This window comes from Corapipo altera, unplaced genomic scaffold (genome assembly GCF_003945725.1).
Source record: "Corapipo altera isolate COAL_440 unplaced genomic scaffold, ASM394572v1 69, whole genome shotgun sequence".
Lineage (NCBI taxonomy): Eukaryota > Metazoa > Chordata > Aves > Passeriformes > Pipridae > Corapipo > Corapipo altera.
In genome coordinates, this window is record NW_020884908.1 from 2559487 (window position 1) to 2682847 (window position 123361).

Consider the following 123361-nt stretch of genomic DNA (forward strand, 5'->3'; position numbering starts at 1 on the left):
ACTTCCTCCCCCTGGCATTGAACCTCATCAAATGTTTGTAGGCAGTGTTCTCCCTATCCTTGATTGTCCTTTAGCCAAATGACATAAAACGGCCAATAGTTCTAAAGGGATCTGTGAATCAAGCTGCCAAACTTCAGATATCACTTGTTCTGTACTTTTTGAAAATAAAGTCCCTGTTTGCGCACCAAAACTGGAAAATGCCCAAAATTAATTGTCACTTTTGAAAACCCCAGATAGTCACTGTACTGTCTTGATCTTTCTCAGAGATGTAATCTTTGTGGTAGCTGTTTCTCTTTGCTGTTTCTTTCTGAGCAGCTTACTCTTTGTGCACAATGTGCTATGTCTTTCTTTCAGTCAGTGATGTAAGAAGTTTCTAAAGTTATGACAATATTTTCCATATATTTGCATCCCTGTAAAATGCACAGTAGGTGGAGATGGAAATTATATTTTTCATTGATCCTAAGCTCCAAGTTTCCTTGTTGAAAATGTTTAATTAAAAAAAATAATCAAATAGTCTAATGAGATAATTGTTAAGGCATTCACATACATTTACAAGGCCAAGGAAAATTCTATCCCAAACAGATGCTCATTAGTAGAATGAAGAACGAGGAACTAAATCTTCTTTAGAAGAAACTAAATTATCATCAAATTTACAGTCTTTTAAGAGAGGTGACTCTCTGAAGAGGAGACTTCTGTATTCAGAGGCATATTCCATAATGTATACTTATTTCCTTGTTATGTATACATTATTTCCTTGTTATGTGTATTGGGTTTTAACACATCTGTAAATCCCACTCATTCTGTTTACTTGAATTAATAATGTATGTTTGAAAAAAAATCGTATTCCTACGAAGAGTTTCTTCTGTGCCCCATCTTCACATAAAGTAAAGAAGACAGAACATACAGTAGCACAGGTTATAGTCACTATAAATTGAACTGAAGCATGGAAGCAGAGTTTTAGGATAAAATCTATTACAGATCATTAACATCTATAAAAACTCCTCTTATTTCAGTAAGACACTAAGCTGTATTCCATGGCATTCCTTGCCATGGAATGTATAAATGTACAGAGACTAAAATGAGCTCTTGTTGGAAACATAGATACCAAGATACCCAGTTCACCTTAAAATAAAAGTAGATAGTTATCAACTTAAGGAACTTGTATTACAAGAAAATTATATTTAAATTACATAACTAACAACATCTCAGGTTACTGTAGCCTCTTACAATGTAAATTAGTTCTACTCATCATCTTTATTTTTGTTATGACTTACACAAAGTCACTGACACTATTAAGTTATGGTAGACTCACTTTCATGCTGAGTCCTTAATACTTTAGTTAGGTATTTAGTTATGAAACAGTTACGCCAAACATTTCTTATTTTTTCTAAAGCAACTGTTTCAACAATTTATTTATTTATTTATTTAAAATAGAAATTAGTCTTTCAGAATATCATTCTGAAAAAGTTCATTTTCACGTAGCCTGAATTCAGGGACACATATGTGGGGGCAGTATTCTTTGCAACTAAAAGTACTTTTCCTATCGTGTGACTATTTTCTTTCACAGTTTTGTCTCCACACAGCGGGGAGCTACTGCAGAAACCCCAGAGGAACCCACCCTAGAGGCTCTAGCCCCACTGCACGAGTGGACAGTGGGGTTCCCACAGTGGATTTCACATCCATGAGGGAAAAAGAAGTCTTATTTAAAAAAAAATAAAAATCAACTTTTCATATCATCAAGTGGACCTTTTCCTCACAATGGTTTGTCTCACAGGCTACAAACAACGGGCCGTGCTTGAAAGCTTTGCCATTACGGCTTTTGTTTAAGTTTGAGGACCAAGACTGCCGAGGATGGGGAGCAGCCAGAAGTAAGCTCATCCCCGAGAAAACCAAACCAAACCAAACCAAACGCCTTTGGGGCCAAGAACAGGCTGCCGTCACCAGGGCTGCAGTTCACCCCCGAGAGAATCAATTCGCAAGTGACTTTCGAGCGAGGGCGGGAAGGGGCCGGGGCCGGTCCGGGCGCTGCGGGAGCGGGCGGGGCCGGGCGTGTGTCAGCATCTGCCCCGCCGCCTCGGGGGCGGGAGGGAGGGAGAGTGGGAAAGAAGGAGGGCGCGGCGGTCGGGGGCGGTGGGCGGTGCGTGCCCGCCTCCCCTCGCTGCTGGCGGCCCCGAGGGGCAGCGACCGGCGGGGCGACGTGGAGCGGAGCGGGCAGCGGGAGGGCCGGGCCGGCGGGGCCGGGCGGCCGCGGTGGGTACCGGGGCGCTCGGAGGGGCGGCTGCTGGCGGCGGGCCGGCCGTGCACAGCGGGAAGGAGGGATGGAAGCGGGGAGGAGGGAGGGAGGGAGCCGCGGGGCGGGGAGCGCAGCCGCTCCCGCCCCCTCCGCGACGGGGCTGGCGGCCGGCGGGGCAGGAGATGCTGCTCCGCGCTGCCTCCCTGCCTGCCCGCGCTCCCTGGCAGGCGCCGAGCACAGCCTTGCTACGGGGGAGGGCGAAGCTTCGGGCTCTCTCGGGCTCCTGGGCTCCCCACCGCCGCCCTCCGTGCGCGATCGGCGGCTCTAGAGTGGCGGTAGGTCCGCGGCTCCCGGAGAGCCCGGCGCGGCCGCTCTCAGGTCGGGGGGGAGCCTGGCGGCGGCCTCCAGCGAGGGGGTCTGTCCCGGAGGGCAGGATGGATAGATGGATGGATGGATGGATGGCCGCCGGTGGGTGTGTGACCGCCTGGCCCCGCTTCTCGCAGGATGGCGGGGGTGCCGGCGGAGAGGTGCGGGAGAGAGAGAGAGAAAGGCCGCAGGGAGCGGCGGGTGGTGGTGGTGGTCCCGCTGGATCGCCCGCCCGTGTCCCCGAGGGTCCGCCTGGGCTCTCGGCACCATCGGGACACACTTCTGCCGGCGGAGAAGCGCTCAGCTTTGCTTGCGCCAGCCAAACAAAGCAGCCCTCCCACTCCTCGGACATCTTAACAGAGGGGAAAACTTTTTTCCTTATTAACGTTTTTGGAGGAGCAGAAACGAAGTATAAATATGTTGGCCGGCGATGAGAAATAGCGTAGGTTTCATTGGCTTTTTATCTCCCAGTAATCGACACCTCCGCAGACCGCAGGATAATCTCTCTCATATTCTAGATTGTGTCATTCTCTTTAAATTGCATGTTTAAAACAACAAAGGCAGTGACTTCATAGGGAACCGCCAGGAGCTGTTCTGTACCCCTCCTGTTTACTGGGGAAACATTTGGGAACCGGTTTGGTTTTGTAGGTAGGATCAGAAGTAAATGTAGGACATGGAAACTGTAAGGTTGGTTGCTGGTAATCTGTGTCTAGCCGTCTTATTAAGGTGTGAGTTTTGGAGAAGGGAATATGAAAGCCTTTGCATGTGGAACTAGCCGGGGCAGTAACCGAGATCAGTTCATGAAGCCTTTCCAGGGAAGAGAACGTGTTTTATGAAACTGTACAGTGAAATTGGGTCAGAACACACAGACATTTTCCTGGTGGCTTAACCTCATGTCAGAAGGCAGTCATTGTATATGTATGTTCCGAGGTGTCATGACTCTCAGGTCATTTGTTTGGGCTCAGGTTAGTGAAATGATGACCTTTAATACCCAAAGTAATGTTTCCAGAGCAGGACTGCTTCCTGTGTTCAAATTAAACATCAGGCCTCTGACTGAACTCTGCCTGTGCAAGTCTGTGTTTGGAAGACCAGAAATCTGTTCTAAAGGTATTTCTTCAAGAGTTAAAATCAACTGGGATAGAGAAACAAATAGGAAAACAACTTAAATAATTTGGTTCTTGTGCAAGAAATCTTGATGAGGAAAGAGTAAATCTAGTTATAGGATCTTTTGGTAGTGCAGTTACAACAGAATTTGCTACCACTCCTAGTGCTATCAAACGTACCTATCTATTCAGCTTTCACATTGAGCATATGTGTTTCACTTGGAGTGTCTTTTTGCCAACAAGCATGTCTTTCCATGAGTTTTAAAATGTAAGCAACAATTTAAGGAAAGAAGTGAATGACAGCAAGAGAGAGAAAAATACGCACTCTAACTTTTAAAGATATTTTATTACTCCTTTTTAACCTAACAGTCCTGTCTGGTGACTGGAAAAACACATGACTTATATTTCTTCCATACTGGGACTTTTCTTTTGCTCGTGCATGATAAAACAATTGAACCTTCTTTACAGGAGGGTTTTTGTAATGGTTTGTTTCTCTTCAGAGTGTGGTTGGTTGTTGGTTTTTCAAGTTAAAGGTGCAATAAAAGTAAATACTTTTGAACATACCAGATGTGAAAGGAGACAGGCTGTATCACAGGGTGTTGTTATAACATCTTAATTAAAAAAAAAAAATCTCTCCATTCTGAGACTGTTGTTGAGTGGAATTGAAGGCTGTGGGAACCACAGGCTCAGGGGCACTTGAGTGGATGGAAGAGCACACATGGAACAAGGAAGTATCTGTGAGAAGGATGAGCTGAATGTTAAGGGATAAGTGAGTGCTCAGCATGTATTTTCACCAGGATAAGAGAGCCTATGGAGAGGATGCGATCCATTAGTCTGTTCATGGCTTCACAGGCCCTTGAAAGTAAAAACAGGCTGTGTGGATGAGTGGTAAATAACCCCTGCAACTGGTCATCAAGAGCCTGTGATAACTTGTGTGTAGCATTGTAACTTGTGCATAGCATTGTCATTTTCGATGCCTTGAAGGGAAGTAGTGAAGAAGCCTAGGAAAGGGAGGAGATTGCATTCCTGTGAGGGGGAAGTTACCAAGGCACAAATGTTGCATTTGCTTGTTCCAATGGGAAGAAAGTTGTTGTGTTCCTTCGTTTTTTCTTTTCCTTTATGGTGGGATCTTTTTCAGCTGTATGGGTCTTATAGAGTGAATATCACAGAGACGGGCTGCATTTTTCTAAAATGCCATCTTTTATCTGTTTACTTTTTAAAGAGCATAGCAGAGCAAATATTTTTATTTTTACATGTGGAACAGAAATTATTTGGCACAAAGCTATTTTTCTCCCAACCAAATGGAGGTATGAACAATAATAATTAGTGGTTGTATAGTACAATAAATCTTCAAAGTGCCTTCAAATCTTAATCAGCAAACCTTAATGGCATGCTATTCCTGCAAGAGAGGTAAGTAATTAGACAGATAAAATGAGACTGGGCAGACTCTTAAATGGCGTTTATTGTTGAAGTGCCAGTCAGTTTGACAAAGCTCTTCTTTATCACTGAAGTCTTTGAATACTGCTGTATGTTAAATGGCTTCAAATATTTATATGTTGAAATACATGACAGTATGGCCCAGAAGGCCTTGTTGATATAGGCATTCTCTTGTTCAAAGTTCTTCACAGTTAAGGAGACCTCACACTCAAGAGTCTCTCTAGTGGTTGTTCCAAGATTTATTAACTTGAACAAGAGTAAGGTCAACTCTTTAAGGGGAGTGATTTTCTTTTGAAGAGCTTTCCAGCTTACTTGTGTGATGAGCCTAGAACCTGTAGTCTACTGATGGTAAAACTCAAAGTGAGTTCACCAGGAGTCTGTTAAACCTAAGAACATGTAAGTATTGATCTGGCTGCTGCATTTTGGAGCCTTGAGAGGGAGTGTTGGTTATCAGCCAAACAGTCTGTCAATCACCCTTTTTTTGTCTCTGCTTACAGAAAAACTGACTGGAGTTTTGGTGTTTTAAAATGAGCTAGTTAGTGGGACAAAGAGATTGAAAAGCAAGTCTTGGGGTACTGTGTCATGGTGCAGAAAATATTTGTAAGCAGTTGCCCTGGGCTGTTGCTTGCCATGGGACAAACGTGGATGGAAGGCTATGAATACCAGAGTAAGTTAATGTTGTATGTCGCCAGTTAACTATTAATGAAATCTGTGCATCTGTAAAGAAGGGTGGAACTTCAGAAAGAAGTGTTTCCCAGCCCCACCTCCTCCTGAAGTACAGAGAATGAAGCTGGCATTTACAGGTGGGAAGGGCACAAGGCGACTCTTTGGTGCCGTTTTCATTTTGTCCTGGCTTCTCTTTCTCCTGGGCCAGTTAAATACCTGTTGAGGAACTAGGCCTATTCTTTGTGCATCATTATCTATTAAAATGCTTTCATAAAAGGCAATGAATTGAGTAGGCCGCCTTGGGACCGTGATATGCCTTGTGAATTTGAAATCCAATTGCCAGGATAGAGATCTACTCCAGTTATGACTCTGTGTAGGAAGAGTAACAGAGGTGAGAAGGCTTTGTTCTCAGGGTTTCATCTGTTGTTCTTCATCTTTTATGTGTGAATTTAATGAGCCACAGAAATGTCTGCGTGTAATATGTCAAGAATTAAAGGAGATCCAGTATTAAAACTGATTTTTGATTGGTGTTATTTATTGGGAATAATGTAGTTTTGCAGGACATTGAGTGTTATTAAGGATTTGTAGGTGGTAGGGTAATGTCAGATTTAGGACTAAGTGTTGTGTTAGCTCATGGTTCCTGCTTCAGTCAGACACTAAGTGATATGGGGCACTTGCAAAAGAAAGGGAAGGTTTATCTCCTGTTTTGTGACTAAAAGTAAAGCGAGGGGAAAGAATTGACTGACCTAAGAATGATGAAAATTTAAGTGCACAAGTTTGAGATTGAACACAAACCTCTTCATGAATTAATCTGATGCTGTCTAAAACCCCCACTTTTTTTAGTAGACTTTGAGACTTAATTTGTCTGTGCTTCAACTTTGTCAGAGGTAGGATATGGTTTACTGGAGTTTCATAGTTGCTTTATCCTTCTGTGGATAAAGATTTTTTGTTTGTTTCTTGAAAATTGTCTTACTAAAGAGCGCTGGTATCTGTGGGAGAAATATGGGAGAGAACATCCCGTAGAGCTTGCTGAAATTTTTGAAAGTGAATCTGAAAATGGTTTCCATGTGGTATTGGCATCTTCTCTGACTATTTGTATGTTGTGTAGGTACTTGGTTTCAGGCACATGTGGAGAGATACCTCAGAAGTGGTGTATATGAAGTCTGTTTTATTTAGAAAAAAAAATCTAGGGCTGAAAGGCTACTTGGGTGACTTCTCTTAAACAACACTGTTGCAACTTGTATTTGTGCTGTAAGCTTGAAATTGATGCTAAATTTATTAGGAAACACTCCTATTTAACTCTATTTCTCAAGTAAAAGAACTTAAGCAGAGTCTCTCTCCTGGAAATCTGATTTAGTTCCTTGCTACATAATTTGTCGAGGGTAGAATGCTGTTAGATCATATAAATACCTCATTTTTTGAAGGTAGAATGTGCTTTTCATCATAATGAATGCTAAACTCTAACTGGATAAATCAGTGGAAATACCAGGTTCTCTTGTGTTTCATATCCAGTTTCACAACAGCAATAAAGGCTGTTTTGGCTATATGTGTATATGTATGTAGGTGCAGCTGATGTTCTCCAGCAGCCAGATGACAGTAGTCTTCCTTGCACATTCCAGGATGTCCTTGTGTGTTGGAATCTTAGCACCATGCTGTGTGCTGTATAAAACTGACTGTACTAGTTCATTATAATAGCATAGTTATGCCAGTGTCTTGGAAATGGTTGCATTTTTTGTCAACTTAAAATGCTATTTTAAAGTAGGTGTTGAAAGTCATAAAGGTTTGTTAGTGGAAATAATTTTTATAGTAAAGTTACATACTTGGAGATGTAAGCTTCTCTGAGTCTGGTGTCTATTCTGTAGTCTATCTTTATTTTTATTCATGTAATAGCCAGTGTTGTGCTTGTGCAGTGGGCAGGCCCTCAAAACCTGTCAGAGAAAAAAACCCGAGGAACTGAGTGCAAAGGTTTTCTAAGTTATTACTGAGTATGGACAGAACATGGCTTATCTCATCATCTCAGGGGTTGTAGACACTCTCATTTGCAGCTCCCTGTTTGAGCAGGGGAATTTGTTCCCAGTGATTAACTTTATGTTTCAGATGAGGACTTTTTTCCTTTTTAGTATTAATTTCTTTAGCATCTCAACAGTGTGCATATATTGTACTGTGTTTTCAAATGTTTGTATAGACGTGAATGGCTACGCAGGGGACATAAAAAACCACCCCACTAAACCTGTGACGCAGGTGCTTCCAGGGATTTCTTAAGGTCACCAGAGAAAAGTAATGGGACTTGACTCATAAAACTATGTCTGTTGCAAAGCAGTTTTTCAGAGACCCCGTAGAACATTTCTGTTGAAATAAATATTAACTACAAAACTCAAACTTGCAAGCAACCTTATTTGGTGTTAAATGTGTTCCATATTCCTTGATGGGACTGTTGACTTTTTCTGCTAACCACCTCTATATCTTGTAATTTTAAAAGATTACATGGACTAAAAAGAGAGCTAAATTAGAGTTTGAAACTTCAATTGTTAGAAATAGTTGTGCTCCCTAGCAAAGTCATGCCTGGTTTAAATGATGAAAGATTTGGACTTGAATATTGCCTTGAGCAACAGAGGGGCAAAAAAGTGGAGCATTTTGATTTTTAACTGTACATAAATAGTCAATTTTTATATAACTTTTTTGCCTAGTTTGCTCGTCAGAGCATCAGTACTGTAAAGCATCTTGCTCATTTTTCTCCTCTCACCATAATTCATCAAGTGCAGCAGTATATTATTACTGATTTTGGCCATTTTTCTCTTCACATAATTTAGTGTTTCAACAAAAAGAAAACTTAGAGAAGGGAAATGGAGCGGTAGTTTTGCCTTTTAGTATCCTTACTGTAAAATCAGTAAGTGGAAAATCCCCTCCTAGTGCTTAGGATTATGGTCGGTGAAATAATAGCTCCTTTTTCCCAAGTCAAGGCAAAGTTGTATTTGCCTTCAGTGAATTAATGTGAGAGTTTGAATCCCAGGCAAGCAAATGGTTGATATGGCTGTACAAGTGCTACTTTAATTCTTTGCTTTTTAATGTCAGTGAGTAACAGCACACATGTTACTTTGAGAGACATCTCTGCAGTATACGTCGCTGACTGGACAATTGTGTGGTTAGGTTTATGGGGAGTTATCCCTCCAGCAGCCTAATTAAAGACTATGTGTAACTTCCTTAAATGGGGTGTTTCAACAGGTGATAAATACTGCTTTCTTATGTATTTCTTTCAAGTGCCTTAGTGTGTTTTAACTATTTTTCAGTGATTGAGGTGTATTTTTTTGTTTGTTCTTCTGAAGCTGGCTTGCTTTCATCTTCTGTGAGTCTCAAAATTGGACTTTTTCACATTACTTTGATATTTAGGAAATAAGAGAGTACTGCCTATATGCATGCATTAATCGGAAATTCTTTTGTCCATATGCTCCCTCTGCCCTTTTCAGTAAAGGATTTATCTTGGATAGGTTTCTAGGAGGATAGAGATTCTGTCCAACCTTCATAGACTCTGTCTTTTAGAGCTTTTGTGTATCTTCAGTCATCTTTTCTCTGTTCTTAGACCAATGGCCTTTACTTTGAAGGATTTTTTTCTTAACCATTTGAGAAGAGCTTCAGAAACACTTGAAGAAAAAGTCAGCTTATTAATCAGTGCTAGAAAATAGTACAAAAAGTGGCAGCAAAAAAAATAGCACATCTAATGAATCCACTGAAATATTTTTAAAAAGTTGCAGTCTAGGGAAAATGAAGATTTTGATGATATTTTTCCATTAAAATAACTTTGTTTTTGCATGCTGGTGTTTGGTATCTGAGTTGATACACCCCTGAAGAACGATGAAGGTGTCCCTGCTAACTTCACTGGAAATCTGAGTAGGATGCAAGTGGAATACAAATGCTATTGACATCCTTATTGATATGTAACATTAAAGTAGACAATGCAGCATATGTCTGTAAATGAAAAAACTGTTCTGTAGAGGAATAGCAGTTGTGAGCTGTTAAATGGCTTGTATCTGAAAAAAAAAAGAAATTATTTTACAGGGTAGCTAGAATACCTACACAGCACCTGGAAAACTTGGACCTATAAGGTCTAGCTTGTGAAAACAGTGTTAGAAAATCAGGGTTTTTTGGCAGAGCAAACAGTTTGGGCAAAAAGGGAGGTGGAGAAGGGAAGGGAGGGAGAAGAAAAAGGTTGAGCTTATTCAAGGTGTGCTGGGACACCTTCAGTTCCCTCTAGTTCAGGTTTATGGGCTTTACCAGAATGTCCTTATCTCATGAACTGGTGGTGGAGGCTTCTGTGAGCAGATGTTTCTTCCTCATAAAGGTAGGGATGAATTTTCAGACCTTCAAAGCTGCAGGTACTTTTGGTGTTCCCAGCTTAGTGGTCCTGTTTAAGGCCTTCGAGGGTTAATAATTGTGTGTATGTGTATTGTGGTATTTTATTTGTTTGTTTTCTTGGGGTTTTGTAGGATTTTGAGAACTGTTTACCTTCTTACCCCTTTTTATTTGTAAAGTTGTTCAACTTTGAAAATCAGAAATTTGCCTGGGAAGTCTGCTATAATGATCTATTTAATAAGAACTGCAAGAAATATACACAATAAATTTTTGAGGAAATGCCAAAACTTTAGACTTAGATTTCCTGAAAGAAGTTTCTTCTGATACTATTTATCTGACAAATACGCATGCTTAGTAAAACAAACAAATATTCAAGAACCTTAAATTTTGTACAGCTTAATTTTTCATTGTGCCCTGTCATTGAATCCCTTGAATGACCTTAATAAAGAATTTGAAGATTATCTGATTATAAAGATTTGCTAGCTGGCAGTGCTGAAAATTTGTTTCATCAGCTATATAGACTCATTTATTGAGTGGCTTTGCAGTGAGGTTATCACATGTATGGAACAGCCAAATCAGCCTGGAGCTTTAAGCACGTGGGCTAACACGTAAAACTGAATTACTGAAATAGCTGTATAGAGCTCCTCTATGTCAAATTAAAATGTGTGTGCTCACCATGATGGGCACAAGACTTGGGTGTTTGAAAAGTGTGATGCCTTCTATAAATTCCTGTTTGTTTTTTTTTTATTCTTGTTTGTTTTCAGAGGATTTTTGATACCACTGTATCACATTAGCACTAGTGTTTGTTTTAATCTATTGTCAAACAGTTTCAGTAAGAACAGTTTTTCCCAGAATTCTATCCTCTGTGTGTTTGAGAATATGCTATGTAAAGGAAAAAAACCTTAAGCCTACTTTTTGTTGTTTTGTCACAAAATACTAAGGAAAATCCTAACAGTGTTTTAATAGTATTTTATTTGCATGAAGTGTCTTCAGTGGAGAAAATATTTAGTGTGCTGGAAGATTGTTTGGATTTGTTGGAAGAAAACATTTTGTGTTGTTTTTGGTAGCTGCAGACATTTGCTGGTGGTTGATAATAGGTGACTTTGAGGCATGACTGCATCCTTCAAGACCTTCAACATGTTCTTCTCTAGTGAAATTTGAGAAATAAGTTACTGTTTTCACAGCAAACAAAAGAAAATAGTCTTTGTGAACTCCTTAATTGCGTCTACATTACTGGAGCAAAATGTCATGTGGAGTGAAAGTGTAAATGTGTTCAGAAAGGGATTAGACAAGTGAACAGAGATCATTAGTGACTACTAGATTTGACTGTGCAGCTCTAACCTTTAGCTCAGGAACTCAGTAAACTGCTGATTGCCAGGAAAGGGGATTGGAGAGGAAGCCTGATACAGTACAGTACTTCTTGTATTGAACATTGCTTAGGTTTCTAAATACCAAAAGAAATGAGAAGCTCTTCCAAATTGAGAACTTCTTTAACCCCTTTTTTTTAAAAAAAAAAAAAAAAGAAGCCTAATAAGAAATCTTTTGTGTTCTACATTTGAAGCTTGTGTGTGTCCACATGGGCTGACTTGCTGTTCAGAGAAAAACCTTAGGAGTCTGAGGAATCCAAGCTCTGGGAACTACTGTACTGTCCATGAAAGTCTGTATTACAGCAGTGTGTTGGTTGCAGTTTGGTCAGTGCTCTGGATTAGAGGCATCTGCAGTGGTCATGGCTGTACCTAAAAGAAGGGAGAAGTTTCTACCCAGCTGAAGAAATGTAAATGTTTAGCTATCTGGTTCAAGCTGAAGTGTCTTGCTTGTTTTTTCATCCTTCTGTCATGGAATCTTTATTCCCCTCTCTTCAGACTGCTTATGGAAGGATTAAATGGTGGATGGTCAAGTAATGAAGGGAATTAATTTTCATACATACAACTCTAGAGTAAAAATGGTTGCTCAGGGAGAGAGGAGAAAAAGATAGGAACATCTTGGTGATATCACAAAGTTTCAGTTGTAGTATTAGTTGTTGTTGAGGAGGAAAGTGAAAATATACTACTTGATAAAATGGTAAAATAGATTATATTAGTAATTGTCAATCTAAATGCTATCACATGAAAGAGCACAACAAAAATCAACTTGTGGAGACATAAGTAGTTGGATTACTTCTGCAGATGAGAAACATGTTGCTTAAGAAATGAAAGACATTCTGCAATGACAAGAGGCATTCTTTTTGTTCTTGCTTGCCTCAACATCAGATTGTACTCTGTTGATACCAGCATGTGTGCTGGTGTGCTGTGTGTGCTTTTTGGCCTTTCGTACTGAAATAGGCCTTTTTTGATGCCAAACCATTAGTTTTGTGGTATTGTCAGATACTGGTAGAATTTTTGTCTTTAACTACACAGTATTAGAGAGCAGAATAAAATCAGCAAATTGAATTTAACGTGGTATGTGAAATTTCCCTGGTGCTTGCACAGTGCAGAATATAGTTTGCAACGTTTTAGAAAATATTTTCATGCTTGACATAAACTGAACTCTTTGATATACACGTTAATTGTCACTGAGTCTGTCCCACCCATTGCCTTTGCTTTGAGAATATTAAAGAACTGAAGACCACGGAATTTAACTTTTCACCGTAATATGAACTGCTGGTTGGGAAGTCTGCTGCTGATGGAAAATCTGTTTGTTCTGCTTCCCTCTTCAGTGGTTTTAGAAAAATGGAAGAGAAACTACCGCCTGTCTAGACTTTAATAATTTATATATATATAAAGATATATATATATATATTTACTTTTTATGTACACAACATTCATTTCAAGGCTTATGATGTATTTTCAATGACAAGCTATAAATGCCAGTTAAAAAACCCTAATGACAAACAACACAACACAGTGGTTGTGCTAGGAAGGAATACACATCTAATAAGAGCAATTGCTTTTTATAATAATTTTGTATCCCCAAGGTATAATGTCTTTAAACTGTTTTCAAAGAATTTGCGGAAGTCAGATTTTTCTGTGTGACAAAAGCTCTAATTAGTGGCCAAGAGGCTCTTGGATATATAGATCAACTGTAAATTGTATATGACTTCTGGGTGGGGAAAGTTTGGGTTTTCTTTTCCTTCCTTTTTCCCACCCCTGCCTCTATCAGTTAGAAAAACTGGGGTTTTTTATTGCCTGTTTGTAGACTCATGGTGTAAAATAAGGGCGAAGTCTTACACCTGCTTTTACAGAAGTAATTACTGTAGATGATCACTAAAAAAAAAACCCTACCACCTAACTTAGCCTTCAGTTAATTTTTTTACCAAAGCTCAGAATTTTAATCTTTACCTTTTAAAATGCAGCCTGTGAATGGTCCTATGCATTTATTTCCCCCTAAATGACTAATATAATATCCAGCCTCTAGATATGAGGATGAAAAAGAGTCAGTAGTGTAAAACCAAATCATCAAAGCACTCAAAACAATTATTTGAGGAAAAAGTGCTTTTATTCTGTAATTGATTAGTAATGATCCACAGGATGCCTAAGTTTTGCCATCTTAGCCTCCATAATGATTCTTTAATTTATTATTATTGTGTGAAAGTTACCAATGCTCCTAACTGCCACTTTGTCTCTTAAGCTGGGTATTTCTTCCTTGGCTGAAACAGTATATATATGCTTTATTGCAAGCACATATTCTTCTTTCTCAGCTGTCTGATGAGGTCCTGGTTCCAGCTTCTGTACTTCTGCACAGTGAGGAATCTATGGATAGCTCTTCCCACTATGGACTGAGAATACATTACATTCTCCTATCTCTGAGATTTAAATCTCAAGATTGCAGAATTTTGTTCCTTCCCTCCTTTTCTTTTTGTTTCTCCTTGACTCCTTTCTTTAATACCAGACTGGGTATTTCTGTAAGTGGTGAACACTTGATGCTTCTCACTGATTGTTAGTACTGCTTTTTCTCAGGTAAATGTGTATGCAGGATGAGGTAAACCAGTACAACTGGTCCAGTTTGATAAACTATCATTCAAATTCAGTATTTTGTAAGCAAAGTTTATAGGGAGTGCATGGTAGTAAAACAACACGTATCAAATTTGAAAATGTTTTTACACCATTGATAAAACATTAGAACATTAGAAAGTTTTGAAATCTGTTTCAGACTACTGCCCAAGTGTTGTTTGAAGCATTACATTTATGAATTTTCCATGTGCTGTGTCAATGAATAATCTCTTTCGCATCTTTTCCGAAGTATTTATTTAGGAATGGAAGATCAGAATAAGAGTTGAAGAGGTTCATCCCATCTCTTTTCTGACACAGATTTGTGCAATTTTTTTTCATAAAAGCAGAACTTTCTCTTAGAAGTTTATGCCATTTATACACTGAAAATGAAAATAATTTTTTTTTTAAACCATATCCTTTTTTTTTAAGTTTTCAGGGCGAAAATTGAAGTACAATATTCAGGACCGGAAGAAAATTTGGATTGTTGTAAAAGTTCTAGACAGGCATGGAAAGGATGGAAGTTGGTGTATTGTTTACAGACTGTGTTGTATAAGACGAGCTCTCTGGTTTTGAAGGGAGGAAATTTTTTTTTTGAGGTGTTTGTTTGTTGTTTCAATTTGTTTTAGGTGGTTGTAGTTAGTGTTTTCTTGGGTCTCCGAGTAATAACTGTTGCAAAGTCAAGCTGCTGTACGTGAAATTGTCAAATTGATTAAGAAGGCAGCAACATATGATACATTCCTTAACTGGTCTAACTCTCTGTGGTCCACCTGCATCAATAAAAGATTCAAGTGCTGTTATATTATCCTTCTATTCTTCTTTCACGTAATCCCTCACTAGGGCAGTGGGTTCAGAGATTGGTTCTGTTGCAGTACAAGTATAATTTGTACATGGGCGTTATCTGTGTATGTCCTCAGTCTGTCTAGCTTTCCATTGCTATTCATAGGAATGTTGTTAAGAGGGATGATGCTGTGACTCGCTTTTCTCTCATAGTTTCTAGGCCTGTAGAGGAAAAGTTTCTGCTAGTTTGCCTTTGTTGTGCAGCCCAAGGGTGTAATATGGCTCTTTGTCCTGTCATCTACTAGTGTGAATGTTTATCATCCAGACAAAGCAAAACTTCCCTGAACTCTTATTTTTTTGGTGATAGCAGGCTTGGTGTTATGTCATGGGAGGAGGTGCTGCTAGCTTGTTTTTCCTGTTTTGTTGGCAATGCCATCTTCCTTAGCTTGTTCTGTCCTGTAATCTCTCCAAGTACCAAAATATTATGGTGTGCTATAATAATGATAATGATCAGATGGAGTTCTTTCTCCATTCTGGTGTGTGAAGTTAAATCAAGTCTGTTATATCATGGCTATCTGTCTGTCTTTGCTATAGATCAGGAAGTCTGTTTTGTGTGGAAGGTGTACTGAGGAGCTGTATAAATCACTCTTGCAGATTTTTCATGTTGCTATCAATTGATACTGAAGCTTATGTTCATTGTGATGAGGGTCTTTCTTACAGTAACTCCAGATCCCATCCTTGGCTCAGAAACCATAAGTTTGGTAAGCATTCAAGGCTGAGCAGCAGTAACAGGTAGATTAATCTTTTGTGGAAGAGAAATGGCATGTTTTCTCATCTAACAGGAAAAGGACTAATAATCACATCACCTTTGAGGGCAGCTAAGACATGGAAAATATCATGGCTGTAGGACTGAATAAATTATGTGTAACCACTGAATTTAAGATGAATCATAAATTGGGTGTGTGTTAGAAATTTGTTCAAGGGGTAGTGTAGTCAATTTAACAATTGTTCACTTGTAAACATGTACTGAATCATGCAGTATATAATTATATATTTTTCTGAAGTGTGGTGAGCAGAGTGACAGGGTGAGGGACTCAGGTTAACTGGTCAGGTTCTGATTAACTTTTATGATTTTGGTACAAAGCCATATGTGCTGTGTCAACTCATGTTTTGGAGCAAGATCGTGATTTCCTAACCATAGGCATTCCAAGTCTTCAAGTGGCTTTGTCTACTAATTAATCTGGAGTTAAACCCTCCTAATTGCAGGATTTAAACAAGATGGTATAAGCTGCTTGGGAAGGTTTTGGCCTCCATAAAGAGCTCATTTAAAAAAACAAGCATCCAGGACCAAAAATCTTCATGTCTTGTGTGAAATCTTTGAACTGATAGCTCTCTATACATGCTGCTAAATTAGTTGGTGATAGTTGTCACACAAGCCATACTGTTCTTAGTACTTGGTCTACACCACATCTAAAGAGTTTAGTGGGCAAACAATAGGTAGATTTTGATGTGTGTTATCAATTGGAGGAAATGGATCAGCTATGGATAGTTGGATAAAGAAAATCTGCTTTTAAAAAAAAGGCAGTATTTTTTCAATAGCTGCAAGATGGTGACAAGTAATGTACTTAGAGTCCTTGATAATGGTAGATTTAACAGAGAAGCTAAAGAACTTGAGAAATACTGCAGTATGAAAATACCAGCAGCAGATGACTGAGAATTTGGGAAATCCTATAATGAACCAGTAGGGAATAATATCCTTCCTATAAAGCTTGTCTTCCATTTTCTGGGCCATGGTGTTTCACAGCATGGAAGTGTACATGGCACGTTTTCTGCGCTCTCTCAGATTTTTGTGTGTCCTGCAAATTGGTTACTGGTTGGGAGTGTGTATGCAGAGAACATGCACAGCTTTAGTCTTAAATTAATATCTGTATGCCTGAGTGTGGAGGGAAGTGCAGAAACAAGGGATCTGAAATCTGAGAGGATGAATGATCACCTTAGTTGTCACAGTTTCTGTGCTTGGGACAAGCAGGTGTTAGGCAGAAGAAGAAATCTCCATGTTTGCACTGTATGACTCAGAGCTCTGTTATCTTCTCTATTATCCCACTGGGTTATTTTCATTAATGATTTCACCAAATACTTTTTCATATAGTTCATGTCTGGACCTTTCTGCTAGATCACCTAAATGACATTCTTAGTTCCTGGGTGAAAAAAATGAGATGTATCCTGTTCAAGGAGGATGTTAATGAATTTCCAACAGTCTTATCTTCAGCTCAACATCACTTCAGGAAAGGGAAACATCTTTCATATCACTTGAGCAGCAGTTAAATACTTTCAAGAAGTAGCAGTTAAATAGGTAACTTTTTCTCTGGAATGTTAGTCGCTTTTGGAGAGAAGAACTTGCTGTGAAGTCTCTTATGAGGACAGGGCTATAAACAGATGATGGATGCCTTTGAAGTGCTTCTCAGGAAATGGTTCTACCCTTTGAGACCTGTTAGTGCTACACTTGCAGTACCACACCTGTAGAGCGAAGAGCTGGTTTCTGGACAGATGGAGGTCTGTTATTAGAGTTGCAGGCCATCTGCTGGTACCCCATCTGTTTTTTACAAATGCTTACAGAATCTTATTTAAATCTGCCTTGGCCAAATCCTTTAATAGGCTCTAGAGACCCTCTAACAAAGCTTTCAGGTAGTTCCTGCTGACTTTCCAAAATAGATCAGTGTTCTGGCCGTTTGTCCTTCAGGGTTTTTTACAAGTCTGTTTGTCCTTCGGGGTTTTTATCCTGTCCTTAAGCAGAAACTTAAAACAAAAGGGAATTATTTAGTCTATATGAAATATATACATGCACACAAAAGAGCATACACATTTTATATAGATGGGTGGTAACATAATACATGCACATGTATATGCATATGTATGGGGACACCACACACTCTTTATCAAAGAGTGAACACTATAAAAAGCACATCCTTCCTGAAGGCCGATGGAAAGTTCAGAGAGCCAGGTATGTAAACTCACTTGCCAGTGCTTCTCATTTCCTTAGAATCAGATTGCCCTAATTTGAAGCAGGAGCTTATTGCTTGTTGTTCCATGGACAAGTCAAATCCAACCAGCTGCCTGTTCACAGCTGTGCCATTTCCTCGAAGTGTCTGTGTTTCCTCATGGGGTATTAGTATGAGAAATAGAGTACAATCAGGTATCTCAGTTATGAAGAGGTAGTTCTCTAGAAGTTCGTTCTGCATTGGAAATGTATGAAGTTGCTATATAAAGTTAGTCACTGATTTCCCCCTGCTTAAGTTGTTTTAGCATAAATTTTCATGAAGATTTTCACACCTGATAGGAGGATAATGTATCATAGACAATTTAAGTTACATTTGGTGCATGTAAAAATTATAAATCTTACATCCTGTACTACCATGTCTGAGTAGAGAAAAGCTCTCTGAGAACAAAATTATTTTTTTTTTCCTGCTACAGAAGAGTGAAGAAAATGCAGTACTCTTGATAATTTGCTACTGTGCTTGAATTAGCTTGTATTTCAAGCTAATTCAGATAAGCAGAGCACTGATCTCTCACTTTATGCCTTGGTCCTTAAGACATAGCTTTTCTTGTGTGTACACTTCTTGACAGCTGAAATGTAGGCCTATGTTCCATCTTGTCTGTTTTTCAGGGTAGAAATTCAGACTTTCACAATAAGAATTAGTCATCACTTGTGTGAATAATAGCTTTACACCCAGACAGGTGAGTTCACAGATAAGATATCCATGGTGTCATCTATCTGCAGAACTTGCAATGTTCTGTTCCTTATGCCATATCTTTATTTTTTTCACCAGAAATGAACCAAAAAAATCCTAACTGAGCAGGCAACACATTTTTTCTGCTGCAAATCCTGTGTTTCTGTGTTGCCTGTGTTGTAGAGCCTATGTAGTTGCTTAAAGAAGTTTACATTTCCAGGGAGTTGGGAATATTACTTTTTTGAGCACCGAAGACTGCAAAAATGGTGCACAATAGACCCTCCTGATGGATAGTGACCTCAGGAATCCTTAAGTTTGACAATACTTCTTCCCCAGCTGTAGGGCTCCTTCAGAATTATTCCTGACATTTACCAGAAACTAAACCATCATTTAGGATCATGTCTGAGAAGAGTGTTGTATTTGGGAGATGATCTATCTCCATCAGTAATTATTTGGACTCTCCTCAACTGTTTCCACCAAGTCACAAGCAGAAAAAATGTGTATGAGGATGTAGTTCAGTTTAGGGCATTGGATAAGAAAGCCATTGGAGCATTCGTAGCAACTGATTAGCTGAAGACAATACTGGCTAGGTAGTAACTTTTATTATTGTTTTTTTAATTATAATTTACATGGCAAAAACCAAACAAACACGCAAGTGCAGTATATTAGAAATATTGCTAAATGGGGTGATCCATGTGGGAGTTTGTTAGCTTCCATATTAAACTAAATGATTACTTAAACAAAAATCCTTGTGTTGTAGTAGTACAGCTTCTCTACCTGTATATGTGTAAGGTAAAGCAGTGCTGGAGGAACCAGCTACAGGTAGATGTCATTTTCAAACTTGGTTCTGTTACTCAGCCAGTTTTATTTCTCTTATTGAGTATTGTTTCCTTCCCAGGCAGGACATATGAAGTAGCTGTTAGTCTGAACTGTACTCTGAATACCAGACATGCATTTTGGTTGAGTACACAAGTCATGCTCCCTGGTAGCAGCTCACTTTCCTGTGATCAGTGTGTAAGGGTGCTGCTTTCAAACTAAGAACACAACAGAACTGTTTCTGAAACTAATGCATTTTCTCAAGTGCCATACGTGAGGTTGTTCTAACTGTGGAGAAACTGCTTTGGTGGCATAGTGAGGTATCTCTTCTGCTAATTTCTTTTTCCAAAATGTCTGATAGTCAAACATATGAGGCTGACAAAGATTGTTTTGCTCAAATCCACCTTTCTCCCTCAAGAGGAAGAAGTCTCAAAACCCAAGTGAGCCATGCAGTTCACTCACCATAATGACAGCAAAATCCATTTGTTGAAGGATTAGATATGAATATATAAATTTAAAATCTGGCTTTGAAGTAACATATGGTAGGGGCAGTCTTTATACTTGTTAAGAGTATGTTGACTTCTAAGATACTTACAAATATACTACAAACCTAACACTTTTCTTTATTACTAAGGTTGGTGGGTATTAATGATTTCCCCTCCCTACCCCAGTATTAACACATTAACCTAGTATTTCTAGACCTATCAGGAAGACTTTCTAGTGCCACATTGAAGGAAATAAAGAATTCTTACTGTCTTGGCTTAATTTCTTGCTGATCTAGTTGTGCTGCCTTCGTTATACTGGTTATTACGTTACTGCAGGGGCTGTCTTACCAATAAGAGGCATTTATAAAGCAAAATACCTTTCTCTGTTACTGAGACTGAAAGGATTAACATCTGACTGAATGTGAACCTTTCTGTACTAGAGAATTTATCTAATGTAGTAAAAGTTGTATCACTTCATTACCACAGAAGAGGCCTTAAACTAAGCTTTTCAAAATCTACTCTGGAGTAAGTTTATCCATTAGTGAAGTTATCTGCTGTGCAGTACTGACTTTATGAGTACCTGTTAAATCAGTGGAACTTACTTGTAGAGTCACTGAATTTCCAGGCTGTGGTAGTTTATATCTTGGTGTTAAGTATTTGAGCATTATTCTTCTCAAACATTGTGGATTGATTATAAAGAAAATAATATTGTAGTGAATGAAAAAGCAGTCACTGTACAACTGCCACTGCTTATTTGACTTGCTCACCAGAGCCTCAGTGTCTTATTTGTAGATAGCTTTAGAATGCCACAGATGGTGGGAAGTAGTACTTAATGACTTAGAATAATGCTTCCTAGTGACTCCATGTATTTAAATCATGTGCCTGCTACTCTTTCTGTTCCCCTGACAATAGATCTGATTCCCTCTTCAGCAGCGCTGAGAGCTGCAAGTAAGGACAGACCTTCAGTCATGACCTTTCTATAGTATGTGAGGAATGTGTAGCTCTTGCATGCAACAATGGAATAACTGCTGGACTAAAGCTGGAGGTACCATTCTTAGTGCCATTTATCTGATAGACAGTATATCATCACTCCATAATGGAATTATGTTGTCAATAGTAAGATGTGTTTTGCTTCTGGTTATCTCAGGTCATTAGAAGAGTTTCATCTGTGAATTTGTGTGAATGAGGGTGTTATTGGTTCATCCGCTATTTGAAAATGTTACTATTGCCAAGCTAGTTTGTAGACCTGAAATTTTTGCTTTTCATTTCTAAAGCTTACCTTAGTCACAGGTCCTCTGTTTCTACTTAGCAATTAAAATGAAAGTTGCAAGTATGAGAAATGCATCAAGGAGACATGCCTCTCCAAGGTGGAGCAGATCAACAGCAAAATAAGGGAGTTGCCCAAGAATCTTACACCGACAATTAAACAAAGAGAGGGATACAAGAGTCATGCTGCGATTTATGTGGATTAAGCTTACTTTGTAGTGATAATTATATACTCTCCTGAATAAAATTTTAATATCAAATGTGAAACATCAGCTACCCTCATGTATAAAAAAGCATTCTACAGTTGCCTAGAAAACATGACTTTCATGATCATTATATACATTTTGGACTGGATTTACTAGTTTGCCTTACACGAAGCTTCAGATAAACAAGTTTATCTGGTTCTGGTGATAGAGAGACAGAAGAGCAAGGGAGGAAGTCAGCACTAACCCTTGCTTGTCTTCCATTGGGAGTTCAGTCCAGTGCCAAAAGCTGGTTTCTTTCCACCTTCAAGGAAAGAAGGCAAGCACTTTTGAGTAAAATAAACACTGCTTGTCCTGGAGGTGCGAGCCAAAATTCTCAGTATGTCACATTCTTCTGTCTTTCAGATATGGGAATGTAAGACTGATTTAAGGCTTTGAAAGGAGAAATGCTAACATCTCATCTGTTCATCTGTGTATGCTCAAATAAAAGGCCAACATTTATATTTCTGGGAGCGTTCTCACATTCTTTGTGTTTTACCACAGATTTGAGCTAGTTTCTGTTCCTTACTTAGGAGGTCTGAGCTCAAGCAGCAGGCTATCAGTTTGAAGAGGAAATGCAGTTTTCAAGAAATTTTCTTGGTTATAGTTAGAGAATTTGCCCAGGAGCATGAGACTGTTTTGCTGACATTTCATCCTGTCTGCTTGCAGGAGAGAAAAAGAGGAGAACATTGAAGGAAAAATGTGAGTGGAAGAAGCTAATCCCTTCCACAGTGGGGAGGAGGGCAAAAATGCTTGGGTTGTAATACTAATCTCTGCTGACCTCTCCAAAATGAAGGAGAAAGGAATAGTGTTAAAATAATGTTATTATCAGGTAGCAGGTTGAATGAAAAGCACCATGAAAGTGTATTTTTTCACAAAAACTTTGGTTCACCCGATTTCTGGGCATGTCTTTAGAGACTTAAAAAAGAGCTGGAAGATGAGATTTGGATCTGGTGGGGATTTTTGTCCCCTCTTTGTATCTGTAGGACAAATGAGAAAAATAGTTATGACACAAGGGTTTGTTTCCTTATCCTTTAAGAGAGTAATTGAGAATAATGTGCAGTAATTAACTTGAGAGCAGGATTCTAAAAAAAAATAAATAATTCTTTAAACATTGTTGACTTGATTAGCTTGTATATGTGCCTTGATTGCATGCTTGACTTGTCTATTTGCAAATAATGCCTTATTTTCTGGACTGTCTATGCAAATTAGACCTGCAGGTATAGGAAACCACATTTTATGTGTGTATTTGAAAATAAGGTTTCAAAGACTACTGAAGCACAAGCTTTCTAACTTGGCTCCAGGGTTCCTCACTTAAGTGCAGTTTCAGCAACAGTATTATAGGGGATAAAGTAATTGGTAGATGTAGTCCAGGTCTTGTTCGGGGGTGTAAGATGTGGGTCAATGTAAATAAATGGAATAGATGCCAGGATTCTGAAATTAGAGGGCATGGTAATGACTTAAGATGCTTAGGTTCTGAAGTGGGAGAGACCAGACTTTCAGAACTGTTCAGGTCTAACTCCAGTTCAGTGTCACTGAGGCTTGTGCATGTTGAGTACTTTCAGAAAGCACTTCAAGCTCAGTGAGTGCTGAATGAAAGTGTCAGTGTTCTATTTTCAGGCTGCTAATCATGGCCTGAGAAAGGTGAATTTTAAGAGGCTCTCTTGGACAGAATTGTCTTGTTAAAGGTTCTTCTGCTTCAGGCATTGCCATCTACAGGGAAGAGGCCTAGAAGGGGCTCTTGGCTTATCTGCTAAGAGAAAAGTGGTCCTTGGAAACTGCCACTTTTTGCCTAAGTATACCTGTGGGGCAAAGGGGCAATATTGCCTGTATTTGGGGCAGATAAAGTCAGGTAACAGTGTTTTCTATGGAAGAAATAAGGTAGGCTTTTTCACACAGAAAGTATTTTGGATGTGTATAGAGCCTTCTTGCTATCTCTTCTCTGTTTTAAATTTTGTTGAAGGATAAAAATGAATACCAGAGCATTTTATGCGATTATCTAGAGATTCTAACAGTGTTTTTATATTCTAGATTTTTTTTTCCACTACCTCTAGCATATCTAAAAACATCTGCAGAGTGTATACCTAGAGCAGCTGCGCTCCATCTTTCTTGGCAGCATATTCTGATGAGATATCAAGTATGGGGGTCAAGTATGGGGGATTGCAGGCATTTCAGTTAGCTGAAGTTGTTAAAACATAGCTTTTGACGAAAGTTTTCACTCTGAAATTACAATGTGGGGAAAAATGCTGATGCACATGGTAAGGAAAAAGGCAAGGGATATGTGTTACTGGTACCAGAGCACAAAGTTGTCAAGCATCCGTTAAGTTGAAGCAGTGTGACTTTTAGTCTGTTTTTGGAAACTTTTTGTCAAAAATGGCTGCTATTACAGTCTTTATTAATCACAGTTTTGGCAATAGCTTTTTAATATTTTGGCTGGCAACAGTTCAATGAAATTTGGAAAGAATAGGCCATTAAAATTTTCCTAATTCTTGGTTGCTCTTAGAGACCTTCAATTTCAAATTTTAAATGTGCAAGGAAGAATGGTGGTGATTGTAGGAAATGAGAATTTTGAGCATTTAACTTCTGTTTTGCATACATAATTAAAAAGTGTTTTGGAGACTTTGCAAGTTGTAGGAAGTTGTATCTCTTGCAGATGTGCTTTCCTTTGTACTGTGGACAGAGCAAGTGGGAGGCCACCTCATGTGCTCTGTTGGCACTGTTTGCGTGTTCCATGGGTGTTGAGCTCTTAACGTGGGTTACTGGGACTTTAAAGTGCAGGGACGAGGAGTTTACTGAGCTTGATTTACAGGCAAGAGACAGAAGTACCCATCCCACTCATCAGGGAGTGTGTGAGTTGTCTGTCTAGAGGGAGGAGCTGTCAGCTGCTCCTCATGAGGCACATAGGCTTTTTAAAGGAAGTACCTGAGATACAGGAGAGGCCTCTGACTTAAGCAGCACTTTTTCCTGTAACTGCACTGCTTGCATGGCTTAGGGCTGAGTTGTGTAGAGGGTGAGAAATCACATTCAGAGCTTGTTGATACAAATGATTTACACCTGAATTCACTCTCTTGTCCTGGAGCATAAAAGCTGCCTCCACATGACACGATTCCTTTCCTGTGGAAAGAGTGCTCCTGTTGGTCTGGGAGTAAATTCTGTCCCAGAGAAAGCAACCTTCCAGCTTCATGTCTGTGCATCTCCATTATTAACTATTTTCATTTGTCCACTGTCTTCTGACACTATGTTGTGCTCTGTGCTGTTTGAGTGTCCCCATTCAGATGTTCAGTGGCTCTGATCATGCATGGTTTTTGTGTGTATGGGTAATGCCCTAACAGTTCATGTGGAGTTCATATCACCACATAACCCTTTGGTGTGCCCCTTGACCATGACTGCATCTGGACTTCGCACGTCATGAGGTAAGGTTCAGAAACAGGATGGGCTTCACTTTGTAAGCCTCTCAATCCCATTTCCAGCAAAGTGTTGGTGTGGCTTCATACTAAGATGCCATCGTAACGCTGTCCCAAGAAAAAGGGAAATGAACTCATCCTTGGTGCACCTTTCAGTGTTCTTTAATCTGTCCATTCTCATTACAAGGAGTGAAAGAAGCAGGGGACAGGATTCCATCAGGGAGAGGAACATTGCAAGAAAAATGGCCTGTTGGTACATGACTAAGAGTCCATTGAGAACTCTGCCAGTGCATCTAGATTTCTTTGCCAGTAAACCTGAAACACTGGAAAACACAGGGACTGCCAGGAGCATCTTTGGATATTTGAAACAGACTCGCTTGTACTGTTTGTACAAGAGAAGAGTCTTTGTTTTACTTGCAGTTTTGAATTCTGTGTGCCTTCCTGAAATCTGCTCACCCTCTCTCCTTGGATTACCTCCTCTTTGCTCAGTTGAAATCAGCTGAAAGTTTACCCCCAGCAGAGATAACTCATCTTTATTCCATCTTTCCTGCATTTCATTGCTGTTCTTAGTCTGTTGTCCCCTGTTGGTATCACCCAACTTCTTTTCTCAAAGTTCTTATACATAGGAGTTTAAATACACGTTTTAAATGATGATAATATTTTAGATGAAAAGGAATGTTCTACAACTGTATAGCTGCTGACATAATGGTGATTAGATGAGAAGATAGGCAGTCTATAGTTTTGATGTGGTATTCTACAAAAACTTTATATGTTTTTCTCTCACAAAAATTACTTGATACTGTCCTTATGTTGCAATTTATGCAAATGCTCGGGTGTTGCACAAACCCAAAAGCTTTTGTATTTATTAAGTACCTAAGCTTCTGTATTCACAAAGGACAAGATGCTACTGAAGATTCCCAGAATCTTAAATAGCATATTTGCTAAAATTGTGTATTGCAAACATTAGCATTCCTAAAAATTTCTTGTGAAATTTCTTGTGAAAATTCCTTGTGAAAAAAATCTGACACAAACGAACATGTGGGGAAAAATATGTGTTGTGCGAGGCACTTCCACTGTCAGCTCCATCGTGTTAAATTGGTTCCAGGTGGGCTGTACAGGTGGAGAAATCTGACCATGGATTTGCCCCCCAACAGCTTTATCCCAGCTTGCTTCAGTCAGTTCCTTGGTGATAGAGAAGGTTTTTTTGTGAGAGGTTCTTTAATCTTTACAAGCAGTGGTGTTGGCCCACTCAATGCTGTGACAGACAAGCACTGCAGCTTAAAGATACTTTCCAGGCAGAAAAGTTACAGAGTTTCAGAGAAAGTTACTAAAAAGTTACTGAAACAGATTCGCGTCAGTAAGAGTCCCACTCGAATCCCAGTTTGTGCCGTTTTTCATGTGGCTGCTTTTGTAACGACTGGTTTTTGATGGATTCTTCTTGGGCTTTCAGAATCAATTTGAAATGTTTTGGGTTTGGTGTGTTGTGTGTTTGATTATTTCTCAAACTACTGCTGTCTGTAATATGAAAGCAGATGTTGTTGCTTTAACTGCTACAGCTGAGGCCTGGGTAGCTGGGTGGATACTCAGAGGCTTCTTACTGTGATCGAGAAATTTTTTTGTGTAGGATTCTTTTACTGTGGATGTAATGTTTTTGGGAACCTCAGCAGACATGCTTATCATCTCTCTTGTGTTGTTAAATGGGGAATTGGCTTATATCTGCTACAGAAGAGTCCACACTATTTAATCACAGCTGAAAGGATTTGGGATTTTGCAGGATGGGGAAAAGGGGAGTGACAAAGAAGGATTTTGGAGGGGATTGTTGTTGATGGCATTATGCTCAGCATACTCCTTTAGAATATTTAGCACAAAAAGTTTTCATTTGCAGTTCATTTATTTTTGGTCCCTAGGAGAAGATGAGATCTTTTAATCTGAATAATCTTTGATTCTAGATATACATACTGGAATTTGAGACTGTGCTATGAAATCACACAATCTGATCTGATAGATCAGATACTCACTCTGTGCCAGGTGTATGTGAATCCCATGCTGACTAGAAACACATTTATCTCTGGTTTTTCATCCATTTATAAGAAGTCTGTGTGGGTTTTCCATACAGACATATCCCTTTTGAATGGCTTATTTATTTTTCTCTTTGGGAATTCAGATTTCATCTTTCTTTTAAATGTATTCTGGATCTGCTTTCCCTTGCATTATCTTTTGGTGATGACTTTTGAACATTAATTGTCGAAAATAGATCTGGCTTAGTAATAGGCAGAATAATTATATGCTGAAAACTGGCAAGTTGTGAAATAAGGGAAAATAAACTGTGCTGAAAAGCAGCCAGCAATATGTAATTTTTCAATATGTAGTTAGGAATTCTAGCTGAAAAGGCTCTGGGTAGTTACTTCAGCAAGTATCTTCAAAACCCATGTTTTCAAATAGAAACAGCAGCATATTCAGCCTTTTATGTTGCCATCACATGTGTATAAACCTGGTTATATGTAAGTAAAAACACATGGAAGGCACGAAACTGCCTAGACAGTTGGGAAACTAAATATAGGTAGTCAGCATGTCCTCCTTGCAAGTTGTTAGGTGAATATCCATGAGTGTACATCTGAGCCAGGATTGAATGCTGATGGGGAGGCTTTGGCTGGAGATTTAAAGGAAGAGGGAGGAGCCTCCAGCAGTACCATTGGGTCATGTAAAGCTGTTGATGCCAGTTGCTGATCTCCAGGCAATAAGCATTGCTTATGGGACTGTCTTTTCCATTTCCAGCAGCAACTTTGGAGCCTTTGAGAAATAACAAACTCACCCTGTGAAAATATATTCCTAACAACAGCTTAAACCTGTCAAAATAATGTTAAAAGCTGGTTTATTTTAATGAATCTGTAACTACTAAGCAGTCAGTCAGTTTTATAAACAGATAACTCTTACCCATAGCATATGGACTAATGCCAGCTTGTTGAGTTTATTGATTTAGAGCCTGCAATATTTTTATGGATGGTTGTTGTCTTAACCCAAGTTTTATTTCTTCATGGTAGCAGGTAATCAAAGTTCTTCATCGTCTTGGAGAATGTTTTGTATTATTTATATTTGATGGGTTCTATTAACGTTAGAGAATTTTTGAGAATTGAAAATGGGCTATTAATACTTGAACAGTGCATGCAAGAAGAAGATAACTCTTATGTAGTCTTAAATCAGTCTCTTTCATTTCCCAGGTAACATGCATGTGTCACTGGCAGAGGCTCTGGAGGTTCGGGGGGGACCATTGCAGGAAGAGGAAATATGGGCTATTTTGAATCAAAGTGCAGAGAGCCTTCAAGAACTATTCAGAAAAGGTAAGCATTTTTAAAGACTGATGTATACAGAACTGGAAACATCTTGGTTATGTGTAGGTGTCATATAAGTAAACTGCCTTGTCCTTCCTGGGCTCTAAACCCAGATAACAACTTGCTCCTAGGTTGTCTTTGGGTAAGTACCTAGCTGCACCCCAGCCCAAAGGATGTTTTCACTTCATGTTCTGTCAGAACCTGTGGCATATCTGGTTTCATATGGTGATTATTTTGGTAGGAATCTACCACAGGGTTTTTGCATTATTTTAGACTCATTGAAATGAATGGAAACATTAAAAAAAAAAAGTGATGAATAAATCTGAGACCATTGGAGCACTTTGGTACTGAAGGGGATGTAGAATTAGGTACAGTACAGTGCAGTTGTGACCAGTCTGCTCTGAAGAAGTATAGCTTCAAGTGAGACAAAGGTGAGCAACAGAAAACTTGACCAGAGGAGGTATTATTCCCCAGAATTCAAGTAGCAACATTTATATAGCTACTGAGAGAAATGTGGTGTCATGTTGTACTTCAGAAGAGTAGAAGTCAGTATTTCTCCTTCACTCCCCCAGTTTAGTAGGCTCTAAGCTGAGCATCGGCCATACTGCTAATAATGTACATTTTAGTACTAGGTCTGAGTATGGAGCTGTTCTTCTTCCTTGTGTTTTCCTTTCTTTTCTTTAACATTTGTAAATCCTTAAGGCCCTTCCTTCCCTTTTTTTGCTTTTTATAGCAATAAAAGCTTAACACAGATACTGAACTTCAGTAGCATCTTTAACCTGGTCTCAGATAACATATGTTCTCATGATGCATCTTAGTATTTCAGCATATTTATAGGAGTCATCTCTTTATATAAAAACATGCATATGTAAGCTTAATCAGTTTTATTTATGAAAAATCAAACGGCTCACACTTTGAAAATATTCACTGTTTTACCACATTGCTCTGCAGGGGTCACATCTTTGTTATTGAGGGCAAAATATTTTGTACTTTTTACATGTATTTGATTTAGAATTTCATCAAGATTCAACATCTAAGTTGGTTTGGATTGAGGTTTTTTTTTAAGATTCGGTTTAGATGATCTGTCAAATGAGACACTAGATCTGTCTTATGCGTTGCACAACCTGTGAAAGTAGCCTCTGTTGGATACTTCACAGACTCCAAAGAAGGCAGATGTGAGCAGAAACTGCTATATGGTGCTTGATTTCTGATCAAGTTTGACTTAGCATTATAAATACGAATTTTATCAACTTATTCAAAATATTTCTTGGTAGGTGAATTATGAGTGGTTTTGATATCCTATGCAAATTTACCTTTTTTCCCCTTACCAGCGAGCTCACAGCCCATGTGTGGTAAGAAGTGTTCTCTATTAGGAATGCTGAGTTTATTGTTGCAGTTTAACCAACTGTCCTGTCCTGCTGCTTCTCATACTGCAAGAAAGAGAAAGCTGGTGTCTTCTTTCTCTCTCTTTCACTCTTTGTTGTCTCTCGAAGAGAATCAGAAGAATTACTTCTTTTAAGAGGGCAGGCTGTTAAAACCTTGAATAAAGAGAGATCTTGAATGATTAGAGGTTTACTTTTGTAAACTTTACAGGAACTGACACATGGAGCTCCATCTTGTAATCCACCTGCAAGATCACAGTTGTATGAGTATATAATAGTGAAACCACTTAAGACTTTATATTAGGTCTAAATTCTTTCCAAGGAAGTCTCCACTGAAAATAAGAGCTCACCCTTTCTTGTCCTGAGAGTAGCTCAGAGAAGAGTTATCACAATAACTATGAAGACTGCATGCAAGCATTGGCAACGAGAACACAGTCCTCCTTCGGAAGGACAAGTCCTGAAAGATGTGAGCACAAAATGGAAATCTGCCTCAGGACTTCTGATGTGTGCTTTTTAAGGCAGGAGAATGTTTGCCAGCCAAGACTGGCTAAGGTGGCAGAAGCTTCTGGTCTCACTTCCTATCAGTAAAGACCAAAACACACATTCAGATAAAATCAGTGCCAGAAGAATCTGTCTCTTCTTGGAGATGAAGCTGTTTTATTGAGTTGTTTTTCTGCTAGTTCAGCAAACTATTTTCAGTGGCATGCTATTAATTAACCTGGGATATAGCCTGTGGTAAAAGGCACGTCAAGAGACACTCAAATGAAAGAGCTTTACTGTGTAACTAAGGTTGATAAAGGCAATCTAATTCCTCCCAGCAAGATCTGGATAACCAGACAGTCTTTAATGAAGATTTGTCTTCACAAAGGAAGCAATCTAGAAACCTTTTTTGGTCATCTTGAATATTGCTTCTATGCTGGCTTGTAAAGATGCACTGTGGATGTGCAGGAACAGAGAATGCAAAGGTTCCTGTAGACTTGTCTGACTCAAATTTTTTTCGTTATTTGTGGAAGACTTGTAGCAAAGAGATTTCCTAGAGAAATCTTGGTTTCCTTGGTCAAATTTCAGACCCATTTCTTCCATGCACATGGTGTGAAAGAACTACTGTGGAAGTGCGGGTGTATAGCTCTGAAGTCCCTGCTCATGCAATTCTGTAACAAATTTTAAGCTTTGATGACTGTTTTGTACACTAAGTTTCTTTAAAAAAAAATAAGGTATATTGTTCAACAGTCTGTGCTCCAGCTGTTTTGTAATGAGGGGGATAAAAAGGCCGTGGAAATCATCAACTCTTAAATTGCCATCTGTTGGCAGCCTCCCCACACCAGCCCAGCAACCACACACACTTAAAGGGATTAACAGCCCAAGTAACCATTTATTTACGTATGTAATCCTAGTAGAGTTTTGGTAGTTTGTTTGAAGTTGGGAATCTTGCTATTACTCAGACAACTGAAAACCTGTTCTTCAATTAATTTCTTTTTTAAGCTGGTTTCTGGAAATTAGGGAAAAATTCTCAAAACAAGCTTCTGTTGCAGATTTGATGACTTCTTGATATATAAAAGCTTTGTGTGTCTTTTAGTGAGTCTATCTTCTTATCCATCAAACCACTTAGTAAAAGAAGCACAGAATGAAAGTCCATGTCTTACATGGTTAATTCTGTATCACACCATGTCTGATTCCTTGACTGATACAGAAGTGTTCATATTTTCATCCCTATTAGTATTTACAATTCTAACAGATGTTGAACTCCTTGAAAATACTTCACAAATTTATTTCAATCATTATGAGCAATGAAAGCTTAGATTGAAATGCCCAGTTGCTGATCAGTGATTTAGAAGATCAGCTCTGGTAGCTGTTCTGTCAGCATATTATAAGCTGTTAAATGAGGGAGAAACACAATCTAGGACTCAGTTGCAGATCTGACATCAGTTGTAGTGGTAATGTTGAGATTAATCTGGAGATTTGAAAAGGCCGATACCAGACCTGCCCTTCTCTTACATCTGTTTAATTATCTGCAATAACTATTTTGTTGTTGAAAGGGTGTATCAGCTGTTTCAGACATGCTGTATCTTGTACTCAGTACTCCATGAGGTCAAAGGAAGAAGTCTTTGAAGTAATCTCAAATGTGAGTGTATAAGTGTAAGGGGAGTGCTGTGCTGTGCTCACTGCTGCTGAGAGTTATAAAACAAGCGTCCCTCTAATTTGGTAGGTTTAACTAGAAAAAGATTTATCAAAACTTGAAAGTGGAAAAGACTTCATGTTGCTTAGGCCACTCCTATGCTAAAGTGTGTACTGAGGATTCTGAAAATAGTTGGACCTTATGTTTGGAGACACGTATCTAAAGGAAGGAGGAAGAGAAGGAGAAAAATGTGTCTGATATTAGAAAGACGTGTTGAGCAAAGAAAGACACTTGGCAAGTTGACTGTCTTGCAAATTTGTATGTCGGAAATGATTTATGTAAAGAGAAGTTATATCATCAAAAAGTGGATGTGAAGAAGGAAGACTGTGGTTTTTGGGGACCTGTAAATCTTGTTGACATACTATTGTACCTGCTTAGCTTGAGCAAGCGTAATGAAAAAAAGGAAGGTAAAGTGTGAAATGTGTTGATGGGGACTAATGATGGGTCCCAAGTAGTCATGGACGTAGTTGGGATGGAGGAGGAATTAGATTGTTTTGATTGACAAGAGGGAAAGTGCACAAGAGGGAAACGCGAAAAAACCAAATCATCAGTTATCACCCAGTCCTTGCTGGCAGGCATTAAATGATGGCTTTTTCCCCTTACCAATATCTGTTAAGGAATGATTTTACTTTTTCTCACCTCCTGGTAGTATTTGGTCTTTTGGTTGCTGAGAAGGAAAGAGACTGGGCTTTTGTAATTTTGTTGGGTTTTTAAAAATTCTTTACTTTATATTTCTTATCCCTTCCTCCATCCCCCACCCCTCACCCTACACCAAATGAGGCTCAGCTACTACTTGTGCTCTTTCCAGAACTCTCTGCTGGATGTAGTCAGCATAACAATGAAGCGTAATGTGGTGTTATGCTGACTGAGAAGCAACTCAGGATCTAATTGTTCACCCTATTTCTTGCTCCAGAGTTCTCAGGACAGTGTAAACTTCAGTTAGTCCCTCAGTGTTTCCCCTTGTGCTGCTGGTTTCCAAGTGGTTCAGTATCACATCAGAGCTCTCTGCGCAGTCCTATCCCTTTGTGCCCAAGGGAGAGGGAGCAGAAGTACTCAGTGCTGCTTCCCCTGCACACCAGGCATGCAGGGACATGCTGCACCAGCCCAAAGGAATGTAGGATTTACAGCATAAGTGGTCCCTTGTGCTGGCATAATCCTGGCATGGCTAGGGATGCGTCAGTGGTCTGCCTGCCTCCAGCCTGGCCTAAGCATACAAATTTTCAGGTTCTTTTGCTCTAGGACAAATCTTACTTGTCTCAGTGAGGGCTGTAGAATGAAGCAAGATGTGTGCTGAAAACCTTGTGTATATTTTTGAGTTGTTCTGTGATTTTTTTATGATACTCATTTTGTGTTCTGAGAGAAGTGAAATGTGCATCCATGCTGACCATTTTTGCCAATGGCTGTGGCCTAAGAGAGAAGCAGGGAAAAGACAGAACTGAAGGAGCTTGAATTGTGAATGCAGTTTGGGAATTCAAAATTACCTGCCATCAATATAGTAAAATAGATCCATATATTGTAAAACAGATCAATTTCAAATATCCTGTATTAATTTAATGTTTCTTATAATGTGGTGGGTCTTTTTATCTTTGGCTACTTGTATGCTGTTAAAGCATGTAAAGAATTTTTTTCCTTTCATCTGTTTGGCAGATGCTGTGTAGCTGAAGATTATTTCTGTTTTTATTGCATTTAAAGCCAGTTCACTGTCTTACTTTTAGTAAGACCACACTATTTATCTCTGTCTTGGCACTGCTTGTTTTAAACTGTGCTCTCACAAGTGTTTTGTTACCAAGTTGCATAGTTCTGGAGTTAACTCAGAAGGCTGGCTGTAGCACAGTTGAAAGCCTGTCGGATAGAGAATTGACCAGCAGCCGTATCCTGAATTCCAGTGCTTTTAGAAAAAGGGGTTTTAAACTTTTTCTTTTCTTTTTTTTTTTTCTTTTTCCCCTGTATTTTCAGGAGTATGTTTCTCTTACTGCTCTGGTAAATTATCCTGAAAACATGTTAAAGGGTAGTAGTGTTACTGAAAAATATTTTCTTAAGTTAAATCTATCTATTTGGAACTTTGAGACAGTTATTTTGGTTTACAATGCATGCCTTAAGGGAGGAAGTGAAGAATGAGTTATTCTACTCTCCTTTGGAACAGTAGAATAGATTCCCAAAGTTTGGTAGTATGATCTGCTATATTAGTTATAAGCTAATAATAAGGAATTTAAGAAGATGTTGACAAAACAAGTTTGGCAAAGTCAGCTCTTTTTGTAGACTTGTAATTAATCACATTCATTTTACATTACTTCAGGTCATGAAGATTGTTGAGTGTGGGTGGATCAATAAATTCAGACTCCGTATCTGTAGGGAACAGATGCATGCTTCAGAGTTTGTTGAAATTAGTATTGGGAAGACTTCAGACTAAATGTGGGGATTTTTAAAATTCTTCTTAATACTAAATCAAGTTTCTATCTCGTTAACTCTTTTTTCAGACTATGAAGACTTTTTATGTATTTAAAGTATTTGTCATACAAAATGTGAAATTAGGTTAAAGCCTCTACATTACTTAAGGTTCCTGAGTTGGGACTTATAAGAAGAAAACTTAACACTTTAAGGTGTTGCTTGTTTGGATTATTTTTGTATCAGTGGTGTATACACACAGGGTTATTTTTGAAAATCAGTGGCTAGCTATGGTCATCTTCCTAAAACTGTTTTGTAGCTTCGCTTTTCTTATGTTCATATAATAGGATAGATCTGTTCATCTTTACATTTCTTTTGTTTAACATCACAACTTACTGCCACAACAGTGAACAGCAGTTGTTCTGTTTTGTTTCAGAGGAAATGGGGTTAGAAAACTGAAGGACTTACCTGGTAGATCCTTTTACATCTGATACCTGCAAGCCGTAATTTAATACATATCCTAGGAGATTAGAAATATTCTAGATTACAAGATAATTGAGCAGTCTAGGAATCAGCACTGTAGGAACATCCTGAGCTGTTTGGAGAGTGGAAAATGTTGTTAATGGTGGAGCTGAAGGAGGATATTATTGTTCTGCTGTTGTTGCTTACTATGTAGAAGAAAGACCTAGCATTCAAATGTGTGTTTTCTCATATCTTCGATATAACATGTAGCAGAAGACAGAGCAATTACCTCTTTGCCTATGGACAAATAAAAGTTAACTTTTATTTTTATTTGGCTAAAAACTTGTGCCTTCTTCAGTGAAACTGAGCTGATTCACGTTTGAGGTGTAGAAAAAAATATTTAGACTCAAGGAAATGGTCTCTCCTTTTTCTGCCTTAATTCAAGGTACATTTGAGGGTTTAATACCTTCCCCTGTGGGTGCAGCCTGGCCCCTAGCCCCTTCCTATTTTTTTTAGGGGAAGTCTGTGGCCAGAAGTTTCACAGCAGTATTATCTGACATCAAAAACCTAGCTGGCAAATTGCCTATTCAGGGTGTAGGAAGTTTGCTTGGTCACTTTTGGTTCTGCTATTTCGGTGCTTGTTTTGCTGTTTTCAACTATTCACAGGTTTTGAATGGGCAATCTTACTAAGGTTTCAGGTTTTCTTTGCCCACTTGTACTGCTCCTAGAATCATTCTTTCCTTTTTCACATTTGTAATATTTTTTCACTTTAGACTGAAAAGGACCCAAAACCATTTCTGTTTTGTCCTGTTCTGTCTGCCACTGTAATAAGCAGCGTTTCATCTCTACTTACTTTGTCTTCGCTCTTCAAACCATTGCTGCAGCAGTAGTGCTATGTTAGTATAAGAGTAAACCCCATTCCTGTGGTAGGAATTAGCTTTAATGACATGTGCGCTACAAAAAATGAGCATTTTGTATGTCAGCTGTAACATAAACGAAATAACTTGAGGACAGGAGAGCTTGTGAGTATTTTAGCAGGCTCTCCCTGAGCTTGCTGGTATGAGCAATAGCAAAGTATAGTCAAAAAAGATAGGTGTTACTCCTCAGTGTGATTAAAATTGAGGTGGTTGTTGTGGTTATGAAACACCTCAGGTGGAAAAGGAGGTGTGAGTCCCTTCCACTAATAATATATAGGCTGATAGTAAAATAAAATCAAAATAAAATCAAACTACATGGATTTAATTTCAGGGTGTTTGTTTTTGTTTTTTTTTTTTTCACTTTTCAACTACAGCTGATCCTACTGCTCTGGGATTCATCATTTCTCCGTGGTCTCTCCTGCTGCTTCCATCTGGCAGTGTATCATTTACTGATGAAAATGTCTCCCAACAAGACCTGCGAGCATTCACAGCACCAGAGGTTCTGCAGAACCATTCACTGTCATCTCTGTCAGACGTTGAGAAGGTACAGTACCTCTTCCTTGGCAGACAGCTGTTGTGTGTTGCTGTTGATCCCTTCAGAAAGGAGCTTTAAATTGTCTTTTTTTGTGTCCCTGTGGTTTGTGATTTGTATGTGTAGTTTGTTCTGTGAGGGGGAGGGATCCTCCTGCTTCGTTTTTGTTCATAAAACTGGAATAGTGATTATGGTTGTATGCAGTTATGAAGAAGAGTCTCCACAGGTCCTGGTCACATATATGCTACTGAGAGCCACACTTGGGCAGTGGCTGCACAGAATAATTGACCTTAAAACTAGTCTTAAACAACGCTTCACCTTCTTTTTCTAAAATGTTTCAGTGACATCACCAATTGTAATTTTCAGAATTTTTTTGCAAAAATGCATCTGAGAGGTAAGCAAAGGAGTTAACTCAAGCAGTCCAGGGCTTTGACAGAAGGGATATTCCTGCACTCATCTCAAAAGAAATTATTTGTTTTAATTAGTGTAAGTGCTCCTCAGTTACATGCAAAATTACCCCTTTCCACCTTTCTTTTTTAGCTCTTCCCCAAGGGGAGATGTTCAGACAGGTTAGGTTTGTATATGTGATCTCCTCCAGATCATTGATAGGCACAGTCAAAATGACAGGCTTCTCAGATGTTTTAACAAGAATTTGTTGCAAATGGTAACACTTTCTCTGGAAAACCATTCCCTTGGCTTAGTCAAAGATATTTAGAGGTGGGAGTAAAAAAGGAAGCGGAGCTCTGTTTGTATCTCCTTGGCTTCTCTGGATCAATAATCCTTGGAGAGGGAAGCTAACCACAGCCAGTTTTGTAATCTGGGAAGAATTATGACGTTTGGCAGTCTTCCTCCAGGAAGAACAGCAACATGTTCTTACTCCAGAGGAAAGTGGTATTGGCATCAATAGCTGTTGTGTGCATAAGGACTATTAAAACATGTTTTTCTGTGTTGAATATTTTGTGTTTGCAGCTTTTTTCCTTCTAACCTTGTACAGAGTCAGTTTTCTTTAGAACTGTATTATTGAATACATACTGAAAATTGGTTTCCTGAGTTATTCTCAAGCCCTTTAGAGATCCCTCTTGCCCTGCATATTGTCAAAATGAATGGTATCATAAAATATGTTTATAATTTTATCTATTAGAAAACTATAAACAATTGGCAACCTAGGTTGAAGGTTTAATAGAGAAGTAAAAATGACACTGACATAAATGCAAATTTGGGTTCTGTTATGTAGGATGCAGCTGCCAAGTTCTTTGGTCATACTGTTGGAATTGTTTATCTTCTTTCAAGAGGGACAACACTTTTGAAGATCATAATGTTACCTCCAGTGCCAATTCTGAAGTTAGTGTACAAAACAGGCCTTTAAAAATGCAGGGAAAAGTTTTGAAGTGACAAGTTTGTGACTTTTTCAGAGCTGATTGCATTCTTCGTTCTGTGCCAGTATTCAGTATGCTACTTCTTTCTTTTTGAAATAAATAGAGGGCTGTTACTATTAAAAGCCATGATATGATGTTTCTTGATATTTAGGAAGAAATTACACAGAGGGACCTCTGTGGCCTGTAAGCTCCAACACAGAGCACATCAACTGGCAATGACCAGATACTGGCATTCTGTGCGTATGCAATGCTAATTAATCCTCTCCAATTATGGTGCTGTGAGTTTCTTTCCTGGTATCAGTATAACTCTGCTTGCTGGATGCAAGGTGATTTACTTACTTGCTTATAAAGAAGAAAGCTCCCTAAAGCATTACTTTGTACAAAACACTTTTGTCCTTTTATGGCTTTATAAGTTGAAGTTATTAGGGCTGATAAATAAGTTATATGTGCATCCCTCTTTTTTTGACTGCTTCCTTTTGCATTCATATTAAACTGAGTATTGGGTGGTACACACTGGTTTCTTGCAATAAATGTGTTGACTTCATGTTTCTTAGATCTTGTTTTGCTGACTGTGGTAACTTTTAACATATTTAGACCTTTTTTTTCCTTGTTCTGTAACAACTGGCTGTAGTTCACTGAATTAATTTACTGGAAATCTTTGGCGTTTTCCTTTTTGATTATTCTTCTAAAAGTTGCTAAAGGCAGAAAAATGTCTTGTTTTCAAGGCCTTTTAACAGACAGTGACATAGTTGCATTTGTGTTTTGAGTTATGACTGTGCTTGCTAAGACATTAACAGTGTATTCAACGATAAAAATTAGAAAAAAAATTAGAGGAAATTAGTACCCTTTTGATTCTAAAACACAGTCAATTTGAATCTAAAATAAGTCTGAGGTGACTGCAAGCTTATTGGAAACAGAGTAAGCAAGCCACTCTAAATTATAATGGAAGATTAAAGAGTTTGATGTTGATTTATTTTGAAAAATATTAAAAGTATCGTAGTAAAAAAGTTAACTAGAATTTTTGAATACATGGTTTTATTTCGAAAGCTGGTTTTAGGTAGATTAGTAGTTTAGGTTTAGTTTAGGTTTAGTTTATGTTTTAGTTTAGGGGTCTGACTTCACATCTTGGTTTTGGAAATATCTTTCGTTATGTTGAAGCTCAGAATCATAGAGTGATAGTATATCCTGAGTTGAAAGACACCCATGAGGATTGTCAAGTCCAACTCTAGATTCCAAAGAGGGCAACCTAAAAGTGAAATAATGTATCTGACTGTTGTTCAAATGCTCCTTAAACACTGACCGACTTAGGACCACGATCATGTCTCTAATTAAAATTAACAATTTTTGTTATAGGCTCTTTAATTGCTGTTCTTGCACTGTTGGGGGACGGATGGAGTTGTGGAGTTTATATCCAGTATATCTGGATGTGTATGGAAGACTTTCTAGTATTTCAGTTGAAAGGGTAATGGGTAATAAACCAATTTTTTCAGTATTTGAAAGATAATGTTTCTGGTTGAATGGGGCAGTGATATTAACTGAGAACCCTTCGATGCATGCCTCTGACTACTGACCTAATCTGTTTGCATGTAGAAGAGAGACCTTATACATTGTTGGCCTCTGGGAGAGGAGGTGAGCTGGTGGGTGAGCCTGTGTTAGCTACACAATGGTTGCTACCTATTTGTGTCCAGGATAAAGCAGTGTTTCACCTGCACCTGTGTACTTTGCTGTGTACGTTGCATCTACACTTGTGTGTATTGCTGCAATCCTGCCCGAACGTGTCATGGGCAACAAAATTTGCCTCCTCATTTTCCCTTCTTGAGGGGAAATTGAGCACAGTCTCGGAGAAATTCTCCACGGGGTTGCTCCGGCTTTATCACAAAGAAAAGCATTGTTTCCTTGTTTTTTCTCTACCTGAATATCCTTCTTGCAAATCTGTTTGGGCTCATTGCTCCATCTTCAGTGGGACTGAATCACAGCAGTAAGGAACAGTGTGCCAGCAGTATCTGATGTATCGCTGCCTTGGACTGATGGAAACCTTTCTGTCCTGTGCTGACTCATACTCTGTGCTAGACAGAGACCATCCCACGAGATTTTAGCAGCAGAAATGTCGTATGGGAGTGCTTCTCCGAGTACGTTGAATTTCTGTTTTATATTAATAAAGCGCATTGAATTTACAAGAACAATTTTAATAACGTTTTGTTTCTAAGTATATTTAGTAATTGCTTCTTTACACTGCCACAGAGCTGTGTGTTGCTCTTGAATACATAAAAAGGAAACTCTATGATGGAAATCTAAAATACATGATACTTGTGTTTGGGATTAATTCCCCAGACTGCAGTAATAGTATGATGACATACAAGCAATCTTGTCTAAAAAGAGAAATATTTGTGTTATTCTTTTTCTGAGTTTTGAGAATATATTTTGTTGTCTTGAATAGGTTAAGAGCCTCCTCAATACACAAAATTCACTTGTATGACCTTGAGCTAGTTCTACATGTGTGATTTTTAACAACTCTGCGAATTTAGTGTGGGAAGAAGAAAATTTTTATAATTTCTAAGTTCTCTTGGGTCCAAAGTGTACCTTTTGTACACTCAGTTTACACCTAAGTTTTTAAAATCTGTATGTGAAGCACCTGAGTCAGCACAGATCTTGTAAATTTATATATCTAGAACTTAAGATGTTTTGCTTTTAGTTGGTGAAGAAGGTGACTTAAGTGAACATTTAATTTATCACTGTCCCTGTAACTGTTGTTCATTGCCTTTAGAATTATTTAATAAACTTGTTGCTTTAAGTAGCATAAATATTACTAATAGCTTGGTAGAAAGAACCATCACTAGTGTATGTTACTTATACGTCCAGAAAAACTGCTTTTTTCCCCCCAAACTTACTTACCTGTTTTGTTTTGGCACTCACCTACAGTGACAGCCTATGCTTGTGCTCTTAATTCTGCAATATTTAAAGGTTTTATTCCCTGTACTGATGGGCTTAATATGTTAAAGATATATTAATGTCATTAATGTTGATATTAATTGTTAATTATACATGTAATGATTAACGTATTTGTGTCTTAAAATATCAGTAATATTTCCTTCTTTGTATGTTTATATTCTTTTGTTCATTCCTTTTTTTTCCTTTGATCCCAGTCTTTGGGATCTCCTGATGATAGTAGCCCACTGTTTGAGTCATCCTAAGGTCTGCCTTGCCTTCAGAGTAAAGTTTTGAGGATCCTTGGACACAACCATATCCTCTTTATCTCACACCAGGCTGATCCTATGGATTACATGAGTTTGTGGCTTCAATGTGAGATGAAAGCTTGAAATTAAACAGGGAAGACAGAAGCACTGGTTAGATGCAATGTGTTCTGTAGCAGTAGAATTTTCTTCTCTGACTCTCGTGGTAAAGGAGAAGAAGGATTTGAAAGACAACTGAGCTTAAAATACCAGAGATATATTTATAGGCAAAATGATGTTAAGTTATTTACTCTCCTTTAAAGTTGTGCTTTGCATTTCCAGTTGTGTTCAATGAGTTGACAAATGTCTTGTGTCTTATGACAGGTCCATATTTATTCTCTTGGTATGGCACTCTTTTGGGGAGCTGACCATGAAGTTCCTCAAAGTCAGGTAAGTTTAGATTTGGTTTTATTTAATATTGCAACTTCAGACTTGATAGTTTGACTGACTCTGCATCAGAGTTAACACAGCATTGGAGTTAACATAGCATCTCGTAATGAGACAGTGAAGAGAATTTCACAGGATTTTACAGAATGGTTAGGGTTGCAAGGGTTGCAGTGAGTCATCTGATCCAAGCACCCTGCTCGAGCAGGGTCATCCCAGAGCACATGACACAAGATTGTGTCCAGACAGTTCTTGAATATCTCCAGTCAGGGAGACTCCACAGCCTCTCTGGGCAATCTGTTCCAATGTGTGGTCACTTGCACAGTAAAGAGCTTTTCTGTACTTGGAGCTTTTTCCTGTGAAGCGTGTAAGGATGATGGTGGTGTTGTCTTGCAGGAAGAAGATGCTGATAGTACATTTATCTTAGTTTCCATGAAGATATATCTGAGCTAGTCTGTCCTGTAGTGCCACAGGCTGAAAGAACAGTTGAGGCTGCTGACAAAGGAGAAAATAATTTGTTTTGGTTTAGGCTTATATAAAAACAAATATTGAAATAACATTGTTGTTTTACACATAATAAAGCACTTGTTCTCTATGCTGCCATAAGTTCTGTGAATCTGAACTTGGCACATACAGATACTTAGATTTCACAATAGCCAAGAAAGGATATGAATTGTTTGGAACAGGGAGTAGACTCTTGCTATTGACTTGTCAGTCAATGCAGACAGAGTTGCAGACTGCTTAGAGCTGGGTGTTATTGCTCAATGGGGTTATTTTACACACCCAGCAGAACTCCTAGACTGTCTTTCCACAACTGACTGAAGATAATGTGATTCATCATCTTCCTGGATGCTCCTTCCCTGCCCCCAGTTAAAATTTTAGAAGTAAATGTCTAAAAGAATGAAAACAAGATGAAATACGTTTGAAAAAGCACATAATGATGGACTTGGAACTGCAGGATTGTGCAGCTCAAGGAGAGAATCAGTTTGTGGTTCATATTTGAGTTTGATCCTTCTCGTTGGTGTTGTGTGTAAGGATAAGGAAGGAAGTTTGGAAAGGCTCTTTCGCAATTTAAGGATCCAGTTCCTAATACTTTCTTTAACAGAGTGGTAGTTGGGTTCTCAGTTGTACTTATTTGGAAGTAGCTGCCTGAAGGTGAAAATAAAACAGTCTGAAGCTCTGACTGTTTAGGGGTACCTATTCATAATGCTTACCGTGCCTGTCCCAAAGGCCCCATTAATTTCTTAGACAGCAATCCACTTTCTTTGATGTCCTGTCTTGTACAACATGAAAGGAACAGTATTTAGCAGTAGTGGGAGAGGGACTTAAAGTAGGTAGAGATGTTGAGCAGAAATTTTAGTCATTAATTTTAGGCATTAATTTTAGTCCCGGATTTGTTTCTTCCTTTGGTATTAGAGTGTAGCAACAGCTTCTCAGTAATGCAGTGGGAAGGCACACTCTACCTGTTAATAGAACAGTATTTTCCCAAAGATGGTATGGTGAGGAATGCCTGGAAAGAATTTACCTTTGAGATATTCTCATTGGTGCCTCTGCCCTGTGGAGTTAGTGGAGGCAAAAGGACAGTCTTGTGTATGGCATTACTTTTAAATGTTAATGTGAATGTAAACGTTTTCCTGTTTTTTAATACATTTTCTATATTTGTCTGCCTGTGTTAGTTAATGAGCTGCTTCTCTGCTGGGAGTGTGGTTGAATACGGGAGTGATTTTTTTATCAATAGTTAGAAGTGATAGATGGGAAAAGCCTATGTTAATTAAATCAGGGTGGTCCAGAGCATTTTTTTTTTTATGGTATACCTTAAGAGTACTCATGCAGGGAATATTGGAAAACTGTTATTATTTGAAGTGCTCTGTGATGCAAAAAGCATGACAATGCTTGTACTTTGTGGGTAACCACCCACTTTGGGAGAGCTGCAGATCAGAAAGCTCAAGTCCCAAGTGCCTGCGGCATCTGAGAACAAGTGTTATCACTGACTGCTGCATACCCTGAGGAGGGATATTCCACATTCAGTGTGCTGCATTAACTGAATGGGTAGAATAGAAATAAATACAGATTTACTTTTTTTTTTTTAACTGTATGGGTTTTGTCCTGCAGTTACGAAACTCTGCTTCCTTAACCAGTGGCTTTGTTATTTTATTCCTTACTTTTTGTTGATACTGTTTGATGATGATGTCTCTGGAATTTGGAAATGCTAACACATCTGCTGCAAAATATTGGTGAGGTGAGCATATGACACAATATGAGCATAGAGGGTTGTACAAAATGATTGTAGTGCAAATTGAATTTTATACTTGTGACTGGCTGGCAGAATGTTTGAAATCAAGGGAGAAAACTTGCTCTGAATCTTTTCACTTTTATTTTGTTTTCACTTATTCATTAAGCATTTGAGAAAGGAAAGTGTCGGTGTCCTGACCTTACAGATCAGGCAGCTTGTTTGGGTTAGAACGTTGCAGAGCATGAATTGAATCTAGATGCTGAATGCCTGTCTCCTGTTCTACAGCCACTATTTTTTCACCACCTAGGTGGGGACTCTCAAATCAGCACTCAGATAACGTAGGCAATAAGTCTCATGAATAGTTATTTTACGTTGTTGAACATCTTTGGTTTCGAGCGTTCAGCAAGTCACTGTTCATACTGATTTTCCTGTCTCTCCTGCTCTTGTTTGTCACTAGCCTATCAAACTTGGAGACCATCTCAACAGCATCCTCCTTGGCATGTGTGAAGATGTCATTTATGCCCGTGTATCCGTACGGACTGTTCTGGACGCTTGCAGTGCCCACATAAGGAACAGTAACTGTGCCCCTTCTTTTTCATACGTGAAACAGTTGGTCAGACTGGTGCTGGGAAGCCTGTCTGGGGTAAGTCTGTGTCAGTGTTTGAGAAATAATAGAGATGAGCAGGAAGAGAGCAGAAGTGCTAACTCACAGTCACTCTGCAGTCATTCTTTGTCTTGTTTTGATATGTTGCAATTTTTAGAAGGGTCAAAAGAACTGCTTCTCTCCCCATGTTAAAAGTTTGTGCACTTAACAATTCCTCCTGGAACATGCATTCACGAGTTTCTGAGGAAGATAATTTTGTGAACTGTGTCTTCATTAAGAAAAAAATGAGGAGACAGAACAAGACGAACTCTAGAGCAAACCTTAGACTTGTTGCTACTTGAAATGCTTCAAAAATGATTGCTGTGAGTTTTCTTTATCTTAGTTATGTTTGCCTTTTGGAGAGTTGGTTATTAACAAAAAGAAGGACTCTTTAGGCAGTGTGCCAATTCTCTTGCACTTCTACTCAGCTCTTGGATGTGAGAATTGTGGAGGATTTTATTGTCTAATGATGACCAATCTGTCAAACTGTTTTTAGAAGTCAAAGAAGCTACATGAACTCATCTTGCAAAGTTACTATTCCTGAAAGACAACTTCTGTCTTCACCTAAACCATTACAGCATAACTTCAGAATAGTTAAATTATTTCAGGTTATAAAGGAAGACCATAAGTTGTCACAGAATCAAAGAATAGTTTGGGTTGGAAGAGACCTTAAAGATCATCCAGTTCCAGCCTCCCTGCCATGGTCAGGGACACCTTGTACTAGACCAGGTGCTCAGAGCTCCATCCAGCCTGGCCTTGAACACTTTCAAGGGTAGGACATCCAGAATTTTCATGGGCAGCCTATTCCAGTGCTTCACCATCCTCTCAGTAAAGAATTTCTTCCTCATATCTTATCTAAATCTACTCTCAGTTTGAAGCCATTCCCCTTTCTCCTGTCACTATAGGCCCTTGTAAAAAGCTTCTCTCCATCTTTCTTGTAGGCTCCCTTCAGGAAGGCCACAATCAGGTCATCCCTAAGCCTTCTCTTCTTCAGGCTGAACAAATCCAGTTCTCTCTGCCTTTCCTCATAGAAGAGGTACCCCATCCCTCTAGTCAACTTCATGTCCCTCCTCTGGACTTGCTCCAACAGATCCCTGTCCTTCCTGTGCTGGGGACCCCAGAGCTGGATGCAGCATTCCAGGTTGGGGTCTCACCAGAGTGGAGTAGAGGGGCAGAATCCTCTCCCTCACCCTGCTGGCCACACTGCTTTTTATGCAGCCCAGGACATGATTGGCTTTCTGGGCTGTGAGTGCACGTTGCTGGATCATGTCCAGTCTCCCACCCACCAGCATCCTCAAGTTCTCTTGGCAGGGCTGCTCTTAATCTGCTCATCCCCCAGCCTGGATAGATACTGGGGTTGCCACAACCTAAGTGCAGCACCTTGCACTTGGCCTTGTTAAACCTCATCAGATTCCCATGAACCCACTTTCTGAGCTTGTCCGGATCCCTCTGGATGATATCCCATCCTTCAGGTGTGTCAACTGCTCCACTGAGCTTGGTGTCATCTGCAAATTTGCTGAGGATGCACTTGAACCCTTCATCTTTGTCATTAATGATGGTATTAAATAACACTGGTCCCAATGCAGAGCCCTGAGGGACACCACTTGTCACTGATGCCCATTGATACTCTGAGCCACTGACTCTAGATGTGACCATCCAACCACTTTCTTATCTATCTAACAGCCCACCCATCGAATCCATCTCCCTCTAATTTGGAGAAGGATGTTGTGGGGGACTGTGTCAAAGGCTTTATAGAATTCCAGGTAAATGACATCTGTAGCCCTTCCCTTGTCCACTGATATAGTCACCCCATCATAGTAGGCCACTGGGTTGGTCAGGAAGGACTTGCCCTTGGTGAAGCCGTGATGGCTGTCACAAATCACCTCCCTGTCCTCCATGTGCCTTAGCATAGCTCCTAGGAGGATCTGTTCCATGATCTTCCCAGGCACAGAGGTGAGGCTGAAAGGTCAGTAGTTCTCAGGATCCTCCTTTCTACCCTTTTCAAAGATGGGCACAATAAATTGTCAATATTGTCAGATTATTCTCTGACCATTACTTGCTTTCCTTGCGTTCTGTTTATAATTAAAACAAATGCTGAGCAGTTTGTTATTGCTGAAGTGATAGCCTGTGATGGTCCTGAATGTATCTGGTTTTATATCATCCAATTTTTTAGCTTGCGGGGGTTATGCCAGCGTAAAAATTTTGGTGTCTAGAGAGACAACACTGAAATCACATGAAAAACTTTGATTTGGTGATGCTTCCTTTCTTAAAAAAATTATGATCTGATTGTTCAATAGTTTCTTCATAAATGTGGTTTGGAAATGCTTGCAGAACGTCAGAGGTCCCTGCATTTGTCTAATATTTGGCAGCAGCTGATTAAGCCAGGCTTCCAGAAATATTGCTGAGCCTGGGCTCCACAAAGCATTGTCTAGTCCCTGAGGTTATGTCTCCTCACTGTGATGTCTGAAGTCTTGTTTAGTTGCCAAGTGGAGCTGATCTGTGATTCAGTAAAATAAAGGGCTACAGGGCCTTAATCAGTGACTGTTAAAATAAAGATCCTTAAATCAGGCCAGAAGCTACAGAAACAGCTCCTGTGGAAAGTGAGTCATTATTCTCCAAGTTCTTCATGGCTCTTTCGGCTTAGCAAATTTTCTACCTTTCCTCTCCTTGTTCTTGTCAGCAGGCTTTCAGTGGAAGTCTGGGGTTAGTGTGACAAACTAATCTAGACTGGCCTGCCAGAGACAGCTGTAGTGGTCCCAAATGCTTGTACTGAAATCCGGTGGAGAGCTGAATCCAGCAAGCGTGTTCCTGTCTCCCTATACAATGTTGATAATGAAGGAGCTGGGCTACTGGTGGTTACCCAGTGCTGAAGCTTTGCTAATTTCCTCTGCCAGTAACCTTTTTAATTCATAACATGTCACTCCGTTGGCTTTTGCAAGGAGGCCAAAAAAAAAATAGCTGAATAGAACAGAGTTGACAGAACTATGACGACATAGCTGTGCTGCTCTGTTTTTCTGCACCTTAGCTAGCCATCCCTGCTGGTTTTAATGTTCAGTGCTCTGTATGTGTGCTGGAATTAAAGTTAACGAGAAAAAGATATAAATTTGTTTTTTCAGAAGCAGAGTGAAACTTGCTATTCCAATATTGGTTTGCCTCTAATCTTGATTGCCCTTATCAAAGGCTTGAGAGGTCTTAGCTCTTTAACTGGTCATTTGGTGGTCTGTGAAGTACAACTGAAAGGTCCCTTTTGAATATTTTCATTCTCCATGTTAATGTGCTTTGTAAAGGGCAATACAGCACAAGGCTGATTCAGTCTGTTTAATGTTAATTGACTTGCATTGTAACTAAAATGGATAGAAGTCTCCTTGATTCCTCCTTCCCTCCTCCCAGCTAAGCTGCTGTCCGAAATTGTGTTCCTGCCATATTGGAAGATCTCACTAAGAATGTTTTGTTGTAGCAAATAAGACCTTTTTTCAATGATTGTACATGTGAAATAGTTTTTCTTAGTGAAGTAGTGATTTTTTAAAAAAAAGTAAGGAGTAGTTAAGCCTGAAAGGAAAGGAATGGGCTGAGGGGCTACCGAGACTTCTCACAAATGTGTGCATGGGATTTTACATGTGCAATAAATTGTGGGGGGGTACAAGACTACTTCCTGTTACACAGAAAGCTCCTCAGGTCAATCACAAGTTCTAGTCATGTTGCAGTCATGGAAGATAGTTTTTGTGTGTTGCTGTCCCTTCAGTTTGCTGTAGAGATGGAATGTATCAAAGTTACATGCTTGTGAACTTAATTTATTCTTAGTGGAAAAATGTAGACCAAACATGTAGTAAAATAATGCACAAACTATTCAAATATGATAATTCTAGGAGATATTCTCACTGATAATCCTTTTTTTTTTACAAAAAGGTTTGAACTGCCATTCCACACTTGAACTTAACTGTTTGACACTGACTAGTGTTGTTCATTCACATAAACAATGCTTGTTTTATGTTAATGTGAGCTCTTACAATATTTAACTTTGTGTTACTGCCTTTTTTTGCAGATGGATCAACTGTCTTGCAATGGAGATAGAAAATTGCAGCCAGACAGGAGCCAGGCTATTCGGGAGAGGCTGAGGGGAAAAGGGCTTCCCACAGGTAAGTGCTTCGTTGCAGTAATGGTTATGGCTAAAAAAAACCCACAGCCTTCTGGAAGACCAAGTTTGGGTAGATTTTGTGGCAAAAGAAATGGAATAGAGAACTTGCTTACATTGACAGAACTCTGATGGTTCAGTGTCTAGCTAAGTGTTGGTGATGGTGACAGGGGAATGATTGTTTCCAGAAAAGACTTGGCTTTTTTCAGTTCAGTTGTGGTAGTGAGAAAAGGTTTTAAAGGTTCTTGGCCAGAAGTTTTGTTTGTGGAGAAAGGAAATCTTCAGCTGAAGGTCAGTCAGCTGGAGGGACAGGAAGCAACTTTTCTTTGTTCCCACTTTCCTATGGACTCTGCTTTTTCTTCATAGCTCTAATTGCACAAAGCCTCTTTTCCAGATTCCCGGGCAGCCCTGATCTCTTTTCCCTGCACACAAAGCTTTTTTGCTGCCTCCTCTTTTTCTTCTGAAGAGATATTATATGTTCCATCACAGTTCTGCTGTGCTTTGACGGTGGATATGGAGGCTAGATAGGGTTGTACTGTTACTCCAGGAAAGTAAGGAAAGATGACACTGGCAGGGCAGGGAGGAGACAAACTGTTGCTGTTGCCACTGTGGAGGAAAAAAGGATAAAGTGACGTAGGGTGACAGCTGATGCTGGCTGTGACTTGTCACTGTGTAAGGTCATAGATATTGTTGTGTAAGGTCAATGGCAGCATCAGCTCTGTGCTAGGCTTTTCAGACAAGAGGATATATTCTTCCAAAAAACTGGCTTCAAATTTTTCTGGAAGAACTGTGGAGCTGGGCAGGAGCATTTTATAGGTCGTGATCTTGGACCACTCTTAAGTCGTTGTGATGCAGACGGTGACATGTTATATTCAGATCAGACCACTTTTGCCCTAAAAGGTTCATTTTCTCGAAATGGGAGTATTTTGGTGCCAGCATGCCACAAATACCACTGTAAGTTGTCAAGAACAGAGGGTTTTTATCTGTCTCACGTTGTCTTGCTGCCTCTTTACCACCAGTAAACTTGGAACAGTTATGTTGGTGGTGTGCTTGAATTGCTCCTCTGTTTAGTTTTGTGTCAAGCAGCAGTGCAGTGAATTGCAGGAACTGAAATAATCCACGGAGTTGTGACAATGTGAACTGCAAAGGTTAGACACAAGTCTGGCAAGGCATTGGTGGTCTTCCTTTGTTGATTCTTTTTTGAGATGAGTCCTAGATTAGGCTACTGTTTGATATAAAAACCTTATGTCAGTGATTGCCAGCCCTTCCAGTACATCACTATGTGTTTAGGAACAGTTTCTGGTACAAGATGTTTCTTCATTTTCTGGCACAAATTCACTGTTCTGGCTGCTTTCTCAGGGGCTTTGTTTTCTTATTGGCTTTTTTTTTATTTCTTTTCCAGAATATTTCTGCAACAATAGGGAGATGTGTAGGAACAGAGGATCTACCTAGTTAATTTTATTTGTAAACTATGTAATGTCTGCCTTTTCTGAATTTCTTAAGCTCTTCCTTAAAATTTATTCTTACCTTGGTTTCCACCAATTTTAAGGGTTGAACCAGAACCTTATTGTTCTGGTTGTTAAATTGTTAGTTTATTCTTTAACCCTATTCTTCCCAGTCTCCAGTGTTGCCATATTCATAGTTTCTTTACACACTTCTGTTCTTTTGTCAGTATTACCCTATTCCACATGTTTTTCAAGAACTTTATTTGAGCACAATACCTTACTACCTCAAGCTTTTTCATTTCCATACTCCCTTTCCATCATCTATTCTGCTTTTTATTCCATGACCATAATAAACCATGTTTTGGTGACGATCAAAATATTTGTTAAGTTTTGGAGACGTGCAGGGTTTTCACTGCATTAGCAAACCCTGATTATTCTTTCCTTTGTTGTTTCTAGTTTCGTTTTCTCTGCACAGTCTTTTGCTCGTTTGCTTTTCATTTTCATAGAAAATCTTTAACTTCTTTGTCTGGTTTGAGGAGTGTTGTTTCTTTGGTCATTTGTTTTCCTACCCACGACTTTACTTAAACCTTTTAGCAGATTTTTATTTCTCCAGGAGTAATGTTTGTCCCCAACTGCTTCAGTATATCTCAACAAAAAAGCTTTTATTATAGGTTGTACTAAACTTTGGAGATTGTTGTAGTATCTCCAGCCACTATCTCCATGGCTGTTTGGTTCAGTACTAGGGTGAATAACATCCCTGTAATGTCTGAAACTCTGTCTGAGAAGTATGTCTTTAAGTTAAAGGAAATAAGACTAGATGATCCAATTGCTGGTTTTTTATTGTATTCTCTGACTTGAAAAAGAAAGTCACAGCTAGGATATTCTTTCCTCTTATCCTTGCTGTTTTTGAATCACTTATATGTATGACTCCTGAAATGTTTGAGAGTAGTTGATTTATATTTTAATTACAAAAACGTTCAGTTAGGATGCAGTGTCTGAATCTCTGAAGGGCTGTGGAGCTGAATGTGTGTCTTGCTGCTATGTGCTCACTTACTTTCTGGCTCTGCCTAGAATTTCCAGGTGCCAAGCAGAACAGGTTCCCTGCAGTGTGTGTGCTTGTGAATTCACTGGGTTGGGGAAGAACAAGCAAAATTAAGGGTTCTTGGAGACTGAGGAGTCCACTTGGCTCAGCTGTTATCAACCAGTGAATTCAACACAGGGTTTTAAGCAGCCTTGGTCAAAACCACTCAGTTTCTGAAAGGCCTCTCTTTTTTAGGGAACATCACATTACTCAAATAATATTTTTGAAATGAGTGAACTTGATAACCCCCAGACTACAGAGTTGGCTGTAGAGATGGGGGGGCAGAGAGTCCCTGTTCTCTAACACCTGTTCCTATTAAGCTGATTAAAATTGCATGCATGTGTAGAGTGTTACAGATAATGTGTGGCACCCCACGGAATAAATATTTGTGCATCACTGTTCCACTGCAAACATTACATTGTCTGAATTGCTCCAAGTCTGGTCTGTTATGAGTCTTTTTTTCAGAAGAGAAGATAAATGGAAGTCACTCATTCCTTTATATTTTAAGCTCTGCCTGTCCTGCTTCCACTCAACCTCTTCCAATTTCTCTGTATCACATTCACTACCTGTGTAAGTCATTCTTTTTCTCCCTTTCCTTAGAAGGTTTACAACCTTCTTAACTTCCCCAAAACCTTTCCTAATTCTACATCTATCAGTCATGTCTCCTGGTATGCCTTAATAGCACCATCTTACTTCTTTTTATTTTGATCTTAGATACATTCCTTGATCTCCACTTTGCTGAAACCTCAGGGAATTGTAAAATACAAACCAGAACCCCTCACATAACCAAACCAGTTCCAGCTGTTTTCAGTTCCAGTTTTATGCTGATTATGTATACTGAGACATGTATTTGGAAGTTGGTGAGGACCCAGTGGAATGGGTGTCTCATATTTATGAGGCAGCTCACATTTGACTTAGGGCAGTTTGATGCTTGTTGTTTCTTTTTCTGCAATGGTATGCTAGTTTGCTGGTGCAAATTCTGTCAATGGTAGCGTGGATCAGCTGCCCTGAGGGCACTGCTTTAAATTTCTGGGAAAGCAAGTTGTAGAATGTAATGCTAATTATTATACTGATTGATAATCTCATAGATTGAGGAGCCACAAGTAGAAGGCCGGATGAGGGCTTAAGAAAAATGTAATGGTAGAAGAAAAGAAACCAAAAGAACTTCAGCTCAGAAAAGCATCGAGTCCTTTTTCCTTCAGTTATCACTGTGATGTTCTTCTGCTGTGTGCAGCTGAAATAAACACCTCATACTGCATTTGCAAAATGGCAAACATTTAGAAAGGTAGGAAACTATCAGACAGGATTATGGGTTTGAGTGAACTGCCTTTCTAATAAGTTAAAGTTATGCCAGTTATCTTTTATCTAAGTGTTTGGGTTTAACTACCTCTGAGGAGACATTTTGGTCAAGTTTAGCACTGAGACAATTGGAGAGGGCAAGGGGGTGCACATAAGGACGTGTGTGACTTTACTAGTTATTTGACTGATGTATTTAAGGAAATAAAGGTGGCGAGCAGAAGTCTTTTCTGGAGAGGATAGAAGACTTGTCTGATACTTACTGAGGTGAAGTTCTGTTGAGTCATTGTGAAAATCTTAAAGAGAATTCACAATGAATCAAATAGCTGTCTTTTGGGGAAAAAAGCAACATAGGGATATGGTGTTTATTGTCAACTTAGGGGTATCAGTGTGATACACTGAGCAGGTAACTTAAGATAGCTGATAAATCAAGCTAAGTTCATGAATATAGAGATGGTTCAGTAAGAGAGATGTGCTTCTAATTGGAGAGTAGCCAGCTAATACCTTAGATATTTGCAGTCTTTGGAAATTGCTATGATTTTTGCCTTAATTGAATTTCATTATTTTTAGGATCAGTTTTCCACACACTATTAATCCACAGTTATCATCGCCGGGGCTTTATTGTTGACTTAGGATAAACATTTCGAAATATTTTTCCACCTCATCTGTTTAAATCAAATTTTTTGCTCTTCTTAGGTGACAAGGTTGGATATTTACAGCTATTCATTTCCATCTTTATGTCTTGAAGATAATTATTAAATTAATAAATAGCTTTGTGTTAATGTTTTCCCCAGTTAAATTTATGTTTTGTCTCTTTCGTGACTCATTTTCTGTGGCTATCTCGGTGAATGAGTTTTATGGCAGGGCTGACTGCAGAAATAATTTATTCTAAATTAATATTACAGAATGTTTGCTTTTAGTCAGGTCATACTTGGAACACAGTGTTTAGGAACTGACTTAGCCAGCAGAAGTAGAAGCAGTAAGACCTGTCGTGAGTCATCTTAACCAAGGCATGTTATTTAATTTTTGTACTCAAAACACTTTAGACCTTAAGAGTCTTTACATCAAGAATTATTTGTGGAAGTTACTTGACTAGCTTGATAAAATTCTTCTGATGTGATGAAAGAGTAAATAACTAAACTCTTTCAAATATAAAGCAAGAGTTAATTCACTGGGTTACTCTTCACCACAAACTATCCTTCAAAAGGTTGTGGAGGCTATTTAAAGTCCAGTTGAAATCTCCATAACTTGTACTTACCTGGCAGCCCTCTTCCCAGCCATTTGAAATCTTGCCCCTTTTGTGTTTATTTGCAAAGTTCACCTTAACTGTACACAACAGGAAATATTTGGAAATAGAGATCAAAATTGTTGATGTTGATCAACTCTCTGTTTCATGAGACTATATACGCTATCAGATGCAGCAAAAATAGGAGGTGCTCTAAACTGAATAAAAGATGCTGGGGCTCAGTGAAGTTGATTTTAATTTTAACAAGAAATGCTAGTGCTTACTTACTGTTCTTCATGATGTCAATTACCAGTGTAGCTGTCCAGAAAAAACTCTGACCAAAAAAAAAATGTACCCTTTTGCTTTTGATCTAGGGAAATTGATTGTGGACTCTGTTTTAGTTCCTGTTCTGGGTGAAAATGCAGCTTCTAGTCTATAAAGAAGCAGTTTATAGCGATGATCTCCATGTGTGAACTGAAGTAGCTTATGCATTATGTTGCTAAATCCAAGCACACAGATTTAAGCTATCAAAAGCTACAGCACAAACTTAATTCCATTGACTTGAAAATTACCTCATCTGGAAATAGTCTTTTTTTTTTTTTTTTTTTTTTTTATTTCCTCTGTCTCCTCAGTACTAGAAAAAAAAGAACTGAGTAGGTGGAGAATAACTTCCAGAGTTCAGCAAAACCAAATGAAAGCCAGATGAAGGTTTCTTGTTGAATAAAAAAAAAAAAATTACTTTTTTGCACTCCAAAAACTATGCCTGTTTTCTTCCAGTAAGTGTTTCTGTTTGCATCTGGCAGTACTGGTGGTTTGCCTTGGTTGAAATCTTTTAAATTTAAGTATAGTAGCTGCTGCCATATGGAGTTTCCAGTCTGGCAGTGTTAGAAATGCTGTTGCAGTGGTGCTGAAGACAAACTCAGAACTCTGAAGACAAAACAAGAGTGGACTCAAAGATCAGTGAGGAAACCAAACCAGAGATTTCAAAGGGTGTCTCTGAGCAGAAAAGCAGCTGTATGTATCACTGAGCTTCTCCTGGAGTGTGCAGAAATCCAGGGAGGGAATAGCTAGGTGGGCCTTTTGGCTACTTGGTTGAGAAACATACCCCAAAAAATTGACCCATAAACCTGACGGGGAAAGAGCAATGGTTGCCTGAGGAAGGGAAGAGGTAAAATGTTGCATTTATGAATTATGAAGTGCTACTTGGCAAGGATCACTACCATTGTTCTGAACAAAATGCCTGGTTTCCGGAGCTATTTGGTGTTTTTTGATAGAAGAACTGTGTCAGTCCAAAGCAGAATGCAAATTGTTATACAGGATTTATAACATGGTCAGTGCTTTCAACAGTCCTTGTGTCCAGTTCATTTCTTTCTTCACAAAGAATGCATTGTTTAGGAGTACTTCCGTCTGAAACTTGGATTTTTCTCAGCTATTTAGAAAGTAAAAGAAAAGAGGAGGTGCCATTCCTAGCAGTCAACCCACAGGCCACATCTGGCTCTGTTGTCTTCTGTTTGGCTCTTAGCCTGCCCCAAAGGGATTGCAAACCCAACTCCTCCACCAACTACCCACTCATGTTTGAGAAACTAACCGCGTTGTCTTGGGAGAAAGACTTTTTTTTTTTTTCTGTTGCTTTGTTTTCTGCACAAAGATGGTGTGGGAGATGTTTTTTAAACTCCTGTACAATAATTTCCTGTCTTTAGACTTTCCAGTCTTGTGCTTGTGTGCTTTCATGCACATGTAGGCAATCTCTCTCTGCCTTCCCAACCCCCATCTCTTCCTAGCCACCCCACACTCTCGTGTGTGTGTATGTACATATATCCACAAGTTGAAATTTGTAATAGAGATGAAAAAGATATTCCATTTTGTGCAAACAGAAGAAAGAGTAGTCAGAAAGACTTTAAAGAAAGTTGAGCTGAGTTTATTCAGTAAAAACAGATACAGTATGTGGAGGTAGTGACTGTATTTGCTTTTACATAGTATTTGATTAATTGCCTTTGTGATCAAGCTGGTACACAAATAATTGCAGATAGACTGCATTTAGTCTTTAGTTTCCTCTTGCTGAGAGGAAAATCAACCAGATTACTGTCAGTGTAAGTGAAAGACGGTCTGTGAATGACACTGGTGTTAAAGAGGGTATAGTTGCATTCATAGCTGAAGACACCAGAGGAAGAAGGAAGCAGATCTATGGTTCTTTAGCAGATGGAACATCTGGCAGTTGAAGGCGTGTGTGGAAAACTAGATTTTCATTTTAGCGCCACAAGGGAATTTAATTGTGGAGTCCTGGTGATTAATTGCTATTTTTATTGTATATATTCCCTCACTGTGTATAATATACTTTGGAATCATGCAGTTACTATAATTGCATTTGAATTATTTACAGTAATTATAAATAATTACACTAATGTAACATCAAGTAGAGGATAAACACCCAAGGGCAATATGTGAAATCAAGAACCCATACACTCAGATGAGCAAGAAGAGTTTAGTTCAACAGAGAAGTAACTGGGGAGGGGGAAAGTATGCCTTTTGAAGTTACTTATGTGCTGTAGCATTTTAGTTGCTGATGGCTCTTTCTGTCACCATCACTGACAAGTAGGGAAGCATTTCTCTGTCCTGTTATACATGTGGATGACTGAAGCATGGAGTAGCTCTGTCTGGTCTCAGGTGAAATACTTAGTGTCTTTACTGGAGCCAAGGTACTTGGGAGAGGTCTCCAGAGTTTCCGTTGAAAATACAAGCCTCCTTTTTTTTAAAGAAAGATCCAACGTGAGTCTACCCATGCATTATAATTCAAAGACATACAAGTGCCATTATGCAGTCAGGTTCATTTGATCATTAGCTGGATCTTTATTTTCTATATGTAGATTTTTGCTGGCAGTTCTTCCCTTTATTTTTCCACTCGTTTCATCATAAAAGCCACAGGAAGACAAGTTGAAGGATAAACTACATATTGGCTTAATGCATTTGGACTAGAGTATGCCATTCAACTGAATCCATGTGTTAAAGAAGGGCATATTATTCCAGTCTGCTCTGTTTTGAAGGTGTACTGTTAGATGAAAGGTAGACATATGAGCCCTGTGCTGAAAGAGACTTACTGCAGTCACTTAAGACTCTTGATCTAATCAATGATGAGGTAGTGTGTTGAGGAAGTCCAAGATAAAAAAAGGGAAAATACCTTAACAGTTGATTTTGTGACTTTCAAAGTCTGTAATAGTACTTCAAAAAAGTAAGAAGGAATGAGGACAGATTTAAATCACTAAAAATAGAAAAATTGGCCTGGACTGGTTGCTGGTTGCCTAATCCAATTTTACTACTGGTATCTGCAATTGAGTTGCTTCTGTACTGAGAAGTCTTGTCCTTTATCCTTGGCCTCTGCTTTCTGGTGCCAAGAGCAGCATGCATTTTTGGCTGGTATAAAGTACAGATCTCAGAATGCTGCTTTGTTTCTTAAGATGCCCAGCTTGAGCAGGCTGTGCATCCCTTGCCCCAAAGTCACTTCTTTAACCTTCTCTGAGGATGATTTTTAACAGTTCATGTTGGCACTGTGAGTCAGTTTGGGCAAAGCTTGTTGAAATGCTGTTATGCAGAGAGGGATGGGGTTTTGCAAAGGTGGGAAGAATTGCCAAGACTGATGAAATGTGGGAGTGGGGAGAGTAACAAAGGAACGATGAAAGATGTCGTAGAGAATTTTGCAGTCTCAAGACTGAATACTAAGGCCAGCTGTAGAATCCTTTTGGTACTACGTTAAAATCTTATGCTGGCTGCATAAGTCAATGTCGATATGAGTTAGACCTGGAGAGTGGAAGAGCAGTGTGGCAGTGTAATGCCTCCTGCTCTGCTTCCTGGTGGGACAGCTCACCTCCTGTCTCATCATGCACTTAGCTGGTTGAGTGGCAAAGCTGTAGCAGTGAATACTTTCCTAGTCACTGCTGATGAGATAATGTTCATGGTGTTTGCTTTTCCTTGTGAGGAAGCCCCAGGTGGGTGGATGACTTGCACTTGGGGAATAGACAGCATTTCTTGCGTGTCAAGGCAAAGGAACTTGTGTTTTTTGCACCTCTGCATGAACTGGAAATAGCTTCTGTTACATCTGGTCTGAATGCTCCAAGTCCAGGGAAACTACAGCTTTGGTGAGGAGGATGCTATAGCACTCTCAAGCACTCTCACTGAGAGCTGAGCTCTTCCACTGCACTTCTCACCAGCACACAACAGATAGTTTTTATGTCTCTGGGCTTGCTGTGGTGAGGATACCTGGTACTAAAAGTACAGCTATGACTCTTTTCATTGGATGTGATTGGATTAATTGCAGCAAGATAATGCTTCAAGTGAGGAGACCTAAATGATCTTTTGAACCAGGAATGTTCTGAGTCATGACCGATGGTGTACTGAGTAATCCTGAATGTATATCCTTGGTAGTATATTGGAGTTGCACCTGTCTGCTTATTTGGGGTTTTCTTCTGCTTTGTTTGCCCTTGTTTTGTTCAGCATATAAATACTTTCAGTGTTGCAGAAATGGTTGTTTGGTTGGTTGGGTTTTTTTTACATTTAAAAAAATAAGTGAAAACTCTGTAGAGGAGGTTGTTTTGGTTTTATTTGGCCTGGAATTATCTTGGAACTCTCATTTGTGGGGAGGATTCTTGGAGCTCCTTTGGATTTGTGTTTTTGGTGATTATCTATAAAACTAAACTGCAGTGTTTAGTTTTTTGTCTCACAAGTGACTGAGTTAGAATCCTGTATAGGAATGTTTGTCCTTGGTGCATGCACATGAATGTGAAGTATGTGTTTGTGGAATGGGTAGCATGCTGCTGCTTTAGATGGATAGTGGGAACTTCACAATGAACAGCTATTTTTAAAAGGCTTTTGTGTGTGTGTGTGAATATTATAGGTAGTTCACCAGCCTTAGGAGGATGTACAGTCTGAGAATAAGATAATAACATAATATTTACCTGACCACAAAGATAATTATGTTTAGTTTAGGATTAAAGCTATATTTGTAAAATATGAAGTGATGTGTCAGATCCTTTTAGAAGATGAGTTCATTCTCATGGGCAAAGTGTGGGGGTTTTTTTAATTGTCTTGGCTAGAGCATGTGGGAACTGTGTAGTTTCTTACAGGACAATCCGAACCTGAACATTTTGCTGTCATGTATTTTGTGTGTTGGTAAGAAGGAAGAAGTTGCTCGGTTGCATTTGGCTTTAGTCTTGCTTATTTTGATTGCTACTTAAATATCACAGAAATAGAAACTGAAAACTAACAGCTCAACCCAGCCCCTCTTCAAGTAGAGTATCAGAGTTGAAAGTTGTTTACACTTTTAAAAGCAGAAAGCTTTTAAAGCATTACTGACTACATTTACGAACATCCCTAAAGCATTCTTTGAAATTCTGTTTGAAAGGATAACACTCTAGATTAAGATCATCAGGAGCCTGTTGTGTGAGGGGGACAGTTAATTTCAACCGACTTTGGAAGAGCAGCAGGCAGCACTATATAGCCGTCTTTAAAAGCAGTAGATACAGCACAGTAGTTTACTTTGAATGAGTGCTTGCTTTTGCAGTATCTACTGCTTCTTAGAGGATGTACATGGCAATATCACTGTAAGGAGGGATCTAGCTTTAAGGAAAATATCACATACCATACTGACTCCACCTGGGTGAGCAGGCATTGCTTAGGCAACCCAGCACAGAATATTTTTAGTTGGTTTTTCTGTTCGGGAGTATCACTGATAAAGTCGAGATTACCACACTGATGCAGTGTGTATCCTGCAAATTGGAAAGTTTAGACTTCATAAGAATTTTTTCAGTGCACTTGATCAGTTGGAGATATGAGTAGATTATTGCCTATGTGATATCTACAGTAAACGTGGGATTTTTGCCACTCTAATACTGAAGAAGCATTAAAAAATTTTAGTTTGCTAGCAGTTGGGTAGTCTTTAGGTTTTCTGTGAGATATTACTCGTATGGTTATAGTCATAATCCTTTAACTTTGACCTCAGGAAGACTTAAGAACATGAAAGATAAACTTGCAGATTATCTGTTAATATTAAGAAATTTGATTATACTTACTGATGTTTGTAATTAGTTTTGTAAAATCAGGCTAAAATTTTATGCCTGAGACATACATGATCATTAAAACTTCTCGGTGACCATGAAATTATATTCTTCCGAGTGTACATATTTCATTGGTATTATTCCACCTCTTACAGTTTCTTTTATTCTGGAAGTAATTTCTGTGTAAGGGAGAGGGAGAAGAGAGACTGTTCCTAAGTATTGGTGGATCTGTTTATTAATGAAAATGGAAGGTGCAGGCTCGTAGAGTCACTTTAATCTTGGAAGCTTGATTGGTTTTGTTTTAGGAATAGTCTTTATCTGGAGATACTGTCATCACCAAAAATAGTCATTAGAGGAAGATCCAGGATTCTTATCATTGCTAAGTACACAATCATGCTTTTCTTACTACTGATGCTATTTCAAGGAATCTGTAAATCTATAGAACAAATCTGGACTTGTTATTGAAAATTGTAGGCGGTGTATTTGGGTGTGACAGGAATGGCTGATTTCAGTTTGATTATTAAGTAGTATTTTTGATGATAATCCAGAGTATTTTAAAAATAGAACTAATGAGAAAACAACTTCCAGCATGTATGTGATAGCTTGCAGTTTTTCTGTGTTAATACTGAATTATAGTAGGCCTTACATTTTTCTTGAGCACTTCAGAAATAAAAGAAATAAAATGGTTGTCATATGACGTAGTTGGAGTTCTGTCTTTGTTGACTGAGGCAGCCCTTTAAGTATGTTTTGGATGACAAAGTCAACGCTAAGGCGTGTATTCAGTATACAGTTGTGTTGGACTACTGTGTATTAAGCAGAAAATTACATGTATGAAATGTCTCCTTATTCCAGGAAAAACGTTGGCGACTGATGCACCTGATGAACACAGAGGTCACTTCTCTCAGCAGACCACACTTAACAAAGGACTTAGCAAGTCTATGGGATTTCTGTCCATTAGAGGAACACAAGATGAAGAAGAGTTTTTCCAGGGCTTTTCTGCAGATTATAACTCAGGACAGGAAGATGTTTTCTGTCCTCATAGGTGTAAAACCAGTGAGTTTGAGAAAAAAGGTCACCTTCATACAGATGTCCCTCCCAAAAGGAAAATATGGGCTTCTTCCACAGATTTGCTTTGCACTACTGACAAGGCAGCTGAGAGGAACCATGCTGGAGGCTCTCACAGGCACAGCCATCAGTGTGAAACATTTACAGTACGGACTTCTACTACTGCTAGAAACAAGGAAGCAAGGTACTCTGATGGGAGCATAGCACTGGATGTCTTCGGACCACAAAAACTGGACCAAACGCGCCATGTGCCTGAGACATCAACTTCTGCAGCAATATCAAGTGCCTTTGACAGGATAAGAGAGAGACAGAAGAAGTTGCAGCTTCTGAGGGAAGCTATGAATGTAGAAGGTTAGTGAAGCTTTTTGATTTTCTAAATATTCCAGTCATCAAAAAAAGTGTTCATTGTGATAAAATTGAGTTCTCTTGTAGCAGCTCTTGAAACTGCGGAGATCTTTGCTTCGTCTTTTACACATAGTGAAATCATTGAAGCATCTGTTTCCAATGGAGATAAATGTACTTGCCCAGGTTGTTTACTCAGTGAGAATAGTTGATCTCTGTAAGTCAAGAGTATCAAGTTGATCAATTAAAATTAGAAAGAAAAACAACAAGTTGGTAACAACCGGTTGTCAAATAATTTTCCTTGAAGGAAGATCTTCATCTCCAACCATTAGCGATGAACTTATGCTCCAGAGGAAAGGCAGAATTTCATCTCCAGATCTCTCAGTTTTTGTGCTGTATAATTACGGACTTAAGCCCTTAAATATGAATTTTTTAGGGGCCTCGTGTTCAGGTCTTTACTTCAGTGGGAATACTTGACAATAAGTTCCATCAGTTCATGACAAGAATGCATGGGGAAAAAACAAGTCTTTGTAGTTGTTCTGTGAAACAACTTTCTTTTTTACAAGTTTTTTTTTAATAAGTTCTGTGGAACTTATAAAATTGTCTTTATGCATAACCCTGTAAGTGGAACTGAATGTTTTGTTTGCTTTGTAAATGTGATGTGATTTGCAGGGGTTGTAAGTTTGAGACAGTTGGATAGAAGCTGAGAGCAGAGCTGGATCCTGCTTGTGCTGAGCGAAAAAGCATAACTTGGTCATCTAAGGTATATAGTATGAGAGCTTTATGTACAGAGCTAAGTCAGTCATTTATTCAAAAATCCATACATTTGAAAACCCATGACTGCCTGCTTGTTGTGTGTCAGAAATAACTGTGTGAAAACACACCCTGCTTTGGCCTCCTTTTTCTGCCTGAGGTGTAAACTCCTCCTTATTAAGGAGAGATGATAAAGCCTTTTGTCAAGGTTGAATTTCTAAAAATGCCTGCTCATGCCCGTTGTGGCCACCTTGGGAGATGCTTGTACTGCAATTAGCATGGCAAGCCAGTTCTCTCCTATGCATGTGAGCCTTTTGCTCCAGAAAGGAGGAGTGTTACTGGAATGGCATAGGCAGTTTAAAAAGCTGCTGTGATTTCTGTGCAGCTGGAGTTCTTTTGTGCTATCAAATTAATATCTTCCAATGAGAGTTACGTTATAATGTGAAGGAATGAACACAGGTGAAAGCAGCACTGTGGAGATAACATTGTTTATCTCTATAGGAGTTTACCATCTGTCTTATCTACCGAGATGTCTGAGGTACAGGGAAGGTTGGTTGGGTTTTTGTATAAGAGTCTGAAATCAAAGGGGACCATCTCAAGTATGTGAGTCAACTGGGATAGCTGGAGATAGGCAGCTGACAAAGTTTAGGAGGAGGCCACTCCCAGTATTGGGAAAACTCAATAGCCTTGTTGTTCAGGGGTGCAGCTTTGTGCAGGTTTGTATTGCACAAGAGCAAAACCAAAAGCGTGGCCAAACCCATTGATGAGCAATGGGTTTATCATTCTCATTCAAGCAGATTGGGAGATGGCAGAAAACAAAACATGCCCGTGCCTTGCAAACTGAGATAGGTCAGGTGTATGAAACTACTCGATTCATAAAGGGAATGGGTGAAAGTGCAGTCAAAGTAAACTGGGAACTGGGATTTAATAGTCACAGAAGCTGAGTGAAAAATGGGTACACGGAAGATTGAGGCAATAGCTAATGACTCATTGCCCATCCTTCTGAATTCACAGTCACTACTTGATAGAAAAAAACAAAGATACTGTTGTAGCAGATAGCTGGGTTTCAGAGTTTTCTACTTTCAAGGAAGGTACATGTGTTTTACTCTTGAATTGAAGTTAGGAGTGCATGCTTTACGATTTTATTTTAGGCTCTCCATTTTCGGGATGGTTTTGGTCAGTTAACTATTTAAAGAAAAGTCTGGGACCAGAACCTGGTTGCGAATGTGAACTTTTAATGAGAGGCAATTTAAAGGAGTATTTTAGTAAGATGGATGACGAATGCTTTTTCACATGGAAGTTAGTTGCTCTTATGTTTTGTAGGGTTTGAGAAACCTGACTGGAAGTATTTGTTCTGCCTTAGTGAGCAGATTCATGAAAGTCTTAATACATAAAGTCTGTTAGTCTGTTAAGACTTCTTTCCCTTTCATTTTCCTTTGTTTGTTCCGTGTTTTACCATTCCTTATTCCACATTTTCTTTACAACAGACAAGTCCCTTGAGATCTTTCACAAAGAGTCTTTTACTAGTTTCATCTGTCAAAGAAATGAACAATACAGTCTTGAGTGTTTTTGTGCATTGCTGTTGTATGCAGTTTTGAAGCACTTCGTAGGTAGAAAGATATTTCCACGTGTCAGACAGTGTCGAGCATGTGTGGAATTGCTCTTCTAACATAAACCCAGCCTAGCTGAGAGATATGAGCAACTATATGGAAAGCTGTGGTGTAAAATATGTCAACTATCTTGATAAAGGTAGTTTCTTGGACAGTGCTTGATGCAAGAGTATCCTACTACCTACAGCTGGTGGTCACATAGCAGAAGGGGGGCATCAACAGAAGCAGTGGAAAGAAGTCCACAGAAAATGACAGCAAATACTGTTCTTTCTCTGTGTCTACAGCATGACCTCAAACAAGGGGTACGGAAAGGAAAAACAGAGAAGGAGAATAAGTTATTTTGTAAGACCACATAGTTTGGAGTGAGGGTTCAATTCAGTTTGGAGGGGGAGGAATGAGCAAGGAGTCATGGTAAACAGGGTTATTTATGGTTGGCTGTAGTAGAAAGGACACAATCAGCGTTCTTTTCCATAGGTCTGGAGATATTTCCAGTTCACTTGAGCCCAGGTCTAGGTCACAGTTAAACCTGTGTAAATTGTATTAAGCCTCTGCTTTTGGCCGTACGTTGTTTTTCTGTTTTGGATTGTGAAGTGACTCTCTGTGGGTTGAACTTGGCCAGATAAAACTTCCCTCAAACTACAAAGGAATTAAAGTGACATGTGGCTTATTTTTCTTTAACTTATTTTGGGTTAAGCTGGCAAACTTTTTTGTTATTCGTAAAACCTTAAGGAGCTGACTGCCTTGGAAAAAGAAAATGTTCTTATGCACAGGCTCTGGTTTGCCAAGCTTTCACTCAGAACAGATTTTTACAATCCAAATTATAAACTCATGAAAAAGCAGAGTTTATAGTGGAAAGAATGACAGAGCTTTAATTACAGCTGTGCTGTAGTACTTTGTAGTGAGCTGCAGACCATCTGAAGTGCACTATAATCTGCTGTCAGAACATCTCAGATTTAGCCTCACAAGCCTTCCAAAGACGGTGTCATTGCAACTGCCTTGCTCTTGAACTTGCTGTTTTGTATTAATCTGCTGTACAGTTTCAGGCTTGAGGTTGTTTATCTCTTGTCTGTTGAAGATGATTGTTTATGATTAGAGTGCTACTTAGGCAGATAGAGGCAAGGGAAAGCTTGCTATTTGATTTCAGGTATAGACAATTCTGATCACTAACAGACTCCAAAAGTATGTGTTAATCTTGCCAGGAGATGGGGGAGTAAGTTCTGCATCTGCGCTGTTTTGTTCACTCTTGTTTTGTTATGGAGGTTTTGTGAGATTAGACAGAATTATTTAGAGTTGTTAAATTGTTAAGTGTTAAACCCAAGCAGCTTACCTTACCAGGAGAGCAGATTTTGTTTTTGTTGTTCTTTTGAAACTTGGGAATTGTTGCTTGGCACCAGCTGATAGTGTCCTGTTTCAGAGAGAAAATAACATTCTACCGTTTTCATTTTACAAGCCTGCCTTGTCCCTCAAGAGTGTGAGAGTGTCATCTATTCTCCCTTACTCCAGCTTTCTTTGCCTTCTCACCCACAAAACTGATTCCTTGTTTATCTCAGACCTACCTCCAAATGGCACAATAGTAAGGCCTTGTATGGTGACCTTGTATCTCTCCTTTTGCTTAGGCAGCTCCCTCTACGCTTGTTTTGAGTGTATGCATAATTCAAAGTGAATGGGTTTATGTGTTATTTGAGTGAATTAGTGTCTTTTTTTTTTTTAATTCAGATTTGTTTATGAGGATGTTGTAAATGAGATGCACAAGGTAGCAAGACATTGCCTGTGTCCTGGTGGGATACACGAGCACAGAACCAGTTAGGAGACCAGTAATGTAGTTGGCTGTGGGTTGAAATAGCAGTCAGGGTGGAAAAAGATTTCAGGATACCAAAAAAGCTGATCTTGCTGAATCTCTGGAATGCTGAATCCAGGTGTGGGGGTGGTTTGGTAATATTCTCAAGCCTTTGTTAAATGTTTTTGCAGTTGGGAACCAGGTGAATTCTAGAGCCTCAAGTTGTGTTTATTCCTCTTTTTACCTTTATTTTTTTCCCACTGAAATTATTAAGTCCTCAGGTTTTGGGTTTTTTTGTCCACTTATTGCTCTCAGTTCATACAGTCAGGAAGAAGAGGCAGTAATATTCCATTTTTCTAGAGGTGGGTCTCTGCCTCCTAAGTCTTCTGTGTGTTTTTCTTACAAAACTGTTTTCATTAGCTACCTTGAGGACTCATCTGAACCCCATTTATAAAACTCCCATATTATGACAGCCTGTGTTTAGCTGGGAAAGTTACAGCTAAGGATACTCTAAATGCCTGGGTTTGAAAAGCTCTCTTAGTTTGAAGTTGCGTCTTTGAACAAGGAAAAATTTCTACAGGTAATCAGGCAGCAGTTGGTAGCAAATTTATTGCAGCAAATTAAGCCCCAGAGATTTGAATTTGGGAGCCTCTGAAGAAGCGGGTTAAATGGGAGACTGGATTTAGGGCAAAAAAAGGAGTAGCAGCTTTATAAACTTACCACTGTAAATTCAATGAAGTGTGCATACCTTCTTTTTTGTCTTGAATTGAATGAACTCAGTTCATGTGTGGGCCACGGGAGTCATCCTCAATGGTACATCTGTTTGCATGTGAAAGCAAAGGAAGGTGCAGTTTGCACATGTCTCAGGATCATTGTGCTGCAGTATGATTTAAATTCAGTGGTGGCACAATGGATTCTCATGTGGTTGGTATGCCTGGTAAAGATAAGGTTCAGGTTGAACAGTATTCAGAAATCATACTAAGGAATCTGAAAGTTAGGATAATGGGCTGGTACTATTTCAGTTGGAAAACTTCAGTTGTTAATTTTACTGGGGCTACAGCAATTGGCTTTTCAGGGAAAAAGAAAGACGTTTGTGGGATTTCTCTAAAATATAAGTACTCTGGCATCAGCCACTATTATTTTGTTCTGAATTATATAGCTTAACATCAGGTAGTAAAACAGCTCTGACAATTCTATAATTGCACAGCAGAATGGCATCCATTTTATCTCATCTATCAAGCTTGAAGCAGCTCACACAGTCTGGGATTATCAATTTTTAGTCAACACATTACATTCTCAATTGGATAAAACATTTAAATTAAAACAGGCAAACAACTTTATGGTACGAACTCTCAGTCTGTGCCTGTGTTCATTTACATACCTTATCCTAGGTGGCATGATCCAGATCCAGAAAAGAAGGGTGTCTTTCTGAGGGCAGGACCCTGAGTTCTTTCCAAACCCTGGAGTTGTTGTGGTTAATCTTGTTGTTTTCCTTTTCAGCCTAGCACTAGAGATGTATGTTTTCTGCAGTTTTACAAGGCTACATTTCTCTCTATAGATTAGATCCTGCTTGACCCTCTGCATCAGATGTCCATTAGGCTCCCTGGGGATTTGCCTGGATGGCTGGTGACTTGGGCTGCGTGTGGAATACAGCTTTTTCATTTAGAACATGGGTGGTGGAAACCTCGGAGGTTAAATGCTCCCCTGAGAGGCTTAATGGATCTGTTTCCTTTGGCAGTTGTTGGATGTGAATCCTTACCAGGGATTTGATCTGGATCTCTTATGTTCTTCCTGTTAAACCTATGTTGCCTTGCGTAATTCAAGTTTTCTTAAATGATAAGAGGAAAGGAAAAGGAAAATTGATTAAACTCTTGGGAAAGAAGCAAGTCCCAGCATCTCCTAAAGGATAGTTAATGTGTTTTAAATGGTATTATAGTACACTCTCCTGTAATAGAGACACCCACCAGTGAACCTCAAAGGGCACACAAGAGCTCCCTCCCTGTCACGAAACTGTCGGTTTAATTCTTCCACCTTCTCTGTGCAGCCAGTAATAATTCTGTAATGATGTGTATTTGAAAACCTGGGTATCTAATGTGACTTGTGTTTGGGATAATGAAATTCCAAGCTAAATGTAGTTCTCTGATTTCTGTTGAAGTTGGCTGAGGTGAGGCTTTCTGTAAATTACTTGTCTGGGCTTGCATGTCTCGCCTTGCGTAAATACTGTGTTTTGTTACTTTGTGCTGCGTGAGGTGCCTGTAGGGTTGTGCTGTGCTGCTTTTGATAGGGAGTTTGAATAAAAACACCACTGCAGCACTAAGCAGCACAGAAACAGATTCTTCAAGTTGTAATGCTTCATTTACCTTTCCATTGTGGTGCTACCACGTGTTAACTTAGATTATTAGTACAAGTTTGATATATTTATTTGAGTTACAGACTCTTAAAGCGTGCTTAAACTCAGGTTTCATTTTCCACTGAAGTATGAAATGGTTCAAAGTACGGTAAGAGACTGTAATCTAAATACTGAGGTGTTAAGAAGGGTAACTGATAGAATTGTTTTTGCTACAATGTGTTTGATGTTTATGGAAGTTAAATCAATTCTGAAGTCTCTCTTCAGTCACCAGAAATTGAAGGAAACCCAAACAAACAAGAAACCAAGACAACAAACCAAGGCCATTCAAAATTCCCAGGAAAAATTGTAAATATGGGAGATAAGTTGTTTTATTGTCATCTTCAGCTTTTGTTGGTATTGTCTTGCAGCTTCTTCCCAGCCAGACAGGTTAGAAGTTTGTCCTCATTTTTGAAAATTCTGTATCAAAAGCTTAACTTTAATTTGATCCCAGAATTGTAACTTCTGAAAAAGCCCGTTCTTAATTAGAAGTTTAGCTTGGATGTGATCCAAGTGCCTTCTTTGAAGTTAAATCCTAATATAATATGTTAGAATTGAGGAGAACTTGCTGGAGGAGACGAGAGAGCATAAATTATTTGGGTAACTTTGTGAGCATTATAGATAAAATAGTCTCAATATTTACATTTTAATTGAATATTTGCAGGTCTGCAGTGCATATTCTGTTCATGCCCTAGAAAAGATTGTTTGGTTAAGAGGAAGTACAGTGTTGGGGGGATGTGTAGGAGGTGTACATAGACATAGACCAGCAAAAAACCGGAAGGCAGTTACCAAAGAGAAGATGCCCCAGCAGCAAACAGTTCACATCTGAATATATTTTCTCTACACTGAGCAAAGTGAAGAAAAATCTAGAGCATTTACATGGAATTTCAGGATGTAGCTTCCAAATTGCCTGTAAACTTTGCTTGATAGTCATCAGTGCAGCCCTGCATGGAAAGGTTGTACAATACCTCCAGCAGAGGAGAAGAATACCTTGCTTGCATTACTGAGTTAAGTTGTATGGTCCTGGTTAGGGAGAAGGATGTGACAAGACAGGAGGGTGGTCCTCTCCTTGTGAATGCTGGGATAATAGGTTTGAGCCTAGCTGGGACTTCAGTGGAGGTCTGTGAAAACAGTGAGATAAACAGTGATTGGAAATCTTACTTTATGTTTCTTGGCTCATGGACTTGCGCCTTGGCCTACAGCAGGACACCAGCTCCTGCTAACAGGGAGTCAGGGGAAGTCGAACACCCTGCAGAGTCACGTATCACACCACCATGTACAAACACTTGTCTCATGTTTTAACTGCCTATTTCTGTTTTACCACATTACTTTTTTTTTTTTCCCAAAAAATTTTAATGTCTTGGAGAACCAGAATGTAGCCATAATTTCTGTGCAATTTGAGAAGCCTAGGCTGCTGACTAAGTGGAAAAAAATAAATCTGTTTAAAGTCTCATGTCATATTTTATTGTTCCCTTTCCATCATCTTGCTTCAAAGTCAGTTCAGCAGACTTGAAAAACCTACAGCTAATAAAACTACTGGGAAACAAGAGATCTGGTTCTAGTTAAATGTTTTGGTATTGTAGCCCCAGTATCGTGTTTGGATTGATGCCTCACTTAAAGGGCTGGGAGCAGTTTAAAAATAAATCTCCAAAAGCTACTCACTGAATTTGGTTTTTATTTCCCTTGTTAGGCAAGTAATTGCTAGACTGGGGGTAGATTTCTTTGTTGTAAAATCCAGAATGCTGAAAGTAGACATTGTGAAAGATTGAAGCAACCTCAGCGCTCCCACACCCCTCCACCAGTGAATTCTCTTCATCTTGCTGTAGATTAGTTTGCATATATGCAAACCATATTGCTCATTTCTGAGAGTAATGTGAAATGTTAATTGGCTTTTATGCTGCTAAACTGTGCAACTGGGGTGGGCTGGTGGGAGCTGTTGGCTTCATGGGTTCGTTGGCAACTTTGCTTGCTTTTCCCAGTTTTCTTAAAGAATCCCTGCACAGCTCAAGTGAGCTGATCCTGGCTGTTGAGAAGGAATGTTTTGAAAACAGATAGTCCAAAGGGAACATGAACGAGTCTTCAGTCTTGTTCTACTGCATTATCTTATATCTTTTAATGCTTTTTTCCTATTTGAAATTTTCCCTGGTTCTGTATGAAGTCTAAATGAGTAGTATTGTTGACTAACTTGTTCTCTGACCTAACACAAGTTATGCTGCAGGTTTATTGTTCTCTCAGAATTTTTCACCAGGCGTTTTGTTTTCTGGATGTGGGAAGTTGGAACTTCCAATTCCTTTTTGCAGCCTCCAGACATACCTCATGTATTCCCCATTTTGTGTTCTTGCATTGTATGTTCCTTGCTATAGTGACTCATACTTGTTTTCACAGCAGTTACATGTGTTTTTCTCTTTATCATCACTTTTGTTTTCAAAAACATGAACTGTAGTCAGAGCAGAAGCAGCCTTCAACAGAGAAAGACACCAGAAGTTTTCTCTGACTTTGACAGTGAAGCATTGGTATTCTGAAGATTGCTTTGTGTTCTGCTTTTATGCACATTTTTTTGCTTGTTTGTTGGCTTGTGCCAAAGTTCTGGGAGGTTGTTGCAAATGTCAAGTACATACCCCCTTCTGTGGAATCCTGTGCTCCAGTATGTTATTTTAATAATCCCCTGAGTGTAGGAAGTGAGACTGCTGTATTGATTTCTCATCACATCAATTTAGCTGTTCTGGTTAATTAAATATCCTCTAGGCATTTACTAATTGATTGTTAATCATATTTTGTGGATGTCAAAGATGAGCTGAATATTAATTTTCCAGTGCCTGCTTTGTCTGTGTGGATATTTTTCTTTTTTACATCATGAAGAAACCAGGCATCAAGTTATGGTAGTTGCTTTACACACGGGAGGTGCACGTCAAGTGTTTATATCAATTTTGTTTGCAGGAGGGATCAGTTTTTGTCTTGGGTTTTGTTGGGTTTTTTAAAACATTAGTTTTAACTTCGAAGTGATGACAAGAGAGAAGTTCAGAGGAGGTGACTCTGTTAGGATAGCCAAGAGGGGCCTGGCAGACCACAGAACCCTCAGACTACAGGAACAGGATGGAACTGTACAGTAGTGTTTGCTTTTAGACTCCATGACCACAGATAGGCATTTTAACATGTTTTGAAAATATTTTTAAAAATTTCAAACGTTCATTTGTGTTTGATTTTTGCATTTCTGATACCCTGATTTAAACTTTCAGAGCCTTTGAGAAGGTACAAATCTTATCACAGCGACGTTTATAGTACTTCAAGTGAAAGTCCATCTGTTATTTCTTCGGAACCAGATTTCAGGCAAGGTAAGACCTATGTTTAAAAAAGGGAAAAAAACCCCCACCAAACCAAACAGACAAACAAAAAAACCTAAACAATAAAGTTCAAGATGAAAAAGACCCCAAAAGTATCAAGTTCCGTCTTTAGTAGGAGGCTCGATAATTACCACTGATACAAAGTTGTAAGATGATGTAATTACACCATGGTGTACAGATCAGCATAATTGTCAGTCTGTTCAGAAATTACTTTGACATTTAGCACTCTGGGAGGGAACTTGGTAGGAAAAGCTGGAAATTGTTAACTTTTTACTAGAGTGGTTTTTTTAAACTGCATGCTGTCTTCAGAGGCACAAAAACGATCAAGTTGTTAGTGTACAATAACAGTAAATTTCAAAAGCTTTGGGACATACATGGTTTAATTATTTTTATATCAGTGAGTTTTGCTGTGAGGGTTAAGTTGTTGATAGTTTATATGCCAAGGATTTCAGTGTAATGCAAAAGGACTACATAGTACAGGCTGCTAGTATGATAAATTTAAGTAATTTCTATTAAATCAGTGGCTTGGAAAAGCAGTAAATGGTGCAAAGGGTTGTTCTCTGATATATGGCAGGAAAAACCATCTTGGTGAATCATTATAAGTAATGGAGGCAAATCATTTTGTGAAAAATTAGTAAAGAAAACAATAGATAAGGCAGCTAGAGTATAGCTACACTGTATGTATTCTGTAGGTACAGAATGCCAGCCTGGCCTCCCTGTACTCACTGCTCTCTCAACCTTCTTTGTGATTGTCTGTCCTTCTGCTTACTGAGCCAGAAGCATTGCTCACCATTTAGAACAGACTGCTTAGGTGTTCCAGTCCCAAGTCAACAACTCCTAGGTTTTACAGGCAAGATAAAACTACTTTCTGGCTACCAGTAGTAGTATTTCTGAAGTCAGTGAAATGACTGTCAAAAAGACCTATTTCGAAGTCAATGTGGCTGTAATGTGTTCTGCAAGAGCTCTCCTGCCAGCTCTGTTTATTGGGGGTACAGTATGAGAGCAGTAGTTTGCAAAGTCAAGCTCTAAGTGTAACATCTCAGGTGCTGCTACAGGAAGATATGCCAGTAAAGAAGGTGACTATTACAAAGAGAATCACAGGTTAGTATATTGCCAAAATAAAAAAAAAGAATTTTTTTTTAATATAAATTATGGTGAAGAGTGAGATTCCAGGGATAAAAATCAGGAGTTCAGCGACTGGTTTCTTACCTCCCTTCATGTGAACTGGATGCATAATGAATTAGCTGCTCTCTTTCTGTTCTGGAGTGGTTTCTTATGATGTCTCTGCCATGTATGTGTCTCAACTCATGGCCGACGAGGAAATGTGTTACCTTGGGAAGGTGTCTATGCAATTGGGTGTGGGGTTTTTTAGTTGTGATTTCTTTTAGGCCTTCATTAGTATTCTTCTTCAAAGGACCATCAGCTATCTTTGTTGGGGGAAAACTGTAAGATAGCTTTGAAAACTGAAATCAACTTCATAATACTGGTTTGTTTGATATTGTAATGCCATTGTGCAGAACACGTGAATTTGATTCCTTCTAAGTAATCTCACATGACTGAAAAGTCCTTGATTTTTAGATGGGATTACTCTGTGTACTTTGTTGTCAGTCAGGTATTAATTTGTCTTTTGGTTTGTTAGTGAGAAGAAATGAAGGCTTCAAGAGAGATGATGCCAGTGGTGTGTTATCAGGTGCTGATGATATCTCCACATCAAGTCAAGCGAATTCTCAGAGAGCAAGGTAAACTGTGAAAACAATATGTCTCAAAGTGCTCTGTCTTTATCAAAGAATGTATTCTAAATCTGCAAGTAAAGTTTTTCACTTCCATCCCAGCTGCTGCTTAAGGTTAAAAAAATGGCACTTTGTACTGGCATGAAAATAGAACTATATATTGCATTCTGAAGTAAAAGTCATGATGCACTGTGATGTAGAGGTAAGTTAGGAGTCCAGATTCAGTTCCCGTATTTATTGGAGATTGGGTTGAACTTTTATCAAATTGTTATATCTGTCAGAAGAACAGGGGCTACGGTCTGCTTGGAAATATTTGATTTTTTTTTTTATTGTACTTTTCTAAAATAAATTTTTAGAAAGTATTGATATTAATACAGATTAACTTGCATTTCTTTCATTTAATAAGGAAATGATAATGTTTATTTCTTTGAAATATTCTAAAGAACTCTTAGTTTATGTTTTTGTGTTTGAATTATTTTTTTTAATACCTCAGCAATGATTAGGCAGGCCAATTCAGTAGTAGTTTATGCTTTTTGAAAATTACTTTGCTATGCTGTGTATTCAAATATTACATCTTTTGAGGGTTGTTTTTTTAAGTGCTGTTCATCTATACAGCTTTAAAAAGTAGGTTCTGCTTTGAACATCACCTTAATACAGTACCTTTTTACAGCAGAAGCATATCTTACCATACCTGTTACATGTTAAGAGTGGTTTTATTCTAAAGCTTTGAGAATTTTTATTGACATTGACCTTTAGATGGAAAATTTTCTTTTGGTCCCTGCAAGATACCGAATCACCTTGGAATATTATATCAAGATGATGCAAGTTATTTTTGTAGTAAGGAAAAAAAAAATAAAGATGCATTTCTTTCTTCCCGTCTTCATCACATTACAACAAGGGGCAGCTTTTTGCTTTGTATGCTGTAGACCAAGAGAAAGATTGCTGCTGTGCTTGATATTAGGATATTTTTGGCATGAGTTGGAGGGGAATGCTGCTCTATGTTATTAAAGAAACCTGGAGATGTCTGAAGATTGGAGCTGTGTTGGGTGATATGGCAAGACTGGCGAATGTATCCTCCACATTCATTTAACACATAGGGTGATGTGCAGTGAATGGGGCTTAGAGCCATGCCTTAAACATGGAGATGAAAGTAAATGAGTGTCTACTTCTTGCACTGTATTGTGTGCCATAAGTGGATCTGAGTAAGGCAGGATCTCAAATGAACTGTATCTCACTGCAGGTGAACAAGGGAACAGTTACTTGGAAATCCTACAGCTTTAAGTTATCTGATGCATTGGTTTATGCTTATTGGTTTTCTTACTACTTGCACTTTGCCTGAGAAATGCAAAGTAATCTAGAAATGTGCATATTGGCATTTCTTGCAGGGAAGAAGTATTTAGACATTGCTTAACTGAGTCCATACTGGTTTGTTGTCAGGAATATGGTATCTATCCGTGTAACGCCATATATGTTAATCTGCAGTGTCCAAGCAGTCTTAGAAATCCATCCTACTTTCACATGAGAGGATTTTGGTTAATATGTGTACTTTTAGGGCAGACTTTCAAGGGGGTGGGATACTGGTTTATAACCTATGTAACCCTGTTCAAGAACTGTAAATTTCTACTTGATGTTTTATGCTGTCTTAGCACCACTCTAAAATGACAAGGCAGACTGTTACTACTGTGTGTACAGAATGAGCATATAGCTTTCATAACTTATTCCCTTTTGATGAAAACTCACAAGTCAACCTTCATTCTGCTTTGCCTTGAACCCAGGAAATTGCCCATTCAGCACTGTAGCTGTGCTTCAAAATAAAACAGCAGTAATTTGCGGATGCTGATAGAGAACTTTTGTTTCTATTTACAAAATGTTTCAGAAGCAGAAAGTAGTATGTGGTATGTAAATGAGTCACATTGTAAATGAGTCATTGCTGTAAATGAATTGGACCTATTATGCGAGTGAAAATGCCAAGGTAAAACAATACATGGTTTCTCATGGTTCATTTCACATTATTTTTTATTACTATGTTGAGACTGATACATTTAATGGACATAATTTGTATACATGTGAAATCTAGAAGGAAAATTTTGATTTGCAACGGTAGCATAGACTTACCTGTTGTGTTTAGTAATAGAATTAATTTTACGTTTATGTAACTATACAGTCTTATTGTAAAGCTTAGTATTTTTTTGAATCTCCTGTTTCTGTTTGTCCTTTTCTCTGTGCTTGTGCTAAAAGATACCACTCTGTACTCGCACAGAAATGTCATGGTACAGTACCACAGATAGTTCTTTACTGATTTTGATAACTGTTTCCCCGTTTTCATAAGGTGAATAAGTTTTTTAATGATCTAAGTACTAGAGTAGTATGTATATCCAAAAAAGTGAGGGCGAAGGCTTGATTTTACTAGCCTTTTTTGTAGACCTGTTCAGAAACAGAAAAGCAACCAAAGCAGAATTCAGTCCTATAGTAATAGTTATATAATACCTATTAATTATGTGGTCTGATGAGAAAACAGTGTGCTCTATCTGTCTTATTACAGCAACTATTAAAACTTTCCAGTGCTAACAAGTGTAAAAGGAATGCAATCCAATAGGGTAGTTAGCTAAACAGGGGATTTCTAAGAAAGTAACTTAATATTTTTATCCAGAACTTTGCATGTTGCTACTTTAAAATGCCCTGTGTTGCAACAGACTGTGGTTTTTATAACTTAAACCCCCTCGGCTCTCAAAGTAAAACTAGTGATAACAAGTAGTTCCAAGGAGCAGATTCTCAGAGTTTACATGCTTTGGCTGGTCATATAATTCCAAGATTTGGGGAAGTATATGCAACTTAATCTGTTTCTTAAATTCCTTCAGCACTTTGGAGCATGTTTCAGTGTTTTACTCTGTGTTAGAGAGATATCATCTGTACTTCAGTACATACTAATTTTTCTGATCCTGTGATATGTTCTTAGTCAGTCTGCGTAATTATCCACGGAATTATCCTTATGAAATTCAGTTGTAAATCAAATAGGGGGATTTGTATTTGAGGGAATCTTTAAAAAAAAAAGAGAGCAGTGAGGCTGTTCAGTTATCAGCCAGAGCAACTTGTGCTGTTTGGGAGAGGTGACCTGTTCTTAAATTAACAGAAGCCATAGATGTTCAGTAGTACAGCCAGAGTATACTGAAACCCTTCTCGTGGTCTGTGACTGTTGTTATCCTTTAAACTTCTTGGAATGCATTCCTTGTGGCAATGGCTTGTCTCTTGTTTCCTCTTTGCTTCCTGTATTCCTTATTTTTTTCCTTTTTTTTTTCCTTTTTTTTTTCTTTTGTTTTCTTTTCTTCCTTTACTGTTTCTTCCTTTTTCTCTCTAGGAGCAGCAGCTGACATGGATCTCTTCCTTCTGTTGCCTTTTCCTTCCAGTAGACTTCATTTTCATATCCTTCCTACCTTACCAAAAGACATCCGTCTTTCTCAGTCCATTCCTGACCTTTCCACTGCACTAATCATTAGAGAATACCTACCTGCTTCCCTTCTTCCAACTTCCTTCTCTGATCCAATACCTGCTAATTTCTTGGTAAGTACACTAGGGGAAGACTTAATTCTCTTTCCTTTTTTAAAGGCATCAGCCTTCCAGGTGACTGCTCCCCTACCATCTTCAGGTTAATAAGTAACTGTGAGGTTCTCATTTACAGTCAGACACTGCTGAAAATACAGAGTAGCAGCCAAGTACTTGTCTGATGAAGCACTGCACAAAACACACTCTTATGATGTTATCTACTAGGAATGTAATTTAGACTTTTTTGTTGTTGTTGTTGGAGTAACAGTACTTGCATATTCTGAACTTCACGAAAGAGCTCTACCCATATATGTCAACAGTATTTCCTCTTCTATAGCAGAGATGCATTCCTTGTCTTGGCATCTAAAGAGTGAATTGTGCTGTAACCCCCCCATAGAAAACTGGCAGTCTGACCAAGCCAGAGTAAATTTTGCTTACCTAGGATGCTGAAGGATGCAGATTTATGGTTGGTGATAGTGCTAAGTTAGGAAGAATTTTAAACCATTAGGTTTTTGAGCTTCCTCCACGGACACCCCCACACCCACTCCAATTTTCAGAGAAACTAACACCTGTCAACAAAGATGATGAAAGCAACCTAAGGACAAAAACTTTTCATTGCCTCTATTGCACAGAGCTGTATTTTATTAAAAAGGCAGGATTCTTTTTCTGCAGTAGGTGTTTTCACAGTAGCAAGTGTTTTCAGATAGTGCCAGTTGCAGCATGTCTGTAGTTTTCTTATAGTCTTTGATAATTCATAGATATTTATGTTCAGAAAGTGTTTGTTTTTGTTTTATTTCAGAGCCCATCCTTAGACCTTGATCTGAAGGGCTCTTGTGGGTGTATTTAACTTGGTTCATTGTCAGTATTCCCATATATGTCAATCCTAATAAGTTTCTTCTTGGTGAAAAGCTAAGCATGTGCACGTCTTAGCAGGTCTGAGACCTTTTCTCATTACTTTGTCCTTTTGGGTGCACGTGATTAAGTCTGTTGTAGAAAGAAACAGAGGAGGGAGAAGGGAAACAATGCTGTGAAAACCCTGCACAATGGAAAGAATAATGGGCTTACATTAATACATATTTCTTTAATTACTTTGTGTCTTCCCTGAAATTTCATTTGAAATTTCATTTAAGCATCATTCTCTTCTTGTACATTTCTTATTTTAATGTGGATTTTATATGCTAACCAATGACACCTGAGTATTAAAAAAACTAAAGAGAAGGTGGTGCACTGTTCGTAATACTGGTATTCATTAGTAACTTTGTAACAAGATGAAAATAAAATTTGAAATCATATCCACCAAGCATAGAAAACTGTACTGTCTGGACAGGTTTATTAACTGATTTCTCATTCATCAGTCATATCTTTAGGTTCTTCTGAAAACTAGGTATATATAAATGGAATGTCTTTAAGTCTGTAGATTGCCTTACTATAAAGGACTGTATATCGGTATCACTGCAGGACTTACTCTAAATTTATCTGTATTTCTCAACTTAAATAAAATGATATGCAGGCTTCTAAACATTTTCTTTGCTTTTTCATGTTTTTCATTACTCAGTTTAGATGTATGGTAAACACTGAGCTTAGAATTGCTTGGATTTCGCTGTTCTTCCCATTTCTTAACCACCTTTTTCATTTTTCAAATAAAAAAATGGCTTTTGTTCACCCAAAATGGGACATGAAATTCTTCCCTTCCACAGAGAATAAAACTGATAGGATGTTTGGGATCCATACCTGTTGAGAAAAGAAGTTGAGGATAGAATGCTGTCTTTTTCTGGAATACTGATGCAGTTTTTGTTAGCTTTTTTCTTGTCTTTTCCTTCAGATTATTAATTTAGACTCTAAATTAGTCTTTGTGGTGACTGTGTATCAATCAGGCTGTTCTTGGGAATTTAAAAGAAAAGGAACTATTTTAAGCAAAATAAGATGATGAAAACATTAGAGGATGATATTTAGAATAATTAAGTCTGTAGAATGTTAATACATATGAAATATTTATGTAAATATTTCAGGCTATACTTCTGCTTAGGAGAAATCAGGGAATAAATAGCAGGCCCATGCAAACATAGAAAGTATTTGGAGCAATATAAAGGACGCTATCATTTCAGTTTATTTCTTTAACAATATATTTTTGAGCATGTCTTTTTCACAGTCCCTGCTTGAACACAGAAATTAAGATGTTTTTAAAGCATTGATATTTTTCTTCCTCCCGTGTGCTCACTGGTTTTGTGCTGATTCACTGGGTTGGTAGTGTCAAGTATTTTTTCCACTGCAGCCGAGCCTTTATTTTAATATGAATAAATGACAGGCAGCTCTAGGAACTTGGCATGTTTGCTCAGTTTCTGTATTGATGGATTGCTGCACAGGGCTAACCTCCTGGCTGCTCAATAAATGTGTTCCAAGTTCTGTTTGATAACTAGTTTTTGTGTTCCATGTTTCCACTTGGGGATGTGCTTAAAGCAGCAGAATGTCTTAGGCATACCTATTAATGTCTGTCATCCCCTCTGACTGTCCTATAGGCAACATGAAGCACCATTTGAAGGCAAACTAATAAGTCAAGAAGTGATGTTGAAGCGTCAGGAAGAAGAAATGATGCAACTGCAGGCTAGAATGGCTCTCAGGCAGTCTCGACCCAACCTCTACCCAGGAGATGCAATTAGATCCTCAGTGCTCGACATCACCAGAGATCCACTGAGAGAAATAGCCCTGGAAACAGCCATGACACAAAGAAAACTGAGGGTAATGCCCTGATCTCAGGTGAACTCTTATTTTCATCAAAACAGAGCAGTGGCTTGACTGAAACTCTAGTATGTGGGACTCATGAACTGGGTTCTGTGATAAATAATCATCAGCAATTAAATACTAGGTGTTTGTGTTGCCCTGATGGCAAAGGACTACTCTCACAGGGTGAAGTTCTGAGATCTTGTGGCATTAGTGGCTGCAGAGCCTAAAGTGGTATCAAGAGATGCTAAAACAGGCAACAAGGCTTGACAGTTGTATCAATTAAACAATATAGCATCCTAACAAAGGTAAGGTGTAGATTTTCTCCTATATTCTCTGGTGTTTTCAGCCACTTCATTTGCATTTCTCTTAGTGGAATGTGGATGTGTCCCACCAGCATCAAAGGTTATTAAATGAACAAATTGGGAAGGTAAAGAAAGAGAGAGAGGATTCATTTGACCCTTAGGTTCACCCTGAATCCCCATGCAAGCTCCCCTTTTCTTTCCCAGCTGTCTTTGCATGTGAATCAAATATAAGATTACAGAGAAAGAGGGAGACACAGGTATACGGGTAAATAGAATGTCTGATGTGTAAAAGAGATGATGGCTTGATGCCCTCTGCTGCTGCTTTCTGTGAATTGGATTTTTTTTTTTTCTTTTAATAAGGATGAGAAAACTTGAAACAAGACTCAGGGATTTGCTGCCCTAATACAGGGTAATAGCTCCTGTATGTCTCCAATCCATAGCATTCTGATGAGTTAGTTCATGTGGGCTTTAATTAACCAGGTTGGTTCCCCTCCCTGTCCCCAACCCTAAGAGGTTTATGTGCAAATGTTTTGCATTTGGTACAGAGGAGGTAGTAGGCAGTTGCCAATGAAGGTTTTTCCTCAAAAGGTGAATCTTGGGCCACTTGTGGTATTGAAGTGGGTATTGTGTAGAGGACTTCCTGTAACAGTTTGGACAGATGAACTCCTGCAGTTTATAGGGTGAATTATTAGAACATTTATTTGTCTACAGGCAGACAGAAATTGGCCAGGATATCTACTTGATAGATAGAACTAGGCTGAAACATTTCAGTCTTCAAGAGATGAGACTTGTGTGTCATAGGCAGAAATTTGTCAAGCTGGAATTGTCACCAGTGCAGAAAATCTTAGTGCTGTCAGGCAGTTCCTTACCAAGATAAGCCCAGATGGTCCCAGTATACAACCCATGTATTTTAAGGGAAGACAAATACTACATTTGCTTTTTGTCCGGCAAAGGAAGGAAAATATACAGTGTAATAATGTCACTGTAACTTGCCAGTGGTGTCTGGCACTCATGCTGGCAAAACTGTGTTATTTAGGCTTAGCACTTCAATGAAGGAATTCAGTGCAATTTTCTAATGTCAAACTTCAGTTTCTCTTTTGCATTTGGAGTTAACTGTGCCTCAGCCTCTTGTTCCAGCAACAGTGTTCATTTATACTCATTTGTGATTTGCAGAATTTCTTTGGCCCAGAGTTTGTGAAAATGACGATTGAGCCATTCGTCTCCTTGGATCTACCGAAGTCTATCTTGGTAAGAAAGGGGCTGTTCAGCCATCTGAGGCAGGGGAAGTGTGTGAAACCAACAAATGTGGTTTTATCACAAGTGTGAATGTTGAGGGATTTTATTTCACAAAATGCAGACTAAGAAAGGAAAGAGCGATGACACCAGGAGAAAAGTGAATGTGATGCTTCTAAGTGGGCAGAAGCTGGAGCTGACCTGTGATACCAAAACAATATGTAAAGATGTCTTTGATATGGTTGTTGCCCATATTGGCTTGGTGGAGCATCATTTCTTTGGATTGGCTACTTTAAGAGGTAAGAATAATGATTTGATGTATTTGACAAGTACAGAATAAGAGGAATTAGCTACATGGTGTTGAGAAAAGATGAGCAGAGACTGCCTCCCTCAGAGGACACAAAAGGGCTTTGGGTTCTGTTAATACAACCTAGGAATGCTGCAGCCTGTGGTGGAGGCAAACCTTTTGTGATGCAAAGGGAGATGCCCCTGTTGCTCCTGAGCTGTTAGTTTTTGCTATTAGTTGAATAGTCTTTTTCCCCACTGGGTAGAAGGTCATTCTGGGAAAACTAATCCAAATTTCTTGTTGGCCTGTCTCACAGGCTGTTGAAGAACTGTAGCCTTTACAATATTGGCATGACATAGAAACCATTAGCAGCTCACAAGCTTACTCCATGGCAGGCTCCTGGTACTCTTAAACATTTTGCAGAAATGTAAATGGGACAGAAATAGTAAGGGAAAAAAGGACTGACAGATTTTGGATTTCCTCTGGGATAGGAACTTGTACATTTAAAAAAACCCCCTAGCTCCCATTATCATAGAAGGTAATAATATTTTTTTTCCATATTGGTGTTTTTGGGATAACTCTAAAATTATGTCTTCTGCCCCTATTCAGTATTCCCTATAATACATATTGTGCTTATAAGTCATTGCTAGTCAAGAGAAAACCTTTCTGTTCAAAATCCAATTTTAGAGTTATAAATATGGTCTTTATCCTCCAGCTGGAAAATATACTTGGTTTTAATGTTTTTACCAATGTGCTTCCCTTTAACATTCATGGCAGACAATGAATTTTTCTTCGTTGATCCTGACATAAAGCTGAGTAAAGTAGCTCCAGAAGGATGGAAAGAAGAACCAAAGAAAAAGAACAAGCCTCCTGTCAACTTCACTCTGTTTTTTCGCATAAAGTTTTTTGTGGATGATGTCAGTCTGATACAGTGAGTGTATGAAATTTTTTTTTTAACCCCTTGAGCCCTAAATTTATGGACAGAAACTGGCTATTAATCAAATACTATTGCTATTTGCTGTAACAGGAAGAGTGCCAAGAATAGTGGGAGGGTTTTTTTCATGGTTTCTGTTTTATTTACCTGTCCTAGGCATACGCTGACCTGTCACCAGTATTACCTACAGCTGCGAAAGGACATCCTAGAAGACAGGATGCACTGTGATGATGAGACAGCCTTGTTATTAGCATCCCTAGCTCTCCAAGCTGAGTATGGAGACTACCAGGCAGAGGTACATCATCCATTTCACCTTTGAAATTGTGATCTTGCTGCTTAATTAAAGTACTGTGATCTGCCACACATGCTTCACAACTCTGTGCTGGACTGGAAGCTCAGCTGATGTTCTGTTGGCAGGTTTTGTTGTGAGCAAGTGTTCTTTCAGTCTAACACAGGTTGTTGCAGACTTTAGTTCAACATCTGGGTGTTGAACCCCTTCTTTTCAGTGGAAGTAGAGTCAGGCTTGAATATGAAGAAACCGATGTGAAGTTAAGCTCTGGGTCGGGGTTGAGATTCTGATTCCCTCCCATTACTCAGAATCATTTGATCCTGTGATTTGTAATGTACAATTCTTTGTCAAAATGAATGTTTGTGCTTTGTTTGTGCTCATAGGGTAGTATATGGAGGTGCCATCACAAAAATGTTTCATGTTGTAGGTCCATGGCATGTCGTATTTCAGACTAGAACACTATGTCCCCGCAAGAGTGATGGAGAAGCTGGATCTGTCCTACATCAAGGAGGAGCTGCCAAAATTACACAGCGCTTACGTGGGTGCATCTGAAAAAGAGACTGAGTTAGAATTTCTGAAGGTAGGTGGGCAGCAATTTACTTCCTTAATCTGTAACTTAAGAATTTTCTGTTTGGAATATAGGTGTATGGATAGTCAAAGCCCAGGAAATAGCTCAGGGTCTGAGTAACACTGAAAGGAAGAAAGCTGAAAAGATTTATTTTTTTTTTTTCAAAAGACACATTATAACAAGCAAAAAATAAATGGTAACAGATGGGAAGTTCTCTCACTTTTTTGCAATCAGTAGTCTTCATGTTTTAGCTCATGCTAGCTACAAGCAACTGTTTATTCTTGTGTTTACTCTAAAGGAAGCTGTGTTTATGAGGCAGCACAACCTGCATTCCCCATATCTTTTGTGCTTTCTTTAGAGGAGAAAAAATATTTAAATTATGAAAACTTTTCTTACAGATAATAGTGTTCATGGAAGCATTGCCAAGGAGAATTTCTTGTGTAGGTACTGTGTAAGGTGATAGGAAAACTATTATCACAGATACATTTAGGTTTTTCTAAAAGGACCATTGAGAAATCTAATTACAGTGTTTGCTGCTGTTGCTTTTGAGATAATAATTAGGTTCTGCCTTGATACAATGACTGCAAATGAGTTGGTGGGTGAAGGTTTGCTGCTGAAACACTGAATAACCACTACATTGAAATTCCACAGTCACACTGTACTTCCACAGTCTCTTTGAGTACGTGAAGAGGCACTTGGCTGACTTGGCCCCTTCTAAGCCTGTTCATCGTTTCACAGAAGTGTTCTTGTAACTTAACCATAGGAAACAAGAATAGGGGACTTGATCCTAGCTAAACCCAGCCTTACTGGGGATGGGGGGAGCAGTTAGATTCCCTCCTTTGATTTCATTACATCAGTCCCTTACACCAGTAGTGAAGAGACAACAGAAGCAAATGACTGGGAGTGCAAAGTGAGTGAAACTGCATCTTTTGGTAGTTAGGATACCTTAATGTGATCACAGAACTGCAATGTTAATTTAGTTCTGTGTTTTAAAAATGTGTCAATAACAAGTGCATCTGGCTAGTTACAGTTTCTTGATAACAGTTGGTTTACTGAAATCTACACATATATATACATACATGAAAATATTTTTAGAGAAGTATAGTATTTATACAGAGGTATGAAAACTTGTATTGGCCTTAACTTCATACTCATAGAAGTTTCATTGCATTGATCTGTACAGTTGTGTCAGAGGCTTACAGAATATGGGGTTCACCTTCATCATGTGTTGCCTGAGAAGAGATCCCAAACAGGTATCCTTCTGGGAGTGTACTGCAAAGGAGTTGTTATTTTTGAAGTTCACAATGGTGCCCGTACACCTGTACTACGCTTCCCATGGAGAGAGACAAAGAAAATATCCTTTAGTGTAAGTTGGCCTCTTTTCCTCTCTCTCTGTCTATGCATCTGTATTTGTGTCTCCCTTTACTGTGAGCCTTGTGTTTGTTATTTTTGCAAATTTGGCTGCCATTCTAACAGCATAATCAGATTGCATTTTGTGTGGCTATTGTATTATGGGATTGAAATGGGAGCTGTGATGTTTTAGAGATTTTTTCTTTCTATTAACTTGCATTCCATGCTGTTGAGATTCCAGCCTCAGAAGAGAGTTTAGCACCTGTGTTTTGACAAATCTGTATTGATGTGAAATGTGGCTTCCCTACCTTCTAAAGAAAGAGCTATTTCAAGGATAGATCAAGGGCTACTCTAAGCTTGGGGAGAAGCTTTGCCCCTTTACTGCATTTCTGGGTGATCTGCCCATGCTGCTGTGTGGGGCATGGATGGTGAAGGAGCACCAAACTGAGAATCCTGCTTCAGAGGACTGAGTACTGGAAAAAGCCAGTACTCAGTAGGAGTTATACCTGTGTTGCTTTTAAGTTGTTATATTTCCAAGAGTAGTTAAGTTAAATGATAACGGATAATGGAGGCTGACACTTGATCTGGACAATACCAGCCAACTTCACTGAGTGCATCATAATCTGGTGATCATGTGTCAGTTTTTAATGAGACATTAAACTTCAAATACTTACCTTTATATAGATATTGAAAACAGTACTTCTAACTATGCCTGATACCTTATTGAAAAACTACAGCATATTTCAACATATTTCATATGATTTTAACTAGAATTGAGAAACTGAAGTTTAAAAATTACTAAAAAGATAAATTCAAGACCTGGAACATTAACGAATAGATTTCATAATTAAATGGGTGTCTAGTTCTTTTTCTCTTGAGTGGCAGCACCCTATGTGACTTCTTCAGGGGCTTTTGAAAACCCCATCCTGCAACATGTAATAGTGCTGGTTGTCACTACTCAGCACCAACAGTAACAGAGACGGATTAAATAATAATAAAGCACCATCTCAGCTAGCCCAGAAGTAGCTTTAAAGAGATACTTTGTAAATCTCAAATTACTTTTGACTCCTGTTTTAACAAAATTATCTCCCATCAGTGCATCATTTGCTTCAGGAAAGTTTGAATGCTGTAACTGTGCACAAACAAATACGAAATTGTGTGTAGGCTAAAAGAAATAATTTTCTCAACTTTTTTCTTTCTCCATTGCGTAGAAGAAGAAAATAACTTTGCAGAACACATCAGATGGTATCAAGCATGCCTTTCAGACTGACAATAGTAAGACTTGCCAGTACCTTTTGCATCTCTGCTCTTCCCAGCATAAATTCCAGCTACAGATGAGAACCAGGCAGAGCAATCAAGACACTCAGGACATTGGTAAGGACTGTGATACTGGGTTAGTCTTTAATAGCAATCTGTATGTATTTTTGTAAGGAGAAAAGCTGAGCTTAACTTCAGTAATTCTGAGTGCTACATATGTGTAGCTCTACATTTGGAGGGTTTATACCATGGAGAGACTCTACTAGCTAAGTTTGTTTAGATTTTAGGGGGAGTTGGGAAAGGAATTGGGAGAACACAACAAAGCTGACACAGCAGCTCCTCTAAACTAAAAGGAATCTAGAAATAGCTCACTAATAGTACTTTCCCCTTTGATTAATGGCCTTTTTTTTCAGAAATAACATCAAGATATTTTGATAAAAGGACTTTTACCTTTTGCTTAATGTGAGAGGAATTGGTTTGATAGTGTGGAATTATGAATATAGTGGTGTGATCATGGGACGACAGATAAAATTGGGAGCATTTCATGATGCTGCATCTCTAAGCTGTGGGTATAGCTGTCTTTATTCCACATAATGTTTCGTGGACCTACTAAGGAACAACATTGATACTATGTCCTTCGTAATTGCCACTTCCTTCGTAATTTGTGAGTATAATAGAAAATGTAAAGACATTCTTTTTAGATAGAAAATATTAACTGGAGAATGTAATCATTGAAAAAAAAAAGACTGTACTAATTTCTTCGCTGTTTGGAGCAGAGCTCACTTGGCTGGCTGGCCTTCAGCATGGTCTGGAAGTGCTGCTTTGGTCAGTCTGTCTGCTCATTCTTTCTTTGTTCCGTTTTTATCTGTCTGCATTCCAGTTGCTGTTAATCCAGACTTCCACCGGTGTAGCTCGGATGGAGTTTGACCCCATTGCTGCAGATATTGCCATCTCTAATTTAAAAAAAAAAAAGAGAGAAGGGGTGGATGTGGGAAAAGGCATGTGACAACTGTGCAGCCTTTTTTCTGTTCTGTTGGACTCAGCCAACTTCAGGCTGAGAAATAGACCAAGTGACTTAAAGTCTTTGTGCCATTCTCTGATTTAGTGTTGACTTATCCTAAATTGCAGAGAAAAGCCATACATGAAAGGCTTTCTTAGCTAGGCAAACTTGGTTGCTCTTAACAGATGGAGCATGTTATGCTGTGAGAGTCTGGAAAACAATAGTTTACCTCTGTACAGTGCAGATCACCTGGAATTCCACCAATCATTCATAATCAGAAGCAAAAAAATCAGCATTATGGTTAATTCCATTACACTGGTTATTAAAAGTAAAAACAACTAAACCAAAAAATTTACTTTTGTCATAACCTTACTGATCTAGGTTGATTAGTCATTTTTCTCTTTCCTGCATATGTATGTGCATATAGCAATAGAGTTACTAGAATAATATCTTAAAAAACAGAAAGTACAAGAAAACAGTGATGAAGCAGCTGGTCAAAATATTATATTAATTATAAGTACTCCTTTTCTTTTGTTAGAGCAGTGAAATCCCAGATAGTATTTGGGAAGCATTATTCGTAGCCTGTAGAAACATCAAGTTTTTGGGTTTGGTTTTTTTTTTTTACAGAGCCCTTAATATGTCAGTAAAAGCTGGTGGCTGGAAGCACTAAGCAAAACAGTAGAGAAAAGGGTAGCTGACAATATTATTAACCCAAGGCTGATCACCACAGGAAGTGTATGTTTTGAAGGTTCCTTACTTAGGGACTGATTCTGGGTTAACAGCACAGTGAACACAAACATGTGCCTTGCAGTGTTCACGAGGTGGAGTAACAGACTACAGAAGATAATTGTTATTTGGAAGATTATTTAGAAATACAGTATTGCAGTGTATTGCAAGACTCACTCTGATTTCATTCAATGAATGGGAAAAATATTTTGAGACAAGGAGCAAGGCCTGGCATGCATAATGACAGTGATTAAATTTTCATGGAATATAACTGAGGATAGAGGCATAAGGCCTTGATAGCCCCTGTGAGGTACCTGACATGTTTTTCACTTGTTACACAATGTCTTCAGTGACCTGGGGGGAAACCATTTTAGTACATGTAAATATAATAGAAAGACTTAGACCTGGAAAATAGAAGGAAAATGCCTCTTGAATAATCTGTCTGCATGAATAGAAGGAGAGGAGACACAAGTTTAAAAAAAAAAAAAAGAAAAAAATACTAGCAGTTTTATGGTATATAAGAAATAATATAAGCTATAGCATGAGGAATGGTGGTTTCCTTTTTGCACAGCTTCTGTGACCATGCAGTGAACAGAACCAAGCACTGAGTTTTAAGATGAGTGTTTAGGTTCCAGAAAGGGCATATGGAAAACCACAAAAATGAAGTGAGGGTTGAGTCAACCTTATGGAGAATTAGTTTTGAGCACATGAGAATTTTCAGTTATGGGGTTGGCAGAAGGTGTGAAAGTATTCATCTGAAATCCATAGAAATTCAATTTGATGTTTGCAGAGAGTAAATACAATGTTAAGAGAAGAGCTCTTAGAATATTTTATTAAGGTAGTCTTCCCCAGGATGGGAACACAGCAAGAGCAGGTGTTATTGATGCTTTCTGTCAGTCGGGAAACTGGGATTTGTGGATTTCTGGTCTGATTGGGGAAAATCATTCTTTTGTACCTCATTTAGTCTGCTTGCTGTGGCTAGAGGAGGTGTTTGGTGTGGATAAGAAAGTGGCAGTTGTGTACTAATTCACCTTTAAAAAGGAGAAAAACATACCTTCCACAACTAAATCTGCTCAATCTGTATGCCTGTTACTGTTACTAGTTACTGTTAATTCCTGCCCTAGGTATAGGAGGAAGGAATGTCTTTTGGAATGGCAGGGCTAAGGTTGCACTTGCCAAATATGCTCTTTCCTAAATGCCAGAGTATTTACCATTAAAGCTAATGGATGATGTGTACCAAAAGTAATATTTTCCTTTTAAGTTACAGTGCAGCTTCCTAGAGCAGCTTATTTCAGAAATGTTTGTACGGTTTAAAGAAAATACTGGTTAATCCTAAATCAGAAATATGTATGCAGCTGGGGATTGCCTTTCCTCAGACTTCCTTGTGAACTGATTCCAAGACATCAGTGAAGTTTATGAAGGGTTCAGGTGGCTTTCAGGATTTCCTTTAAAGTGTCTAACCAGCCAACAAGTTGCCACAGCTTATCAAGTTTCTGTGTGAGAGCCAAGCCACAGGAACTTAACTGCTAGCCTTAGGAGGCAGTTAGGATAATAGAAATGAGCCCTGCTTAGCTTTGCTCTGAATTAAGATGGGGGTTAGGCTAAGTTGTATTATCTTGCATTCGCTTTCAGCTAAGAACATCCACCCAGACAGTTCCCACGACTCAGCTGACAGTAATTTAATTACAGTCCAAAACCTGTCTCTCTCTTCTGCTTAAGGGAATCCTTGTTAATGTGTCAAAAAGTCTGGCAAACCCCAGTCAACACTTTCTGTTCTGTGCTAGAAGGCTTAGGATGTTTCTGGCAGGGAGGTCCTCAAGTGCACATGAGTGAAGTGATGCTCTTTAACCAGGCAGAGATGCTGCCAAACCCCCATGACCTTGCAGCTGTACTGTAAATGTGCAGGGACTTGTGAAGAAAACTAAGCAATGGAAGTTTGGTAGGATGTGATATTGTAGAGTTGGGGGAGCCCTATTTGTTCAAATTCTGGAGAAGGCTTGTATGAGGAGGTTAAAGGAAGTGTAGTCTTCCAGGTCACTTGGCCTGAGGGTATTGTTTGTTTTGTAGAAAGAGATCATGTGCCTGTGTATAAGGCACAGCAGTTTAACAGCGAATGTGAGTCTTCATGCTAATAAAGGGATAAATATTCTGCTATTCTGTGGTTTTGGACTTTGGTATAGTAGACAATCAGGTTAGTGTAGTGTCATGAACTCCAAACTTTGCTTCCTGAGCAAACTACACGGTGGGTGTTTATATGTGCCTGATCATGGTACGTACTTCTAAGTGTCTAGGGAAGATGTGTTTTGTGTTGGTTGTTTTAAAAGCATGCTTTACACAAGGAGGTCACACTAACTCTACTGAATAACTTAAATTGTTTGGGGTTTATTTTTGTTTTTTTTTTAATTTCCACAGAAAGGGCTTCATTTAGGAGCCTGAACCTTCATGCGGACTCTGTCAAAGGTTTCAACATGGGACGAGCCATCAGTACTGGCAGCCTGGCCAGCAGCACTTTGAACCGCCTTGCCGTTCGACCCCTGTCTGTTCAAGCAGAGATTCTGAAGAGACTGTCCTGCTCTGAGCTCTCACTCTTCCAGCCACTTCCTGGCTCTTCAAGGGACAAGAATGAGAAGAGTCCATGGGAGGAAAGGCCCAGAGTTATGAGCAAGTCGTTTCACGATCTGAGTCAGAGTCACATCTCTGTCTACCCCCCAAAGAAAAATATTATTACTGCTTTGGACTCTTCCCCTAAAAAAATAGAAGATATAATGGGAAGAGTCTTTCAGCAAATGCCAAAATTTGATACTGGATCAGCAGCAGGAGCACTAAAACCGAGCAAGTAAGAGTCTCTCTGACCACCCTGCAGTATCTTTGTGTACAGTCAATGTACATTTTGCATCAGTTTTGATTTATTATTCATACCATTATTTTATTACATTGATCCTTCCCTCTCCCAACTTCCTCTTCCCTCTGTCTGGTTCCCCTTCTCTCCTTCTCCCCTTTAAGTTCAAAATCTCATGCAGGTTTAAGTAGAAGCCCTGAAAGAAAGAAAAATGAATCAGACTCATCATCCATTGAAGATACCGGTCAAGCCTATGTTGTAGGTCAGCATGCAAAAAATGATATTACTGTATTTACTAACTAACCTCTAAAATTGCTTTGGGTGTAATGCTTTGATATATTTATTAACCAATGGTAATATTTTGATTTGAAAATGGGAACAGAGTATCACATGTTAAAGCAATCCAGGCATATTGCCTGTTGTTCCTGTGTAAGTGTTGCAGTGAGTCAAAAAAATCCTCCTTTGGTCAACACCAGTCTGTATACAGGTGTGCAAAGTGTTGGTACTTAACAGTAAATGCTGTTGCAGAAAACATCTTCCATTTTGGCACTTCAGGGTGCCATTTGGTTGTATGGATCTTTTAATAATTTGCTAGTCTTCACAGTCTGCTTTTCAAGCTTGAACACTGTTAGTGTTCTCTGTGGAGAGGACGTAGGGAGTGAGTTTTTTGGAAGTGACTCAGTTCAGCTATAAGCTGGATGTTAGCTAGTACTTCTGAGTTAATGCACAGGGTTTTTTGGTTTGGTTTTTTTTGTTCAGATGTAATGAATTAGGTACAATTTTTTTTGCAGTGCATTGGGTGTTGCACAAAAACACTTTTGTAGTGAGGTGAGCCAGATGTACTTGCCTCGTTTTCTTGGTGAGGATTGGAGTGCACACAAGTAGTCTTACTAGGCAGTAAAAATACAGAGATTACATTAAAAAAAAAGAAAAAAAGATTCAGAGCAGCTAAGTAGACTTAAAACTAACATGTTGGGTTATTGAACATTAATTTTTCATACCTGTGTGTCATCAGTTTCTGGTTCTAGAAGGATCCCTGTTATAACAATAGAAACTACAATGACTGAAATATTTGCAAGCTTATCTTGCTGTTCTGCTTTGCTGTAGTTACAGAACAGAAAAAGAGGAAAAATGTTAGGTTTATGGGGACGGGGGTCAGTATAAACAAACTCAAAAAAAGGAAAAAAAAGCAAACAAGGCAGAGTGTAACATACCACATCTACCCCCACTGTGCTTTAAACCAGAATTGACTTGAGAACTATGTTTTTTCAGTACTGAGAGCATAAACTGCTGAAGAGTGAGATGAGATACGCAGTTTCTGTAGTGACTGGTTGCTTTTAGTTTTACTGTTAATGTTAGCATGTGCTTACCCATATACTTCTGGACAGCAGTTCTGATAAGGATATTAACTACCCGTCAGAAAGTCCTGCTGAATCACACTGCCTGTGCTGGGGGACATGCATTCTTTGTGTGATGAAACTCATCAGATAAAACTTCAGGGTTCATAGATTTGGAAAAGGCCGAGACTGCTTTCCTAAAAAAGCTCGAATCACCTTACCTCATTTACTTTCATAACTTGGTATATTTATTATTTTATTCTCTTTAAAGTAGGGCCAGATTTGCTTGGCATTGATAATTTCAAAGAAAATATGATCCTATATGCAAACCATTTTAAATAAGAATAGTTCAAGTTGCTTGTTACTGCAGCAGCTTATTTGTTCCTTTACAAAATCTTACAAGACTCCTGTTGTGTTGGTTTATTAGGTTCAGCATATTTGTCCAATACTGTTCGAAAATTCAGTCTTTGGCTTCATTGCTTAAAGTTCCATTAATTTTATATGAAATTAATCATGGTTGTAAAGGCCAAACCTCTGTCCTTCCTTTAATTCACTGCCTTTGCATGAGCTACCATCTATCCTGAACCTTGAACTACAACCAAAGTACATGAGTAATTTGGATTTGCCAATGCAAAACTAGTTTTATGTTTATTCATTTTTAAAATAAGTAATCTGGTATTGTGAACGAGCCCATCTGTACTGTTTAAGTCTCTAATACTTCTTAGTAGTTTCTGTATTTAAAAAAAAAATTGATAACAGCATCTAATATGTCCATTCATGTCACAGGTGTTAGCATGAATACTTCAGAAAATCTTCTGTCATCAGCAACGTTGAAAGAGAGTGGTAAGTGGATAAGTGATATACCTGTAGAATTAAGTCAGTCAGTTTGTTTGTCACTTGTAAAATGCTTCACTGTTCCACATGTTCTATTTCCTCTTTTACCAATATGTTTGCCTCCTCCCAACCCGAGCAGGGCACATAAACACAGATCTAAACACTTTGCTGAACTGAGAATAATAAATTTGAAGATTCTAGGACTCAGTTGTGTTGTCACTCCATGAGACTATGCCAGGTGCTTTTCTTAGGAGGAATAAAAGATTTTAACTGCTGAAGGTGGGAGCAAGTTATAAGGGTGGTAGAGGTTTTTTTCTGTATTTGGACATGGCTTAGAAGATGAAAGTTGGACCCACTAGATCAAAACAGCTTTTCAGGTTATGAGAGAAGTAATCTTTTTTAATGGGAAAGAACTTCAAGGCAAACCTGAAGGGAAGTGTTCAGCTAGTGTCTGATCACAAAATGTTGGCTTTACAGTTGACTCTCTGCAAACAACACAGAACAGAGTTGCCACACCAGAAAGAGAGATCACTTTGGTGAACTTGAAAAAGGATGAAAAATTTGGCTTAGGTAAGTGGCTTTAAAATTGTTATTGACGTGTATTTCTTGAAGCCAAAACCAAAATAAAGCTTTCTGGTCTGTATTTAAGTATTTATTGTAGGACTGAGGAAAGCAGTGCAGACAATAGCTAGATTTTGAAGGCATTTAATATGCTGAAGCCTGGACTATTTTGATAGTTATTGCTGATGATTTATTGAGTGATGTTAAGCAAGTTTGTTTCTCAGTTTTTCCATATTATAAATGTAGAATAATACTTACATTTTGAGCTAGTCATCCTAAAAGTTAACCTTTAAAGTTTATCTCTGTGTTCAATATTGAATTTTGTCTGTGTGGACACCTCACAACTGTGACAGCTGAACAAAAAAAAGACATAATAAAACCATTATGAGCTAATTGTGGAGTGTTTTTCTTACTTCTGTAATATCAGATGGAACACTAATTTGAGGTTTAAGGAGCCTGGGAGATGAGACATTTGCATTCCATTCCTTCCTCTACCACTGAGGTTTTTTTCATAAGCCCACATAATTTTTCCCTGTATGAGTAATGAAAAATTTGGTGTCATTACTGTGCTTTAGGAAGGCTCTCTAAAGTATCCTTAAGGACATTGTTCTGTCTGCATTCAAAATAGGACTGAAGTGTAAATTTGAAGAGGGGGGAAAAGGCCTACAAGTGTTTATACTGCACTGTGACTTAAGAGTTGACCAAAAAGGAAAGAAATTTAGAAGAAATGCACTGTTTCTCTTCTTTCTTCCCCATGCAATTTGTGGTACTTTGCTGTTTTAGCTGGAATAGAGAAGACCTGATTTTTTTTTTTTTTTTATCTTGAACTTCCTTCCCAGGTTTACCTGGTAGAATGAGCAGAAATAGATTAGAAGCCTCAAAAGAAAACAGGGAGTTGAAAAACTCAGATCTTAAGACCAGGGTCAAACATTTATGTGAAACATCTAACAGGGGAGAAAACCAGAAATTTTTAAGTAATAGAAAATAAATTTCATCTGGTCAGCAAATGTGAATTTCATATCATCTGTTTGTACGTGTATCTCTTGCCAGAGCTGTCCTCTGTAGCCTTTGCTGGAGTGTCCTGGGCAACCAGGGAGACAAAGTCTGAATCAATTGCTCAAAACAGAGTATGCAATAAAGCTTAATCAAAAAACTTTACTGTTTATTTTCATGTAGACTTAAATTTAAGATGTATTGTTTTGTTTTACTTTACATGTAGTAGAATGACTAAGTTTTTGTCTGCTCCAAAATATGGACTTGTATTGTTTTAAGCTACACTGTGATCACTGACATTGTGGCCTGCTTTGGACCTTTTTTCGTAGGCTTTCAAATAGTCGGTGGAGAGAAGACAGGGAAACTTGATCTGGGAATTTTTATTCATTCAGTTATTCCTGGAGGGCCAGCTGATTTGGAAGGATCTCTCAAACCAGGTGAATAGTGTAAATAGCAAGAGGTGTATACATCTAGGAAAAGGCCAAACCAATTCCACTATGGCTGTGGGTGTCACAATCCCTTACAATGCTGACCTTCATTTCCCTTCCAGATAACTTCTGAAAAACTAGTGATACCTCTTTGTTAAACTATAAAAAAACAAAAATCATTCAAATGTAAGTAAAAATTATAAAACTTGAAGTAACAGAAAATTAAACTTACATATAAAGATAAGGGCTTTATTTTCTATTGTCTCCGTTACAGATGCTTTATAATTTAAAATTTTTAAAACTCAATATTCATACTTTGATTTTGGAAAAAGTGAATGTAACAGTATACCATACCCATAACTATAGCAGGGGAAGAGAAGGAAAAGGTACAAATCATAATATGGAAAGGTTTGACTGGTTTAAAACCAGGAAATATTCATGACCAGTTCTTGTGGTTTGGTTTGGGGTTTGGTGCCTTTTTTTAATCTTTAGGGTTCCCTATTCCAGCATCACTTGAATTTTAGTAATTTTTAATCCGTGCATTATATACAGGTTTTCAGACCTGTACTGCACGTTCTCACTGATGGATAAAAATGTAGATGTTAGATTGTATCTAAACAAACCCTTCTGTGCAGGACACCGACTAATATCCATAAACAGCACGAGTTTAGAAGGTGTCAGCCACCACGCAGCACTGGAAATTCTGGAGAACGCACCTGAAGATGTGACACTTGTTATCTCTCAGCCCAAGGACAAGCTATCCAAAGGTATGGAACTGCAGTCACTTCTGTAAGCAAGCCCAGCTAATCTGTGCTTGAAATTGTGTTCTGAGGCAGAATGATGAAGTAACCTTTGGTGAGGACACACCAGTTGCAGCGTAAACAGAAAGTGTCCTGCATAATATGAAGGGGTAAAACCTTAGGTGGTTGTAAGCTGAGAAATTCGTGTCATGCTGTAGATAAGATGTTACCAGCTTCTGATGTCTGTCTTGTCTCCTGGTTTTCAGCATCATCTAACACTGCTCATATCAGTAATGGAACCAGGGGTTATTTGAGGAGGCCATCGTCGGTGCAGGACAATGAGGCAGAGTCCTCTTCCGAAGAACACAACCGGTCCCGTGCTCACCAGAGGCCTGTTTCGGGGAGCTTGTCTGGCTTGTCAGGAGGCAAGCGAGATGGAAGCATGAGCTCCCAGGATTCCAGAACTGAGAGTGCCAGCCTGTCTCAGAGCCAGCCAACCAGCTTCTTTGGCAAACATGCAAGTGGCAGAGCCCAGCAGGATCCTCAGCTTTACAGTGATTTCCAGTCTGGGGTTTCTAAAATGAACGAGAAGAGAAGATCCTCATCAGACAGTACTCGAGCAAAAAGTAAAAGGCCTGGGGTAGTGGAGCCTGTGGAATATTCTGATCGAGGAGATTCTGACATGGATGAAGCAACTTACTCTGGCAGTCAGGAGCAACAGCCAGCTAAAAAGGCATAGTGGATTTCATATGAATATTTCCCATCAGGATGGTAGTGGTAGTGAACTAGCTGTCTCTGGGTGTCAGCAAGGTGAAAGGATGTGGGGGGAAGAACAACCTAGCCTAGTGTGCAGCAAATTTCAATAGCTAATTTCTAATAACTTGGTGATTTGGTTCAAAATAAATGGAGAAAATCACTTCAGTAACTTGAAACAACTTTCCAGCTTCCCAATGTCACGAGATGGGCATGTATGTTGGGATGAACATACAGTGCACTTGTTGAGGCTGTAGAAAACCTCCTTTCAATTTTGTGTGTTTGTCCAATATGATCATAATCTAGTGACCATCCCTAGAGGTAAGTTTACTCACCTGGCAGATAAATGAAATTTTTCCTAGATTAAAGTAGGAGTCAGGCATCTGGAGTGGGTAGCAGTAGAACTCATTGTCCTTTGGAGTTGATCTAATCTGTGGAAAACTGCTTGTGTAGTAAAGTTCAGTGGGCAGCCATGCTCTGAGCAGACAGCCTGCTGCTTCACTTTTCCAAAAGTGCACAGTGGCAAGTACTGCAAATTAATTTTCAATTTACAGTGATTCCTCTTTTCAGCTGATGGAGGTTATTCAAGTAAGTTGTGGCAGCTCCTGTAAATTAATCCAACAGGCTCTAGGCTGCTGTAATACTGAAATACTGTAGTTTTGGTGTTCTGTGAGCAAGTCACTTTGACAATAAAGACTTGGTTGCTAAATGCCAAGCATATTTCTGTTCTAGTGACCCTTAAGAGTCTTACTAATTGGTACTTTGCCATGTGGACTCCTTCTGACTGTGTCTGACTAAAACCCCCACCCTTTAGGGTCTTAGCTGTAAACATCTGTTCTAATGGCAAATCGTTGTCTCTTTTTGTTTTGTTTGTTTCTTTTTCTTTTTCCTTTTTTTTTATAAAGGAATCTTTCTCAGCGAATACAGCAAACAAAGTGAATTCTAAAAGGGTTACTGCAGCACTTCTTAAACCTGGAGATATCTTTGAGGTTGAACTAGCCAAAAAAGATAACGGCTTGGGAATAAGTGTCACGGTACTGTTTGACAAGGTTTTTAGATGTTTTCTCTTTTTCTCTACTCCCAGCAACCCATTAAATTGCTAAATTACAAGGAAGCAAAATACTTTCTGAAGTCACTGTTCAGTATATAGTTTTACTGATGTGTGATTAATCTTACCAAAGCTGAAAAGTAATACTATTTTTTTTATCCCTTTTCTTGTCATCTGCCCTTTAAGTAATTCTTGTTTTTTATTCTATGGTGGAGCCCCAAAGTCCTTATAGACTCTTATCACAGATGCTGCTTTGTGAGTACAAAAAGAAAGATGGTCTTTGTCCCTTGCTACCTAATATTGTGGCAAATTTACAAGGAAAGAAATGAGCCCCTCCCTGACTGGCATCGCAGGCAGTGGAAGTGGTAGTGTCATTTAAGAGTATCCATGCACGCTCACACACATATACTGTGTTCAGTGTTCTCCCTCTACTGGATAAAAGGCAGAAAGCAAAACCTACTCAAATCCAAATGAGACCTGGCTGACACTGCTTTCTTGCAACACGAGACAAAAATATATCTTCAAAGACTAATTTCTCATCAGGCTATAAGACTTTGAAGGTGGTTTTATGTTTTTAGAGCCTGTTGTACTGCAGAGTGGCACTTCAGGGAAGAAGAGAATAATTTATATCTGAAATGCACACATTTTCCACTGCTTCTGTTCTTATATTGGAAAATACATTTTGGTATTTTAATATTCAACTATTTTCACTGGTTGATTGGTCAGCAGACTTTTCGAAGTCATGTTACTTTGTCAAGCTTATAACTTGGAGGAACAAAGGTTCAGCAGGAATTCATTATTGAGCAGCATCAGGCCTGCTGTGTGCATTGGGTTTGTAGAAGATGTTAGAAGATACCAACTGATGCAAAGATTTCCCTTTAAAGAGTGACCAAGTGGTATCTTTATGGACCTTTGTTTTTTCAGCCTCCATTCTGCCCCTACCCTGCTATCCTGTACAGTGGTGATGAGGAGAGGTGTGCAATTAACTGTTTTAAGTTTTCACATGTTTCACTATGTGCTTTGAGAGTGAACATTAATACACTGTTGGTCTCCCTCTTCCCTCCAAGTTTGTGGAGCAACAGTGAGCCAGAATCACACAGCGGTTTGGGATAGAAGGGACATTTAAAGATCATCTAGTCCAGCCCCTGGCAATCAGCAGAAAGGCTAAGGCCCTCCAAAAACAATGTCAGTTCAGTTGGAGCAGATTTTTTCAGCTTAGACCTTCAAACTTGTCTGAGCTAGGAGAAAGCAGCACTCCTTAATTTCCTGTTACATCAGAGAAGTTGTATTGGAGTAGGAGGACACTGCATGGGTGTGCATCTTCTGCTTTGGCATGCTGTGCTCCTGCACATCTCTGAGCTTTGGTATGCATGCAAGCATGTGAAGTCTGACATAATGCAGACACATTTCTGCTGAAGGACATTTGTTTGTGTTGGGTGCATTTGCACTGTCATGCATTGTGTTTTTACAGTCTTCCCACCCCAACTTCATTTATAGTAAATTGCATGACTGTGAAGAACACACTTGACATAACATTTTGGTTTTGATAGTTTACCTGGTTTTAATACGTGCCAGTAGCCCAAATGCTTCCTAAGTGCAGTTTTCCTTGTGTGACACTGTGTTTAGTTACTAAGTATTCTAATTGCAAAAAGACTAACAATCTTATTTTTACTTTCTGTTTAGGGTGGTGTAAATACTAGCATAAAGCATGGTGGTATTTATGTGAAAGCAATTATTCCCAAGGGAGCAGCCGAAGCAGATGGCAGAATAGAAAAAGGTAATATTTCCATTCTTTCACTTGGGACTCTTAATGTGAAAAAAGGGCAGGAAACTGTCTGTGGTGGACAGTTCAGTATCCTGTGGCCTGGATACAAGTCCTCTTGTTTGCATCCTGTCATTGTACCTTTTTCACTGGGAAGAATAACTGTTCTTCCAGGCTGCTGCAGTTGTCATTTTAAATATTAAATTGATAATTCTGTAGATGAACATTAAAAAATCATGTAGAACAACTGCAGAACCAACAGTGCTGAGACTGTGGTGTGGAAAAACAGGAGATAGCTGCAGGATTTTTATTTTCTAAAGCAGCTTGTGTTAACGGAGAATGCTTCTCTGTTCTGGCCATGGAGAGAGAGGGCTTTGTATTGTTTGTGACCTTCTTGCTTGGCATGCTTGGCAACTTGATACAGAAAATGCTGTAATTGTTATGGGTTGTCTCGTTTGTAAACCAGGCCACATTCTTTACTGAAGTGAGAATTCTCTCTGTAGACTTAAGATTTCTTCCTAATAAAGAGTCTGTGACAGGTTGTCATTCTGTTGGTTAACACTAGTTTTGACATGGGATTATCCCACAGAATCATAGAATCATTTAGACTGGAAAAGACCTTTGAGTTCAACCATATAGTTTGTTTGCAGAGTATGGAGAGGAAGGAGAATTTGCGTAAATAACTGTCCTTGTTAGCTGAGACTTGAAGCTTTCTGTGCATCCTATATGTTTTATAGGTGATGTTCTGCCTACTTTTTCTTAAATTGTTAATCAATCATTTGTAGGTGACCGCGTGCTCTCTGTCAATGGGATTAGTTTGGAAGGTGCTACTCATAAGCAAGCTGTTGAAACTCTGAGAAACACTGGACAGGTAAGTGGCCACTGATTCTACTCCTATCTGTAGTAAACCAGTTCTTCATGAGTGCAAAGAGACTGGAAATTCTCTCAAAAAGAGATTGGAATTCTCCCCAGTGTTTGGTTAGTTTAGATATGCTTTTTCTTAGCCTGGCCCTCAGGTCTTGCTGCCCACCCTAGTGAAATTCTGGCTCTGTGTGCAGGTGAGGTCTGTATAGAATTGGTTTCTCCATGGGTTTCATAGGAAGAAAGCCCAGGTGCACAAGTTGGAAAGCAGGTGTAGCAGCATGCTACAGGTCTGCACCACTGAGGAGACAAGGACCTTTGTATATGCAGCTGTATTTGCATGCTACATTGGTAGATTTACCTGAGTCTTGGTCTTTTTGGATAGCACTTGATTCTGTCAATGGTGTGTCCTCATTTAATGGTGCTATTCATGGTGGCTGCTTCATATGTGGAGGTGTGTGCATACCTGAAAAGAACCAGTGAATGTACACATTCAGAACTGCGAAGGACTACTGTTTGTATTCACTTTGTAAAATGTTCTTAACTTTATTCCCTGTACAAATGTGAAAATGACACTGTCTTTGCCACTTCTTAACACCCTCACAGCTTTATTGGAAGAAAACTCTTTCTTGCTCTGTGTTGGCAAGTATCTTGCAAGTCCACTAGTTTATTTTGGAGGTTGTCATTTAACAGCCCTTAAAATAAGGAACAAATGGAGGTTATATGGGGAGAGGAATGTCTATAAAATATGCTGCTGTAAAACTTGGTACTGACAAGTTAGAATAAAACATGTACTGTAGACTGTGCTATCTCCCTGACTGTTGCCATTTAACTGGAAAATGTTTCATCTCTTTAGGTGGTGCATCTGCTGTTGGAAAAAGGTCAGCTTTCAGGGGCCAAGGCTCATGCTCCAGTAACAGCACAGTGCACGCCTCTAAATCAGGTGGGGCAGTGTGAGCCACAGGAGAAGCCAGTGGCAGAATCTACAAATGCCAAAGATTACAACTTTGTCACTGCAGGTGAGATCACATGTAACAATTGTCTTAGCTATCAAAGCATCCTTTGGTTTTCATAATATTTTTCTACAATTCTTAGAACAACAGGAGATGGAGCTGGTGGGAATGTATACCAGGCCCCTGTACATAATGCAGCCTCTTCCTTTGTGCTGTTGCATTTCTTTTTAAGGTTGCCTTTCACATCTTCATTACTTTGTTTAGCTACTATTAGCTGTTCCCTCTCTCACTATTTCTTGTTGTTTCCCAATTTCACCGGTCTTACATGCCAGATCTGTAGCAAGGTTGGAGGAAGAGGGGTGCTGCTGTATCTGATGCTGCTAAGGAGTGCCAAGGGGTGGTTAAGCTACTTATACATATGAGAGCTTCTGTAGGTCCTGCAGTTCCTGTCTAGATGAGAGAAGACATCAAGAGCTACATGAAGAGATCGGAGGGATTTGTGTAGCTGACTAGAGGTTGACATATTTCAACCTCTTCTGCTGGTGACTTGTAGAAGTGAAGGGAAGCCTACCCAGATGGTGGAACCACTGCAGATACCTTTGGGTCTTCTTGCATGGAATTTATCCTGTCTGCCAGACCAGAAAGATTGTGTCACTCTGGGCTTTAAAAAACTCCTTAACAGACTTCCTGGCAAATAATATTCTGGAGACACTCTGCCTTTCTGTATATTGATGTTGTCAGAGCATGCAAGCAGACTGAGAAGTCATGATCAGCTTTTTTGTCCTCTTTACCTTGGAGGGATCTTTTAGATAACACTTTTGTTCAATAAAGTGAGAGAATCGCATGAGGGGGAAATTGCCCTTTGTCATGTCTGGAATAAGAGCGCCAGACACTTTTTTTCATGGCCAGTGTGCTGTAGGAAATTATAAGTTAATGTTTCTTTTGCAGAGAACACATTTGAGGTGAAGCTGTTGAAGAATAGCTCAGGCCTTGGGTTCAGTTTCTGCCGTGAAGATAACCTTACCCCAGAGCAACTGGGATCAACTATTGTGAGGGTGAAAAAACTCTTCCCTGGGCAACCTGCTGCAGAAAGTGGGCAAATAGAGATTGGGGATGTCATTCTGAAAGTGAATGGGGCATCGCTGAAGGGTTTATCCCAACAGGTTTGTATCTTTAGTAGTGAAACTCACGCTGTGTTAGGCTTGCAAGTCTTGTGGGGGCTGTGTCTAACAATGAATCCACTGTGGCCATAGGAAGTCATTTCTGCTCTGAGGGGAACGTCTCCAGAAGTCTCTCTTCTCCTTTGTCGACCACCATCTGGAATACTACCAGACATCGATCCTTCATTGTTGGTAAGGTGTATAGCATGTGATTAATTTTTTTTTTTAATTATTTGCTATTTAAGGTTCATTTATTAGATCAGGTGAGTGGGTTAGTTAAATGCAAGAGATGCAGATGGAAAAATGGGGAGGATGCTCACAGAGTGTGGTTCTTGGAGTGAATCCTTTAGAAGTGCACTAAGCATTTTGTGAAAATGTGAAAGGAATGCATGGCTTTAATAATTTTTTCCTCCATTTTGTGTCTTAAGGGAAATTGGTTTAATACACTGTTTCTGTGGCAGAGATTTCTTTGCAGCCTAGTGGTTTGAACTTGATATCAAACAAATTGGATAATTCTGTGATTCTGTGAAGGATATTGTGCAAAACACCAGTTTGTCTGGTCTTGATGCATGTAAAAACAGGAAAAAGGTTGCCATATTTACTTGAAATTAGAGGTGTCCCAAAGAATATTTTCAATATGTTCCAATAAGTAAATTGAAAGAACAGAAGAGCATTTTAGGATACTTCAAAGGAGTGGAAATTAAATGTGTTTCAACAAAAGAGAATGTAAGGGACAATTTGCCTGAAAATCAGACTTTCCATAATACGGGAAAGTGTAAAAGTAGTGGAGACAAGTCTTCAGTTTCAGTTCCTCAGGGAAGTGGTCACAGCACCAAGCCTGCCAGAGTTCAAGAAGTGTTTGGACAATACTCTCAGGCACATGATGTGATTCTTGAGGCTGTCCTGTGCAGGGCCAGAAGTTGGACTTTGATGATTCTTGTGGGTCCGTTCCATCTCAGGATATTCTATGATTCTTTGATTCTAAGTTATTTTAATATTATTTTCAAACACTAAAAATAATTAAAATCTGATGAGAGAAACGTAAATGTGCAAATACAAATTTAAGTGAAATTAAAATTGAAGTAAGAGGTAAACAATTGAAAAAAAAAATAATACAAATAACTACTCCTATAATAAACCTATTTGTAGTGTGGAATAACTTTAAGAAAACAGTGCATATATTAAAAGAAGAGGAAAGCCAATGAACAGATGACAATTTTTGTTTATAACTTTATCACAGATTGATGTGTTAACGAACACAAGAATTTGGCCATAAAAACCTAAAGGAAGCTTTTAAATTTTGTCTGTCTGCTAGCTGACATCAGACTTGGAAATACGTGGTTATTGGTAAAATTGTTCTTCATTCTCATGGGAGTTAATAACTGGGTTAACAGTTGCCATTTGGCATAAATTGTCTTAGTTTTTGTAGCATGTTGTGTAGCTTTTTGGTTGAAAGCTCCCTTGTTTCCCTCCTGCGTGAGATTGGTTTGACTTTAGTTGCTCTGTAAGTGTCAGCATTGTGATCTGGTTGGAAGGGATTTCATGGTAGTTGCCTAGAGGACTGCTGGGGATAACTTAAAGGCATCTATCAGTAGGCTTTCTAAAACTAAAGCAAGGAATATATTTGTCTTCTTATTTTCTGAATTTTCTGCTTTTGAGCAGTATATATTGCAAATTTTACACACAGTGTCTTGGTCAAGTTGCACTGAACTTGGTGAAACTGATATGTTTACACAACTGAGTAAACATCTAAATGAAAGTAGCCACTGACTACTTGTTTTTGGTAATTTTATGCAGCCTTTGAAACTTCCTTTTGTCATCAAAAGTGGATTATGATGAATTAAATGTTTTTGGTCTCTGTAGACACCCATCCATTCACCCCAACAAGTATTTCCAGAGGTCAGCAGAGAAATTTCTGGTCCATCAAATGGAGAACAAGGTGATAGCTCAGATGAAAATGAAACTACTGATCTGAGCAAGAAAAGGCTAAAATCTCCCTCTAGAAGAGACAGCTACAGTGACAGCAGCAGAAGTGGTGATGAGGAGGTGATGGACTCAGCAGCACAGGTGGGCCTTGGCTGGAGTTCTACACTGTACCAGAGCTCGGGTGAAGCTGAGACACGGGCACAGAACCAGTATGAGGCACACAGTGGGCAGAAGGAGGCTGTTCGCACCATCCTGTATCACGATCAAGAGGTCCCTAGCAAGGCAGAGCTTGAGGACAGGTATGCTGTTGGTAATTATCCTCATAATATTCCAGAAATGTTTACAAAAACATTTTTTTGGACCTATTCATGGAAACACTTCTTTGTTTTGCTTTTTAGATCTACATAAAGTCCATATTGGTCCATATATTAATTTATGAGTCACAGCCTTGTTTTCCTTATTCTTGTTTTGTTGGGGTTTTTTTCTGCTTTATATCTAGTAATATGCCATTGGATTTGCCAGAGATCCCAATCTGTAGAACTGTACCTGATGTTACCACATCCATTTTAATAAATGACTGTTATGCTACTCCTGCCTCTGAGCTGACTCCACACCTGGGAGGAATGGATTCATTACTCACCCAGCTGGAAAAAAATGCTGAAGAATACGAACCGGTAATTTCCTATTTCTGTCTTTCAGTAGCATAGATTGTACTTCTGTGGTCAACTGGAAGTTGTTTTAGCCATGATATTCAGAGTGACTGGATAGAAGTTGGGCACACTGATTTACAAATGGGATAGTTGCAGGTTATACTTGCACTGTCCTGGGTGTGTGCCATGTAAATGGCACATGTAAAAGTGCCATTTGTAACCAGTGAACCACAGCTGCTCATGCAGTGTCTGCAGGCGTTTTCTTTCTGAGCACTGAGTTGGTACCTTTCCCTCTGTGAATGTGGAGACATCCATGTGTACATAGGTAGATGTGTATGTGTCTATTTCATGCCTCATTTCGTGCTGGAAACCTTGGCATTAAATATTTATCTTACTCTAAACCACATACTCAGGAAGCTGAAATGGCAGATATCTTACTTCTGCACTTTTAGTTTTCTGGGTGATTGTTCAGATATCAGAGGATAAATTTGGGCAGCAGGGGCATCAGTAGACCCTGTTCTTTGCTGCATTTATAACTATGAATCTCAAAGACTCTCTGCTCTGCTGTAGAATGCAGCATATTTTTGAGGCTCTTCTGGGATAGTTTCTTGCCACCCCAGAAGTGTCTTGTGTATCAGAAGGGACTTTTGCTTCCATATCCTCACATAACCTATTCAAAGATTGAAAAAAATTAAAATTGAGCCTTGATATGCCTCAGTTGTGAAGGTCTTTCAGGTTACAAAGCTATTCTAGCTTATAGTCCATTTTGACAAGAAGCAAATTGTATTTTTCTTAGTCCCTTCTTCAGAACTTTTTCTCAAACCTTCCTGATGCTCTGTGATTTTTTTTTTGAATGCAAATGAGGCAGATCCATATCTTTCAAATCAAAATTAATGCAAATTAAAATAGGCCAAACATGTCCATGTGTTCAGTTCCAAGATAAGCTATAGTATTGTATCTCACTATAGGAGATTGTTCACTTCACTGTAGGAATGTTCACTTACTTTGTTCTGAATACTTCCTGATGTGTTATTTAAAAACACAGAGCCTTTTTTATATATGGAACAAGTTGAAGGTAAAATAGGGTTTTTGACACGGGCCTTCAAAATTTTGTTTAAATCATAGGCCTTTGGCCCAAGGTTCGCTCCACACAAAACATTATTTGGTTCTGTCATTTAAATCAATAGGTAAATCAGTTGTCTGTTTCTAACTGTCTTAAATTCAGTAAAACGTTCATGTTACTTCTGACTGTCTGCATTGTAAAGTGCTGTTTTCTTCCTCTAGGAGGTAGAGCTCCGAGTCACTATGACAAAGTCAGAAAAGGGTAGTCTGGGTTTCACAGTGACCAAAGGTAATGATAATGTTGGCTGCTACATTCATGACATTGTTCAGGATCCTGCCAAAAGTGATGGGAGACTACGACCTGGAGACCGACTGATAAAAGTGAGAGAATTAATGTTTTCAGATGGAGGGATTGCATGAAAAGGACAACTTTGAGTCAAAAAAAAAAAAATCAAATGTGGTTAAGGAACAAAGGCATGCAGCTTCTGAGAGGCATAATTTGATAGGAATTGAGGAACAGCAGTAAATGCTTCCTCAGTAATGCTGTCTTACTTGGGACTTAACAAGGAGATCTCTGTTGCTTTTATTTTTGCAGGTTAATGACATCGATGTCACCAACATGAGCCATACTGATGCAGTAAACTTTCTCCGTGCTGCCCCAAGGACTGTCAGATTAGTGCTAGGGCGTGTTTTGGAGTTACCAAAGATGCCAGTGTTGCCTCATTTACTGCCTGATATTACACTAATGTGCCATAAGGAGGAGCTAGGTAACACACAATTACACTGCTTTTTGGCCTAAAGCAAAATTATCCCCTTCAGTTACAAAGAAAGCTTGATTTGGTTTTTTTTCCCCCCTCTTTTCCTTCAAAGGTTTGTTGTTATCAGGAGGTCATGACAGCCTTTATCAAGTTGTGTATATTAGTGACATTCTCCCCAAATCGGTTGCTGCCAGAGATGAGAGTCTCCATGTACTAGATATTATCCATTACATTAATGGAGTAAGCACACAGGGAATGACTCTGAAGGAAGCCAGAAGAATGCTGGAAACATACCTTCCAAAAGTGGTACTCAAAGCAACCAGGTATGTTTTGGAAGCAAATGCTTCCCTGTAGGTTTTATTTTTCTTGCATGATTGTATGAGTATATGGTTAAAACATGTTCCTGGTATGACAGGAAATTCACCACAGTGATACTGGGTGGCATGTTATTGAGGACTGATGCCACAGAGAGGATCTGTATGTTCACTGGTTTTTGTTGTAGTGGAGCAGAAGGGTACTTGATACTTGCCATGCTTTGTGTTTCTTGGGAACACAAGGCTGTGTCCAGCTGTGAACTACAAGTGTTCAGACAGACCCCCTGCCTTTGGGTCAGAACAACCCTCTGCAGCACTACAGTCTGGGGAAAGAGTGGCTGAAAGGTGGCTCAGTGGAAAAGGGTCTGAGGGTGCTGGTTGACAGCAGCTGAATGTGAGCCAGCAGTGTGCCCGGGTGGCCAGGGCCAATAGCATCCTGGCCTGTATCAAAAAGTGTGTCCAGCAGGACCAGGGAAATCATTGTACCTCTGTTCTCAGCACTGGTGAGCCACACCTCGAGTGCTGTGTCCAGTTCTGGGACCTCACTTCAAAAAACGCATTGAGGTGCTGGAGTAAGTCCGGAGAAGGGCAGTGGAGCTGCTGAAAAGTTTAGAGAATAAGTCCTGTGACAGGCAGCTGAGGGAGCTGGGAGTATTTAGTCTGAAGAAAAGGAGGCTCAGAGAAGCCCTTGTCACTATCTACAACTACCTGAAAGGAGGTTATAGCAAGGTGGGGATTGGCCTCTTCTCCCAGGAAGCTAGTGACAGGACACAAGGCAATGGCTTCAAGCTGTGCCAGAGGAGATTCAGGTTGGACATCAGGAAGAATTTTTTCACTGAAAAGGTGGTTAAACATTGGAATGGGTTGCCCAGGGAGGTGATGGAGTCACCGTTCCTGAAAGCATTCAAAAAACAACTGCACATGGTACTTAGTGCAGTGGTTTAGTTCACAAGGTGGTGTTCAGTCAAAGGTTGGACTTGATGATCTTGGAGTACTCTTCCAGCCTTAATGATTCTATGAAAATACTGTTTTCAAAATATGAAAATGGTTATACAAATACTCCTTTTTCTTAAAGCTGCTACTGAGATTTCTATAATCATAAAGATGAGATAAAATGTTGGTTTGTGCTTAAATAGTTCTAGCGTCACATGGTTGTCGCAGCACACTGATGAATGTCAAAACCCCGTGACACAACTAGTGTGCCACTGTGTTTTCACTGACCCCTGCTGTTCTTTTATGGGAACAGCGTAAAAAAAACCTCTACATTACTCTGTTTCAATATTTGCCTAAAACTGAAACATTTCCTTCATTTTTTTTAAGTCTTCCAGCCATGCCTGCTGTTCTTTGCTTCTTCTCTCCCTTTCTCCTTCCCACTGTATTTTATCCCATAAAGGGAAGGAGTTGCAAACTCCTGGGGCTGCAAGGTTGAATCTCTTTGTCAGAATCTAGAAGGAGAGTCCAATTCTTATGAACTCCCTTCAGTGCTCCCTGAAGTAGGAAATTACCTAGCTATCACTGCTTAATCTGTCATTGAATATCTTAAGTATTCCAAAACTGTTATAATAGAAAGCATGATTAGCAGTTTTACCGATAGTACTATTTACATCAATATGTGATGATTACTGTGATTTATTTATTTATTTTTAATAAAGATTTCTGTAAATATTTCTTTTCTTAGAGATGGTCATGCAGTGCTCCCAAAATCCAAAAGCCCTGAAAACTCAAATCCATGGCCAGTGAAAGCTAATGGTAAGATTTGTGCTCTTACTCATTGCAAGTGAAATGCACATGTTTATAAAAATGAAGGAACTGCTACAGGCCTTAAGATACTATCCTAGTCCAACTTACTGTGATCAGCTGTGTACTTGATCTTTCTTTTAAAAGCTACATGAAAAGAGATTCAGCGATAGTCTCTTTATGATTCCATTTCTCATGTAGGTTAGAAATTCTCTCTAGTATCAAACCTAAGTCTTTCAAGGAGTTAAAAAAAAAAATCAGTTGATTATTATAACTGTTATTAATAATAACAATGATGTTGGTGTTGTTTCCTCTGTTCAGGCATAAAAATACCAATTTGTTACATTGGAAAGGGCTTCAAGTTCCTTGTTCACTTTCTTAGACTCAGGGTCCTTTACCACCTGCATTTCTGCGCAGAGCAACTGCTTATGCAGTTATTTACCATCTCAAGCATTTACTTTTTCTTTGAAATGTGGCCCTTAGCATTTGACTTGATTCATTGTAGTCTTGCTTTTCGTGCTCCCTTTAGTGTATCTTGATAACTTGAAGTACTGATCTCACCTAATGAAATTATTGCAACTCTAACAGTAGTGTTGTCCCCATATTTTCCAAGCATGCTACTCGTTCTGTTTCAATAAACACAGTCAAGATATTCATTAGGAGCAAATCCTATAACCAAATCTTGAAAGATCCTACTTAAAACCCCCTTCCTGTAATGACTTGTCATCTATAGATCATGACAAGACGTAAGGTTACTCTCAGTCTTCATTTATTTCATCTACCGGTTCCTTCATTTATAAAAGCATAAAGTATATGAAGATCCAGAACTTCATTAGTAGCTGGGTGTATATCATCTACTACTACTTCCACTTGGTCTCAGGTACCTCTGGGGTAGGCAGTGGTCTCTGACATCCTAGTGTCACTCTTTTCTTTACCAAGAAGGGATGGGTGCCTTTGAACAAAGACCCAGATGTCAGATGATGTTTTTTTAAAAAAATGTAATCATTGCCAGGTCATAGTGGGTTTGTATTTTGTACATTTTAAGGGAAAGGGAATCAACCCTGTTCCCAAAGGTGCATGTTTCCACTGTACTTCATTAAACTATTTATCAACATTTCTCTTTGCCTAGAGTTGCTTACTTGTATTAGCATTCAGGCTTTCTGATCCCGTTAAATATAACATTCAAAAAGCATTATGGAGTATAGTCAATCAGATGTATGTTTGGCAGTGCTGAGAAACCAGGCAGGCAGAAATGCTACTCATGTCATAACATAATATTAAATACCTTGTTTCTTTCATAAAATAATTGATGGGGACTAATTTAGTTTCTGTGAAAAATTACTGTGAGGTTGTTGTTTTTTACCCATTTTTGTTTAGGCTGTTCCTGTGGTGATCCCTGTGATAAAACAGTAAAGACAATTGATGCTTACGGGCCAAAGGTAACTATTCCTCTGTTGTACCTATTATCATTAACCAGAGAAAAGGATCTACTTTACACACTTGAAAAAAATAAATAAATTAATTAAACAATCCATTAATCAAAGTATGCAAGCCCACTATTGTCAGTTGATACGAATAAGCAGTGATCATAATAAATAAGCAAGCTTTTTAAATTGATCTGCTCTTTCTTTGGAACAGCTTTACTGAAAGACAAATGGTAATATGAGAAGGATGCAAGGCTGTGATCCAGAAAACTCCATTCAGCCCACAGTTTATGCAGATGCTTGCATCTTACATTTGCTGGGTGGTTTTCTTTTTCCCCCCTCGTTTTTTCTGAGAAATGCTGTGTTGTGGGACCAAAAGTATTGAAGCCTGCATATGTTTTGTAGAGATTATAATAATGTTAAATATTACTATGTACTCTCTTGTAGAAGCTGCTTCTTCATCAACATGTATTTTTTTTCTCATAGTGCTTTAAAATCTTTTTATTTACTCTTTTCATATCAAATTTTAACACACCTAAAAGCTTCCCACCCATCACCCAGCTATCTCAGATAAACCATCATTCATATTATATTGTTTTGTTGCTAAGAAGAGAACATTTTAATGGTTGGTTTCTGCTTCAACAAACTGCCAGACTCTTTAAGAGCTAGTTTGACCTGTTCTTTGCTTTCTTAGATAAATGGCAATGGCATCCTAGGACCTTCTCAGGGAAATACAGAAAACAATATCCATCACACGAAGGGACTAATGAACCTCTCAGGACCAGGAGATGCACCTTCCCTAGGATTTACCAATCAGATGTCAGATTTTTCTAAGCACATGGACAAATCAGGTAAGAGAAGGTGACGTGGGGACAGCATTATTTTGTCTTTAGTGTGCAAGAGAATCACAGCATTGTTGAATATGCTGAAATAAGTCAATGTTGGGCTCGCAGTCAATTTTGGAAGATCATCTCCAAGTTGTGTGCTTTGCTTTAGAGGATTAGTTGATGTTGAAAGTAGATTTATGGAAATTGGATTCTGTGTTAGAGAGAAATGAATACAAGCCATGGTAACATCTAGAGATAATGCCACGGTGCTTGCCCTTTTAATTTTTTTTCCCCCAAGCCATCCTATATTGGGAAAACTTGTAATTTTGTACTATTTTTCTTCAGGAACAGAGATTCCAGATGATGAGTATTATGATGAAGATGATCACAATGAAGTTGTCCAATATCTGTTGGATGTTGTAGATGAGGAAGCTCAGAACCTCTTAAATCGTAATAATGCAAATTCAGATGCTCAGAGTCTTCTGCATCTCAAGAAGGCTGCATCAGAAGATCATCTGCCAGGTAACATGAGCCATTAAAAAAGCATATCATTAACAGCAAAACACTTTTTGAAAGAAGGTGCCAAGTAAGTAGTTGATTTGTCCAGAGGGAGAGTTGACATTGAATTGATGTGTGAACTGAAAGTTTCCCAAGTTGAACACAGACAAATAGTTGCTGATTCAGATGCAACTTAATGAATCATGTTCTGGTTTGATAAATCTGGATTTTGCTTTAAGTAGTCTGGGAAAATGAATCCCATTCTGGCATTCTTGTCTCTTGAGTGAAATACATATTGTTTAGATACCTGGTCCTGCAGCTACAGTTGTGTTGGAATGCTGAGGCATTTCAACATTTCATTGATAGCAGATGGCACAACTTGGAAATTCGTTGAGATCTCTCAAAAGTAAACAATTTTCCAACCTGCTTTGTCTCTTTTAGAAAGACTGGGGTTTATTTCAGTACCTACTTCTGTCTGTACACCTTTCTCTTCCTTCATTCCATGTCCTCAGCTCCACTTGTTATTACCTGAAATTTAGTAAGCAGTAGGATTTGTAGTTCCTTTGTGATATCACCCTATGTACGCATGCTCCAAAAATTCAGGTGAGATGCTTGCTACTTCTGTAAAGATTTCTTCCAAAACTTAAGATACACCTTCCAAAATTATAATTATTTCAGCACTTCTGATGCACCTCAAGATCATTGGGTTATTGTCATTGGTTATTACATTGGAAATTGGGGATTACTGAGGTTCTGGCTGTGCCAGCTGAAGAATATCACTGGAGTTCCAGCACTTCCAATTTCTTGTAGCTGGCATCTGTCCTTTGCAGCTGAAGATGAATTGAATCCATAAGATACAGCAGCAGGGTGCTACCATAGCAGACAGATACAAGTCAAGTTTTATCTGACACATCCTAATTAGGTTTTGTTAAACAAAGAGCGAGTAGAATCCTGATTTAGATCTACTCCTGGTCTAAAAGTAACTGAATTGCAGAAAAACTGTTGACATGAGAATATGATAACTTAGTCATACCAGCCTGTCCATCCGTTTATGCTGTGACACAGATGTTCTGTTAGCTGTGCAAACAGCCTCATATACCATGAAAGCTGTTCCAGTTATAAAATAAAGGAGCCTAAAATCTGATTATCCTGTACAGTAAGAGCTCTTTTCCAACATGCTGGTAGCAAAGGGACTCTAAAAAATGTTTCTTGGTTATTCTGGCACGTGTATTCCCTGTGTAGTGCCAGAGAGGTGTTAACAGGATTCACATCTGTGAGGGAGTGGCTCCTGGGCATCTTTTGGTACTTTTATGCTCCATCTCCAGATTTTCTTATTCAATAGAGATGAATGGAAAGGTGACAGAAGATAAGTCTGAAGACACAGACTGTGATGGGTCATCTTTACCTGAAGATTTTTCCGAGGTAGGATGGCAAGAAGCTGTCAGACATTTGCCGATTTTGGTTTCTCAGACACCCTTTGAATTTATTTTCCTTACTGGAAATAACTTAAAATGTCTTTTAAATGAGAACATCATTGTCAGTAGTAGCTTTAAATGGTGTACAAACATTTATTATTTAAATAGCAAATGATTGTCATAAATTAACTATATAAAAGAACAAAGCATATAGTTATTTTACGCTGTCATATTACGTCCGGCAACTTTTTTTTACAAAAAGAATGGTAATAAACTACCTTGTTAATGTTACTTCAGGCACTTAATCTAAGATTTCATTGATTCCTGCTCAAAGAAGGGAAGCAGTCACAATGAATGTTGTGTAAACTTCACTATCCAAAACGTATATTTGAAATTTCTTCTACTGTTTTTTGCTAGGATAAGTTCATTAGCTTGAATAGCTTCTATGTGTGGTTTACCCTACAGTATTATGTGTCCTGTTTTACATCAATCACTAGATGCCTAGGTTTTGTCTCATGTTTCAAATCAGCAGAGCTCTGTCTATCCAGCATATCCTCGCTGCTGCAGCTTCTGTCCAGTTAGTAGAGCTGAAAATCAAATCAAGATTCTGGCTCTGTGTCAGTGCGCTCTAGGAGAGCCACGAGTAAAACTCTCCGAGTATGGCAGTGGAAACTTGCAAGTTGGCCTAAGAAGTATAAATTTTTTTGTGGCATTCTTCTTGAAAGAAAGATGGAAATGCACCTTCTCTTTTGAGTCTTCATGTCTGTTGAGGAAGGTGCATATGGGAGTATGTGTTATTTAGAGGGCAAGCCCTGTTCTGTTCTGTATAGGAATTGTGGCTTGACAGGAGGCAGTTTTCACTATCAAACTTATCTCATAAAGGATTTTTAAGTGTTAAAACCAAAAAAGGTCAAGTTAGATGACTCTAACTTAGATGACTCTAATGCTACTGTGAGTCAGGATTGATTTTAGCATAGTTTTTTGGCCTTGTTACAGCACAGTATTTTTCCAAGTGCTTAGTGTTCTTGTCCTCTGTTATTTTGGGTTAATGAGATGTCTAAAAGAGGAAAGTCTTTCATTATGTGCTGCTTTGAACTTAGTACCCTTCAGAAATAGTCCATGTAATTGTTAATTGTTTAAAGTTTGCACTGGGTGAATGTTGTAACTATGTCCTTTAACGTGTTTTGAAATATTTCTTCTACTAGCCAACACATGTAAATGGTTGTGAAGACTATTGTGAAGCAAAAGCTGTGCCAGAAAGGTAAGATTTCTGTTCCAGTGTTGCTTGAAAGTAAACCTATGGAGTCTGAAACTCTGAAGTGGAATATGTTATAATAAGAGAAAAACAGCAACAACAAACCAACCCCAAACCAAAACAAACCTAGTAAAATATCTATGCAATGTCTCGTTGAATTTTCTCTGTCTATTCCTTATTTGAAAGGTTATAATTTGCCTGAATACTATTCAGCTTTGTGGTTTACTATGCCCTAGTTTTACTTGTTCCTTTGATACATGGTTGTAGCAAACCACTGGACTGTGTTCAGATGCCTCCAAATAACATAATTTGCATTGTACTATTTGGTACTTGTATGTGAAGAAAACATTCAAACAATGTTGTCTTCAGTTCGAATCTGTATAAGCTTCATTAGTGTTACTTCTTCTGGTTTTAGAGCACTGTAACTCACCTGGATACTTCCACTGGTTCCCATTGGGTGCCTGGGGCTTATTTATTTTACGTGGAGTACTAAGGATATACCTGGCCAAGTTACTATTTGTCCCTTTGAGCCACTTTGAACTGTATTAATTCCCAAGATTGTTTTTCTTTGTGAAATAATTTTAGTCCTTAGTCTGAGTGACATTTTAGTCAAAGTTTTTATGCTTTTATGTTTTTAACTTTGTGGGAGGTTTTAGATTGAGACTTAGCACAAGCAGGGACATTATGACCTCAAATACTTAATACGTTTATCACCATCTTCAACAAAGGTAGAAAACTTCCAATTGAAAATAGATGTTCTAGTGTGTAGGTACTGAATTATATGAATGATAAAAATCTGTTATTGGATGCTATTTAATTGCTTAGCCTTTGAAAAGTTATTACTAGAGTCATGTATTCCCAGCTCTTTTTCCGCTGTTACTTTTTTTAGGTCCCCTCTGAGGATATAAAAAAAAAAAAAAAAAAAAAAAAAAAGTTAGGTTTTTGAGATCACTTGTATGGGTCCAGTCCAGAAATACTTGTAGCTATAATTTACTTTCTGGAGACTTTTTTTACTAGATTGCAAATGTGTTGGTGATTTCTAGGTGTTCTTTTTTACTTCCATACTTTGTTCTCTTACAGATCTCCTCCACAACCCTCCTTGAGCCAAGCAGATGACGATGAAATCACGTGGGGAAGTGATGAACTGCCGATTGAATCAGTCAGCCAGGAACGTGTAAATAAAGGCAAGAACATTTAGCAAATAATCAGTAGAAAACTGAGGATCACAATAAATAGATGGAAGTGAATATTAAGGTGTTTTGGATATTGTTTTGAGGGTGTAAAGGCAGGTATAATGAGAATTCAAACAGCTCAGTGGCCACCTAGAAAGGTGAGATGGCATTAGAAATGTCAGTTCCTGAAATTCGTATACAGCAGCTCTTTGCATTCATTTAAAAAAAAAAAAAAAAAAAAAGAAGAATCCGTGTAATACTTCAAAGTCACAGAATCTGCTGAGTTGAAGGGACCCACAAGGATCATTGAGTCCAGCTCCTGGCTCTGCACAGGACCATCCCCAGGATTCACACCATGTGCCTGAGAGTATTGTCCAAATGCTTCTTGAACTCTGTCAGGCTTCGTGCTGTGACCACTTCCCTGAGGAGCCTGTCAGTAGATTTAGGACACTTTGGATTACAATACCGGGGATATTTTTTTGTTCTTCACAGAAGCACTGAAGGCCTGATGGAAGGCAAGCTGTACTGGAAAAAAGTTGTCTTTCAAGTGATAACCAGGAGATGTGTTACATACATGTTGAGTATAAGTGCTGAAAATCAAGTCACAGGCTGTACTGTCTTAAGTGGAGAGTTCTGAATTCATGCCTGTGTGCATTCATCAATTTTTTAAGAGCTTAGATTTAAAATGTATTTGAAGTTTGTTTCAATGTATTTATTGGAATTTCAGGAAAAAACTCCCTTTGGTTCCTGGATTCACCAGAGCTGATTTTGTGTCATACTGGTTTTGTTAGTTAATTTGGTTTTGCCTCTGAAACTGAAAGGTATATTCTCTCAGGTGTATGGAGGCATTTGTAGTGCAGTGGTGAACAGCAACATGCAAATCCAGCATTGCACTACAGCTTGTTTCCCTAGTTTTAGATATTTATTTATATCAATCAGTCTTGTTCTTCCACTAGATTTCCCTCTAGTGACAAATGAAGAGATCTCTGCACTCCCAACTGTGAATGTGCTCCCTGGAGGCAAGTACTCGGGAGCCAAATTGAAGTCAGTGATCAGGATGTTGCGTGGATTGCTGGAACAGGGAGTCCCTTCTAAAGAGATTGAAGTGAGTAACTACTTGTCCCTTAAAGTCCTTTTTTCCTGTATGAAACAAGAATAGAATGGCTGGATCATCACTGCCTTGAATACCACAGCTCTTTAATTGGCAGCTCAAAAGGGATGAAAAGAATTAACACCAAAGACTTCTCTCCCTTCCCCCCACTAGCTGCTGAGAGATAAGATTAGTTTGAATTTAATTCAATTCAAAAGTATGTTTACATCATTCTTGGTTCTGGTAAATTGCCAAGTGAATATGATGTTAACAGGCATAGACGAAGTAAATAAAGGCTGTGAAACCTAGCTGCTGAACATGAAACCAGGCTTTCCAAAGTCTTAAGTCAACCATGCTATATGATCTTTCTTTTGGGAGAATGAGATAAAATATTTACTGTATAGTAGGTGGGGGTTTTGTTTTGTTTCATTTCATTTTCTTAGCAGTGTAAAATTAGATTCCTTCTTACAACTGCATTATTTTGCATCGCCACATTAGGATTTGATTTTTAAGAATTCTATTTGTTAATGACTTCATCATATAATTCCTCTTAACACTTGTTACTGTTCAGTGTTTTCCTAATGCACATGTTATTTCTTCTTTACAGAACCTTCAGGAGTTAAAACCTCTGGATCAGTGTTTGATAGGACAAGCAAAGGAAAACAGGAAAAAGAACAGATATAAAAACATACTTCCTTGTAAGTCCTAACTAATATGAAGTTCACCGTTGATATTCTGTTACCAGCTGTATGGTCAGATGGATTAGATCAGAAGTGGGATGATTTGATTCTCCATCCTAGTAGGGAAAAAATTAAAGCAAGCATTTATAAAGTAGTTTGAGATCAGTGAATAATATTTTATTGTCTTGTAGTAGTTAGGGATAGATGTTCACAGACTTTTCTGTTGTGTCAGCAGATCCTATGTCTTAAGTGATGTATACATAGGGAGCCAGATAAGATTTTTTTTTTAGCTTTACCCATGTAAAATTGGAAAACCAGACATGTATACTATTGTCATTAAATTTCCTGCCATAAAATATTGTTAGGTGTGAGATGCGTCAAGAAGTAAGAACTGACAAAGATTAGTTCTGAATGAGAAATATTAACCTCAGTTTTTCGGAGGTGCTGCAGTTCAAATCATGCATCCTGCCTGTCTGATGATTTGTATTTCTCCTCTAGATGTCCTCTTTATTCGAGGTACTGATTAATATCCTAAACCAAGTATTTAAGTGATTTATTTTTTTGAGTAAGATCTGTGGAAGCAGATCTGTAAGAGAACTTATCTGTGGAGATAAGTACTATGTGAATGTGTAAAGCTCACATCTCTATTGTGTGAAGGTCTAATTATGTGCACACATAACGTGAGGTCTTTTTATTGTGTGGGAATTGCAGATGACACCACTAGAGTACCTCTTGGGATTGAAGGTGGATACATCAATGCCAGCTTCATTCGCATGCCGGTGGGGAATGAGGAGTTCGTTTACATTGCATGCCAAGGACCTCTTCCTACTACTGTAGCAGATTTCTGGCAAATGGTTTGGGAACAAAACTGTACTGTGATTGCCATGATGACTCAGGAGGTTGAAGGAGAAAAGATAAAATGTCAGCGTTACTGGCCAGATGTCCTCAATAAAACCACCATGATAACTGATAGACTACGCCTTGCTCTTGTGAGGCATCAGCAGCTGAAGGGCTTTATCATTAGAGTACTGGAGCTTGAAGATATTCAGGTAAGTGAATCTAATTCTGCATGCTTAGAGTTTTTTTCTGGGTGTTGGCATATTTATCCTTATACCTCTAGCTTGCCTGCTTTCAACTGCATTGTCTACATCAAGAAGTCAAACAGGGCTTCTCTTTGCCCAGTGAGCATGACTGGGCAATGCTTCCTCATTGCAGCTTGTGCTACTGCGTGACCTTTTAGTTGGGCAAGGAGATGATTTCATTATGCTAACGAGACTCTAAATTTTGGCTTTGTTTGACCACAGAAACATATATAGGGATATGGAATTCACTGATAATTCAGTCTGGCTGGTTGATTCCTCTGTGTGATCAGCTCAGTCTGCACAGTGAACGTTATACTATTAAATTACTTGGTAGTTATTTTCAGTTTAGCTCATTGTTTCTCTTTTCTTATTGAATTACAGAACACCTTCTTTGGGCCAGTCCCATTCTTCTGAGATTTTTCTTTGGGAACTTTCTCTTTTCTTTTTATTCTTGCCACATGTTACATGTTGTTGTTTTTGAACCTCAGACCGGTGAAGTACGGCACATTTCCCACCTGAACTTCATCGCCTGGCCTGACCATGACACCCCTTCTCAGCCAGATGACCTGCTCACCTTCATCTCTTACATGCGGCACGTCCACAAGTCGGGACCCATTATAACTCACTGCAGTGCAGGGATCGGGCGATCGGGGACCCTTATTTGTATAGATGTTGTTCTGGGGTTAATCAGCAGAGACCTCGATGTGAGTATCCAAGAGGATGGGCTCAGTTGTGCTTTTGACCTGTAGGAAGTATGTTCCATTGAAGCTATTCTGTTGCTTAAAGAATATGCCATGCTTTTGGCAGTAGCACACTGGACATGTGTTAACGTGTCATAAAGCAGGGTGTAAAACAGCAGTACCTATGAAATGTTTCTTCATTGATGACCTCAGAGGAGAAGAACTCTCATATCAACTGGTCCTTAGGTTAGCTCAGGGGATCTTAAGTGGCTTTGGCAACTGATGGAAAAGTTAAAAATGCCTGCCTTACCTGACTGTGTGTACTCAGTGGAACTTTCATGTTAAATAGCACTGGGGCTGAGCGCTGTGGCATTCAGTCAGTCAGAGATCCATGGACTGTTTTAGGACAGCTAGAAGCTAACCATAGTATGTGTTTAGGCAACAGAATCAAAAACTCAATGTACTACAAACATCTCAGATGAGGGTATGTAAATTAACTTCTCCAGCACAAGCAGGGATATGCTTTCTAGGATGATCCACAGGAGGGTGCCAGCTTCCTTATGTTTCTGTCCTTCAGCAGCCTGGTGTAGCAAATCTTTTGGTGAACTTGTAGAGAAGATGAGCTACAGTCCTGCTTAGCTCAGTGGGATTCCTAAGTACCCTCTAAATGTCTAGTATTTTATAGATCTGGGGAAATAAAAAGAGGTTTGTTAGGTTGCACCAAGGGGCTCAATTTTCTGCACACTCAGCTCCCAATAAGAGTAAGCAAGAGGACCTGTGCACAGAGAAAGAAAACAAGAAAAGGATGGTGTCAGATGTAGGAGGGCCACATCCAGATTGCCCAGAGACAGCACATGCTGGTTTTCTACCAAACAGGCATAGGCTACGGTGAATCATTTATTTCACTATAATGCACCTGGTTCTATTCCTTGGCTTGATGCTGGGGATGTTTCTTTTCTATGCATGTATGTCTTTTTCGAGTTCTTAACTTGCTGCTTGTTTTGGTAGTTTGACATCTCAGACCTGGTGCGCACGATGCGTCTGCAGAGGCACGGAATGGTTCAGACAGAGGTGAGTCTGGCTTCCCCAGGTACACACTAAACCAGCTGACAAGCCAGAGAACTTCCTGTGATGCACACAGTGATTGTCTTCGTGCACTCTAATGCAACGTTTGTGTCACAGGAATTAAATCCAATGAGTAGCAGTATATATTTAACAGTTAGAAACACAAGCCATTTTTAACATGCTGTACTGTTTTGATCTGCGTTTAAAAAAAAAACCCAATAATAGCAGGTTTTCATCTTCAAAAGCATGTGTTTATAGCTGACCTTTTATGGCTAAAAATTGCATTACAAACTGAAGAGAAGGCTTAACTGTAGCTGCTATGAATCACCAATACTACCAGAGATGTCTTGAAATTTACTTTGGGGAGATATTCAACCAGAAGTTAAATAAATATTTTAAGAAAAATCTATATCTAGAACTAATTAGCTTTACATTAGAGATGGCCATCACAAGGTCTTGTTAAAATCTGCAGCTTTTCTTTGAATAGGAAGGAATTATGAAGTCATAGTTTAAAAAGAACCCGGAAATTAAACCACTAAATTATCATCCCCATCCCCACCTCACAGCTCAAAACATATATTAGCCTCTACATCTATATCACTGAGACGAAGATAAGAAGTTGCACTCTCTGAGTTCTGTATTAGTTGGCATTGATGGCATTCTGTATTAGTTGGCAAGACAATGAAATTCAGTTCCTGTCTTCATTTCTACTTATGTACTTACTCTCCTTTAGGTGGTTTTGGTATGAAAGGAGGATAAATGTCCCATATAAAAATATATTTTTAGTGGCAGAGGAGTATTGTATTTGTTTTAAGTTGAGGTTGAATATTTCTCCACTGTGGCCTTTTTGTTTGTTCAGGTTTTTTTGTTTTCTTTGTGGGGGGAGGTATGGGGGGGTTGTTTATTATTATTATTATTGTTATTATTATTTAATAGTAGAATAAGTGTTGAAATCAGGTGCCGTACAACTGTGAAGTGCATGTGAGATCACTTAGGTGGTGCAGGCATTTTTCACATTGCTGTAATTTCCCTTGCAGGATCAGTACATTTTCTGCTATCAAGTTATCCTTTATGTCCTGAATCATCTCCAACATGAAGAACAGGAGAGAGACAAATGAAATACTGCAGCAGAAGCGCTCATAAAATAAGGAAGCAAGGAGGTCGAGAAGCTCTCAAGTGTTTTATTTGTTCTGCCAATAGTTTTCTAGCCCCTTTCTTCAGTTGCTGTCAAATGTCTTTTCTATAAAGTCTCTCCATCATTCCAATTAAGGTATATAATTGCAAGGGAAAGGGATAGCTCGTACAATACCACTAATGTCTTCAGCCACATGGACACATATGTGAGATTTTTGTATAACAATATTTAATAAAGCTGCATTTTTTTTGCAGCTTCCTTAATATGTCATAAAAATAAAATAAAAAAATAAAAATAAAAATGTTTTAATTTAAAAAAGAATTCAAGAAGAAAAAAAAAAGTAATCTTAGAGTACTTCCTGCAGTTCTGCAACTGTTTTGGGGTATTTTTTTCTTACAGAGTAGGGGAGTGGGAGGGATGAAGCAGTATTTTTATCCTGGTAAACTTTATTACAAAGACATTTTACTAGTCTCCCTTTGAAAGCTTGTATATGGCACAGAATTTTTGCCCTTTTAGTACAATTACAGCTGTTTTATAGAGGGTATCTTGAAATCAGCATTTAAGCTTTAAGAGATGCCTGTTAGCATAAGGATAGTAGTGAATGTTAACTGTATCACAGTTAATAATGTTTACTTCATAGAATTTCATGTATATATTTATATACTTTTACAAAAAAAAGGCTGAATTATTGGGTGTCTAACCTTATAACTGATTAGGCATCTCCACTCTGTAAATAAATAATATACCTAATGTACACTGATCAGTGGGTCTGGGTATTTTTGCGTCCTTGTGACTGATCTTTCTTGGCATCATTCATTGTGGTGGCTACCCTTCTTAAGACATGCAACAAAAGGGTCTGTGCATGTTGTAAATTTTCAGTATCCTTCTGTATGCATTTGAAAAAGTCACAGAACTGTGGGTTCCTTTCTGGAGAGTTTCCCCACTATGGTGAAAGGAAGAGGATATTTTCCTTCCCTCCTTGTTTTTCAGCATACCTGGGCATTGAGACCATTTCACTTTTTTGGAGGGGTGTGGTTGTACTTGTTTGCACTACAGCAATGATCTGACATGATTACATGATTGCAATGATTACAACAATGTAATCTGCTCTGCTTACAGCAACAAGGTTTGAGGTGGGAGGCAGGATGTCTGGGTTCAGTGGTTTAGTGATACTGTAAACAGTCAAAACTTTTCTGAAAGGAAAATGTCATTTTAGGTTCTGTGGGAACTTTGGATGGTGAATAACTACCATCAGCCAACACAGCAGTCTCGTGTTTGAGCAGTATTCCTGTCCCAGCAACCCTTGCTAGAACAGAAGCTTTTGACTTGCGCTATCAGGAAGGGTATAAGAGTACTAATTTAACAGCATTCTGCATTGAAGTAGTGGAAATAAGGTTCAGAGGCCTGTGGTTATCCAAGGTTTTGACTCTTCAAGATAGTAGCCCACAGTGTTCCAGTGTCCCAAAACTGAAACAACCACTGTCTTACTTGGTTAATGGTATTCTAGCTAGCAATATTATGACTTAAAAAAGGAAAAGAGCCTTTTTCACTTGTCAGAGTAATACTGTGGTTTTTATTCCCTTCAGCATAACAGCATAATTGTGTGTTTTTCAGAGCAGCATAGTTTGAGAAAGGAAAATTATTTCTGTGTAGGTAGAAGCAGAGGCAAATTGACCAGCTGTGTTGACAGCACACTTATATGAAGGAGCTTTAAATTGAAGGCAGAAGATTTTTCAGGACTGCAGTTGTCAACAGGCAAAGTGAGTAAATGCAGTTAGTTGATACGCTGCTGCTGTTGTTTTAACATAAATAGTGAGTTCAGAGGATTTGGGAATGTCTGGTTTTTAGAAACAAAAAAAAAATGTTATGGTAACTAGCAAATATGGTTAAGGCAGTTGAATTCTTCTTTTAAATGTTTTGAGATACATGCCAAATAATGTAGAAACGGCAACAGATTTTTGTATAGTGTGCTACATGAAGCCAAGTACAGCACAAACAATTTGCATCACATTACAGTGTATGGGAAACACAAATCATAAAAAGTTCCAGGATTTGCTGCTTGTCCTTACAAATATGATGGTTTGTGGTATGGAATGTTATACTGAATTTCCTTTTAATAATGGGTGCACAGAAAAGGAGAGGATAATTAACTTGAGCTAACTTCCCCATCCTCAGAAAAGGGACACACACATAGAGGCAAAAAAAAAAATTAAAAAAAAGAAGACATGCAAAAAGGAGAGACACACACCAAACACCTCCCTTTCAGTTTCTCAGATTATTACCCTTGGAATATGAATAAATAGACATAATTAAGGAATAAATAGACCTGTCTATTCATCCTACTGATATTTAGGTATTGTACTGAACCACAACCCTCAGCCCCGGATGCCCATCTGGGAAACCTAGTACCCCTACTCACCTACTATTTTAATCATTTTTAAGAAACTGGGGGTCTTGTGGAGCATAGCAACTTTGAAAAAAAAATTATAAATGTAGTTTTTCTATATCTGCCTTCAATCTCTTTAACCCATTTCTTTCCATTCAAAATCATCCTTCCCAGTAGCATCAGTATGCAGCTGAGAACAAGGTCAAACAGGAATAATATAGAGTTCCTACACTGAAGTTTTCTTGGCTGAATTCCTGATTACTCTTGTCTTTATGATAAAATAGATGGGTCCAAGGAAGTCAAGCACATGTGGTGAAAGGTGGCATTGGCCTCGCTTGCGAAATGGTCTGAATTTCTTTGGGCTTTTGTCTCAACACTTAAGAGCTGGATATCTAATAAACATTGAATGTTCTCTAGTCTAACACTTGAGACACTGGGCACTGGAAGGTTGTCTGTTTTCTGCTAAGCAGGTGGAATTTGCCATCTGTTTTACTTGATGTGGTCAGGTTGGATAAAATGGACTCCACAGCTCAAAACTCATTACAAGAAAATGGATGTGCTTATGGAGTCTAATTGCTTAAATTTGGGTTCTATGGGAAATCTGTTTGGAAATATGCACCGATGTTTATCTTTTTCTCTTTTTTTTTTTCTCCAAAGGATTAGATTACCTAACATCTTTGAAGAGATGAGAAGTAAAATGACTGAGAAGCCTAGTTCTTTGAATGGAAAAAATGCTGTGTGCTTTCTTGGTATGCTGACTATATGGTTTGCAGTGGGAATAAAATCTTGAGTGGCTTTTTTTTTAGAACTGTGATGCCTTGCTGAGTAAGCATCCAGGACGTGCTCCAGCTGAGAGGGATTTTCCTTTTTATAGGTATCTGATTCTTAGCAGGAAGTTTACCAGACTAGGGAAAAAACTGATATATAATTCATTATGGTTCTAATTAAAGAACTGACCCCGTGTGTTAACCCAAGAGAGAAAGGATCCTTTTGTTCTTCCAGCCAGAATTAGCTGACAGAAGCATATAAGCTTTGCCACATAAGCAGTCCCGTGCCATTAGTAGTTTATCATGCTTTTTTTTCCTTGCTGATCTTTGGCTATGCAAGAGAAGGGCAACAATCTACAAAGGAGGAATTCGTTGCTCCTGAGAAATTGTTTTGAGGGTTCATTACTGTTCCTTGCATACTTTTAAGCAGCCTCTTTCCTTACAACTTAAGTCCTTCTAAAACTAGCTATCTGGGGAAAACCAGAATTCTAGAATAATTGAAAGAACGATTGTGTGGAGAATGCTTTCCTTTACCACATGTCCAGTGTTTTGCAGGAGGATCCTGAAAGGTACTAGGAAAAGATTTCAATATCTCCTTTAAGTGAAACGGAAGCAGTGGAGTCTCGTAACTGGGCCTGTTACATCTTGTACATCTTCCTCTGATGGCACAAACCCATTCTCTTGGGTCTTCAGGTGATTTCTGCAGCTGCAAAAAATTTTCTGTCTCTGATGAGGTGGGACATAGGAGGACAATGAAAGCTGACACGGGAGAATTCTTGGGATCTGGATAGCTCTTTCTGTGTGGTGACCTACATGGTAGGCAAAGGTGTTCTGTAGTGACTCTGCATG

The 123361-nt window shown here is 38.8% G+C and overlaps 1 protein-coding gene across 5 annotated transcripts; it reads left to right on the top strand.

Moving 5' to 3' along the window:
• Positions 1-2419: 2419 nt before the first annotated feature.
• Positions 2420-120119, top strand: PTPN13 (protein tyrosine phosphatase, non-receptor type 13). 5 transcript variants are annotated; one of them, XM_027652793.1, is made up of 48 exons: positions 2420-2568; positions 28057-28176; positions 35864-36033; positions 40952-41017; positions 43702-43887; positions 47930-48023; positions 59963-60526; positions 70280-70375; positions 72024-72123; positions 78171-78390; positions 79851-79925; positions 80035-80209; positions 80974-81127; positions 81287-81425; positions 81847-81999; positions 83171-83353; positions 84549-84711; positions 88733-89156; positions 89324-89421; positions 91283-91339; positions 91808-91900; positions 93214-93321; positions 93948-94079; positions 94319-94785; positions 95711-95854; positions 97537-97630; positions 98401-98486; positions 99333-99495; positions 100378-100592; positions 100683-100781; positions 102453-102814; positions 103015-103189; positions 104450-104608; positions 104823-104994; positions 105098-105308; positions 106978-107048; positions 108414-108475; positions 109155-109311; positions 109633-109809; positions 111128-111207; positions 112406-112461; positions 113536-113639; positions 114584-114732; positions 115325-115415; positions 116109-116446; positions 116968-117183; positions 118168-118230; positions 119262-120119. In XM_027652793.1, the coding sequence occupies exons 2-48, from the start codon at positions 28062-28064 to the stop codon at positions 119340-119342; spliced, it is 7557 nt and encodes a 2518-aa protein (XP_027508594.1). In that variant the 5' UTR covers positions 2420-2568; positions 28057-28061; the 3' UTR covers positions 119343-120119. The 5 variants fall into 5 exon arrangements, with proteins under 5 accessions (XP_027508594.1, XP_027508597.1, XP_027508598.1 ...); XM_027652796.1 differs by having other exon boundaries at positions 95711-95839; XM_027652795.1 differs by lacking the exon at positions 2420-2568 and adding an exon at positions 26852-26868.
• Positions 120120-123361: the final 3242 nt, after the last annotated feature.

Coding starts and splice junctions, on each gene's coding strand:
- PTPN13 (XM_027652793.1), top strand. CDS start 28,062: ATGCATGTGTCACTGGCAGAGGCTCTGGAGGTTCGGGGGGGACCATTG. Junction 28,177..35,863: donor TCAAGAACTATTCAGAAAAG/GTAAGCATTTTT, acceptor TTTCAACTACAG/CTGATCCTACTGCTCTGGGA. Junction 81,128..81,286: donor GATGATGTCAGTCTGATACA/GTGAGTGTATGA, acceptor TACCTGTCCTAG/GCATACGCTGACCTGTCACC.